The 144,179-nt window shown below is 43.3% G+C and overlaps 3 protein-coding genes across 4 annotated transcripts; 2 read left to right on the top strand and 1 right to left on the bottom strand.

The window, feature by feature from the left end:
- Window positions 1-21,902: 21,902 nt before the first annotated feature.
- On the top strand, window positions 21,903-25,190 carry fzd10 (frizzled class receptor 10). Its single transcript, XM_029637676.2, has 2 exons — window positions 21,903-22,522; window positions 22,788-25,190. The coding sequence occupies exons 1-2, from the start codon at window positions 22,511-22,513 to the stop codon at window positions 24,540-24,542; spliced, it is 1,767 nt and encodes a 588-aa protein (XP_029493536.1). The 5' UTR covers window positions 21,903-22,510; the 3' UTR covers window positions 24,543-25,190.
- Window positions 25,191-55,483: 30,293 nt separating this feature from the next.
- On the top strand, window positions 55,484-70,401 carry piwil1 (piwi-like RNA-mediated gene silencing 1). 2 transcript variants are annotated; one of them, XM_029637674.2, is made up of 21 exons: window positions 55,484-55,588; window positions 56,263-56,347; window positions 56,525-56,624; window positions 56,779-56,907; window positions 57,077-57,291; window positions 57,715-57,836; window positions 58,006-58,086; window positions 58,197-58,394; window positions 65,398-65,506; window positions 65,594-65,720; window positions 65,837-65,954; window positions 66,030-66,144; window positions 66,311-66,498; window positions 66,631-66,703; window positions 66,818-67,018; window positions 67,130-67,233; window positions 67,377-67,447; window positions 67,651-67,804; window positions 67,909-68,034; window positions 68,124-68,271; window positions 68,445-70,401. In XM_029637674.2, the coding sequence occupies exons 2-21, from the start codon at window positions 56,279-56,281 to the stop codon at window positions 68,559-68,561; spliced, it is 2,565 nt and encodes an 854-aa protein (XP_029493534.1). In that variant the 5' UTR covers window positions 55,484-55,588; window positions 56,263-56,278; the 3' UTR covers window positions 68,562-70,401. The 2 variants fall into 2 exon arrangements, with proteins under 2 accessions (XP_029493534.1, XP_029493535.1); XM_029637675.2 differs by having other exon boundaries at window positions 55,486-55,592.
- Window positions 70,402-70,958: 557 nt separating this feature from the next.
- Window positions 70,959-122,603, bottom strand: LOC115111529 (RIMS-binding protein 2-like). Its single transcript, XM_065011529.1, is given in 26 exon segments — window positions 70,959-73,531; window positions 76,451-76,560; window positions 76,563-76,593; window positions 76,806-76,877; window positions 77,830-77,859; window positions 78,076-78,179; window positions 78,544-78,606; window positions 78,820-78,988; window positions 79,179-79,366; window positions 81,027-81,140; window positions 81,632-81,752; window positions 82,976-83,758; window positions 85,549-85,701; window positions 89,343-89,483; window positions 89,695-90,360; window positions 90,663-90,814; window positions 102,550-103,617; window positions 109,789-109,898; window positions 110,498-110,577; window positions 111,043-111,197; window positions 111,983-112,193; window positions 112,546-112,587; window positions 115,498-115,518; window positions 116,111-116,161; window positions 117,656-117,760; window positions 122,481-122,603. Coding segments are annotated over 25 exon segments (4,932 nt in total). The 5' UTR covers window positions 117,758-117,760; window positions 122,481-122,603; the 3' UTR covers window positions 70,959-73,336.
- Between the last annotated feature and the right edge of the window lie 21,576 nt (window positions 122,604-144,179).

Below are 144,179 nucleotides of genomic sequence, written 5' to 3'. Positions count from 1 at the left end.
TGCATCGTTACCTATCACTCCACAAAATCCACGGCCCTACTTCAAGGTCCCAGAGCGAGTGATGTCACCGATTGAAACAGAATTAGTGCACACTGCTAACTAACTAGTAATTTCACACGGGTTACATCCGCTCACCCCCCTTTTGACCGATACCCGCTAATGATCAAAATTCAGAAAAGAGCCGTTAAGCTGGTCCTGGGGCTCTGTTCACAAACAGACCTCACATAGCCCCAGGACAGCAACACAATTAGACCCAACCAAATCATGAAAAAACAAAAAGATAATTACTTGAGTCATTGGAAAGAATTAACAAAAAAACAGAGCAAACTATAATTCTATTTGGCCCTAAACAGAGAGTACACAGTGGCAGAATACCTGACCACTGTGACTGACCCAAACCCAAAGGAAAAGTTTGACTAGCTACAGAGTGAGCATAGCCTTGCTATTGAGAAAGGCCGCCTTAGGCAGAGCTGGCTCTCAAGAGAAGACAGGCAATGTGCACACTGCCCATAAAAATGAAGTTAAAACCGAGCTGCACTTCTTAACCTCCTGCAAAATGTTTGACCATATTAGAGACACATATTTCCCTCAGATTACACAGACCCACAAAGAATTAGAAAACAAACCACATTTTGATGAACTCCCATATCTATTGGGTTAAATACCACAGTGTGCCATCACCGCAGCAAGATTTGTGATCTGTTGCCACAGAAAAGGGCAACAAGTGAAGAACAAACACCATTGTAAATACAAATCATATTTATGTTAATTTATTTTCCCTTTTGTACTTTAACTATTTGCACATAATATGACATTTGAAATGTCTTTATTCTTTTGGAACCTTTGTGAGTGTAATGTTTAGGCTACACGTTTTAATTGTTTATTTCACTTTTGTTTATCTATTTCACTTGATTATGCAATGTAAAAAATGTTTCCCATGCCAAAAAAGCCCCTTAAATTGAAATTGTGTGAGTGAGAGAGAGAGAGAGAGAGAGAGAGAGAGAGAGAGAGAGAGAAAAGACAGACACGGGGGGAGAGGGGTTGTTTGCCCAGACACAGAGGGTCGTGGTGAAAACATGCCCTGTCCTTTGTAGTGGAGGGTAGAGGACCACGGTGTCACTCGTCAGTTTGGAGGGGAGCCGCCAACAAAGCCGTGTCATCTCACAGAGGAAACAAGGCTAGTGTTGTCGTTCACTCCTCACTTCTGCCAGCCTGCTTGAACTGCAGTGGGCCACCCGTTGTCCCCTTGTTTAGAAGGCTAACAGTCTGCTCAATCCATTCATACCTGGACCATCAACAGCACTTGACACTGTTCAAAGGAGACAACAGAAGTTGTGTTTACTCCTTTTGGTCTTTCTCCATCCCCGGAAATAGAAAACATAGATGTATTCAACATCTGTAGCAGAGATGAAACAGAAAAATAATTGGATGCAATCATGTAAAAGTCTGCAGTCCTTCTTGTGAGGCACATTCACACCTGAATGCACAATTGTAGTTTGCCATAAAAACAAGATAAAGAATAAATAACAGGCCAAATCAAATCAAAAACTGGTCACATACACATAGTTAGCAGATGTTATTGCGGGTGTAGCAAAATGCTTGTGTCTCTAGCTCCAACAGTGCAGTAGTATCTAACAATTCACAACAATACACACACGTCTAAAAGTCAAAGAATGAAATTAAGAAATATATAAATATTAGGACAAGCAATGTCTGAGTGGGATTGACTAAAATACAGTATATACATATGAAATGAGTAAAACAGTATGTAAACATTATTGAAGTGACTAGTGTTCCATTTAAAGTGACCAGTGATTCCATGTCTATGTACATAGAGCAGCAGCCTCTAATGTGCAGCATTGAGAAACCGGGTGGTATCCGGCTAGTGATGGTTATTTAACAGTCTGATGGCCTGGAGATAGAAGCTGTTTTTCAGTCTCTCGGTCCCAGCTTTGATGCACCTGTACTGACCTCGCCTTCTGGATGATAGCGGGGTGAACAGGCAGTGGCTCGGGTGGTTGTTGTCCTTGATGATCTTTTTGACCTTCCTGTGACATCGGGTGCTGTAGGAGTCCTGGAGGGCAGGCAGTGTGCCCCCGGTAACATGTTGGGCAGACCGCACCACCCTCTGGAGAGCCCTGAGGTTGTGGGTGGTGCAGTTGCCGTACCAGGCGGTGATACAGCCCGACAGGATGCTCTCAATTTTATTGATTTTTATTGAACCTTTATTTAACCAGGAAGGGCTCATTGAGATTTAAAATATATTTTTCAAGAGCGTCCTGGCCAAGATAGGCAGCACCAAGCCATTACAAAAATTACAGACAAACAACATGAAAAATGACAAGAAATGTAGTAAAAACCATAGAATTCACAAGAGTATAACAAAAATCAAAAACAGCCAATTAAAAACAAGATCATTCATCAGTAATTTAAAAATACCAATCAGGACAAGTTCTTCCAGTTTAAAAGTATTTTGTAAGGCGTTCCAAAACGATGGCGCAGAATACATAAAAGCCATTTTACGAAATTCAGTTAGCAGGATAAAGTCCAGCGAACGAAGAGAGTACCCACCACATTTCTGAACAATAAAAATTCCCAAATAAAAAGGTAGTAAACCCAAAATGGCTTTGTAAACCAGTGCCTGAGCCTACGAGTGACTAGAGAAGGCCAGTCAACCCTGGTATACAAAGTGCAGTGGTGCGTAAGGGTTTTGCAGTTTAAAATATATCTCAAAGTGCCATGGTAAAGGGTGTCAATTGATCTCAAACACTGAGCGGATGTAAAGATCGTCTGTGGTGGAAGAAGGTGAGGACCAAAGCGCAGCGTGGTAAGTGTTCATGCTTTTAATAAAATAACTGAACACTGAACAAAACAACAAACGACAAATGAACAGTCCCGTAAGATGAATGAAAAAACACTAAACAGGAAATAAACACCCACAACTCAGAAGTGAAACCAGGCTACCTAAGTATGATTTTCAATCAAGGACAACGATTGACAGCTGCCTCTGATTGAGAACCATACCAGGCCGAACACCAAAAATCCCAAATTATAGAAAAAAGAACATAGACAACCCACCCCACTCACGCCCTGACCATACCAAAACAAAGACATAATAAAAGAACTAAGGTCAGAACGTGACAGCGGAAGCATTCATATATCAAATATCCCCATAGTCTAGTAAAGGCCTAAATGTAGCTGACACTAGCTTCCTTTTGGCTTTAAAAGAAAAACAGGCCTTATTCCTAAAATAAAATCCCAATTTCAGCTTCCAATTTTTTTGTAAGTTGTTGAATTTAAAAGATAGGCCGTCAGCAATTAAAATTCCAAGATATTTATATGAGGTTACAACCTCAATCTCCTTGCCCTGACAGGCAGTAATAGGTGAAAGGTTCAGAGGTCTATTTCTTGCTTTAGAAAACACCATTAGTTTAGTTTTGTCAGTATTGAGGATAAGCTTCAATTGACACAATGTATGTTGAACACTATAAAAAGCAGTTTGTAAGTTCTGGAAAGCTTTTGTAAGAGACGAGGCACAACAGTAAATAACAGTATCATCAGCATAAAAATGAAGTTGCGCATTTTGGACATTTTTGTCTAAATCATTTATATAAATAGTGAATAAGAGAGGACCAAGTACAGAGCCTTGGGGCACAGCATTAAAGACAGACAATTTAACAGACATAAGCCCATCAAATTGAGTGTGCTAAGTTCTATCAGACAAATAGTTAGCAAACCATGCAACTGCATGCTCTGAAAGACCTACACTCGACAATCTCTGCCTCAGTATAACATGATCAACTGTATCAAAAGCCTTAGAGAGATCAATAAAAAGTGAGACACAGTGCTGTTTTTTTTGTCAAGGGCTTCAGTGATATCATTAAAAACCTTCATGGCTGCTGTAATTGTGCTATGCTTCTTCCTGAAGCCCGATTGGTACATTGATAAAATAGAGTTAGTAAATAAAAACTCTTTTAGCTGTTCACTCACAAGGATTTCAAGTATTTTCACCAGGGGTGACAGATTTGAGATTGGCCTATAATTATTTAAAATAGTTGATCTCCCCCTTTTAAAAGTGGTAGGACAAATGCTGATTTCCAGATTTTCTGAATTTCATTACATTCCAGGGTTAGGTTGAACAGATATGTAAAGTGGTTCAGCTATGAAATCAGCTGCCAGATTTAAAAAGCAGGGATCCAAATGATCAGGACATGCAGGCTTTCTCTGATCTAAGGATTTCAGGGCTTTATGTACCACCTGCACTGAGAATGGAAAAAATCTAAAAGTTTGACCAGCTCTCACTGGTTCATCCACACAGGGTTGTACAGAGACAGCGGACACTGAATCAAACAGCCTATCAGATGATACAAAGTGCTCATTGAAAAAATTCAGCATTTCAGTTTTGTCATATACAACAACAGAGTCCTTCAAAACACATGACAGTCATTCATTAACATTAATGTTACCAGACATAGACTTAATAGCCTTACAAAACTTTCTAGGGTCATTCAGGTTATCAGTGGTAACAGACATAAAATATTCATTTATGTGGAACATTTGTCAAGAGGGGGGTCTAACAGCCAATCACAGTTATAAAGAGACCCTTTGAAAGCAAGAAATTCCAACTGTTTACAAATAGTTTCAGACTTTGCCACACTTACAGGGAATTTAGTTTTTACATTTGTTCCTCAATTGTACATCAATTGTACATCTATAAAAGTTTGTGAGGGTCTCAGGGGCCAAGTCAAATTTATTCAGCCTTCTGAGGTTGAAGAAGCGCTGTGGTTTAAGATTGATGTGTAGACCAAGGAACTTGAAGTTGTCCACCTTCTCCACTGCAGTCCCGTCGATGTGAATAGGGGCGTGCTCTCTCTGTTGTCTCCTGAAGTCCACGATCAGCTTCTTCGTTTTGTTGATTTTGAGGGAGAGGTTATTTTCCTGGCACCATTCCGCCAGGGCCCTCACCTCCTCCCTGTAGGCTGTCTCATCATTGTTGGTAATCAGGCCTTCTACTGTTGTGTCGTCTGCAAAGTTGATGATTGAGTTGGAGGCGTGCGTGGTCACGCAGTCATGGGTGAACAGGGAGTACAGGGGGGCTGAGCACTCACCTTTGTGGGTCCTTGTGTTGAGGATCAGCGTAGTGGAGGTGTTGTTTCCTACCTTCACCACCTGGGGGGTGGCCCGTCAGGAAGTCCCGGACCCAGTTGCACAGGGCAGGGTTCAGACCCAGGTCCACGAGCTTAATGATGAGTTTGGAGGGTAGTAAGGCTGAGCTGTAGTCAATAAACAGCGTTCTTACATAGGTATTCCTCTTGTCCAGATGGGATAGGGCAGTGTGCAGTGCAATGGCGATTGCATCGTCTGTGGATCTATTGGGGCGGTAAGCAAATTAAAGTGGGTCTAGGGTGTCAGGTAAGGTGGAGGTGATGATCTTTAACTAGACTCTCAAAGTACTTCTTCATGACAGAAGGGAGTGCTATGGGGCGATAGTCATTTAGTTCAGTTACTTTTGCTTTCTTGGGTACAGGAACAATGGTGGACATCTTCAAGCAAGTGGGGACAGCAGACTGGGGTAGGGAGTGATTGAATATGTCCGTAAACACTCCAGCCAGCTGGTCTGCGCATGCTCTGAAGACGTGGCTAGGGATAATGTCTGGGCCGGCAGCCTTGCAAGGATTAACACTCTTAAATGTCTTACTCACGTCAGCCATGGAGAATGAGAGCCCACAGTCCTCGGGAGCGGGCCGTGTTGGTGGCACTGTGTTGTCCTCAAAGAGGGCGAAGAAGGTTTTTCGTTTGTCCGGGAGCAGGACGTTGGTGTCCACGACGTGGCTGGTTTTCCCTTTGTAATCCGTGATTGTCTGTAGACCCTGCCACATACGTCTCGTGTCTGAACCATTCAATTGCAGCTCCACTTTGTCTCTGTACTGGCGTAATGCCTGTTTGATTGCCTTACGAAGGGAAAAAAGACATATTCCCAGTCACCTTGCCATGGTTAAATGCGGTGGTTCGCACTTTCAGTTTTGCGCGAATGCTGCCATCTATCCACTGTTTTTGGTTCAGCTAACCGAACTGAAGCATGCTGAAGCTTTTAGTGGCTTCGAGGGCACATCTCACATTTATCAATATCCACTGTCTAAATATATATATATTTGCTAATAAATAATTAATATTTTCTGATGGAATAAGGTCTCAAGATATTGTACAATGCCCATAATCAGCTAAGATCACTTTATTTCTTTATCATAAACTGTATCTCACATTTACTATGAGCTAGTAGCTCACAGGTAAGTTAGGTTATGTGAGAAACTTAAGATACATTTTCAAAGCTCAGACTTGCCATTAGATTTAACACACAGACATACAGTACCAGTCCAAAGTTTGGACCCACCTACTCATTCAAGGGTTTTTCTTGTTTTTTAAAACTATTTTCTACATTGTAGAATGATAGTGAACACATCTAAACTATGAAATAACATACATGGACTCATGTAGTAACCCAAAAAGTGTTAACCAAATGAAAATATATTTGAGATTCTTCAAAGTAGCCATCAAGTGGCCTTGATGACAGCTTTGCACACTCTTCACATTCTCTCAACCAGCTTCACCAGTCTTGAAGGAGTTCCGACATGGGCTGAGAACCTGTTGGCAGCTTTTCCTTCACTCTGCGGTCCAACACATCCAAAACCATCTCAATTGGGTTGAGGTCAGGTGATTGTGGAGGCCAGATCATCTGATGCAGCACTTCATCACTCTCCTTCTTGGTCAAATAGCCCTTACACAGCCTGGAGGTGTGTTGGGTCATTGTCCTGTTGAAAAACAAATGATAGTCCCACTAAGAGCTAACCAGATCGGATGGCGTATCGCTGCAGAATGCTGTGGTAGCCATGCTTGTTAAGTGTGCCCTGATTTCTAAATAAGTCCCCAACAGTGCCACCAACAAAGCACCACCACACCATCACACCACCTCCTCCATGCTTCACAGTGGGAACCACACATCCAGAGATTATCTGTTCACTGCACTTGAAGAAACTTTCAAAGTTCTTGAAATGTTCCGCATTGACTGACCTTCATGTCTTAAAGTAATGATTGACTGTCGTTTCTCTTTGCTTATTTGAGCTGTTCTTGACATAATATGGACTTGGTCTTTTGTCAAATAGAGCTATCTTCTGTATACCACCCCTACTTTGTCACAACATAACTGATTGGCTCAAATGCATTAAGAATGAAAGAAATTCCACAAATGAACTTTTAACAAGGTACACCTGATAATTGAAATACATTTCACGTGAATACCTCATGAAGCTGGTTGAGAGAATGCCAAGAATGTGCAAAGCTGTCATCAAGGCAAAGGCTGGATACTTTGAGGAATCTCATGTATAAGATATATTTCGGTTTGTGTAACACTTTTTTGGTAACTACATAATTCCATGTGTGTTAGTTCATAGTTGTGATGTCTTCACTATTATTCTACAACGTAGAAAATAGTAAAAATAAAGAAAACCCATGGAATAGGTAGGTGTTTCCAAACTTTTGACTGGTACTGTACACACAGACATAGACAGTAAGACACAGACACAGAGTTCCACACACATGATATTTAGGTATTCAATGCACCCATTTTATTTTCTTTGCCTCAGTCAGTGACCTAATACGAGATCTACCACCCTTAAAATTGCTTTCATATCCCTCAACAAATAGATGTGTGTGTATATAGTGTGTGTGCACTATATCAACATCCTCTAACTTGTGAGAAGAGGCAGCAATAATCATGTCTGCAGCAAACATAAAGGAAGGAGGTGAAATGAAAGAGCAGGAACAGAAAGAGGAGTGCATATCGTTTCCTATGCTGTCTAATCAGAGGGGGGAAAACAGCCATTCCCCAAAGATGCCCTTACTTCAGGGATAAAAATATGCATATGAAACAGGATGTATGAAAGATATGTTTCAAACCGCTTTCAATAGGACTGTTTTCAATACCATGTCAAATGTCTCGTCTTTTCCTCTGCCCTGGTTAAAGAAACGGAACAACAAATTCAACATATACAATCATCGACTATTTTGACCTAAGACCTCTTGTAGCATATTATCAGAACGGGGGGAGGGGGAAGTCATAAAAGCACTCATTTGACTGTGTACTGAAGTGAAGCCCAAGGGAACATTCCACTACTGGATAGCCAATAGCTGTCACATTGTTAAAGGGAAAAAAATGTGGAGACCAGGCATTTCTGTTAAATTATTTTTTTATAACTTATATCTAACTTGTTTCTTCAAGTATATTATTAGCACTTTTGTTTTGTTTCAAATATTTACATTTCACAGACACTCTTATCCAGAGCATATATTTTAATACTGGTCCCCCAAGGGAATCAAACCCACAACTTTGGCGTAGCAAGCACCATGCTCTACCAACTGAGCTTCTCGGGACCAATATGACACTTCAGAACAATGACAGTTCATAGTTTTCAGGTTGTAGCACAGCTCCGCTTTCAGAAAGCGTTTAAATGCCTTTGTGTCTTGAGGTAGTATTGTTGCAGGGAGGGTATTTTCTCCCCTCAATAATGGACCACAAGCTCCATCACGCACTAAGTATGTTCTGGGAAGGAGAGCAACAGGTTAGTTATTTAACTCTGTTTTGATATTTGAGCTTGAGGAAATCCTAAAAGATACAGTAATCCTTCTGTGTAAGGAGGAAGCTTCATAGACGAGGTAAGACTGCTCACAGCTATGAAACAATAAGTGAAACAAATTGAAAGGAATTTTCCTCTGCTTGATTCTCACTGGGCAATTCAATGTCTATTCCAAGTTGGTTCAATGTTATTTCACTGAAATGCCTTGGAAACAACGTTGATTCAACCAGTGTGTGCCCAGTGGTTTTATACTCCTTTCAGCTTTCCCAGGTGCAATATCTTAAATGAGAAAGGGTGAGAGGGCAGGGGAGGGTGTGTGTGTGTGTGTGTGTGTGTGTGTGTGTGTGTGTGTGTGTGTGTGTGTGTGTGTGTATTGTTGTGTATTCCTTCACACCGTGCTTGCTGGATTTGCTACAGGCTATGGTAAGCCTGCTGTTAATATGCTTCCCACATTTCCACCAATAAGAACGGTCCTTTCAGCTCAGTAAAGTTTTTTTTTTAAACTTTTCAAACATCAAGACATCCAATCAGTGTCTGTGGAAGGGCACAGCTTGAGGAAGGAGGATTCTGACAGAAACAGAGAGTTTGAGATGTTCTATGCTGATGATGATTAGAGTCCAGAAGCTGATTATTCTGGCTTGTATTCATACCTTCACTGGAAGGCTTGTCAACCCCCCTAGACTTGACTTCAAACAAAGCCCAGATTAGTTCACCTGCGCCACCACTCATCCCTTCCTCTAAACCTCGTCGACAAACTGCAGTGCGAAGCAACGCACAAAATTACCCAGAATTACAGAGTCGATCCTCACACATAACAAGGTGTTTTTGCTTGGTGTTGTGTTATTATTGGATCATCAAGTTCAAGTTCATTTCAACTTCATTTTATTGAATTAAAAAGAGATATCTGCTACAGCACACCATTGGGAGGGTTTCATTCAAGCTGGGGTTTTTGTACCAAGGCTCAGTTTAAGCAAATAACTACTGCCAAGTAAAATGTCTGGGAAAAGTGCACTTCAATGTCCTCATAAATCTAAACAAACTTCAGAAAGAGAGGCTCTACATGTGCTTCCTTAAAATAGAGCGCCATGCCTTGGGTGGAAAGAAAACATGAGAAAACAACTTTGTTCCCTTATTTCTTTACTTAACAAAGTCACAAATAATAACAGCAAAAAACAACATTATCCCAATGCTTTTTCTTGCCAGCTCATGTAGTGCCTTCAGAAAGTATTCATACCCCTTGACTTATTCCACATTTTGTTGTATTACAGCCTGAATTCAAAATTGATTAAATATAAAATAAATATCAGCAAACAATACCCCATAATGACAAAGTGAAAACATGTTTTTAGAAAATGTATTGAAAATGAAGAAATATCTCATTTGCATAAGTAGTCACACCCCTTAGTCAATACTTTGTAGAAGCACCTGCAGCTTTGGCAGCGATTACAGCCGTAAGTCTTTCTGGGTAAGTCTCTAAAAGCTTTCCACACCTGGATTGTGCAACATTTGCCCATTATTCTTTCAAAAGTCTTCAATATTATTTCTAGACAACCATTTTCAGGTCTTGAAAATAGATTTTCAAGTAGATTTAAGTCAAAACTGTAACTCGGCTACTCAGGATCATTCACTGTTTTCTTGGTAAACAGTGTAGATTTGGCTTTGTGTTTTGGGTTACTGTCCTGCTTAAACGTGAATTCATCTCTCAGTGTCTGGTGGAAAACAGACTGTACCAGGTTTTCCTCTGTGCTTAGCTCCATTCCGTTTATTTGTTATCCTGACAAACTCTCCAGTCCTTAAGGATTACAAGCATACCCATAAAATGTTGCAGCCACCACTATGCAAGAAAATATGAAGAGTGGTACTCAGTAATGTGTTGGATTGGATTGGCCCTAAACATAACACTTTGTATTCAGGACAAAAACGTTTTTTTGCAGTATTACTTTAGTGCCTTTTTGCAAACAGGATGCATGTTTTGGAATATGTTTATTCTGTACAGGCTTCCTTCTTTTCACTCTGTCAGTTAGTATTATGGAGTAAAGGCAATGTTGATCCATCCTCAGTTATCTCCTATCATAGCCATTAAACTCTGTAACTGTTTAAATGTCAAAATTGGCCTCATGGTGAAGTTTCCTTCCTCTCAGGCAACTGATTAAGTGACTGGATGTATTGATACACCATCCAAAGTGGAATTACCATGCTCAAAGGGTATTCAATGTCTGCTTTGAGTTTTTACCCATCTACCAGTAGGTGCCCTTCTTTGCGACACATTGGAAAACCTCCTTGGTATTTGTGATTGAATCTGTGTTTGAAATTCACTGCTTGAATGAGGGATTGTATGTGTGGGCTATAGAGATGAGGTAGTCATTCAAAAATCATGTTAAACACTATTATTGCACACAATAGTGAGTCCATGTAATGTATTATTATGTGACTTGTTAAGCACATTTTACTCCGTAACAAAGGAATTGAATACTGACTCAAGACATTTACATTTACATTTAAGTCATTTAGCAGACGCTCTTATCCAGAGCGACTTACAAATTGGTGCTTTCACCTTATGACATCCAGTGGAACAGCCACTTTACATTTCATCTTTTGATTTTTCATTCATTTGTAATGTCAAAAAACATAATTCCACTTTGACATTATGGGGTATTGTGTCTAGGCCAGTACTCAAAAATCTCAATATGATCCGTTTTAAATTCAGGCTGCAAGAACACAACAACATTTGGAAAAGTTCAACGGGTGTGAATACTTTCTGAAGACACTGTATAAACAGTTTACTTAAGTTATTCAAATCTCAACAGAAAACAATGAATCATCAACACGAAATATACAGTGAATCAGCAAACATGCACTGTCAACTGTGGGACCTTATATAGACAGGTGTGTGCCTTTCCAAATCATGTCCAATTGAATTTACCACAGGTCTACTCCAATCAATCATGTTGTAGAACATGTCAAGGAATCAATAGAAGCAGGATGCACCTGAGCTCAATTTAAGGTCTTATAGAAAAGGGTCTGAATGAATATTTCTGTTTTTTTTTAATACATTTGCAAACATTTCTAAAAAACTGTTTTTTTCGTTGACATTATGGGTTATTGTGTGTAGATTAATGAGGATTTAAAAAAAATCTATTTTAGACAAAGCTGTAACGTAACAAAATGTGGAAAAGGCAAAGGGGTCTGAATACTTTCTGAATGCACTGTACTGTATGTCCCTATGGTCAGTGATACCGCTGTGCCAAAGATCCAGGTTTCATTGATGTCAAAATGTTTTTTCTTCTTCACTGCAGCTAAATGTAATCATATTAAGTAAGAAGCAGTATTCTGAAAATGGCAATGTACAGTACATTTGATGTATGGTGTCAGAGCAAAAATCAAGCCATGATGTTGAAGGAATTGTTCAAAGAGCTCAAAGACAGGATTGTGTCGAGGTACAGATCTGGGGAAGGGTACCAAACATTTCTGCAGCATTGAAGGTCCCCAAGAACACAGTGGCCTCCATTATTCTAAGAACTGTCCGCCCGGCCAAACTGAGCGATTGGGGGAGAAGGGCCTTGGTCAGGGAGGTGAACCCGATGGTCAGCCTGACAGAGCTCTAGAATTCCTCTGTGGAGATGGGAGAAACCCTCCAGAAGGACAACCATCTTTGCAGCACTCCACTAATCAGGCCTTTATGATAAGATTCTCTGTTCTGAGAAAACAAGATTGAACTGTATGGCCTGAATGCCAAACGTCACATATGGAGGAAACCGGACACTATCCCTACAGTGAAGCATGGTGGTGACAGCATCATGTCTTTCAGCGACAGGGACTGGGAGACTAGTCAGGATCGAGGGAAAGATGAACAGAGCAAAGTACAGAGAGATCCTTGACGAAAACCTGCTCCAGAGCCCTCAGGATCTCAGACTGGGGCAAAGGTTCACCTTCCAACAGGACAACAACCCTAAGCACACAGCCAAGACAACGCATGTGTGGCTTCGGGACAAGTTTCTGAATGTCCTTCAGTGGCCTAGCCAGAGCCCAGACTTGAGCCCAATCAAACATCTTTGGAGAGACCTGAAAATAGCTGTGCAGCGATGCTCTGCATCCAACCTGACAGAGCTTGAGAGGTTCTGCAGAGAAGAATGGGAGAAACTCCCCAAATACAGGTCTGCCAAGCTGGTAACGTCATATCCAAGAAGACTCGAGGCTGTAATCGCTGCCAAAGGTGCTTCAACAAAGTACTTTGTTGAGTATTCAGACCCTTTACGAAGTACTCAGTAAAGGGTCTGAATACTTATGTAAATTTGATATTTCATTTTTGAATTTTTAACACATTTGTATAAATTCAAAAAAACTGTTTTTGCTTTGTCATTATGGGGTATTGTGTGTAGATTGATGAGGGCAAAAAGCGATTTAATCCATTTTAGAATAAGGCACAGGTATCTCTATCACTCTGAGCATGATATATCTAGTCCTCATCATTATGGCTCTTTGTCTTTATCAATACTCATTTCCTCTCTCTCTGCACCAGGCAGCACAGGAGCCTCCTAGCCCTGCACACAGCCAGCCCAGTCCGAGGAAGTCCAGGCAAAGGAGGAAATCAGTAGCGAACATATTGCTACAGTCTCACACATTTTTATCTGTTTTGAATGAGTCAGCTTTAATTTAGCTTTGCTCTCCATTTGCTGCTTTTAGGATGGCTGCACACTGTACTGGGAGGAAGCCTTCATGAGGCTTTTCCTATAAAATCATCTCTAAAACCCAAAAGTATATGTGACTTGTGCGAGTGTCCCAAACTGATGAACTAGAAAACAAACACATCACAGGCCCGGGGTTTATAAGCATTTCAGTGCACCTTTGATAATATCTGCAAATTTGTGTACACTACCAATAAACTTGGATTTAATTTAATTATAGAGATCCAGCAATCACAAACAGCCCAGTTAACCGCAGATGATCTATTGTGGGCAGATTTGAAAGAATGAGCTGAAGTCTATTCATGGAAGGATTTAATGTAAGACAATGTGAGTACAGGGCTGGTATAAAGAGATCCTCAATGTTGCTGAAAGAAGGGGGCTTCCTGCTCCTGTGAGGTAACAGGAAGAGGAAGCTGGCCTTCTGTTCTGCTCTGCCAACCAGGCCTCCACCACACTCCCACATGCACATCACTAGAGCAGTGGAATGATTGGGGAGTGATTTTATGAAATCACGAAAGGTCGGTTAAAGATGGCTGCCCTTCGTTCACCCATTTCTACACTAGTTTTTTGAGAATTTGTTTCTCTTTTTTGGAGCAGAGACAAAAAGGTCTAGGCAGAGAAAAGACAAATGCCTTGATAGGGAGAAAGGGAAGGGTCTAATCTAATTTGGTTAGAGCAGGATGGATGTGTGTGTGTGTGTGTGTGTGTGTGTGTGTGTGTGTGTGTGTGTGTGTGTGTGTGTGTGTGTGTGTGTGTGTGTGTGTGTGTGTGTGTGTGTGTGTGTGTGTGTGTGTGTGTGTGTGTGTGTGTGTGTGTGTGTGTGTGTGTGTGTGTGTGTGTGCTCGGCTGTGTTGCACAGTGTGAGGGGACTGTGGGAATGGTGCAGGAGGACTGTGGCTCTGAATGGAACCTCCAGAGCTAGAAGCAGTGGGGAGTCTCCCCAGGCGCACTGATTCCAGGATGGCCACTCAAAGAAGGATTAGAAAAGAGAAGGCCTTCCTCATTAGCAATTCACACTCAAGTGCCCCCACGAAGACTCTGACTAATATTTCCATCATTTCTCCTCTCCAATGAGAACCTTTAGTTGTTTACACTTTTTTTTTTATCCTCCTCGTTCGTTGCTCCTTCTAAACTGGAATGTTCGTTAAACCCTCTGTGTTCAGAGAAACTTCGTTAAACAGCAAACCAAGTCTTGCACCACAGATTCCCATCGCATCTAAAATTACTTTCCCAGCAAAAATGTGTTTTGCAAGCAGTTAACTGTAACTGTTTTGGTTCAGTGCTCAGTCTGGAGCTGGTGAGCAGACTCAGAGGGGACGCCTTCTTCTCCTCCTCTTAGGGCTGTTAAACGACGACCACTTGAAAGGAGGATGAAGTAAGAACAAACTACTAAACTAATATTGCCCTTTTCAAAGGAGCCTCAGACATTATTGGATCTGATGCATAACAAAAATAATGAATTACAACACTGTGTTTATTGCAGGACTGTCACCGTGCGGGTGAGAGTTTCCCCGGTTGTATGGATGCATTCGTCATCATCATCTCCCTACTACTCCACACTATAAACACTAGCAGCCTTTAATCCAGTGGTGTAAAGTACTTCAATCAAAATACTTTAAAGTACCACTTAAGTCATTTTTTAGGGTATATGTACTTTACTTTGCTAATTGTAGTTTTGACAACTTTACCTTTTACTTCACTACATTCCTAAAGAGAATAATGTACTTTTTACTCCATACATTTTAAAAGTACTTTTACACCCAAAAGTACTTTTACATTTTAATGCTTATAGCAGGACGGGAAATTGTAAAATGCACACACTTATCAAGAGAACATCCCTGGTCATCACTACCTCCTCTGATCTGGTGGACTCACTGAACACAAATGCTTCGTTTGGAAATTATGTCTGAGTTTTGTTGTGTGGCCCTGGCTATCTGTACATTTAAAAAACAAGAAAATTGTGCCGTCTTGTTTGCTTAATGTAAGGAATTTGAAATGATTTATACTTTTACTTGTGATACTTAAGTATATTTAAAACCAAATACTTTTAGACTTTTACTCAAGAGTATTTTACTGGGTCACTTTCACTTTTACTTGAGTCATTTTCTATTAAGGTATCTTTACTTTTACTTAAGTATGACAATTGAGTACTTTTTCCACCACCTCTTTAATCATCCACCAACACAGTGGATACATACCACCATTAGGTTGGTTTTCCACTATGGGCTGTTCGACTTGCTGCATCCACGACACCACTGCACCAGTAGACTATATTATATAAGGATGGCTGCTTGTGACTGAGATAAAGCAGCCTTTCATGGAGCTGAGTGAAGAGGAAGAGTGGAAAAATTTGCCCTCATTAATAAGTAATTTTTATTGAACCATTAAAACCATATGTGCAAAGAATCCTGGGGGCTTTGATGTTTTGCAGGGCTTTTAAATAATTAATTGCCGGATTCATATGCATTTCCTCAAAACGTCTGACCCTTTACTAAAACTGATGCTCTTATTAAAGTGCTTGCACTTCAAATGGGAAAGAAAAAGGTAAATTCTTGCAGACATTTATGGAATATTCTTAGTAAACTGGGCTACGGTTTCTCACGTATTGTTCTACCATCTAAAGTATATTCCTCTACATTTTCTGTTGTCATTCACACACTCTGGGTTGGACAGAAGCAATATTTGACCACCTTTCCGGAATAAAGTTTTTTTAAATAAGTGAATTATTACTTATGACTGACACGAAGTAATAACGGCCATTTACATTACAAACACCTGAGCTTTATTTGTAAAATATCCCCTGTACTATCAAACAACATACAGTGGGGTCTGAAATGATTGACACTGTTGATAAAGATGAGAAACAGTTACTGTATAAAATACATCATTCAAATACCGAGCTTTATTGTATGCTAAAAGAAATTGGGAAATTATATTATTTTATACTAATACAATTGTTCAGAGAGATTTTTTTAAATAGTAAAAATAATTCTCAAAAAGGTATGAATCAAAATTATTGACACCCCTGTTTTCAATACTTTTCAATACCTCACTATGTGAGGATAACGGCATTGAGCCTTTTTCTAAAATGTTTTATTAGTTGGAGAACACATTGGGAGGGATCTTAGACCATTCCTCCATACAGAATCCTGACAGATTCTTGATATCCTTCGTCTGTGCTCATGGACGGCAGTTTTCAATTCAAACCATAGGTTTTCAATGGGTTTCAAGTCTGGAGACTGAGATGGCCATTGTAAAATGTTGATTTTGTGGCCAATAAACCATTTCTTTGTGGATTTTGATGTGTGCTTGTGGTTGTTGTCTTCTTGAAAGATCCACTTGTGGCTATGTTTCAGGCTCCTGGCAACCAGGTTTTTGGCTAAAATATCCTAGTACTGGGTAAAGTTCATTATGCCGTTGACCTTAACAACGACTCCAGGGCAAGTAGAAGCAAAATAGCGCCATAACATCAAAGATCCACCACCCTATTTTACAGTAGGTACAGTATGGGGTGATTTTCTGCTACTCAAGTCTCATTTTGAACCCAAACCCTGGTGTGCATGGCCAATGAGCTCTATTTTCATTTCATCCAACAAATGTAAACGCCTGGAGGGTGCTAAACAGCATTGATACTTGGATTGGAAACAGAGCTTTGGCCATGCACATCAGTGGTGGGTTTGGCGTCGAAATGAGAATGCATGAGCAGAAAAGAACCCCAAACCTACTGTAAAATATGGTGGTGAATCTTTGATGAACCTGGTTACCTCTGCCAGGAGGGTGAAAATTGGCCGCAAGTGGATCTTCAAGCAAGACTACAACCCCAAGCACACATTAAATATCCCCTAATAAATGGTTTATTGGCCACAAAATACACATTTTGCAATGACCATCTCAGTCTCAACACTTGAAACGGATTGAAAGCCTGTGGTTTGAATTGAAGAGGGCAGTCCATAAGTACAGACAAAGGATATCAATGATCTGGAAGGATTCTGTATGGAGGAACGGTCTCAGATCCCTCACAATGTGTCCTCCAACTCATAAAGCATTTTATAAAAATGACGTTATCCTCGCCATGGTAGGTATTGAAAGGTATTAAAAACAGGGGTGTCAATCATTCTGACCCCTAACTTTTTGAGAAAAATAAATATGACTTATTAAACAAAATCTCTTTATCTGAGCAATTGTTTTAGTATATATAATACAATTTCCCCCCAAAATGTGCATACAATATAGCTCAGTATTTTTTTTATTTTTTTTATACAGAAATCTTGGCTCATTTATCAGGGTGTCAATAATACCCCACTGTATATAATTGGAGCAGAATGAACTAAAATCGAATGGTAAATAGATACATGTGATTGTGATGGAGAACAGGAGCCCTGAACAATGCGCAGGGAATCTGGATAAATAGTGTCACCTCCAACAGAGAGGTTTGTTTCTTCTTATTGTGGGCCATGAATAAGGAGAAGAGGACCTTGGTTAAGAAGATTATACCCCGACCCCACCCGTACGTTTAATCAACATGCCCTTTCAGCTCTGCCAACAATACAAAACATGTCTAAAACGTCCCCCTCTCGCTCCCATGGCATACCTCTCTTATGTTGTAACAGACTGGGCTACAACTTAACCACAAGTAATTAAGGCAGATATTTTGCTTTGTATGGTTTGGTTGGATTTGTGCCGTCGTACCAGACAGTTGTATGGAATTGAATATCAGAAGAATGTTGATGTCCAATTCAAAAGTATCACTATCATTCTGCCATACTCTATGCTCATCTTCCTATTTGAGACTTCATTAACAAAAAGCATTAACTTAAATCATTTTATAAAATAGCTAATACGTTTTCCATTCATTTAAACTTATCAATATTCCCACAAGGACCCAAGGAGCTTTCTTTTTTCACCCTGTGCTTCTTTCATCCACAGTTAAATATGTAAATAAAATGTCTAAAGTCATTCTTCAAAAGGGAACAAAAGGAAAAAGGGAGCTGAGGGAAAAGACAGCCAGAAAATTCCTCCAATTCTCCATAACATTAGCCAGAGGGGGGCCAGCTTCTAGCCAGAGCCTAGCAGCAGGGGAGCCAGCTCCATAGAATCACACATCTTAAATCCCACACACAAAAAAATAAAATATCTTTTCAGCTCCAGCCATCAAAGGGCCCCTTTCACTTTATTAGTTACAGAATTATCTCACAGTTGCTGATTTCTCAGAGATGGAACCGCAATGCACTGCTTGCTTTATAGAGTTGTTGTGGTTGGAAAGATTGAGATAAAGTTGATTGTGTGTGCATGTGTGCGCGCGTGCGTGCATACTGGGGTGGGGGTGAATCTATGAAAAGGAGAAGGGGGAGGTAGACAGAAAAAAATACAGAAATCACACAGTAGTAGCTAGATAAAGATGATATAGATTGAACACTGATTCCTCCCCTTTGCTTCACATTTTCAAAGACATATCATCATGACCAGCAAAATAATCATGAGAAGAAAGAAGAGAGCAAGAACAAATATGCCTGAATTACAATAAACCAGTAGACTGTGTATTCTTATTAGGCAAGGTGACAATGTTATCTTGTATGTTTCATTAAACAAGCCCAGATGGATAATAAGAGTGGATGTCTGCTTTAAAAATATGTCCTAAACCCAGATGTTCAGTAAATGGAGATCACAATTGCTTTGGCCCTGTGAATGCAATGCAATGCTATCTCTCCACATTAAAGTTGTCATCTTTTTAGACTATTAAGTATAAGTATAAGTCCTTCTGAATGGGAGCAACTGATCAGGCATGTCGGCTGTTGTCCTTGAAGGAGTTATTGTGACTGAGGAGGTATGAAATAAAAAGTATTATAGATTCACATGTGTTAAGAAAAGGAGGACGTGTCCAGATCTGAGACACAGGCAAATGTAGTAACCGTAGTTAGACAAGTAGAAACAGCTAACCTGCAGGTGACACATAAGAAAGAGGGTATTATGTGTCCATAATGAAATGTATTCATAACCTGTATTTATGTTCCTGCTCCGTCCAGACATTGCGCACCAACAGCTGAAATGCCACCAGTGAGATATGCAGTGCTAAACCATTTAGGCACGCTGGTGCCATGTTTCTCATCTTGCCCGAACACATTTTTTTAAAGCACTATTTACTTGTGATCTGGATTTCACCCTAGGTGGAAACCATGGGCAGACGAGGGTATAAATCTCCCAACTAAAGACTTTCACAAGGTAATGTGAGTTGAGCTATGAGGGATCTGGTGTCACAGACACTCTGGAGGGGCCCTCCATATCCTTCTCTCTCTGTCATGCCAGCCTGCTACAGAGGCCCTCGCCTCAACCATGGATCCATGCTGCTAGACTACATGTGGTTCACTTTGAGGTCCATATCACCGCAGTAGTAACCACTCTCCCAAACTAGCAGTACTGTCATAGTAGAATAGTCATAATCAGCGAGAGAGACTAAGGAAATCTAAAATGTCTTCAAGGGCATATCCAACAGACATGGTTTCTCTATCATGTACAGTTACATGCCATAGGGGATTGCATGTAGTGATTGTAGTGGGTGTGAGAACAGGTGCTGAGATAATGCTAAGCTAATACTGTTCCATCCAGGCTCATAATAGCCCCCCCCCCTTTATTACCACAGACAGAGATCAGTAGCCTACATTGACTTCATAATCAGTTAATTAAAAAAAGAGACATCGAAACTGAACTGAACCCAACGAAATCTCTTCGGATATAAGTTTAACGGGAGACATCATTAAAGCCTCACCAGACAGACTCTTCCCATCACTGCCTGTCTGAAACTAAAACAGACAAAGAGACAAATAACAGCCACCCTTATGCTATCATTGGCACTATGACACTACTAGAAGATGACTGCTGGGGTTAGGCCTGAACTGTGGTATGCACTGACAGCACCTAGTGGTAACCCAGGCCTATCCTCAGTGACAAGATCAGATGCAGATCAAATCAAATGTATTTATAAAGCCCTTCGTACATCAGCTGATATCTCAAAGTGCTGTACAGAAACCCAGCCTAAAACCCCAAACAGCAAGCAATGCAGGTGTTGAAGCACCTTGATGATGAATCAACTCCAACAAGACTGAAATGGCTTTGTATCAGTGTTTCTCCTTCAGGCGCTTTCCTTTCGTCAAAATCCACCCATTTACAATTGAGAACTAAGATGTTCTCACAGGTCATTATAGAATGGTTATAACCGATTTTCAGACATCCTCTTTTATTGAAATAATAAACAGTATCATTTTGTGAAATAAATGTGCAAACAATCAGTTTTGTTATGATAGGATTTTCTAACGGAAAGAAGACTGATTTAAAATCAATCATGATGTAAAAGCTCTAGGCCTATATATGGGGCAGCAGGTAGCCTAGTGGTTAGAGAGTTGGACTGGTAAACAAATGGTTGCAAGATTGAATCCATGAGCTGGTAAAAATCTGCCGTGCTGCCCCTGAACAAGGCAGTTAACCCACTGTTCCTAGGCTGTCATTGAAAATAAGAATGTGTTCTTAACTGACTTCCCTAGTTAAATAAAGGTAGGAAAATGATGTTGATTAGAAACACGGGAGAAAAGCTTGAAACATGCTAGCATTTGTGTAAAGAAAAATAACTACAGGTCCAACTGTGTGATAATGGGTTTGAAAGTATCTTATAAAATGTTTTATGGTGGATTGTGAAAAGTGTCTGGTAAAATGTATAAGAGCTGGAAATGAAGTGTTGTAAATGACTGAATAGTAAATTGTGAAAAGGTTCCTACTTGGTTAGGAGGGAACAGGTGTGTTCTATGGAAGGTTGTAAGCAGCTTTTTGACTAGATTGGTCAGGTGGAAATATTAGTGCACTTTGTGTGTCTGTCTCTTTTAAATGGACATACATGTGAAGACATTAAAGGCAGCAAAGATCCCTGAGGACTAATGTGAATATTTACATGTATGCCTGAAGGTGGCTACATGGAGAAATTATAAATAGATGTCTGAGTCACTAAAAGCCTACTTAATGCTAAACATGGAGTTCATTCTAAGTACCTCCTGAGCATAAGTCCCTTGTATACTGAATATGGATTTTACTGTAGTTCAAATTCCACACAAAACAATGTAACCTCCTGAAACAATTATGAATGGGCTATTCGGTGATGAAATGGGGATCTCCATAGCCTACATCAGGTCACAGCCTATAATTATGTTGGAAATAGAAGGAAAACATTATTCACATTGTATAGGCTAGTGGTTGCTTTAGTGGTTTTTAACTTGTTGCTTTTTGTCAACACGTTAACGCACTATCCGACTCACAAAAGAGTTAAGGGGAATTGAGAGAGAAAAACTCTTCTCAGCCTCATTCTATTTTCCCACAATGCACGGACCGTGAAAATTGTCATTTGTGGCAAAGAAAAGAACACATCTATCTCGAGTGGAAAGATACAGAAAGCCAGTTGGTTTGTCTTTGGGTATGTTTTGTGTCTGCATATACCTGCGCTGGAACGTGTTAAATTCTGACACTTTTCTATCTAAAATTTTAGTCGGAAATGGGGCAAATGGCCAATGAGTAGTTTGCTGCGAACAAGCTCTAAAATGCTGTGATGGTTGGTCTACTCTACAGGCTGTTCCGCACCATTTGAAAAAAATCACCGTGTCAGTTTCATCTTTCTTATGCAAAGTAGCTGTCTTTGAAGGCGGATCTTTTGGCAGGTTAGCCCAGGACAGTTGCAACGACAAGCTCAAACGAGAAATGCCACCAACCAGCCCAAACTGAATAGGTCTGTCTCTGGAGTGGTTAGTTAGGAATAGACCTCAACTCTGTTTTAGTTAATTAGGTTACTACACCGTTTGCGTGGATTTATCGTACGCACTTAGGCTACTCAAACGCGGTGCAAGAGGAAGAGCAATTTAGTTGAGTTGGTAAATTACAGACTGGTTCCATTCGCGCTGCAGGACCTCATTTTAATGTCTATGTGCAGGACAGAGACAGGAGGATTCCGACCTGACGTTGTTGAAACCGATGAGTACTGTCCCTTAACGCACTTTTAGAAGCTCTGGAACGTTTGTTTGGATCGGAACACTTTTATCCAATTAGAAAAAGAACCAAGGCAGACAAAAAAAATTGTGCAACGGACTAGGCACAACTACAGTAAATGCATTTAATCTCTTAACATGTTGGATTTTTCTGGAACAAATTGATACACTTCAAAGCATGGACATTATGGTAAGCGACCATTATTTTAAAAGAAAACGATGTACACTTTTTTGTAATTGTCTTTGGAGTTAAATTGTAATCAAAGGAATTAGACGTACACGTAAAAAGGGGAAACAATGGTCTTTTCATAGACAATTGTGAGTTTTCATCCACAGTTTGGCACATTCATAAAAAAATAAGCTACACAAAGCTTTTTAGTAGGCCTTTCCTGTATAGACGCAACTTCTGATTTATCGTAAGTGACATTTTATCTTACATTTTTTGCCACTAAAAGGTTCAAAGAGGAGAGACTATGCATTCCACTGCTAAACTGAGCCTTATCAATGTGCTACTGGTCTGTCTGAGTGGTGGCTGCTCAGCCATTAGCTCCATAGACCCAGACCGGCCGGGTGAAGGGAGATGTCAACAGATTGTCATCCCCCTATGTAAGGACATTGGCTACAACATGACAAGGATGCCCAATCTGATGGGCCACGAGGACCAGAATGAGGCAGCTATCAAGCTACATGAGTTTGCCCCTCTCATAGGGTTTGGATGCCACACTCACCTCAAGTTTTTTCTCTGTTCGCTGTATGCACCTATGTGCACGGAGCAGGTATCCACCCCAATCCCTGCCTGCAGAGTGATGTGTGAGCAGGCCAGGCAAAAGTGCTCCCCTATCATGGAGCAGTTCAACTTCCGCTGGCCTGACTCCCTGGACTGCTCCAGACTACCTACTAAAAATGACCCCAACAACCTCTGCATGGAGGCCCCCAACAACGGCTCAGACGAGCCCCCCAAAGGCTCCCACACCCAGCGTCCTGACTTCAGGCTTCAGCGGCCCATGAAGGAGACGGAGAGCAAGGAGACCTGCACGAACCCAGGCAAGTTCCACTATGTGCAGAAGAGTGAGTCCTGCGCCCCCAAGTGCTACCCCAAAGTGGATGTGTACTGGAGTCAGGGAGATAAGCAGTTCTCTCTGGTGTGGATGGCTATCTGGTCCATCCTCTGCTTCATCTCCAGCTCATTCACTGTCCTCACCTTCCTCATCGACCCCCAGCGATTTAAATACCCCGAGAGGCCTATCATCTTCCTCTCCATGTCCTACTGTGTCTACTCTGTGGGCTACCTGGTCCGTCTGTTTGTGGGAGCAGACAGTATCGCCTGTGACCGGGACAGTGGGGTCCAGTACATCATCCAGGAGGGACTGGAAAGCACGGGCTGCACCATCGTCTTCCTCATCCTCTACTACTTCGGCATGGCCAGCTCCCTCTGGTGGGTCATCCTCACACTCACCTGGTTCCTGGCTGCAGGGAAGAAGTGGGGCCACGAGGCCATCGAGGCCAACAGCAGCTATTTCCACCTGGCGGCCTGGGCCATCCCAGCCATCAAGACCATCATGATCCTGGTGATGAGGAAGGTTGCCGGGGACGAGCTGACGGGAGTGTGCTACGTGGGCAGCATGGACGTGAAAGCTCTCACAGGCTTCGTGCTCATCCCACTCTCCTGCTACCTCATCATCGGCACCTCGTTCCTGCTGTCGGGCTTCGTGGCCCTGTTCCACATCCGCAAGATCATGAAGACGGAGGGGGAGAACACGGATAAACTGGAGAAGCTGATGGTACGGATCGGAGTGTTCTCCGTCCTCTACACTGTGCCTGCAACCTGCGTTATCGCCTGCTACTTCTACGAGAGGCTCAACATGGACTACTGGAGGAGCCTGGCCGTGGAGCAGAGGTGTGTTGACAGCAGCAGGAACAATGCAGAGTCTGAAGAGTGTGGTATGAAGAGCTCCATCCCGGCCGTGGAGATCTTCATGGTTAAGATCTTCATGCTGTTAGTGGTGGGCATCACGAGTGGCATGTGGATCTGGACCTCAAAAACACTGCAGTCATGGCAGAATGTGTTTAGCAGGAAGCTGAAGAAGAGGACTAGGAGGAAGGCTGCCAGTGTATTTACAAGCAGTGGGCCTTACATCAAGCCTCACCCAGCACTGAAAGCGCACAACACAAAGTATGAGCCTACCAGGCCCCCTCCTACATGCGTATGAGCTGGCGCTCTCACAGACAGTCTGCGAAACCAAAATCCTTCTAAAGCCCTTACCTAAAACAGACTTTTTTTGTTCATATTTATTTTAAGTATTTTTTTGTTATCTTGATCCATCTCAAGCTACAAGGACAGCCTTTGTTTCAAATATCTGCTACTCCTGGAACCACTTATCCATTTAAGAACATGATAGAGGAAAAAAAACTTTTTGTTTCCAAGACAAAGAAATTGGAATAAACCATTTGGATGTGCAATAGATGTTTTCCTTAGTGGCAAAAAAAAGACAGTACTGTAGAAACAGATGAAAGACAATGAAAAGACTCTGACAAAAGGGAGTGAATGGTCTGGGAGATGGAGACCCTTTAGTGTTGCGTTGTGTGGCTTTTTAATGGAAATCAAGGCAGTGTCACATGTTTGGACTGAAGTGAGAAAGCAGCTGTTGAAAGGGGCTCAGGATTGCATGGACTGCCTAATGTGACGCAAAATCACGCCACAAATAAATCAACAAGCGCTGGACATCGCAAAAGACAGACAGTTTTCCTGTTGTTGAATCTTTGCTGTTTTCTAGCACAAGGGAGCATTTGTATATATTTCTTGAAGTTCATATTTTATTAAAAAAATAAAACATTCCAGTTTTAAATGTCCAAAACTGGAACTGTATATTATAACTGTGTGGGTTTTATATGTCATGTGAATGAGTTCACAATGGGTTTTTACAAAAAGCACATTTCTCAATGACATTATTACATTGGACATTTGAAGATAGTCATTACATTTACATTTAAGTCATTTAGCAGACGCTCTTATCCAGAGCGACTTACAAGTCATCACTAACCATTGATGTGAAAGTATGGAATATTTCAATCATCCACTGTTGTGTGTGTGTGAGAGAGAGCGCGTGTAGCAGTGCACACACTTGACTTACGGTATCTCTCTTTTGAGAGGCTTATGCTTTTAATTACATAGACAAATTGGTGTTTGATGTTAGCCTTGTGAATACTCTGACTTCTGTTAATACCTGATAGAATGGAGTGCGCTCTCAATGAAGTACATACAGGATGAAGAAACAATGGCATCTGTACACGTCTGTTTTAATTGTTGAAAAGGAAAGCATCATGGGTAATCCAGAGCCCGCTCCCTCCATAGCGCATTTATTAGAGAGGACTAACAGAAAAAAGTTTGATGACATCAAAGAGATTATGAACAAAGCACTCTTATATTATTGTAGAGTCAACCATTTTTAAAGCAAGGCTTTCATATTCCATTCCTATTCAAATGTTCCTGTTCACGCCCATGTTTCATACATAAGCTATAAGGAAACAAAGGCTTTTAAGTTTGTTTTGTTTTTGGTTCACAGTTTTTCAGTTTGTTTGTAACATGTGAAATCAGACAATATTTATCTAGAGCCTTCGATTTAGACTAGATTTAAAAAAGTGCCTGATTTCATGTTAGAAATAAATGGAAAAACTGTGAACCAAAAACAAAACAAACTTAATATGCAAATAAGGGTCTGGTATGATCATCTCACAAATAACCTCTCACTCAAAGAACTCACTCAAGTCAGGCTTTGATTATGTTTCTGAGATAATCCGTCCACTGCTTTTAATGTTTTTTCCCAAATTACAGTTCTGCTCTGACTTCTTTAGGCCTATAGATGAACGTCTATGCAGTTAAGTTCAGATAACACAGATAATGATTTTGTTTTTGTGCTTTTTTGTCAGGTCACTGATTCAGTCACGTGTGTTTTAGGGATGGGGATTATGCAATAATCCTACAGTCATTCAGGACAGGATTAGGCAGTTTGAAGGGTCTGGCTTTGAGAAGAGGATAACTGCAAACAGTATCTGTCATCTACCCTCCTCTTATCACCCAGGCATAGTGATATTTCTAAAGACACATCTACCCTCCTCTTATCACCCAGGCATAGTGATATTTCTAAAGACACATCTACCCTCCTCTTATCACCCAGGCATAGTGATATTTCTAAAGACACATCTACCCTCCTCTTATCACCCAGGCATAGTGATATTTCTAAAGACACATCTGGCCTGGATTTCAGGCTATCGTTTTGACTGAGACTAGTTTTCAATAGCATGGTAGGCTATTGACAAACTAATATATCTGTTAGCGTACTAATTTGGGTGGGGGTTAAATGCTCTCACACTGTGATCAATTATGTAAACAGGCTGTCATTGTAAATAGGAGTTTGTTCTTAAATGACTTGCCTGGTTAAATAAAGGTTAAGTAAAATTCAGGCCACATGCCCTTCAAACTACAAGTCCATTTTGGAGCGGAAACCACACTAATATGAGCTCAGCTACCCTCTGGGTTTTGTCTTTAGGATTTAGAGAGGTTACAGCACAAGACCAAGTGTGTAAAATGTCATTCTAATGTGAGGGTACTTTTTAGCCTATTAGACTTGAATACTCAACTACCAGCACTGAATTGCCCATTTTCATTAGGTCATACCATAAGAGACCATTTCAGAAAACACCAAAAAACAAGGATCATTCTGCGCCTTCATTTTAACTTTAAGGTTTTGTGGCTTTTAATATGCATGAGAAGATCTCCCAGACCCAGGTATAATAATGTTGCAGGTTGAGTGTAAATATGTGCTCTCCCCTGAGGGCATTCAAGTTCCAGCATCAGCCCAACCCGTTTTAACAGTGAAAAGCACATGACTCATTGGCTGAATCAAATTCAAGCAGTTGATACTCCGTGTTGTGAAAAAGGTGAGTGTTTTCGAGGGCTTCAACAGAGGCCACCTGGATAACAGCCCCCAAGGTGTCTGGGAAAGCTGTAAATATGACAGTTACCAACCTCTTCCTCTGGAGCGTATGCTTCTAAGTTACTTCAGTGTTTCCCTTTGAAAAGAAAATAGTATGTGAGCAAGGGCACAGTAGTGTCAGCCCAAAATGTTTTGGAATAAACTACACATGCTTCTGAATTTCTCTCCGGTAGAGTTCTTGTTTTCATGACACTGTATCACAGATGATTAGACCTGTTATTCCTCATTGCTGGCATTGTTTTCCCCAGTGCAAAGGCTTTATAGGTCTGGAGCTATGATTGAATCAACCAAGTGGCTCATTAGATAGTGTGTGTGTCACATGGCCTCTCTCATAGCCCAGTTGTTGTCCCTAGTGATGGTGTGGTAGACAACATGTTTTGTTTGTCCCAGTGGGGAATCTGGCAGCCGGCATGTAACTGGGGATAAGGGTCTTCAGATCACCATATCTCAAAGAATGACCATGGCCCCAATCTGAAAGGCCTCACTCATCCCCCATAGCCCCTATCACACTCACTCTCTCATTCCCTCCCCCTTCGCTTCCTCGCAACTTTTCCTCTCAACAACTCTCCTGTTAATATGACACTCACATACTGTAGTTCTCTACAGCAGCAGTCTGTTGGGGGAAGTGTACAGTGTTTGACATAAGAGACCAGAGCTTCTGCTTGTGATCAGCTTACCCACTGGGCACAAACTGTCTGAATCAACTTTGTTTCAACGTCATTTGTAAATGAATTGTGACTTTAAACCTGCGTGGAAAATACATTTGATTTGAAAAAGTAATCAATGTTGTTTTGAGGTTGAATTTTAAACCACAGGATTATGTCATCATGGTAACCAAATTTCAACATAGACAAACCTTGTATAAAATATGTTGAATTTGTACCTTTAAAACAACATCAAATCTTCAACATTATTACGTTTACATGTACATTATAGTCCTTTAGCGACTTACAATGAGTACATTCATCTTAAGAGACAACACATCACAATCACATCAAGTATGTTATGATCCAAAATGCAACATCATATGATCCAAAATGCAACATCATATGATCCAAAATGCAACATCATATGATCCAAAATGCATCATACTGGCTGTATTTCTGTATTTGAAAGTCATATGTCTGGAAAAGTTGATTGCTGATATTCAAAACATTTTGGGACTATGTCAACAATGGACTAATGAAACAAATACCAAAAGACTGCTTTTGGGTAGTTTTCCTTTAAAAATACTCTTCAAAGAGCACCTCTGGAAAATTGCTTTATCTACCCTTTGGTCTCCCATCCAGGGTTTTAATCAAGCCAAGCACTGCATAGCTATGATATTTGTCACTGACTATTAACAATGTGCTATCATGAGAATGATTGTTGAGAGATCGCCACTTACAGTTGAAGTCGGAAGTTTACATACACCATAGCCAAATACAAATCCTAGTAACAATTCCCCATCTTAGGTTCGTTAGGATCACCACTTTATTTTAAGAATGTGAAATGTCAGAATAATAGTAGAGAGAATGATTTATTTCAGCTTTTATTTCTTTCATCACATTCCCAGTGGGTCAGAAGTTTACATACACTCAATTAGTATTTGGTAGCGGTGCCTTTAAATGGTTTAACTTGGGTCAAACGTTTCGGGTAGCCTTCCACAAGCTTCCCACAATAAGTTGGGTGAATTTTGGCCCATTCCTCCTGACAGAGCTGGGGTAACTGAGTCAGGTTCGTAGGCCTCCTTGCTTGCACACATTTTTTCAGTTCTGCCCATAAATTTTCTATAGGATTGAGTTCAGGGCTTTGTGATGGCCACTCAAATACCTTGACTTTGTTGCCCTTAAGCCATTTTGCCACAACTTTGGAAGTATGCTTGAGGTCATTGTTCATTTGGAAGACCCATTTACGACCAAGCTTTAATTTCCCGACTGATGTCTTGAGATGTTGCGTCAATATATCCACGTAATTTTCTCTTCATGATGCAATCTATTTTGTGAAGTACACCAGTCCCTCCTGCAGCAAAGCACCCCCACAACATGATGCTGCCACCCCCGTGCTTCACAGTTGGGATGGTGTTCTTCGGCTTGCAAGCCTCCCCTTTTTCCTCCAAACATAACAATGGTCATTATGGCCAAACAGTTCTATTTTTGTTTCATCAGACCAGAGAACATTTCTCCAAAAAGTTTGTCCCCATGTGCAGTTGCAAACCGTAGTCAGACTTTTTTATGGAGGTTTTGGAGCAGTGGCTTCTTCCTTGCTGAGCGGCTTTTCAGGTTATGTCGATATAAGACTTGTTTTACTGTGGATATAGATACTTTTGTACATGCTTCCTCCAGCATCTTCACAAGGTTCTTTGCTGTTGTTCTGGATTTGATTTGCACTTTCACACCAACGTACGTTCAACTCTGGGAGAGTCTTTTCTGAGGTCTTGGCTGATTTCTTTTGATTTTCCCGTGATGTCAAGTGAAGAGGCACTGAGTTTGAAGGTAGGCCTTGAAATTCATCCACAGGTACACCTCCAAATGACTCAAATGATGCCAATTAGCCTATCAGAATCTTCTAAAGCCATGACATCATTTTCTGGAATTTTCCAAGCTGTTTAAAGGCACAGTCAACTTAGTGTATGTAAACTTCTGACCCACTGGAATTGTAATACAGTGAATTATAAGTGAAATAATCTGTCTGTAAACAATTATTGGAAAAATTACTTGTGTCATGCACAAAGTAGATGTCCTAACTGACTTGCCAAAACTATAGTTTGTCAACAAGAAACTCGTGGAGTGGTTGAAAAACAAGTTTATATGACTCCAACTTCCGACTTCAACTGTAACTAAATACTGTTGCTATTGCAGTCATTCCAAAGGGTAGGTTTAACAGAGCAAATAAAATATGATCATACTTTAGTCAGTCATCAACAGCTATAGTTTCAATTCAACAAAAATAAACAATAAAATAGGCCTAGGGTTTGTTTTCAAATGTAATGATATTTAGATATATTGAATTGTGTTTGATTTCCATTGCAAGCAAATATCAACATTTGAAGAACATCTTCTGCTTGGATAGTTCCATCTGTGCCACTGACTTAGTCTAGCTTTATTTCCAATGTATTTACAAATTAATAATGTATATGTTTGATTCATGTCTCCATCTCCACAAAGATCAAAGTTAAAGAATATGACTAAATCAAATCAAATCCATGTAAAGTTTGATTTGATTTAGTCCTGTTCTTTAACTTAGATTTTTAGTTGAGATGGAGATGTGAATTCGACATATCAATAATACATTTGTTGACAAAATGGAGTTAAAGCCAGACTAAGTCAGTGGCACAGATGGAACTATATAAACTGAGGTAAATCTCCTTCGAATGTTGATTTTTGGTTGAGTTGAAAACCAAACACAATTCAATATCACTTTTAAATAACTTGTCCGCAAATTAATAGGCTAACAAATGATGTTGGATTCAAGTATTCAACTCAGCCAAAAATAAAAGTTAAAGAATGGGATTAAACCAGTGGCTCAGATGGAACTATCCTAGCAGTAGATCCAGATCCTATATTTGTTTATATTTGGTTGGTTGTCAACAAACTAATGCAACATTCAACCTTTAAGTGAGTAACAAATCCATGGCCACATTCTGAGGTTACAGTAACTATAAATGTATTCTTATGTAATCATAAAGCATGCATGTTCAAGATAGCGTGCATAGGTCGTCGCAGGTATGTGGAGATCTTCACAATTGCTGTTATAATCCCAAATTTACATTTATTGTCATGAGTCGTGTTCTGGAGGCAGACCTGAGCATATTCCATTTAGATAGGTTAGCTGCAAAGTCATAATTGACTCTATATATAAAAATGAATGAAAACAGCATTTTTCATTTAAGGTTGGGATTAGGCATTAGGGTTAGCCGTGTGGTTAAGGGTAGGGTTAGGTTAGGTTTAAAAACATATTTTATGATTTTGTGGCTGTGTCAGCTATTGACCACAGCTGCCTATAGAACAAGAATCATGACGAAAAACGCTAACCTGCGTTATAATTTGCGCAGAATCTTGAGCGGCATTGATCACTTGCATAATGTACATTTAATTTACATTTCGCTGCAATCTGGGTCATTTGCTTCTGCTATTGGATGAAGTACAGTGATACATTGTTTTTCCATTTGAACTTTCCTGTTTGTTGTAAAAGGTTGAAAGCACAGCAATAGACATTTGGGTGACAACTAAAACAAAATGAAGACATTGTTTTTTCATTGTAATTTGGTTTTGCTTTTAGATGGTTGAAAGCATAGTGATAACACATTGGAAATTCAACAAACTTTTGGTTTTCTTTTTGAGTGGGTGAAAATACTGTAGGTTGTAATCTCATTGATCAACATCTCAACCAAATATTACTCAACTATTCACATTGAAATGATGTGGTGTGCCCAGTGGGTAGTTGAAAGTATCACATCTTTGATACTAACTTGATTTAATTGAAACTGACTGGTTTTCCACAAGTTGGGATGGCAGATGGTAGTATTTTCACACTGTGTAATTGAGATGATGTTAAGCCTATTTGTGTGGCTGGGTGCTGTAAACATAAAGTTAATGTGACAGAACAGGCCTTCTGGAAGCAAGTCTCTGACAGTCTCTGACTCAAATTCAGGGATGGGAAAACAAGCAGGGTAACGTCATCACTTCAGTTGATCCCTTAATCTTCGGGATCGGTGTCCCGTCCACGGTACAGTTGAGCTAACGTAGGCTAATGTGATTAGCATGAGGTTGTAAGTAACAAAAACAAATCCAAGGACATAGGCATATCTGATATTGACAGAAAGCTTAAATTCTTGTTAATCTAACTGCACTGTCCAATTTATAGTAGCTATTACAGTGAAATAATGCCATGCTATTGTTTGAGAAGAGCGCACAGTTTTGAAAATGGAAAGTTATTAATGAACAAATTAGGCACATTTGTGCAGTCTTGATACAACATTTTGAACAGAAATGCAATGGTTCATTAGCTCAGTCTAAAACGTTGCACATACAAACTCTAAATTGCAGCTGGGCTGGAATTATACATTACGGCCTTTCTCTGGCATTTCAAAGATGATGGTACAAAAAAATACAAAAGCAAAGTTGTTTTTGATTTGTATTATCTTTTACCAGATCTATTGTGTTATATTCTCTTTCCTTCCTTTCACATTTCCACAAACGTCAAAGTGTTTCCTTTCAAGGGCCTGAGCTACAGGCAGTTAGATTTGGGTATGTCATTTTAGGCGAAAATTGAAAAAAACTCATACACCTATAAAAACGATTACCAAATTCCTATTCCCTTGCCCCAACGCTTATTGTGTAGCTTTCCTCCCATTATATATGAAGGTGTGGTGGAACCAGAATTCTGCCTCTCTACCTGTGCATTGGCTGCTGCTGCTAGCAGTCATAAAGTGCTCTGGCATGGTGACATAAATCAGGCTGTATGGTTGACTGGTTGACTGGCGGCCGAGACAGCTTTTATCAGGCTTTCTGAGGACGCCCCATGTCCTCATCCTCAGTTGCCCAAGCAGCACCTGTTTACCAGTCCAGGCCTGTCTGTTGGAAGTGCAGTACTCGGCTCTTCTCTCTTTCTCTGTCTTAGACAGAGCTACTATAAATTGGACAGTACACACACACACAAAGGAATGTATCTCTAGCTAGGGGGGAGCTCTCCCAGCATGAACTCTCCCAACATGTAAGCTCCAGATGCACTAAAACAAATGTAAAGATGTGTTTTATCTTTGAGGAGTGAACCCTGGCACTTCTTCCACTTACTTAACAACGTCAACAAATATACATAATTTGACACTTGTAGAGCTGACCTTCCATTGGCTTTGGAGGGAAAGAAAAGGAACAGTGTACAGAATAAAAGTGATCTTGTAAAATAAATAAAGGTCCAGACATGGCTAGAAGTAGGATAAGGATATTTTTGCACAATGTCCTATTATCATTTTTCACATCCATAGGAAACACTCACACACATACCTCTGTCTGCCTCTCCTACAGCCCAAATGCAATGTTCCCATGACTATTGAAGGTGAGGGTAATTACATAAGAATATGTCAATAATGTGAGCCTTCCCTGTAAGCTGGGTGAAGTCACCTTTTTAAAATGCATAATGATGTGCCATTCAAGCCCTCTCCTGATCAAACAAGTGTTTGATGGTAGCTTTGTTTAGAAAGCGGTCTGAATATGTTTATTTGCATGTTTAGGAGTGAATGAGGTAGAGATCAGGTAGACACCATTATCCCAGAAACCCTAGACCCACTCCAATTTGCATACCGCCCAAACAGATCCACAGATGATGCCATTTCTATTGCACTCCATACTGCTCTTTCCCACCTGGACAAAAGGAACACCTACCTGAGAATGCTGTTCATTGACTACAGCTCAGCGTTCAACACCATAGTACCCTCAAAGCTCATCACTAAGCTAAGGATCCTGGGACTAAACACCTCTCTCTGCAACTGGATCCTGGACTTCCTGACGGGGCGCCACCAGGTGGTGAGGGTAGATAGCAACACATCTGCCACGTTGATCCTCAACACTGGAGCCCCTCAGGGGTGCGTGCTCAGTCCCCTCCTGTACTCCCTGTTCACCCACGACTGCGTGGCCAGGCACAACTCCAACACCATCATTAAGTTTGCAGACAACACAACAGTGGTAGGCCTGATCACCGACATTGACGAGACAGCCTATAGGGAGGAGGTCAGAGACCTGGCCGGGTGATGCCAGAATAACAACCTATCCCTCATCGTAACCAAGATTAAGGAGATGATTGTGGACTACAGGAAAAGGAGGACCAAGCACGCTCCCATTCTCATCGACGGGGCTGTAGTGGAGCAGGTTGAGAGCTTCAAGTTCATTGGTCTCCACATTACCAACCAACTAGAATGGTCCAAGCACACCAAGACAGTCGCGAAGAGGGCACGACAAAGCCTATTCCCCCTCAGGAAGCTGAAAAGATTTGGCATGGGTCATCAGATCCTCAAAAGGTTCTATAGCTGCAACATCGAGAGCATCCAGACTGGTTGCCTCACTGCCTGGTATGGAAACTGCTAGGCCTCCGACAGCAAGGCATTACAGTGGGTAGTGCTTACGGCCCAGTACATCACCGGGGCTAAGCTGCCTGCCATCCAGGACCTCTACACCAGGCGGTGTCAGAGGAAGGCCCTAAAAATTGTCAAAGACCCCAGCCACCCCAGTCATATACTGTCCTCTGCATGGCAAGCGGTACCGGAGTGCCAAGTCTAGGACAAAAAGGCTTCTCAACAGTTTTTACCCCCAAGCCATAAGACTCCTGAACAGGTAATCAAATGGCTACCCGGACTATTTGCATTGTGGCCTACGCCTGTTGTATTCGGAGCACGTGACAAATAAACTTTGATTTGATTTGATTAGTGTTACCTGAGATGGACCTCTGTTGACAGCCTAGTCCCATAGACTAGACGTAACATAGTAAATGTAAATATGGAACACTCCAATTAAGGGAAAGTGAAAGGGGATACAAATGAGTATAATATGTTATGTTTGGTATGGTTCCATAAGACAGATGGATACTTAACCCTAACCATTTAACCTTACTCCTAAACTTAACCCCAACCTTAACCCCTAAACCTAGCCTAGCTAAATTCATAACATATTGTAAGTTTTGCAAATTCATAACATATAATACGGATTGTAATTCGTAACATATTATACGAAATGGGTACTGAAGATCCACAAAAGAATACGTAATATATCATACTAAATGGAGCATCTCGGATTTACGTACAGAATAATATGACATTTTTTGAGGCCAGGCTGCTGTTGAAAGCAGCCCCTGCAAAGTGCAAACAGACAGTCCTTCAGGGGTTTATTAGCAGTAACCTTCAACAAGGGATGAAAATAACATCATTCGGGGAAAGAGAACCCTTGTTACAAATTGATTTGTTTTCAGGTTTTTTTGTTTGGTTTGTTATTAACAGAAGGGGCATGGACCTGAGCAAGAGCAAACAACAGCAGAAAAAGTGACATCACATTTGTGAACAAGTACAACAGAAAATGATCACTCTACTCTAACACACAGTGACCTTTTTCATGCCTTCATATATTTTCCCTCTTGTTTTCATAGCGTTATTCTGCAACCTCTGCATCATTTTCAAATTCCATCATATTTGGATTCCTGTCATAACAGACATCAGAACAGGGACTTAACTGTCATATACTGTAATACACAGTGACCGAAGCATATCAACATCCACCAGCCTGAACGGGAAGATCAATCCACATTATTGGGCTAACAGGCCTTGGCATGGCCTCAGCATGGCACCACACATGTTTTATATGATGACAAAGGCACAGGGATATTAAACATTAAACTGAAATGTAGCGTCAAAAAATAAGGGAGAAGTATAACTAATACTTGTGGCACCCATAAGCTGAAACGGAGCTGAATCTACAAAGGCGGGTGAGTGGAGATTGTGCATGGGGGAAGGGGAGGAGGGGTGAATAGTCTGGTGTCAGCTGGAAGCAGCGTTTTCGCCATGGTGATTTAGCAGCGCCAGATTGTGACACTCTAATCTGCCACCTTCCTAATCTTCACAGCAAAGTGCTCAGATAATAAAACCCAGCAGAATTCCAGCACCCAGAACCCCATTGTTGCCCGGTGAAGGGGATGGGTTCCCTTTCTCTGAACGCATTCCCTCTCACACACACATACAGTTGAAGTCAAAAGTTTACACACACTTAGATTGGAGTCATTTAAATTAGTTTTTCAACCACTCCACAAATTTCTTGTTAACAAACTATAGTTTTGGCAAGTCGGTTAGGACATCTACTTTGGCAATGACACAAGTAATCTTTACAACAATTGTTTATAGACAGATTATTTCACTTATAATTCCCTGTATCACAATTCCAGCGGGTCAGAAGTTTACATACACTAACTTGACCAGAAAATTATGTCATGGCTTTAGAAGACTCTGATAGGCTAATTGATATAATTTGAGTCATTTGGAGGTGTACCTGTGGATGTATTTCAAGGCCTACCTTTAAACTCAGTGCCTCTTTCCTTGACATCATGGGAAAATCAAAAGAAATCAGCCAAGACCTCAGAAAAGGCTCTCCCAGAGTTGAACGTACTTTGCAAATCAAATCCAGAACAACAGCAAGCACCTTGTGAAGACGCTGGAGGAAGCAGGTACAAAAGTATCTATATCCACAGTAAAAGTCCTATATCGACATAACCTGAAAAGCCGCTCAGCAAGGAAGAAGCCACTGCTCCAAAACCTCCATAAAAAAGTCTGACTACGGTTTGCAACTGAACATGGAGATAAACTGCACATGGGGACTAAGTCAGTGCCTCTTTGCTTGACATCATGGGAAAATCCAAATAAACCAGCCAAGACCTCAGTAAAAAAAATTGTAGACCTCCACAAGTCTGGTTCATCCTTGGGAGCAATTTCCAAATGCCTGAAGGTACCACGTTCATCTGTACACACAATAGTATGCAGTAGTACATTTGTACTTCCGGCGCCGACAGAGATGGCCGCCTCGCTTCGCATTCCTAGGAAACTATGCAGTATTTTGTTTTTTTACGTGTTATTTCTTACATTGTTACCCCAGGTAATCTTAGGTTTTATTACATACAGTCTGGAGAAACTATTGGATATAAGTGCAACGTCAACTCACCAACATTATGACCAGGAATACGACTTTCCCGAAGCTGATCCCCTGTCTGGACTACCACCCAGGACAATGGATCGGATCCCAGCCGCCGACCCAAAACAACGGCGCCATAGAAGGGGCAGACGGAGCGGTCTTCTGGTCAGGCTCCGTAGACGGGCACATCGCGCACCGCTCCCGAGCATACTACTCGCCAATGTCCAGTCTCTTGACAACAAGGTAGACGGAATCCGAGCAAGGGCAGCATTCCAGAGAGACATTCGAGACTGTAATGTTCTTTGTTTCATGGAAACATGGCTCACTCGAGACACGCTATCTGAGTCGGTACAGCCACCTGGTTTCTTCACGCATCGAGCCGACAGAAACAAGCATCTCTCTGGTAAGAAGAAGGGCGGGTGTGTATGTCTTATGATTAACGAGACGTGGTGTGATCATAACAACATACAGGAACTCAAGTCCTTTTGTTCACCTGACTTAGAATTCCTCACAATCAAATGCCGACCGCATTATCTACCAAGAGAATTATCTTCGATCATAATCACAGTCGTGTATATTCCCAAGCAGGCGCATCGACGGCCCTGAAAGAACTTCATTGGACTCTATGTAAATTGGAAACCACATATCCTAAGGCTGCATTTATTGTAGCCGGGGATATTAACAAGGCTAATCTGAAAACAAGACTCCCCAAATTCTATCAGCATATCGATTGTGCTACCAGGGCTGGCAAAACCCTAGACCACTGTTATTCTAACTTCCGTGACGCATGTAAGGCCCTCCCCCACCCTCCCTTCGGAAAAGCTGACCCTGACTCCATTTTGTTGCTCCTTGCCTATAGACAGAAACTAAAACAGGAAGAACCCGCGCTCAGGTCTGTTCAATGCTGGTCCGACCAATCGAATTCCACGCTTCAAGATTGCTTCGATCACGTGGACTGGGATATGTTCCGCATTGCGGTGAACAACAACATTGACGAATACACTGATTCAGTGTGCGAGTTTATTAACAAGTGCATCAATGATGTTGTACCCACAGCGTCTATTAAAACATTCCCCAACCAGAAACCGTGGATTGATGACAGCATTCGCGCAAAACTGAACGGCGAACCACTGCTTTTAATCAGAGCAAGGTGACCGAAAACATGACCGAATACAAACAGTGTAGCTATTCCCTCCACAAGGCAATCAAACAAGCTAAGCGTTAGTACAGAGACAAAGTAGAGTTGCAATTCAACAGCTCAGACACGAGAGGTATGTGGCAGGGTCTACAGTCAATCACGGACTACAAAAGAAAAACCAGCCCCGTCGCGGATCACGATGCCTTGCTCCCAGACAGACAAAACAACTTTTTTTGCTCGCTTTGAGGACAATACAGTGCCACTGACACGGCCCGCTACCAAAACCTGCGGACTCTCCTTCACTGTAGCAAACGTGAGTAAAACATTTAAACGTGTCAACCCTCGCAAGGCTGCAGGCCCAGACGGCATCCCCAGCCGCGTCCTCAGAGCATGCGCAGATCAGCTGGCTGGTGTGTTTACAGACATATTCCATCAATCCTTATCCCAGTCTGCTGTCCCCACATGCTTCAAGAGGGCCACCATTGTTCCTGTTCCCAAGAAAGCTAAGGTAACTGAGCTAAATGACTACTGCCCTGTAGCACTCACTTCCGTCATCATGGTGCTTTGGGAGACTAGTCAAGGACCATATCAACTCCACCCTACCTGACACCCTAGACCCACTCCAATTTCCTTATGGCCCCAATAGGTCCACAGATGACACAATTGCCATCACACTGCACACTGCATTAACCCATCTGGACAAGAGGAATACCTATGTAAGAATGCTGTTCATCGATTACAGCTCAGCATTTAACACCATAGTACCCTCCAAACTCGTCACTAAGCTCGAGACCCTGGGTCTCGACCCCACCCTATGCAACTGAGTCCTGGACTTCCTGACAGGCCGCCCCCAGGTGGTGAGGGTAGGTAACAACATCTCCACCCCGCTGATCCTCAACACTGGGTCCCCACAAGGGTGCGTTCTCAGCCCTCTCCTGTACTCCCTGTTCACCCACGACTGCGTGGCCATGCACGTCTCCAACTCAATCATCAAGTTTGTAGACGACACTACAGTGGTAGGCTTGATTACCAACAACGACGAGACGGCCTACAGGGAGGAGGTGAGGGCCCTCGGAGTTTGGTGTCAGGAAAATAACCTCACACTCAATGTCAACAAAACAAAGGAGATGATCGTGTACTTCAGGAAACAGCAGAGGGAGTAGCCTCCTATCTACATTGACAGGACAGTAGTGGAGAGGGTGGAGAGTTTTAAGTTCCTTGGCGTACACATCATGGACAAACTGAAATGGTCCACCCACACAGACAGTGTGGTGAAGAAGGCGCAGCAGCAACCTCAGGAGGCTGAAGAAATTCGGCTTGTCACCAAAAACACTCAAACTTTTACGGATGCACAATCGAGAGCATCCTGTCTGCTAACCATGTGTATGTGACAAATAAATATGATTTGATTTGAAGTATAAACACCATAGGACCTCGTAGCCGCCTTACCGCTCAGGAAAGGGACGCGTTCTGTCTCCTAGAGATGAACGTACTTTGGTGCGAAAAGTGAAAATCAATTCCAGAACAACTGCAAAGGACCTTGTGAAGATGCTGGAGGAAACAGGTACAAAAGTATCTATATCCACAGTAAAACGAGTCCTATATCGACATATCGCCATAAAAATACCCAGACTACGGTTTGCAACTGCACATGGGAACAAAGATCGTACTTTTTGGAGAAATGTCCTCTGGTCTGATGAAACAAAAATACAACTGTTTGGCCATAATGCCCATCGTTATGTTTGGAGGAAAAAGAGGGAGGCTTGGAAGCCGAAGAACACCATCCCAACCGTGAAGCACGGGGGTGGCAGCATCATGTAGTGGGGTGCTTTGCTGCGGGAGGGACTGGAGCACATTACAAGGTAGATGGCATCATGAGGCAGGAAAATTATGTGGATATATTGAAGCAAGACATCAGTCAGGAAGTTAAAGCTTGGTCGTAAATGGGTCTTCCAAATGGACAATGACCTCAAGCATACTTCCAAAGTTGTGGCAAAATGGCTTAAGGGCAACAAAGTCAAGGTATTTAAGTGGCCATCACAAAGCCCTGAACTCAATCCTATAGAAAATGTATGGGCAGAACTGAAAAAATGTGTGCAAGCAAGGAGGCCTACAAACCTGACTCAGTTACTCCAGCTCTGTCAGGAGGAATGGGCCAAAATTCACCCAACTTATTGTGGGAAGCTTGTGGAAGGCTACCCGAAACGTTTGACCCAAGTTCAACAATGTAAAGGCAATGCTACCAAATACTAATTGAGTGTATGTAAACTTCTGACCCACTGGGAATGTGATGAAATAAATTAAAGCTGAAAGAAATGATTCTCTCTTCTATTATTCTGCCATTTCACATTCTTAAAATAAAGTGGTGATCCTAACTGACCTACGACAGGGAATTTTTACAAGGATTAAATGTCAGAAATGGTGAAATACTGAGTTTAAATGTGTTTGGCTAAGGTGTATGTAAACTTCCGACTTCAACTGTACACAAATACACACAAATGCACATAGACACATACAGTCATATTGAATGTAATGGGGGTGCTATCTTAAATCTGCATTTTGTCTTTAGTGCATTGGTGCATTGGAATGTCGTCACTGTATGATGCAAACAATCAAGGAATGTGTGTGTGTGCGTGTGTGTGTGTGTGTGTGTGTGTGTGTGTGTGTGTGTGTGTGTGTGTGTGTGTGTGTGTGTGTGCGTGCGTGCGTGCGTGCGTGCGTGCGCACGTGTGTGCTTGCGTACGTGTGTGTGTGATGTTGGCAAGGCAGTGAGAGGATTGATGGCAAAAGATGCAGAGGTGGAGAGAGCAAGCACACCAGGAGTCTGTCACTATGTTTGTGTTTGTTTTTGTGTGTACATTTGGGAGTGTTTGTGTGTGTGTGTGTGTGTACATTTGGGAGTGTTTGTGTGTGAGAAAGATATAGGGAGAGAATAGAGCGAGAGGGATGATGGTGGAACTGGCAGGGCTCAGGAACACCGCTGAGAGAGAATGCCTGTGGTTCAAAGACACTCTCAACAAACTTAACAAAGAAAGATGCTCAGAGGGGGAGCATATGAAAGGAAACGACACAATCAACTGTCACATAAACTTGGGGAAAACATCTCGGCCTCACTACCAGAACATATCCAGACATTCTACAACATTTTGCAAACTAGATTCTGTACCAGTTCCAAAACAACATTATGTACAGCATATTACACATATAGGAATAAACGTGTTCTTGTCATTGTATATAACCATAAGTGTGTCAAATCCTGTTTACCGCCATATGAAGGATCTATATTTGTACTCCATGACAACAAATGTATAGTCTACTGTAATTGGTCTCTTCTCATTTTCACCTTCCAGGTCTGGTACATGCAACATATGTGTTTCTGTCCACAGGGATTGTATTAAGTGGTGCAATCAGAACCTGCCTGTATCCCTGGGGTGTTCATTTTTTTCCGGGGAAAGTAGTTCATTCAAACTGGCATGTACAACACATAACATGTGTTTCCCCTCAGAGGTTCTGTAGTTTCATCTAGGCAGTGACAGGACTGGAAGAAATTTAGGCCAAACAGAACAACGACCAAGGGGTTGACAAATGACTTTCTTGTTTTGTTTCTTACTGTATCTGATACCAGATACATGTGTTCCTTTGAATAATCAAGCTAAAGCCTGGGAAGGGGATCTCAGTTTCCCAAACACTGAGGTTGGCCCAGATTGCATGGTCACGATAGTGGTAATGAGAGTGATGACAAGTGGGTAATCTGCAGAGAGAGGAGGTCAGGACCCACTTATCTGCCCAGAGTGGAAAATCCAGGCCCACTTAAAGTCTGTCTGGACGACAGCTGTCATAAGTGAGAGAGGCCCACAGGCGTACCCACTGCATTCTAGAACCCCCTCCATGAAAGCATGCAGAACACTCAACTTTAATCTCAATGTACACTTGTTTACAGTATATACTATTTGCATATTAGTGTTTGTGGGTTGGCAAATACAAGCGACAATGGCCACCATTGAAGTGATGCACTGAACATAGCTCTCAGCATTTGATCGCTATATCAGGGTATGGGCAACATTTTCAAACAAGGCTAGACACAAAACAACATGACAAACAGCCTCTGATTTAGTTCTTCAAAGGATAGAATAGTGTGCAGAGAAACTAAATCAAACTCTCAATTGTTCTTCTGAAGGTGGCGATTGAAATGATGGAAGCAGAGATAGATGAGCTCTCATTAACTGTTGTTTTACTTAAGAATATAGGCCTTGGAGCTGAGTTAACTAAGTGGCTGGAGCAGGTCAGCAAAGGTCAGGGAGGACAGGGAAGGGCTCCCGTGAGAGCCGGACACTTTTGAGGACTTCTACAAGGGGCACTGAATCAGTTCATTGATATTCAAGGATTTGACCCGGTGACAACAGGGATGTCACTAAGGTTAAGACAGCCTTGCCTCTCCTTATTGTGCCTCTACCAAAAGCAGGGGGGTCTCCAAGCAGAGGGGTCTCCCCCCTTACCCTCCACAAGGTTGCCATGGTGAGCAAAGCAAGCCTGCAGCACTTTGTCACAGTCATGTGGGCACATTCTGCCTTTCTTCCTCTTTTTCTTCCTTCTCCCGCTGTCATTCTTTCCCCCTGCCTCCCCAAGGAGGTTTCTGTCCTCTGACAAATCTTACTGAGTCACAGACATCCATGTATGTACACAGACACACAGGCTGTAGAGTTCCTAGATTACCCTCTCTACCAAAAGAACCAAGTAACACAAAACCATTTCTCTGAAACACCAACTAACACATCATATATATTTCAGGAGAGAGGGACAGGATGTGTGTGGGTGAGATATCTAGGTGGTAGTCTCCAACAACAGCGGTTGCATGAGAAGACAAGTGATAGGGTGTCATGAAGTGCAGACATATAGTATACCAGCCAATCAAATTCCTCATATTAATTGAGGGGATATTATATCTGTGCTGATTATGTCCTGTGCCAAACAGACCTCGAGCAAATGTCAGGGAGATTAGGCTGAGGGGAAAATTGCAGCAGTGCTATTTAAGCTGAGGAGGAGCAGGTGGGAGCAGCTCCTCTCTCTCAGGTTATGGGACATGTCTGTGCCTCAACCTGGCTGAATCTGTAGCTGTACCTGACTGCTGCGGCTGCTGCCCTGTAATTAAAGGATCAGAGAGGGAGCTAGGCATCGTGGCCCAGGGGGCCCAGAAGGCCACCACTGACAGGAGTCAGTCACCATCAGAGAAAGAGACATGGTGCCCTCCTGCACTCACACCAAGCCAGCACTCTCTTCACTTCACAATCTCCCCTGACCATGGGAGCCGTACAGGTGCCTGGCCCGCACCGGTCCAACAAGTTCAGCTCTCTCTCTCACAGCCAGTGCATACCACATGTGCATCCTGCACTCCAACATTCTGAACACTTTAAAGGAGTTATAGCGCCAGCCAACAGGAAACAATGGTGGAAATTGCTGATGTGAACCAACACCATTCTTCTCTGTTGGCTCACGGCCCTATGGAGGAAAAGCTCTAAAACACTTGGTATGGCCAACCTGACAGGAGAACCCATCAAATAGAATATAGAGGGGAGCAGCCCCAGCCAAGGACAAATTGGGGGTAAAACACTATATACACTATACACATTATTCACTATAATCACACACACTATAGACACTATACACATTAGACAGGATTCACACTATACAATATACACACTATACTATATAAACACTATACACTACACACACTATACAATATACACTATACACAATACACACTCTACATGCTGTACATGCTATATACACTGTACACTATACACACTATATACACTGTACACTATATACACTGTACACTATACACACTAAATGTCCTATGTGGCTCAGTTGATAGAGCATGGTGCTTGCAATGCCAAAGTTGCAGGATCGATTCCCATGGGGCACCAGTATGAAAATGTATGTATGCATTCACTACTGTAAGTCGTTCTGGTATTAGTGTCTGCTAAATTATGTGAAATATACACACTATACTCTTGGAAGATTAGTCCAAATGAGAACTAAAAGACATCCTAGTTAAATCAAACTATACACACTATATCTGGTCCTGTATGGCTCAGTTGGTAGAGCAAGGCACTTGCAACACAAGGGTGGTGGGTTTGATTCCCAAGGGGGACAAGAATGAAGAATGTATGCACTAAGTTGCTCTGGATAAGAATGTTTACTAAAATGTAGAATATACTACACAGTATGCATGCTATACACACAAACTACACGGGGGCAGAGTTTTTCTTTATTCCTTGGGCTAATGCGTAAAAATGGAGCAAACAGAGGGAAGCTAATGACAGTTCAAACAGGACATATGGAATGAATGTAGCTGCGATAGTAGTTTCCATTTAAATGTCCTATTAAGACTGAAATAAAGTGTCAGTGCTCTCAAGGTCAACATCCCTCACTGTAAAGATGTGTGTGTGTGACTAAGAAGACAATCAGCTCTTACGGTTGCATTTTGTCCGATTTCAAATGAGAACTACATAGGCTCCACTGAGCCATAAAATCATTGCAGAAGCTGCAAAGGAGCTTTTAACAGGTTCCAAGGACCATGGCTGACTTTTTTAATAAAACATAAACAAGAGAAAATATCAAACCCATTAATCTTTCATTAAGCTAGCCAGATAAAAAAGAATCGCTTAAAGTATCACTGGTTACCATCACTGCGAGTGCAAAAGCCCCCCCGCTAACATCAAAGGCTTCTCAAAGAAACAGAGAGGGAGAGAGCAAGTCAGTAAACTGAATTTGGCTGAGAACCAGATCGGGGTTCAATTTTAATTTTGTCTGACTTATACTGGCATCAAAGAGGAAATGGGGGCTATGCTGTTTTTTAGGAGTGGCATCAAGGCAGCAGGCCTTTCCAAACAAACACAGACATAAGAAATTCACTGCTGCTCTGATGGTTAAGTGGTTATAGACTGGGAGTACTGACCAGGGATGAGTTCTAATACAGTAAGCCATCATTTTCAGCAAGCTTATAGGATCCCTGTGGCCAGAGACAGGCTGAACTGCCCTCTTCTGTCCTCCCTGGCCCTACACACACACAGGCATTCCTCACATGAAAGGGGAGGAGGGGTCGTGATGTTTGGGAGGGGTATGTAACAGGACATTGTAGGAACAGATGGATTTTGCCCTATATGGGTTGTGATGGAGATATTTCAGTTTTGTGGTATAGCACTATGTTTCAACCACCGTGTGCTACTGGTTAGTTTATCAGAAAAAGAAAATACAGTACCAGTCAAAAGTTTGGACACACCTACTCGTTCAGGGGTTTTTCTTTATTTTTACTATTTTCTACATTGTAGAATAAAAGTGAAGACATCAACGCTATGAAATAACACATATGGAATCGTGGTAACCAAAAAAAAACAAATCAAAATATATTTTATACTTGAAATTCTTCAAAGTAGCCTCCCTTTGCCTTGATGACATCTTTGCACACTATTGGCATTCTCTCAATCAGCTTCATGAGGTAGTCACCTGGAATGCATTTCAATTAACAGGTGTGCCTTGTTAAAAGTTCATTTGTGGAATTTCTTTCATTCTTAATGCATTTGAGCCAATCAGTTGTGTTGTGACAAGCACTATGATGAAACTGGCTCTCATGAGGACCGCCACAAGAAGGGAAGACACAGAGTTACCTCTGCTGCAGAGGATAAGTTCATTAGAGTTACCAGCCTAAATAAAGGCTTCACAGAGTTCAAGTAACAGACACATTTCAACATCAGAGGAGACTGCGTGAATCAGGCCTTCATGCGCAAATTGCTGCAAGGAAACCACTATGAAAGGACACCATTAAGAAGAAGAGACTTGCATGGGCCAAGGAAAAGCAGCCAACAAGTGGTCAGCATATGTGGGAACTCCTTCAAGACTGTTGGAAAAACATTCCAGGTGAAGCTGGTTGAGAGAATGCCAAGAGTATGCAAAACTGTCATCAAGGCAAAGGGTGGCTTCTTTGAAGAATCTCAAATAAAAAAATATATTTTGATTTGTTAAACACTTTTTTGGTTACTACATGATTCCATATGTTGTCTTTCATAGCTTTGATGTCTTCACTATTATTCTACAATGTGGAAAATAGTTCAAATAAAGAAAAGTCCTTGAATGAGTAGGTGTGTTCAAACTTTTGACTTGTACTGTAAGTCTAATTGGCAGAAGATAACAGCTTTAAGTGATACTGTAGGTTAAGAATGGTGAGGACCTCATCTCATCACACCTGAGTAGGGCAGATATGAAACTCTGCAAGTGTTCTTTTTGTTGCTGTGACATTAAGGTGTGCAGATGTAGGTAAATGCAGGCAGGTGGGCAGGCAGGCAAGCAGCATAGCGTCTGTGAAACTGTGGTAGTGCCATGATTCTGTCTGTAGTTTTCTTCTGAAGCTTGCTTTGACCTGGATCTATGTAGAGAAGCAACCACAGTGATGTCTTTTGGCTTAATCTCCTCCTTTTCTTGTCTTTTGAAAGAATTAAAACAGCTTGGCAGTGGTGTCAAGTAGGTTAATAACATGCAGTGGATTAAGGTTTCAGTATGGCTCTTCACACTGCTCAATTGGAGTGGAACTGATTTGCTAAGGGGTAAAATAACAACTAAAACCTATCCCAACACACATACCTCTCATATGGTGACCTGCATCTCAACAGTGGGATACCGAAGTCAGGAAAGTGGCTTCTAATATACTTCACAGGTCCAGTGTGCTACATGGGTTAGTCATGCCTCTGACTGAATTGAACATGGCAAGATTAGTTTCTTTTTTTATCTGCAGCCAAGTACTAAATCGAATCGTCTATATCTTCTCAGATGGTATAAAATAAGATCATTTTAACCTACTCTAACATACTCTCTGATGAAAAATCTTGTGGAGTTTTGTGGAGTGAAAATATTTACATGCAACAGAAATGCTTATGAAGGCGACTGAGAGCGCCAGAACTGTGCTCCCTACGTTTTCCCATCAAAATCAACACTATATCACAACGTGATATTATACAGCCCAAACTCTCAGAACAGGGATGATGGGTATTGAAGTAAGACCATTTGTTTGAAATAAGGTTGGTCTAACAGGAATTGCTTGATCATTTGTTTCTTTGTTCACAACAGGAGTGGGAAGGAGCAGCTACTAGTTCTGATATTGATGATACTTTAATTGACTTAGAGATGTTACAACCAATAATGTGTTTTGGTAGTTTGTATTGTACAACTCCCCTTTGTCAATGTGGAGTAGATGTGATGTTTTGGGACAAACAGGGATGAAAGCCCAGGGTCCTGTGGCTAATGAGATACTGAGGCAGTAAGAATTATGCTTTTAATTACTACCCAGGCATTGTCTAAAGGGGGGATTGCTGAAGAGCATGCTGTGTGTCTTAGGTTGGGAGTTCAGACCCATGCCAGTCATGCTGTGGCTTCCCCCCTTTGATGCTCACTTCCCTGGGATTTTCTTCCCCCCTCCTGCTTATTAGCTTCTTGCAGCACGATGCTTCAGTGCACCTTTGTTCAAGCCCATGCTTTGGACAAAGACAGGCATAACGACTGAAATCTCAACTTCAAACCCCCAGACAGTTTCAGCAGTGCAGATAGCAACTTAATCTTTTGTGGAAATGAAATCAGTGGCTCTCCCATTGTGTGACGGCTCTTGGCCGACTCCCGAGGAGGGGAGATGAGATAAATTGTGTGTGTTTGGGTATAGGAGGAAATTCTCAAATCACTAGTGCTGGGTATTTGAAATGACAAAAAGATGATTGCTTCCTAGTAATGTCAGCATGTAACATGCAATTAACAAAAAACAATATCACTAAAAATAACCCCAAAATCCAACTGGTAGTAAGAACCTAGTGATAAGGTCCTTTATGAACAAAGAACCTAGTGAGAATCGACACCCCTGTTGAGACACCCCTGTAAGAGAGGAATATACTGTACATGCAAATGCAGGCAGGCAGGCAGGCAGGCAGGCAGGCAGGCCATGTGAATCCACCAACCCTCTCCTCTTCCAGAGCCCAGCAGGAGGGTGTTGCTAAGCGTCTGCTCTCTGTTCCCCTGAAGCCCAGCTGTGGCCCAGCACTTTGTTGACTTTTGAAAGATCACATGTCTCTGAGGCTCGCTCCAAGGGGCTCCAAGGGGCACAACCTCTGTAGGACACTGCTCTGGTCAGCATGGGCTGGTCAGCATGTGCCTCCTCCTCCTACTGCCAAGCTGGCTAAAGTTTACACATGTGGAGTTAAGCCAAAAACACAAGGTTCACTACAGCATATAGCTCCTGTTACTATCTGTTGTTTGGTATCTATGAAATGAGTCAGATACTTCCTTGTCTTTGGTGTCTGACTAGTAGCATGACTGGTGGAACAAACTCAATTACAGAAGTGTGTGATGTTTACATTTCACATCTTCGCAGACAGATGTCAATTATCTAATGATACAAATGTATTTCCATTCACTGAACTGAGGATCGCACTCTTTCTCCATCAACATACAACCTTCAAAACATGTTGTTCAACCCTGAAAAGAGTCAAGCCTCTAGGCTGAATGAGATCTTCGTTATCAAACCCAGAGGAAACAACATTTGCCAAATAAGAAGGAATTTGAAGGGGAGAGTTTCCTCGGTACTAATCTGGGTTAGGGGAAGTATGGGTAAGGGACATTATTTCAACAAACAGAAGAGAAGGAATTATCAAGGCCATGGCGGGGGTTTTGTTAAGTGTCTTGCCATATATAATGTAAACACCCAATTTCAGTACTATACTTTCCTACAAATGTCTGTAGACAGTATAAAATGCTGCCCTTCCCATTTGAAGAATTACACCTATACCCCGTTTATGAATTACTTGTCCAGGTTAGCCCATTTCCAAGACCAATATGTCTCCAATAGTTGTAATCCCTATAATTTGTGCAATTCAAGTGTTTAACCTACATGCTTAACACACAATGATGTTCAGGAAGGGGAATATCCATTGAAGTCAAGTAGCAGACTCCTTCTCTCTGACCTGGCTCTCACACCAAGCTAGTGCACACATCTTAAAGGGTGGAGCTATAGTGTGTGTGCTTGCTGCAACCGGTTAACAACAAAAGACAGAGACACACAATTTCCCAGCCAATTAAACAGTCACGGTCCATTTTCTTCTATTTCCTCATTCCTGAATCATTTCGAAGTTAGAGATAATATGAGGATGCATGTGAGCTCCAACCAACCTTTCTACTCAGTGCATAGCCAATCAGCATGTCACCCTGAGTGTGTGCTGAAAGCTGAATTCTGTCATGACAGTTGAGTGTCACCTTAGCCTTCCAACTTGCATGGTAAACACTGGACTCAATATCAACCCCTCATAAACTGCCCTGTTATTAGACATGAGTCTTGCCCTTGTGGCTCTTATGCCATGTTAAGTATGATTAACAGCAGCACCATGTCAAAACAGAAGAAATTGCCCCTATTTCCACATTCATTCAATCACTTCAAAGCCCCTCTTCATCTAGAAAAAAGTTAATAGAATTTGACTCTTTGTAAGTGTGTCATACTGTATTTAATGATTAAATATAACTCTGGGCATTTCCATGGCCCTCAGTCATAATGATCGCATGCGTCAGAAATTGTATTAGAATTCATCTGTGATCCCTTTGAGTATATATATTGGTGAGAACAACTCAGAGATGTTTATCATCACAAGATGATGGATATGATAAGATTACAGCAAGTAGTAATAGTGGTGCTGCTTTTACTAATCTCTGACTGCTAGGGAAAAGACAGTCTGTTCCTTCCCATTTCTCTTTGACGCCCTCATGCTTGTTCTCTTTGTTTTACAGTTGATATATTTGCCTTTGATATTTTGATTTACTGTTCCATCGGTTGCGATGTGTGGCACGGTTTCTGAATGGGACAACTTCAAACTAAATCTGTTGAGGGGGAAATGTGGAAAGAATGTCCATCACAGTCATCATCCTCTAGGGGATCTCTATCTTACTCTCCATTTGTTTCCACTTACTGGAGTTCAAAGAATGTTCCTACTTTTTGGTCAAGGCTGCATTTAATGGAGATAATGGTATAGTTTAGTAAAATTAAAGATTAAAGGCAGAAACATTTCAATCTATCAGAGAGCAAGAACCCTTTCCATGGATTTAACTCTTTTGGGGGAAGAAACCATCTTTCAGCAGTCTTCTACATGATGACTCAGCTTGACTGTGGCTTTGTAGAAGAACAGACATAAGGAAGGATGGAGGATTCAAGACATATGTAAAGCCTTATATTGAGCTGGTTATAGTACCTTTTGTGGTGCGGTATACATACTATATGGTGCTATTTGATTAATCCATTTGTTTAGAGGACATGGGTGTGTGGGTAAGGGAAGTGAGGTCAAGTCAGGTAAACAATGTGTGTGTGTGTGTGTGTGTGTGTGTGTGTGTGTGTGTGTGTGTGTGTGTGTGTGTGTGTGTGTGTGTGTGTGTGTGTGTGTGTGTGTGTGTGTGTGTGTGTGTGTGTGTGTGTGTGTGTGTGTGTGCGTGCATGCGTATGTGAGTGCGTACCATTTTACCGAGGGATCGCATTGATGCTGAGCAGATTAAGTTCCACAGCAGGCAATAGAGTAATCTAATTTCCTAGCCCGCTTACTGATATCATGCCACTGTATCCTTATTATTCAGAATCCCCTCTTGTTCTACATTTCCAATCAAGTGTAGGAGCTCAATAGGTCCACTGCTATTGTGACCCTGCTTTGTTAGCATATTTTTGTCCAAATGGGGACAGTAAGTCAGGGAGAAATAGTGCTAGCCATGATGTTTGTCCAATTTGTAAGTCGCTCTGGATAAGAGCGTCTGCTAAATGACTTAAATGTAAATGTAAATGTTTGGACAGACACACAGCTATTGCATGTTTTGAGTCAGAAACACCCAAAATAACTATCACAATGATGATAATGATCACTATGATCATTCATTTTCAAACAACAAAACCAATTTGGTATGCAGTCCTAATGTACTGTACATTCCGTGCTTCTCTTGGAGGAAGGCGCCTACTCATTTGCGTTGGTCCTGGATAGTCTCTCAGTGGTTGATTAGTGTAAGTGTGGGATCCACACTGCTGGACCAGTTTGAAGCCTGAAGCGCATTTATCATCGTCCCTGGCAGGGTGTACCTTTCTCTGCCTCGCACTGCTCATCTTGCAGCTTGCTCTCTGCCTCGCACTGCTCATCTTGCAGCTCGCTCTCTGCCTCGCACTGCTCATCTTGCAGCTCGCTCTCTGCCTCGCACTGCTCATCTTGCAGCTCGCTGTCAGCCAGGCACTGCTCATCTTGCAGCTCGCTCTCGGCCTCGCACTGCTCATCTTGCAGCTCGCTCTCTGCCTCGCACTGCTCATCTTGCAGCTCTCTCTCAGCCAGGCACTGCTCATCTTGTTGCTCTCTCTCAGCCAGGCACTGCTCATCTTGCAGCTCACTCTCAGCCAGGCACTGCTCATCTTGTTGCTCTCTCTCAGCCAGGCACTGCTCATCTTGCAGCTCACTCTCAGCCAGGCACTGCTCATCTTGCAGCTCACTCTCAGCCAGGCACTGCTCATCTTGCAGCTCACTCTCAGCCAGGCACTGCTCATCTTGCAGCTCGCTCTCAGCCAGGCACTGCTCATCTTGCAGCTCACTCTCAGCCAGGCACTGCTCATCTTGCAGCTCGCTCTCTGCCTCACACTGCTCATCTTGCAGCTCACTCTCAGCCAGGCACAGCTCATCTTGCAGCTCGCTCTCAGCCAGGCACTGCTCATCTTGCAGCTCTCTCTCAGCCAGGCACTGCTCATCTTGCAGCTCGCTCTCTGCCTCACACTGCTCATCTTGCAGCTCGCTCTCAGCCAGGCACTGCTCATCTTGCAGCTCGCTCTCAGCCTCGCACTGCTCATCTTGCAGCTCGCTCTCAGCCTCGCACTGCTCATCTTGCAGCTCGCTCTCTGCCTCGCACTGCTCATCTTGCAGCTCGCTCTCTGCCTCGCACTGCTCATCTTGCAGCTCGCTCTCTGCCTCGCACTGCTCATCTTGCAGCTCGCTCTCTGCCTCGCACTGCCCATCTTGCAGCTCGCTCTTTGCCTCGCACTGCTCATCTTGTAGCTCGCTCTCTGCCTCGCACTGCTCATCTTGCAGCTCACTCTCAGCCAGGCACTGCTCATCTTGCAGCTCGCTCTCAGCCAGGCACTGCTCATCTTGCAGCTCACTCTCAGCCAGGCACTGCTCATCTTGCAGCTCACTCTCTGCCTCGCACTGCTCATCTTGCAGCTCGCTCTCAGCCAAACACTGCTCATCTTGCAGCTCGCTCTCTGCCTCGCACTGCTCATCTTGCAGCTCGCTCTCTGCCTCGCACTGCTCATCTTGCAGCTCGCTCTCTGCCTCGCACTGCTCATCTTGCAGCTCGCTCTCTGCCTCGCACTGCCCATCTTGCAGCTCGCTCTTTGCCTCGCACTGCTCATCTTGTAGCTCGCTCTCTGCCTCGCACTGCTCATCTTGCAGCTCGCTCTCAGCCAGGCACTGCTCATCTTGCAGCTCGCTCTCAGCCAGGCACTGCTCATCTTGCAGCTCACTCTCAGCCAGGCACTGCTCATCTTGCAGCTCACTCTCTGCCTCGCACTGCTCATCTTGCAGCTCACTCTCAGCCAAACACTGCTCATCTTGCAGCTCGCTCTCAGCCAGGCACTGCTCATCTTGCAGCTCGCTCTCAGCCAGGCACTGCTCATCTTGCAGCTCGCTCTCATCCTTGCTTTTCATTATTTACCTTTAATTTTCGTTTCCTTTTTGGCTTTGGCCTTTGTTGTTGTTGTTGTTGTTTAAGGGAAGGGGTGGTGTTTGAAGGAAACGTTTTCTTCCCAAAGAAGCCCTTAAAAGTATGTGTCTGATGTCTTATCATTGGAGTGAAAGGTGATATGATAGATACAAATATTTTCAGAAGCCACACCACTGTTTATCATTTGGAGCTACTGTTAAAATACATTCCAGTTTCAATTTGAAGTAGTTTTTTAGTTTTTTTTAGTTTTGTCTCATGGCCAATCTAGCTACCCCAAATACCAAATAGAATTTGAGGGAAATGTGTATTTGCTTGTATAGCCTAATGCTCATTGAGAAGAAGGGCATTACTCCCTTCAGATGTAAGATGGGTGTGATTATGATCTTGTAATAATTTACTTTGTTACTCCAAGTGAAGAAGTTCTAAAGACAAAAAAACTGCCGAACTGTCCTATAAAAGAAAAGGGTCTTGTTGCTCAAAGGAGAAGGGAGTTTTATGACACCTTCCCAGAGGGGCCCGCTTTACGTTTCCAGATGTTCAATTAGCACTTTATATGGAGCATTTACCTCTCATTTGCATTTAACTGGCCCATCATCAACATTTTACACATTGTCTTTTAAAAGACAAACACTATACAGAGTTATGTTTGTGTGTTGTTTTTCCCTTGTTTGTTGTCCATTAAGTGGTCCAGTGGCTTTTTTATTTATTTATAATAAGGGATTGATGAAAATAAGTTATGATACTTACGTAGGATAAAGCACTAAATTAATGTTGATGACACTGACACCCCCTCTCCCTCTTCTGTCTATCCTCTCTCTCCTTTCTCTCTCATTAGTGCTAGAGGCATCACAACAGACCCTGGTTCTATCCAGGGCTGTATCACAACCGGCCGTGATCGGGAGTTCCATAGGGCGGCGCACAATTGGCCTAGTGTCGTCTAAGTTAGGGGAGGGTTTGGCCGGGGTAGGCCGTCATTGTAAATACGAATGAGATTTTAACTGACTTGCCTAGTTAAATAAAGGTTAATTAAAACAAATAAAATCATCTCTCTCCCTTTTGTCAGGCAGGTAAACAGTGACTGGAGCGATTCCTCTCAGACTGGTCCCTCAGGTCTGAATCAGTAATCACTCTTAGATCTCAGACATGAAAGACTTGCGTACATCTTCCTCAAAATGGCAACTTATATTCTAATGGATAAAGGGTGAGACGGGAAAGGGGAGGAAGGGTGGGGGAAGAAATGTTGACATTTATTTTAGCCCCCTTGAAAGAACGTGAAAGAGAAATAAAAGTGACTGTCACAGAATCATTAACATATTTTTTATCAATGTCACGTGGCGCTCTGAAAGAAGAAAAGGAATGGTCCATCCCAGTCTTTAGGACAGTTCTGGCCTCCAGAAACTATGGGTGAGTACTTAGTACATGATGGTCTGTTTGCCCACTAGTGTATGTAAAAACCAATGTAAGAAGGAAGTCATTAAACAAATTATGCACAGTAATGTTTGATAGAAGCAAGAGAGATTGTTCCTATGAAAAGAACAATGGGCATACAGAATTAGGAGGGATGACAGTGGCAAAGTTGAGGTATCACAGCTAGATGATTGGAGGCTGGGCTGCAAGGAAAAAAACTTCAGGCTCTGTTAAAAGTTTCACTATCCATGCTTCCTCATTATTCTTTGCTTACGAAAACAGCTCATCAAAAACTGAGATGATGCAAGCACAACACTAACATCAGCAGCAATTTATCGGGAAAATCGCACAACCCCTAGATCACTTTTCCTTTGAACATCCAGAGGAAATTAGATACATGTCCATCCAGAATCCATGTTGAGCAATGTGCTCCCCCCGAAACAGACATTTCCCATTGATCTAGTCAACATCAAAACAAATCATGGTGATGAAACAGACCAAAGTGGCACAGTAGGGGGACTTCTACCAAGTATAATCTCTGACAGTATCAAAACACATCTCTGAGTTTAAGGCTAGATTCGGATAAATAAATGAGGGATTAGCTATGGAATCAATTATAATTCCAGATTATTGGAGTATGTTGGATACTTAATTTTGAATAGCACAACACATCCAAACACAAGACAATTCTTATGTTATTAATTATAGGGCATGAGTAGTGAGTAGGCCTGATATAATTTAAGATGATATGTGTTCCTTGTGTTTTTGAATGACACCATCATGTGTATTATGATGACAAAAATGTGTTTTATGATGTCAACAAGATAAGATTTTCTAGAAATTATAAAATTATGTCTAGATTATAATCAGGTAGTCTACTAGGCCGATGTATAGACATGGGTTTATGTCGGTTTGTGTAGTTGCCAGGCCTGTACTTTATCTCCATCTGGTGGATATTTGTAAGATTGCAGCTGGCAGGTGCGAGAGGTATACTGAAAACGTTCAAGGTCATGAAGATCACTCCGCTTATTATCTTTCTATTCCAAAAATAGATATCTTTCTCTCCTCCGTTTTGAACATATGTATAGTTAGAATTTTTGGATCCATTTTTTTCTTAAAAACAAACACATTTCATCCAATTAGTAAAATATGTATTAAAATAAGATGTTTCGCGTTGAACTGTTGTTCATTTCATTCGCAAATTTGACGAGCGTAGTAATACTTTGAAGTGAGAAGACGTAGTAGGTCTACATACTGCGTTCAAGCAAGACAAAAGTTTAATCGCAGCTGCTGATTCGTTCTTTGACTAGGTTGAGTTTGTAAGTAGGTAGAAATATTGATATCGTATTTACATAAATCACAAAATATTCTGATAGACATTAAGTGTATACATTAACTTCATGTGAAGAATGGAATCTGTTAATTTACACGAATTGAATGTTGTACGTTAAATGCTGTCAACTAATGTTACTGCGCTAACGTTAGTTAGCTAGAAAATGTTGGCTGGCTAGCTAAACAACATTCTTGCTGGGCTTTTTTTAGACATCACGAAAACTTATCGTGTTAGCTTGTTGAAAATAAGTTGTAATGGAACGTGTTTCTTTTCCGTCAAGTTAATGTGCAAAGATAGTTAGCTGTCACTCCAATGCTAAGCTAGCTTTAAGGGGCCATGTGCCTGCCATGCATTTTTTTACTTCATTGTGGAAGTAGCTAGCCAGCCACTTCCCAGCGCGTGCTTTTAACTTTGTCAACCAATTTCTCTTTTCACTATTTGTGGTTGAAATAATTCTAAAAGTTGGCTACAGGTCCTGTTTTTGTTGGCCTAGCGAGGCTTTGGCAAGTAAAAGTACTTGTGTTGCAAGTGACTTTAATGTATGTGCTTAAACTTGGTTGACACTATTAGCGACCTAAACCAGCTATCTTACAAGCAACATAGTTAACAAAATATTTTAGTAAATGGGTAAATTCTTTGCAATAACACTGTCTTCTCCAGGTTTTAGAAACTGAAAATGACTGGCCGTGCACGAGCACGATCAAGGGGCCGAGCGCGCGGTCAAGAGACCGCGGCACCTGGCGTGGTTAGTCTGCATGAGCAACTAGTTAATATGCTATCTGTTAACTAGGGCCCGGAGTAGTCCATTTTAACACTTTCGTTTTGACGAAATAATTAAAGTACTTGAATCTTAAGGTGTTTGTTAATCTAATGTAAGAAATTACAGTTGTCTTATCTGATATGAGTCTGATCTTACCTGCAGACACCCTTTCAGGAGACAGCACGAGAAGCTCCCCCCTCTGAGGGTGAGCTTGTGGGTCGAGGAAGACAGAGAACTGCCCCAGGGGCTGTGTCCTCTGAAGGTGCAGTGCGCTTTCCCTCTGGATCATCTAATATGACATTAACTCCCAAAACAATTGACTATGGATAGTTGAATTTAATGAAAATGGAAAAAAAATGCTGTGCATACATTTGCAATGAACGCTGACTTAAATCATTTGTGGGGGTTTTTCACAGCCGTTATTCAGATATCTGCAGGGTTTCAGCAGGTGAAGATCGGCGAGAGAGGTGGACGGCGTCGTGACTTTCATGATGCAGGAATCAACACCAGGCAGGCCATGGAGCATGTGAGAGAGTCCAAGTCTGGTGTGTAAATGGCTTATGACTACATGGTTTGACAGGATTTGCCATGATACATCTTTATTTATTTTTTTTAAACAAAGTGTTACTGAGCTAAATCATTTAGTAAAGATTTCAAAATTCAAATTGCCCTGGCTGCAGTCAGGTTTAACGGTAACCTTTGATATTTCCTCAGGTTTATCTGGCTCTCCCATTGAGCTGAAAGCCAACTTCTTCAAGATCCTGTCCCGCCCTCAGTGGGTGCTGTACCAGTACCATGTGGACTTCAAGCCCGTCATGGAGTCACGGCGCCTACGTTCTGCCCTCATGTATCAGCATGAGGAAACACTAGGCAAAGCTCGCACTTTTGATGGAGCCCTCCTCTTCCTGCCTCACAAACTGCACAACACGGTACAGTACACTGGAGGGCACTATTCCTCTGGTGGCTTTATATAGTTATGTAATTTAGTACTAACTTCTTATGTAACATGGGATTTACAGTTAAAGGTGCAATATGCAGAAATCGCTCTGCCATTTCCTGATTGCTAAAATTCTAATAGTTTTCTTAATTTCAGTTTGACAAAACAATAATCATTGTATCATCTAAACCACTGAAATATTTTAAAATACCAAAATATTATATTGTACAAAACCGAAACTAAGACTCAAACTTTCTATGTGAATTTGGTTGGGGGTGCCCAAAAAGTTGCATATTGCAGCTTTAAGTTTCTGTTAAAAAACAAAGGCTGTTTGGCACCTAGGTGCTTTTTAGACTTAAATTAGTACATGATTCTAAATCTTCTGGGTCTTTAGATACACATTTTTTGTTTATAGGAGACTGTGCTGTACAGTGAGACCAGAATGGGTGAGAAAGTCCAGATCACTGTCACTCTGACCAATGAGCTGCCCCCCACTTCTCCAGTGTGCCTGCAGTTCTACAACATCATCTTCAGAAGGTCAGAACACCCACTGAAGGGTCATTGTCGTGTTCACAGCTTTGAGTTTCAAAACTCTGAAAATAATATTCCATGTCTATAAAATAGGGGACAGTGACATGTTAACATGAAAACTCTAGCCGTGGCTCTACTCCATCATTGCCTAACAGTTGTCTGTTCTTGTTTTCAGAGTACTGAGGATGCTGAACATGCAGCAGATTGGACGCCATTACTACAACCCAACAGACCCACTCAATATCCCACAGCACAGGTCTGTATTTCACTAGCCTCAACAGTGGAATCTATGGAGACTAGAGAACCAGAATTAAGCAATATGATGTCTTTTGTTGTTTTTCACTGTGTGCTGTGCGTGTTCTTCAGGCTGACCATCTGGCCCGGCTTTACTTCCACCATCCTCCAGTACGAGTCCAGCATCATGCTGTGCACGGACGTGAGCCACAAGGTACTGCGCAGTGAGACGGTGCTCAGCTTCATGATGGGCCTCAGGCAGCAGAGTGGAGATCAGCGCTTCCCAGAGGCCTGCACCAAGGAGCTGGTAGGACTCATCGTCCTCACCAAGTAAGACCCATTACTATAGTGCCTTCAATACTTAACTACAGGAGTCTAATTGTATGAAATCCTAAATCTGTGAATCTTGGCATAGGGAACAACTGCTTGAAAAGTGTTATCCCTTTACACTTCTGGGAATTGGCCTATATGGATAGGGCTAAATTGAAAATTTTCTTACAGAATAAATATGGATAACATGTGCATAGCCATGGTAGCAATTGAAAGGGAACAGTTTATAGATAATGGGAAAATTATTAGACCGAAGGTGAGTACACAACAGTTCAACTGGCACAAGACTAAATCCAAACATTACACTGTTGATTTGACCATTTCTGTACTTATCACATTTGTTGATAACAATCTGAAAATACTCTGGATACATTCAGTAACATAAGACTTCCTGGAAAATGTGGAGTAGGTGCGACATATGACCAACAAATTACAAGGGTTTGAGTGAGAGGACTAACTGGTGTCTCCAAGTAGCCACACACCTTTCCAAAGTGTGTACAGTTTATAAGCAGTTTCAATGCACTTTTAGGACTTAAAAGTCATGGGAGTACAGGAGGGTGCTGAGCATGTACCCTTGTGGGACCTTTGTGTTAAAGAGCAGGGTAGTGGAGATGTTGCCTACATTCAACAATAATGTACATTTTTGAACTCTCATAACTGTGCCGTTGACGAACTGGAGCATTCACATTTGTAGTTTACTTTGGAACACAACTCTGCATCCCCACCATCACACAGTTACTGTTTACGCAATCCAAAAACAGTGCATTATAAATTGCAATCTAGGTCAGGTGGGAATGATTTGAAAGCTTGTTCTATTGACATTACTAGCAAAGTTATAAAATAGGATCTTAGTGTTACGCTTTCGCAAGGCAATTCAAAAATAAAATATTTTTAAATATAAAAGGAAAACATTTTTTTTTTTTTTTGTGCGCAAATGTATTAAGATTTTTTTTAACTCACATTTATATAAGTGTTCAGACCCTTTACTCAGTACTTTGTTGAAGCACCTTTGGCAGCGATTACAGCCTTGAGTCTTCTTGAGTAGGACGCTACAAGCTCGGCACACCTGTATTTGGGGAGTTTGTTCCATTCTTCTCTGCAGATCCTCTCACACGCTGTCAGGTTGAATGGGGAGCGTCACTCACTGCACAGCTATTTTCAGGTCTCTCCAGAGATGTTAGATCAGGTTCAAGTCCGGCCTCTAGCTTGGCCACTCAATGACATTCAGAGACTTATTCCGAAGCCACTCCTGCATTGTCTTGGCTATGTGCTTAGTGTCGTTGTCCTGTTGGAAGGTAAACCTTCGCCCCAGTCTGAGGTCCTGAATGCCCTGGAACAGGTTTTCATCAAGGGTTTCTCTGTACTTTTCTCTGTTCATCTTTCCCTCGATCTTGATTAGTCTCCTGGTCCCTGCTGCTGGAAAAACATCCCCACAGCATGATGCTGTCACCACCATGCTTCACCGTAGGGATGGTATTGGCTAGGTGATGAGCGGTGGCTGGTTTCTTCCAGACGTGACGCCAAAGAGTTCAATCTTGGTTTCATCAGACCAGAAAATTGTGTTTCTCATGGTCTGAATCCCGTTTAGGTGCCTTTTGGCAAACTCCAAATGGGCTGTCATGTGCCTTTTACTGAGGTGTGGATTCCGTCTGGCCACACTACCATAAATGCCTGATTGGTGGAGTGCAGCCAGCTCTAGGAATAGTCTTGGTGGTTCCAAACTTATTCCATTTAAGCATTTTTTTATTTTATTTATTTAACCTTTATTTAACTAGGCAAGTCAGTTAAGAACATATTTGTATTTACAATGACAACCTAGGAACAGTGGGTTAACTGCCTTGTTCAGGGGCAGAATGACAGATTTTTACCTTGTCAGCTCGAGGATATGATCTCACAACATTTAGGTTAATGGTGCAACGCTCTAACCACTAGGCTACCCGCCACCCCTGAATGATGGAGGCCCTTGTGTTCTTGGGGACCTTCAATGTTGCTGTTTTTTGTACCCTTCCTCAGATCTGTCACTCGACACAATCCTGTCTCAGAGCTCTATGGACAATTCCTTAGACCTCATTAATTCGTTTTTACTCTGACATGCACGGTCAACTGTGGGACCTTCTATAGACAAGTGTGTGCCTTTCCAAATCATGTCCAATCAATTTAATATACCACAAAGACTAAAATTAAGTTGGAGAAACATATCAATGATGATCAATGGAAACACGATGCACCCGAGCTCAGTTGAGTCTCATAGCAAAGGGTCTAAATACTTATGTACAGTTGAAGTCGGAAGTTTACATATACCTTAGCCAAATACATTTAAACTCAGTTTTTCACAATTCCTGACATTTAATCCTAGTAAATATTCCCTGTTTTAGGTCAGTTAGGATCACCATTTTATTTTAAGAATGTGAAATGTCAGAATAATAGTTGAGTGAGTGATTTATTTCAGCTTTTATTTATTTCATCACATTCCCAGTGGGTCAGAAGTTTACATACACTCAATTAGTATTTGGTTGTATTGCTTTTAAATTGTTTAACTTGGGTCAAGGTTTTCTGGTAGCCTTCCACTAGCTTCCCACAATAAGTTGGGTGAATTTTGGCCCATTCCTCCTGACAGAGCTGGTGTAACTGAGTCAGGTTTGTAGGCCTCCTTGCTCGCACAAGCTTTTTCTGTTCTGCCCACAAATTTTCTATGGGATTGAGTTCAGGGCTTTGTGAGGGCCACTCCAATATCTTGACTTTGTTGTCCTTAAGGCATTTTGCACAACTTTGGAAGTATGCTTGGGGTCATTGTCCATTTGGAAGACCCATTTGTGACCAAGCTTTAACTTCTTGATGCACCCATCCCTTTAGCGGGATAATTTTCATCAACACCCGCTGAATTGCAGCACTTCAAATTAAATTACTAAAAATATTTAATTTTCATGAAATCACAAGTGCAATATAGCAAAACACAGCTTAGCTTGTTAATCCACCTGGCATGTCAGATTTCAATACAGCTTTTCGGCGAAAGCACAACTAGCGTTTATGTAAGAACATCTCTCTCCGTAGACAAAATATTACAAACACTAGCCGCCAAGTAGATTGGCCACGAAAGTCAGAAAATCAATAGATTAAATCGCTTACCTTAGATGATCTTCGGATGTTTGCACTCACGAAACTCCCAGTTACACAATAAATGTTCCTTTTGTTCCATAAAGATTATTTTAATATCCAAAATACCTCCATTTGTTTGGCGCGTTATGTTCAGAAATCCACAGGCTCGAGCGGTCACGACATCGCAGACGAAAATTCCAAATAGTATCCGTAATGTCCACAGAAACATGTCAAACATTTTTTATAATCAATCCTCAGGTTGTTTTTAAAATATATAATCGATAATATACCAACTGGGACTGTCGCTTTTTCAATAGAAGAGGGAGAGACGATGGCTGCCCCACTCTGTTGCGCAAGCAAAACTCTGCGAACACCCAGCTATCCACTCATGCGATGTTATCTTTCTCGCTCATTTTTCAAAATAAAAGCCTGAAACTATGTCTAAAGACTGTTGACACCTTGAGGAAGCCATAGGAAAATGATTTTTTTTTTTTCTATTTTGACAGTTTTGGAAACTTTAGAGTGTTTTCTATCCTAATCTGACTATTATATGCATATTCTAGTTTCTGGGCCTGAGAAATAGGCAGTTTCAAATGGGTACGTTTTTTGTTGTTGTTGCCAAAAACGAAAATCCTGCCCCCTACACTCAAGAAGTTAACCTCCTGACTGATGTCTTGAGATGTTGCTTCAATATATCCACTTAATTTTCCTACCTCATGGTGCCATCTATTTTGTGACGTGCACCAGTCCCTTCTGCAGCAAAGCACCCCCACAACATGATTCTGCCACCCCTGTGTTTCACGGTTGGGATGGTGTTCTTTGGCTTGCAAGCCTCCCCTTTTTTCCTCCAAACATAACGATGGTCATTATGGTCAAACCGTTCTATTTTTGTTTCATCAGACCAGAGGACATTTCTCCAAAAAGTACGATCTTTGTCCCCATTTGCAGTTGCAAACCGTAGTCTGGCTTTTTAATGGAGAACGCCTCTCCTTCCTGAGCGGTATGATGGCTGCGTGGTCCCATGGTGTTTATACTTGCGTACTATTGTTTGTACAGATAAACGTGGTACCTTCAGGCGTTTGGAAATTGCTCCCAAGGATGAACCAGACTTGTGGAGGTCTACAATTTTTTTTTCTGAGGTCTTGGCTGATTTCTTTAGATTTTCCCATGATGTCAAGCAAAGAGGCACTGAGTTTGAAGGTAGGCTTTGAAATGCATCCACAGGTACACCTCCAATTGACTCAAATGATGTCAATTAGCCTATCAGAATCTTCTAAAGCCATGACATCATTTTCTGGAATTTTCCAAGCTGTTTAAAGGCACAGCCAACTTTGTATGTAAACTGTTGACCCACTGGAATTGTGATGCAGTGAATAAGTGAAATAAACTGTCTGTAAACAATTGTTGGAAAACATTACTTGTGTTATTTATGCACAAAGTAGATGTCCTAACTGACTTGCCAAAACTATAGTTTGTTAACAAAAAATTTGTGGAGTGGTTGAAAAACGAGTTAATGTAAACTTCTGTTTTCGCTTTGTCTTTATGGGGTATTGCATGTAGATTGAGAGAACAATTATTTTATACATTTTAGAATAAGGCTGTAACATAACAAAATGTACTTAAATGGGTGCTGTAGATGTCCTGGAGGGCGGGCAGTGTGCCCCCGGTGATGTTGATTTTTGTCCATCCACACTAGATACGATCAGGACACGCAGGTTGAAATATCTAAACTAACTGAACCATATTAATTTGGGGACAGGTCGAAAAGCATTAAACAATCAAGGCACTTTAGTTCGCTAGCTTGCTGTTGCTAGCTGGGTTGTTATTTTACCTGAAATGCACAAGGTCCTCTACTCTGACAATTAATCCACAGATAAAAGGGTAAAGCGAGTTAGTTTCTCGTAATCTCTCCTCCGCTCTTTGAACTTTATGATAGTTGGCTTTAAGGTGTTGGCTTTAAGGTGTTATGATAGTTGGCTTTAAACTTTAAGGTGCATTACCACCACCATCTGGACTGGAGTGTGGACCTCAGTTAATCGTTCAATCATCCACGTGGGTATATGCTCCTAAAAACTAATGGAGGAGATGGGAGAGCCGGGACTTCCTGAGCGTTAAAAGCTTCACAAATAGAACCAAGTTCTATTTTAACGCCTGGCTACGCAGATGTTCGTTGACGGTGCAATGATTGAATAACATGTATGTGTACATTTATTTTGCAACGCGCACTTAACCCGAGTGGTGTTTGTATGCTAAGAGCGAAGCCGAATTCTTCAGATTGTCAGTGATGTGTACGCAGAAGAATGGACGGGGGTCAGGACGTGCTCCCATCCACAATCAGCTCCTTTGTTTTGTTGAGGGAGAGGTTATTTTCCTGGCACCACTCCGCCAGGGCCTTCACCTCCCTGTAGCCTTTCTCGTCGTTGTTGGTAGTCAGGCCTACCTACCACTGTTGTCGTCTGCAAACTCCATGATTGAGTTGGAGGCTTGCGTGGCCACGCAGTCATGGGTGAACAGGGAGTACAGGGCTGAGCATGTACCCTTGTGGGGCCTTTGTGTTAAAGAGTAGTGGAGATGTTGTTGCCTACCTTCACCACCTGGCGGCTGCCCGTCATGAAGTCCAGGACCCAGTTGCACAGGGCCCTGAATTTCTAAGCGTTCCTTTATATATTATTTTCACCGTTGAATTGTTTTTTACATTTACAGTTCCTTAAATTACTTCAATCCGTACAGATGAAGAATGCAAGCTAGCTGTTTACATGTGTGATGAACAGACAAGTGTAGCCTGGTGCAAGATGCCAAATTTTGCGGGTAGGTAGAGAGCGGGTTGAGGAGGACGCTTGACTCGCTAGGCATCTTATGACATGATATTAGGTCCACAGAATTATACCTGTGAGTGGCTTCTATGGAGGAACTTTGAGCGTCCTTCGAGCTAGTGCGCTAACACGCTTGACCTTGCTAGCTAACAAGCTTGTGTGTGTACTGAGTGACACCAGAATTAAAAACACGTCTTTGTAAATCCCGTGTGAAACGTCATAACTAGGCCTATAGTATCCTGAACTAGCATTGGAAAGTAATCCATTCTTCTCTAGCTAATTAAAAATCTATCTCCCTATCTTCTGAATCAAGCTTGTTACCTCAATACAGTAGTCTATGCTTTGGAGGTGGGAGGGGCAGGTAGGCTAAACACACACAGGCAAAGATTTTCAGCTTGAAGGCAGACACTGGAATCAGTTTCTAAGGGACAGCATGAGGGCTTTGAATAGGCATTTTGTTGTGGGACTAGAAAAAAGTCTGGAACATAAAAGAAAGTTAACTGCTTCCCATGCTTTTAAAATAACGGCTCTGTTCCGGAACAGTATGGTTACAGGTTCTATTTCTGTTATTAATTGAAAATGTATTTATTTGACAGTTTTCTGGTCAGTTCCCTGTGTGCATTCAGGTGCGTGTGCTTCGGGGAGTTTTCTTCACAATTAACAAACCAGCACATTCTGTTCAAAACAACCCAGTGTATGAAGCCATGTCATCTTGTAACTTACATCAAACACAGTGATGTTAAACATTAACACTATATGCACATTTGGACTCAGTTGTTTGGCTGTCTTGTATGACATCAAAGCTGTGTTCATTATAATCCTCAACGTCTCATCTTTCAAAATACGTAGTCATCAATTTACAGCATTTCCCTCACTCAAACAACAAAAACATGTTGGTCTGACGTCATGTATAGCATGTTAGTGGCCAACTCTGCCATTTTTCAACCACGAGTATGAGTGTAAAGGGCTATGGTCTTTGCTTCCATGTATTTCACTTTTGATAACATGTTAAGATTCTGCCATGGGTAACAATGACATGAATTAACAATGGAAAATTAGGCTTCATCCTAATGTAAATGCATAATTTCCCTTAGGTACAACAACAAAACCTACAGGATCGATGACATTGCGTGGGACCATACTCCCAACAACACATTCAAGAGGGGAGACTCTGAGATTTCTTTCAAAGACTACTACAAGGCAGTAGGTTTTGTCCCACACACACGCGTATGAGCTGTTGTCACTTAATGGAACCTTGACTGAACTAATGGTGGTTTAATGTCTCTTCAGCAATATGGTCTGGACATCACTGACGGCAACCAGGTGCTTCTGATCAGCCATATGAAGAAGGTTGGTCCTTCTGGAGGACCGCCCCAAGGGCCAGCCATGCTTGTCCCAGAGTTCTGCTACCTCACAGGTACCACTGACTTTAACAAAACACTGCAAATGTTTTTTAAGTGTTAAATGTACTGTCGTGCCAGGTATTACGTGATCAAACCACAACTTTTGGCTTTTGTGTGTCTTATTTAAAAGGCCTGACTGACAAGATGCGTGCTGACTTCAACATCATGAAGGACCTGTCCACCCACACCAGACTGACCCCAGAGCAGAGGGAGGGGCGGCTCAACCGCTTCGTTGGGAACATCCACCAGTAAGTTTAATGTCTGTGGTTTCTATTCCCCAGTTTTGATTGATTTACAATACTGATCATCTCTTTATTTTGCAGGAACACGGAGGCCCAGACAGAGCTGAATACCTGGGGACTCAACTTTGACAACAAACTCCTAAGCCTCACAGGCAGGGTCCTCCCTGCGGAAAGGATTGTGCAGGGATCCAGAACGGTATATAATCCAACACAAAATCAAAGTTTTAGTGTTGTTTATATTAGAATATGGGGGTGGGGTGTCTTCCTGCACTTTCCTGATTTAACAGGTTAACATTCAATGTTTGAAGTATGGTATTTTCAGCAGATGTAATGTAACTGCTATTTCTTGTATTTTCTCCTAGTATGAGTACAACCCCTGGCAAGCAGACTGGTCCAAGGAAATGAGAGGCATCCCACTGATCAGTTGCCGACCACTGGAGAACTGGTTAATGTTCTTCACCCGCAGGAACAATGATGTGGCCCAGGCCCTCCTGCAGACCCTCAACAAAGTCTCCACACCCCTGGGCATCCGCATGCAGAGGGCCATCATGTGAGTACACACACACAGAGAGTAAGATACAGAGAACTGCACTACCCAGTTGTATGGAATACCAAGTGAAGCCTTTCTCACCGGAGAAATGACTTGATGTCCCAGAGTTGACATAACATTGCATTCTTCCAGGGTGGAGTACGAGGACCGTCAGGAGTCTCTGCTCAGGGCCCTGCAGCAGAATGTTAAGAAGGAAACCCAGATGGTCAGTAGTCACTCAGCTAAAGTCTGGCTAAACATGACTGTCATGGTGTTATGACAAACATTTTGCAGCTATATGTCAGGAATCTATGTCAGTTGTGTTGGGTTCCTTCCTAAGGTGGTGGTGGTCCTGCCCAGCAACAGAAAGGACAAGTATGACAGTGTGAAGAAGTATCTGTGTGTGGACTGCCCCACACCCAGCCAGTGTGTGGTGGCCCGCACCCTCGCCAAACAACAGGCCCTCATGACCGTGGCCACCAAGATCGCCCTGCAGATTAACTGCAAGATGGGAGGAGAGCTGTGGAGCGTGGAGATCCCAGTAAGACACACGCACAAATCAAATGCATCCCATGTATTTCAATGGAAGAATGTGCCTATGCTAAGGCATTACACTTGAAAGACATAACCACCTTACCTCCCTGTTTTACAGCTGAAGCAGCTGATGATTGTGGGCATTGACTGCTACCATGACACGGCTGCTGGCAAGAGATCAATTGGAGCTCTGGTGGCCAGTCTTAACCAGGGCATGTCCAGGTATGTGTCCTTATGGCCAGGAGGCATGCATGGACACTTTCCCATCAGTTTTTTTGGCCAAGCTAAGAGTGTGATGGCAGAAGCTGATTTTATGATGAATGAGTTAACAATTAAACTAACGGGACATACCTCTGATTTCTCAGGTGGTTCTCAAAGTGTGTGCTGCAGAACCGTGGACAGGAGATCATGGACGGACTCAAGGTGGCGCTGCAAGGCATGTTCAGTCAAATCAAACACTTGTTACATAAAAGGAACTATTAAAAGCTCACTTCCAAGTGTTTTTCTATGATTCATTTGAGCCAATTTAGTGTGTCACATTTGTGACAGCTTTTTCAAAGTCTAGGGCTGAAAGGGTTTTATCCCTATTGAAGTTTGTGACCATGATCCCCAGTATCCTGACAGCAGGCTCTTTTCCAGGTGCCCTGAAGGCGTGGCTGAAGCACAACAACTGCCTGCCGTCACGTATCATTGTGTACAGAGACGGAGTGGGAGACGGGATGCTGCAGAGTGTGGTCAACTACGAGGTGCCACAGATCATGGAGTCCATCAAGACCATGGGACACGACTATGCGTAAGAGACAATCTATTCTAGAAACTCGCCACTGTATTGACTCCATTTCAATCACCAGTCATTCTATTGCTGATGTTGTTCTTTCCTGTGTTACCCCCTCCTAGACCCAAACTAACCTTGGTGGTTGTGAAGAAGCGCATCAGTTCCAGGTTCTTTGCCCGCATCGATGGCAAGCTGACCAACCCTCCCCCTGGAACATGCATCGATACTGAGGTCACCCGCCCAGAATGGTACGATCACTGACGATGACTGATTTTTCAATCATGGAAATGTAATCATGTGTGACTACGTATCCTTATTGTCTGTCTTTCCTTTTCAGGTACGACTTCTTCATTGTCAGCCAGGCCGTCCGCATGGGCAGTGTCTCCCCAACCCACTACAATGTGGTGTACGACAGTAGTGGACTGAAGCCTGACCACATGCAGCGACTGACCTACAAACTCTGCCACATGTACTACAACTGGCAGGTAGGCTGGATTCTCGTAGCTAGTTGTATTGCAAACATTCCTAGCTGAAGACTACTGCTTTATCATATTGGTTATTGATTGCTATATTGTTGAGTATTGTTTATTTCGGACACGATAGTAAGTAGTATGTTGTGGGTATGCATGTCATTGGTTTTCTGTGTGCTTATCTCCAGGGAATCATCCGAGTGCCTGCACCCTGTCAATACGCCCACAAATTGGCCTTCCTGGTGGGCCAGAGCATCCACAGAGAGCCCAACATGAACCTGGATGACTTCCTTTACTACCTGTAAGAGAGCACAAGCTAACTAAAGAGCACATTGGAAAACTTGGTTTCCTTGAAACTGTTTAATTTTTGTTCAGGAAATTGACTGAATTTACTTAGGGGGTAAAGTGGTTAGGATATTCCCCAATTTACAGGAGTGAAACCATTTTTATTTTTTTATACTTCAGCAATTTGATTATCTTCTGTTTTATGCTGTTTTATTTGAAAAATATTTGTAGATGGTCATTGCAAAGTGTTTTATTTGTGTGACATGGTATGAGACTGTTTTGAGAAGTTTGCTACCTCAGCTTTTATTTTGGCTGTACAGTGCATTTGGAAAGCATTCAGACCCCTTGACTTTCTCCACATTGTTACGTTACAGCCATATTCTAAAAATTGATTAAATTGCAGTTTTTCTCAACAATTTACACGCAATACCTAATAATGACCATGCAAAAATATTCAGAAAAGTATTCAGACTCTTTACGCAGTACTTTGTGGAAGCACCTTTGGCAGCGAGTACAACCTCAAGACTTCTTGGGTATGACGTTACAAGCTTGGCACACCTGTATTTGGGGAGTTTCTCCCAATTTCTGCAGATCCTCTCAAGCTCTGTCAGGTTGGATGGGGAGCGTTACTGCATAGCTATTTTCAGGTCTCCAGAGATGTTCAACCAGGTTCAAGTCTGGGCTCTGGCTGGGCCACTCAAAGACAGAGGTTCTTGTCCCGAAGCCACACCTGCATTGTCTTGGCTGTGTGCTTAGGGCTGTTGTCCATTTGGAAGATGAACCTTCGCCCTAGTCTGAGGTCCTGAGCACTCTGGAGCAAGTTTTTGTTGAGGATCTCTGTTCATCTTTGCCTCGATCCTGACTAGTCTCCCAGGCCCTCACATCCCCACAGCATGATGCTGCCACCACCACCATGCTTCACCGTAGGGATGGTGCCAGGTTTCCTCCAGACGTGAAGCTTGGCATTCAGGCCAAATAGTTCTATCTTGGTATCATCAGACCCGAGAATGTTATTTCTCATGGTCCCAGAGTCCTTTAGGTGTCTTTTGGCAAATTCCAAGCGGCTGCTGCCTTTTACTGAGGAGTGGCTTCCATCTGGCATAAAGACCTAATTGGTGGAGTGCTGCAAAGAGGGTTGTCCTTCTGGAAGGTTCTCCCATCTCCACAGGGGAACTCTGGTCACTCTGACAGAGCTCCATCGGGTTCTTGGTCACCTCCGTGACCAAGGCCCTTCTCCCCTTATTGCTCAGTTTGGCCGGCCAGCTCTAGGAAGTGTCTTGGTGGTTCCAAACTATAAGGTCCCACACTGTCAACTGTGGGACTTTTTATAGAGACCGGTGTGTGCCTTTCCGAATCATGTCCAATCAATTGAATATACTACAGGTGGACTCCAATCAAGTTGTAGAAACATCTGAAGAATGATCAATGGAAACAATGCACCTGAGCTCAATTTCGAGTTTCATAGCAAAGGGTCTGAAAACGTATGTAAAGAAGGTATTTCTGTTTTTTATTTTTAATACATTTGCAAAAATTTCTAAACCTGTTTTACTTTTGTCATCATGGGGTATTTTGTGTAGATTGAGGAAAATTATTTAATCCATTTTAGAATAAGGCTGTAACATAACACAAAATGTGGAAAAACATTTACTTTCTGAACGCACCGTACCTCTTTGTTCAATATCACAGTGAACATTAAGGTTATTGCCTGGGTTGAAAAATTATTGTTTCAACTTTGGCACAAAGTTGCACTTATGACATGTTGTTAAAAAAAAAAATGCAGTTAAATCAATTGATTAAAATAATTGTGGATCAAGATTTGTGTAATTTGATTACCCTTCAGTAAAAGTTAACTTTGTAGTACTGTTATTGCGTTACTGTCTAGCATGCTCAAACTCAACTCTGGACCTCAAAGCCAGTTTCACTGTGTTCTTTTCATTGTTCCTCTTTAATCAGGGACTGATTTAGACCTGTTACACCAGGTGGGTGCAATTAATTATCAGGTATAACAGAAAACCAGCAGGCTCTGCAACTCGTAGGGCAAGAGTTGAATACCCCTGGTCTAGCAATTAGTATTTGAACGTGTGATAATTACACTTCCCGTTCCTTTTTCAAGCCTATGCCCTTTTGGAGAAATGCGATTCTGTCAATACTCAGGACTTGATATTAACGTTTTTGGCTTGATTTAATCTGTAGTGCTGTAGACCTCCACTACATACAGCTCAATAGAAATTAAGGCAATGTTCGCTGAGACCTCATTCACAGTAAAAGACTCTGTCTGCTCAATCAGAAATTACCTTTACATTTCAAATTGTGGTACAGCGCTGAACTATTTGGATTGAATCGAGTCCTTAATCCTTTGACTTTGCTGTTGCACCATGGCATTTGGTGAATAAAACACAGCGCAAACAGCATTACAAAATATGAAATTTATTTGATAAAATTTTTGCACATGCACATCCACACAATATTTTGTAACCACCAATATAGGCTGATATTTTTTGTCATAAAGCTAGCACACAATTGCAGACTTTTAAAACATTATGGTTTTGAAGACACCATGGGGAAAGCTTTACACTGTTTGATTATAAATTTTAATGTACAAAAAAGGCAGTCTGAAAATCAAGTATAAACATTTAAAAACAATTTACAAATGGACAAAGTACAAAAAGAGCAACAGTCAAAACAATATATATATAGAAGCAATGACCGACAATTGTACAGAAAGTTGTACAGAATGCTTTTCGTACATTCTTTTTTGGCAGTCTCAGTTCAAATCTCATGAAGTAGTAGTCCAAAAGTAGTGTAGTCCAGAAAAAGCTGTGATATAAAGTGAATGGAAGGATGAAATGATTAACAAAATAGTGTAAGGAGTTAACAGATGGAAGGTTTCATTTCACATACAAACTGGACCAGAGAACGCTGGACATCTGCATACTCCTCCTAATGGATAGTTTTGATAAATAAAATACATTGGCTTTCAATTAATCATACATTCACTACTCTGTGCTAGTTGGGTGCTGACACAAATACAGTACTTCTACCCTTTGCAAATATATGAAATGGAGAGTTGACTTCTGTGAACCTGTAGTCAAATTAGTTGAACTTATGGGGGTCATTATGGAGGTAGACTTGTCTTGTTTAAATCACAATTTCTATGTAACAACAACTTGATATATAGGACTTTTATCTGATGGTTATTCAATCAAACCTAGTCTCTGTCATAAGTCAAACATTTTCCTGCTTCCAAGAATTGCAAGTTTGGAGTGTACTCTACAAAACTTAGTTTGAAACAAAAATAATACCAACTGCTGATTGCAACTTATCTTGGAAACAGTTAATTAAACTGGGCTTCAATTGCATTTCTTTCACATCCATTGTCTTGTACACAAACGTGTCAAAATGGGATTGTGAATGCAGTAAATACATTGCATGTATAACATGAAGAACAAAATAAAGTGCCTTATTTTTTTCATTACTCTTTTTGTGCAAAAATAGTGTGAAACATTCAAACGTAAATACACATTTACATTTCCCCCTTTTTTGTATTGAATTTCGTTTGAATGTCATTTTAATGCGCAGGTCCTCCAAAAAACATTCCTACAAGTAATAAACTGCACATCACTAGTCTTGATCAACATAATTTACAAATACATTTCAAAAGTAATGCAATGACTTGAATGCATACAGGACATAACATTCCACTCACTGGACAAGATACAAACCATTGTGCATTTTATAAGGCAAATACATGGGAGGTTGGTTTCAACTAGGCATTTCATGACAATTCAACAACAAAAATATACTGAATCTTGAAACCCTGTCCTATCTAATGTCCTTGTCCAGAGTTATTTCAGTGTGCCTGAAGAACTGACACTTGCTGTTAAGAATTGATACTTGCTTATCAAATTCTCTCCAGACCAATCTGACAAGTCTTTCTGGAGATTTTTCATATTTTACCACTGCACATATCATGACTTCAGGTGCTAAGGTGGTGACTAGTCAAATGTGTACCTGGGCTTGAATTGAACTGAATACGAATGTGACAATTAGGTTTGTATTGAATATTCTGTTTTAAGTTAATATTTGTTTTTACTATTCATTTAGCAAATATTGCTCATACACAATATCATAAAAATGCACTGACAAAGCATGCAAATTGAGCCTTGTTCTGATAGAAAAGGCCATTAGTTAGCATGTGCTTTCAAAGGTTGGATGGGAATTATTATTCTGGATGTGGTTTAGGTAAAACATGCAAACCTATACAGTTCAAATGACCTCAGCTGCCTGATCCTAAAACGGCTCTTTTCCTTGCATCAATATGGGTACTACAATGTGAAGGTTTGGTTAAGGTGAGCCACCAGCAGTATTATCAAGTATGATGTTGACTGGCCATTCTGAGCCCGATCCTTTGATCTCAGCCCTAAAGAGACTCTGGTATAAACCCTTCTTACTCTGAGGAACATTGTGGTCTACAGCGTCATCAAACACACCTACGTACCTATTGGCCTTCAAAATTGAGAATATTTCAAATCATCCATCGTGTTGCAGTCTTCTGCTTCAGATAGCAAAACATAAATGACCAGAGGTTGGCTTATGACACTAAATGTCAAACTATGAGGTCCCTGAACCATATTCAAAATACATACTGCAATTTAAATAAGAAAATATGGTTTCTAGAATACAACATTTGTACATTTTGACCACTTTTTTTCTTCTCACAGGACTGAATTTACAGTAATGGAAGTGTTGGAGATGAATTATGTGGTTGATAATATACTTCAAGTATTTGAAGGGGTTATTTTACAGCGCCAAGTCTTTTCAATAGTTTCTTCCCTTTGGAGAGCAGTCCCTTTTTCTTTTTGGAGGACAAGTCGTAGGGGCCCCTGATGGGACTGCCAGGCCCCACTGTAGCAGGGCCAGAGCCAGGGATGTGTTGGCGCACTGTGGGGGAGGCGCCTCTTCTGGGCGGACCCGATTTTTCCAATGGAACCTAATGGGAGACCCGTAAGGGACAGTTCAGCGGGGTTAAAAAGCCAACCCTCTTGCACCCCAGTCACTACTCCCTTCCACTTAGTCCTTTCTGTCTCAGCAGGGCCACCATACTTTTGGCTTCATCAGTCTATCTCCCTCATAGCGTAGCCCAGTTCAACTTGTAAATGTTAGGATATTGTATCTTGAGTGTACTGAGGTGCTGTATACCCCCCTCCCCCACTGCCATTTAGGTAGTCTTTCATCAAGCTGGTTTAAATTATAAGACTTCAATGTCAAAGAATGTCCACATACTCTTTACCAATCACACATTTCTATGCTGAGATTCTCCAGCTATCAATGGCATAAGCCATGTCTTTCACACACACAAAACAAGAGATACAATATTGTATTAACATTATGGGACAACATATGACAGCAGATTTTCTTTTTAAATATAAAGGGCATTCATATACAACTGGGTTACAGTAAACATCTAATATCTAAATATTCCTTCATTGTAATCATGAGCTAAAAGGCTTCTTTTCAATTGCACTTAGGAAAGATGTATCCTTAAGATCCTATTAACATGAGACTAGTCTCTAGCAATAGTCTCTACTGTAGATATTGTATAGTCTCTGGCACTAGTCTCTACAGTAGATTTAGTATAGTCTCTGGCACTAGTCTCTACAGTAGATTTAGTATAGTCTCTGGCACTAGTCTCTACAGTAGATATAGTATAGTCTCTAGCACTAGTCTACAGTAGATATAGTATAGTCTCTGGCACTAGTCTCTACGGTAGATATAGTATAGTCTCTGGCACTAGTCTCTACGGTAGATATAGTATAGTCTCTAGCACTAGTCTCTACAGTAGATATACTATAGTCTCTACAGTAGATGTAGATATAGTATAGTCTAGCACTAGTCTCTACAGTAGATATAGTATAGTCTCTAGCACTAGTCTCTACAGTAGATATAGTATATAGCTACATATAGACACATCCAGATCAATAAGAGGGTCATATTATTCTGCACATTGAATGTTCATAATTTATCATACGTCGAGAGGGGATAAGCGTTTCAATTTACCAGTTTTTGAAGCAATTAATCACTTTTCATCAAGGTAACTTCATCAAGGTTGTTGGAACCAATTTAACCTGCTTTAAAAAAAGTTGTATTTACAAATCTGATCACAAGCAACTTAAATATTTATACAAACTAAATAAAAAAGTGATTTTCCATTTCTCATGTTAATTCAAATAACTTTTTGAAATCGAATTGATGACACTTTCTATGAGGAAAAAATGTTAGTAGCTATTTTTGCCATTTTGCATCATTCCTTATGTGAGAGAAAAAGTGCACCCCACTAACAACTTAAAGGCATGTGGAGCAGACCACTATCTTGGGTATCTATGGGTAAAGTAATGCCAATGAAATGTTTATCTGATTGATTGGAAACCTCAACAAGAGGGAGTTGCCTGTCTGGCAGACAGTTCATTGTTTCTAGCGGAGTTTGATTCGATTAAGCGTGGCAGGGTGCACTACTTCAAAGAGAGGGGAGGTTCTATCAGAATATTAGCTATAGAGTCTGAATGTTACCACTAGTACTACGGGGAGGCAACCTAGGCGTGCAACAATGGCCTTTTAGCTTACCATGAGTTACAGCAGGAGACTTATCTTGAGAGAAGGACATTGGAATGTACAACACCCAGAGAAACAACTGAAGATACCATGCTTCTTGTCTAATGCATTGGCTAGAGTGGTCGTCCTTAAGTTAACACAACCTGAATGCTTTTACAATAAACTCACGTCAAATAAAAGCATGTACACTGGGATCATCCTGGTGTGTACCACAGTATTCTATAAATATTTACATCCACTGAAAAGGGAATTAACTGAAATTTAAACAGGCGAAATAATGGTCATATAAACGGAGTGTGTGTTGCATACCGGAAACTAAGGGGAACCCATGTCATCTGCATTAGACGAGGGCTGCGTTACCTTGGTATCCTCAGTTGCTCACTTACGTGATGGAAACAGCCTTTAAGGTGTGAAATGAACACTCTTCTTCTGTTTGCCAAGCGGGTGAGGAAAATAAATCAAATAAAAAATGCAGTGATGGCGTTTCAATAGTCTGCACTATGAGAATGACAAATTATAAAACCAACCAAGAAACTTGAGATGAAATCTGCTCATATTAAAACATTAACTTGCAATTATTTGTTAAATACAGAATTATTGTAACATTATTTTACAACTAGTTATAATTATAATGACATTTGAAATTATACTCTCAACGAGCAAAATAAGCTTCTTGGTGCTATTATACAAGTAAGCAATATACAAAAACGTTTTCAGGAGCAAATACAAAAGTTCTACTGTACTAGACTTATTGTTCACTATAAAAAGGTTCAAAGGGAAATCATGCATCTTAAAGAGAGAACATGCAGTGCTACAGTCTAGATATTTCATCCTCCAGTACATAAACTATTTCCTCTATTAGAAACACAGGTAATATTCATAAAGCATTTATTACAATGCTAAATATGCATGTGCAAAAAAAACATTGCATGTTGTTGACTGCTATTTTTCAAGACATTACATGACAATTCTGCTTTTCTTTTATTATTTCAGTCTATTCTCTTTGAGAACGCTTTATGAATATGTCCACATATTTTACAATGCATGTCCCCCCCCCCCCACCCCCACGGCAGTCAATATTGAAAATAAAAGTTCCTATGTCAAGTATTAATAGTTTTCTTTATATTTCTGAGTCATCAACAACGTTTACAGCATAATGCTCCAAAGTCTGAATTCCCATCATATGTTCAGGAATGAAACACTCACAAGCACAGACGGGAAACTAAAGGAGTAAGGAGGTAAAGGGAACGGAAAGGAGCGAATGGATGACACAGGGCTAGTACTGCGAGAGAGCATGTACCCTTTTGGTCTTTATCCGCGATGCAGCGTCCTGCGGGTATCGAGAATCTCCAGACTGAGTGTCAGTGAGAAAAACCTCAACATCATCAGGCACTTCTTCTAGAAAGTTGAGGGAACAAGACCTTTGTGTCCATTGAGCTCGCCCTGAGGGATCACAAACACACAGGGTGACTGGCATAGAATGTACATTGGACTCCGCAATATAGGAAACTAGACGAAAGGGATATAAATTATCATTTTAAATTGTTTATCTTACGGCTACTATTACTATCACTGTCATTTCCACTGTGTTTATTTGCACTAAGCTGGTTGAAGAAATATTTATATCAAGTGTAAGTCACATCTCACATACTTACATAATGAAACCCATCTTCATCAATTTCACCAAATACTGTTATGACGTCACCAGCACAGAATGTCAGTTCAGCCTGTCAAAACAGGTTTGAGTTCAGTTTGACCTGCTTTCTCTACATCAAAGCAGCTTGCATCTGTTGAAGATTCTCTATAACCCAACCACGTGGGATACTGTTCGGGTTTAATTTGTGTGAAATGCTGTACTTCCTATTCCAATCACTGTGATGCATTGTGAATCTAGAAGTGTCGGTACAATCTTGGCAGACTGCTGCAGCTATCAAATGCATCAAGTGTTGGATATTTGAAGACAGGATTGCAACCAGTGATGTATATAAACCCTGGATGACTGACAGGGGGCGCTGTAATGAAGCCACCGTCCAGCCATCTTGGTACTCATCCTCCAATGTAAAAAAGATTTTGGAGGCAATAGAAATGCATTTATTGACACGTTTATTATATGACAGACACCTTAATACATACTTTAAAATTATATTATGTGAACTAAACATACATATAAAACATGAAAAAATATATAAACATTTTCCTTTTTTTGTACTAATGTTATTGTCCCTACTACAACAAAGAAATACTTAAATACATGTCATTTTGTCCTTGAAACATTTCATTGAGATACTGTAGAATTCCATTAATTCCTATGGAGGACTTCTCCTTCTGGGTAGTGCCAATATGGCTGACCGGTGGCTTCAAAGCCTCTCAATGGCCAACACATAGCATCAGCAATCCAGGGTTTGTATACATCATTGATTGCAGCACAGACAATAGGCATACCACACTACTATCTACTATCCACTTTTCCAGGCCTCTCCAAAACACACAAACCAAACGTAGGAGATGGCTCAACACATAGACCAAACTGAGGAAGGATGCCAGTGCAGGCAATGGGTGAGGGGCTGTGTTCATGAGAGGGGTAATACTCTAGCCCCCTCTACCATGTGTCCACCTCTGAACACTCCAACAACAGTCAGGGAGAAAAACACACAGAGAGCGGACGCTCCTCTCACTCACCTCATTCAGCCTGTCTCTCCCATACTGTGTCTGGGGCCGTGCCAATAGAAAGGTGAGAGTGAGTGAAACCAGGGGGGAAGGGCCATAAGAACAACAGGAAAAGGTTAAGCTACTAATGGGGACCAGGTAATGGTAAAGATGGGGAGTAAGACTGGCTGGTGTATTGCTGCAATGTTGGCAAGGCAATCAGGTACATCGTTAGTAGTAACAGGGTAGAACTACCTCTACACCTGACTCTAGCAGTACCTCCACATCCACGTTGGGGGAGCTCTCCCTGGGGTCGTAGTCATACAGTGCCACCATTCTACGTGTGGACGAGGGGTGCTGACGCCCACTCCGCCTGTTCCTCTCTGGACAGAGACACACAGACAGTCATCAATCAATAAGAATGACAAGTAACACACTAAACGAGATAATCACCGTACTAATCTCAGTTGTAAAATCACACACTAAAATGACAGTATGCAATGCCTTATGATCTCTCATGAATGACCGTCTATACCAGGCAAAGGCTGAATGAACATGGTACATGAAGGTGAAAGCCATAATGAACACCCCCATGGATTTACTGAAGATGAGCATGTTAGTGACAATTCTGACAGAAAAAAAAAATCCCAACTAAACGCATAAGAAAAGTAAAGAAATGGTGGAAGAAGCAAAGCGTGAAGATGAAAAAAATAGTGCAGAAAGAGTGCATCTAAAGAGAACACAGACCTCGCTTGGATTTTCGGGACCTGCGGTTTATTGAGCGACCATCTTTGAAGCGGTTGCAGATCACTTCACGGGAAAGTAGAGAGAAAAGAAAAAGAATGAGGGAAACGATTGTAGAGACAGAGAAATGAGAGTATCATCAGCATTAGACATCAGTGTGTATTGAAAGCAAGCGAGACAGGAAAAGAGGAAGGGAAGAGAAAATCAGGCCCGAATTAGAGTAAGAAAGAGTAGTGGAGAAAAGACAGAGATCAAGTGGGAGTCCAGGTGCCGCCCTACCTAATTTCTCTACAGGAGTGTTGAGTGGGAGGAAGCCCTGTTTGAGTAGCTGGTCCATCATCCCATCATCCTCAGTCTGGATCTCTGACACCATGTTACAGGGGATCAGACCCGGGCGGTCACGGATCTCTGCCCTGTAGAACCCATCCGTGTCCTTATCTCCAAACACCTGACCAGCACAGAGAACAATGTTAGCAGGAGGGAGAAAGAGAGACAGCCACCACCACTACAGTTGTTTAATAGCAGCTTCACATACACAACTACATCTAACCCACGAATGTAAGTCAACACGAGGCCCTTTTGTTGTTAGGATGAGGAAAGCAGATTGGACTACAGCACTGTGTGGATCAGGCTCCCACCTTGATGATCTGGCCCTCTTTGAAGGGCAGCTCCTCGTCAGCAGCATCAGGGTTGGGGGACATGGACAGGGGGTCGTAGTCAAACAGGGCCACAAATATACGCGCCAGGTCCTCTGGCTCCGACTCCTCGTAGTACACTGGCGACCGCCGCCCTCGGCCATGTCCGCGGCCTTGCCCACCGTACTCATCTGAAACACAGAAGGCACTGCTGCAACTGCCAGCCTTGCTACTGCCAGCCTTGCTACTGCCAGCCCCCAGCACAGGATAGGCTGGGGTGCAGAGTGGAGTAGAGGGCAGCGGAACGAGAAGATGTCACTTTGTCAGAGCTGACAGACAGGGGAGAGGGCCATGAAACACGTGTGTGAAAAAGAGCCCAAGATTTCAAGGGGGATTTAAAGAGGTTTTTAAGATAGAATGGTCAGTCTGTACTATTGTGTCCATCATCCTAGCCACCGTGCTTCTACACCTGCATTGCTTGGGGATTTAGTCTGGGTTTCTGTACAGCACTTTGATACATCAGCTGATGTAAGAAGGGCTATATAAATACATTTGATTTGATCCTCTCAAAGGGGCACGCCTGTCGATAAGACCCTACTGTAATTACATACTGTAGCAACATTTATGATTCCCAATTTATTAGAACATGTAAGCAGGACACTGTTTTTAGAGTTTTAAAAAAAAGTCTAAGCTATCTATAATTGACAGATAGGACAGATTGGATGTTTTTTCACACATCTCTGAATGCTGGTAGGACAGACACCAAAAGGACAAACAGAGTACCTTTATAACACTCATAGATACAGTTAGACAGAGGTCAAGTAGGACAGACAGCAGCACATGTCAAGCCAGACGATGGGATGCAGGTGGAACTACACGACCATGCACATAACAAAGAATGAATGGAAACAGACTCAGACTGTTCATTGCTGTTTTACTTCACTGTCTCACGGAGCGTAAACAGGCATTCATGCGTTCCACTCTTCAAAATGAGGAAGTATGCTTCAATATCAATACAAGAGGGGTAAAACCATGCTCACATTAGAAATACAGCATTAAGCTAAAAGGGCAAATGAATATTCCTGCAAGAAATTAGAACATCAAATGCCGTAGCAGAAACCGGACTCATCGGGGGCATCAGGGACAGTGAGGGAAAAGGAAAGGAATCCACCTTATATTCATTCACTAGTCGATTTCCTGGAACTCCATGTCCAAACAAACCACGTTTCAATATCACAATTCAGGGAAAATGTCTGTTCAATTATGTTTTAATGAGACAATACTAATGTTCGGTTTAGATGACAGCAGTTTCATCAAGGTGCAATGGAGTGATACCAACAAGACTTGAGTGCACTTACTCATCCAATGGTTTTCCTTGTCACTGGACTGTAAACAATCAGTCATGCAAAATCAACAGTCAACAGGGGGACTATATGCCCTGGGAGGAGAAGAGGAAGGGTGAAAAGAAGGGATGGGTGAGAGGGAAGGAAGGAAGGAAGGAAGGAAGGAAGGAAGGAAAGAAGGAAGGAAGGAAGGAAGGAAGGAAGGAAGGAAGGAAGGAAGGAAGGAAGGAAGGAAGGAAGGAAGGAAGGAAGGAAGGAAGGAAGAGGGGTCTCCAAGGGAGGCCTGGGATTAAGGCTGCAGAGAGCTATACAGGGAGGGGAGGGGACACTCATTCTTCAGCTACAGAAAAAGTGGCCATCTTGTCTTTCCCGGCAGCCGAGTGTATAATTCACACTTAAGCTTGAGACTACTATTCCTTTCTAATATCAAGTAAGATTCTTAACACGGTCTTCTATGTACTTTTCATGGTTTATTCATGTTGTTCTAGAGAGAAGCTGGGCCACATACCATCGTCATGCCATATCCTCCGCCGAGCTACACTGCCATGATAGTAAACATCCTCCTTGCCAGGTGAGAGGTTTCCCTCACTTCCCTCACTGTTACTCTCCATCATGGTGATCTCTACAGAAGACACCAATCAGATCACAGCGTTACTGTCAGGGACCCCCCCCCCACACTGCTCTACTTCACAGACCGGCCAATGCCTGGCTGGACATGCTGCTGGAGGGGAAGGGGCTGGGGGGATCAGGGGTCATGGGGAACAGGGGGTGGGATAAGGCAACAGGTTGTAATCTGGAGTTCTTCAATGTAAAACAGCAATGCTTTGCACTGTGTGAGACAGAGGGAAGGGTAAGAGCAGGTGAGCCCTTTATGCACACAGTATATAAAGTCGATAGTAAACAGTAGCAGCCCCTCCCCCTTAACTGCTTTGGCACATTTAAAAAGCCAAGTTAGAGACACCGTAAAGAGGTATGAGGTTGGTCAGAACTACAGGTGTAGGAGCACACCACAACTACAGAGAACTACATGGTTGTTTAAGGTCATGTGTCTATGGGAGAGATGTTCAGCTCAGGGGAGGACGGGGCATCCCATCATGTATTGACCACACTAACCAATGGAAGGAACCATCATGGGTCGTCTCTGTGGGGGGTTGCCGCCATGGACAGGCCTCCTCCCTGAATGGTCCAGCCGGTCGCCATGGGAGCATCCATGGGAAGGGGAGTTCCCTATAATCTTTAGAGGGCGAGAAAAACACAGCGTAAGTTAAAACAAGCTGCCTTTTACACTGCCTCTCTCACATAACAAACCAGCCATTCAAAAGGATCACAAAACCATAAGAGCAAATTATATCACTTCCATTTGTCCGTAAGGAGGCAAAATAAGGGTAATAAATAAACACATAAAATAAAGAGACCAAACAAACCAAAAAAACCATCAACAGAACCAAAGTAAATCAACTCCAGACACCACAACAGGATCAGATGTTTAGCTAAAGACCATTTGTTTTTTGTTCTGCTCATGTCAGCTCCTTGATGAGAAGAGTGAGTGAGCGAGTAGAGGAAAGAGAATAGAATGGAGAAAGGCATAGTTAGCTGAGCACAACCATGATGGCTTCAGCCTGGGGCCCAAACCAGAGAGAGAGAAACTGAGGCCCAAAGGCTTCTCATCCGGTTAGTCATACAGGATATATGGGACAGAGATGGGGGGAGGGGGATCGAGCAATAAGATGACCACTGCTGTGTGTAGTATAGGAGGAGGAGAGGAGATTCTGTTGAAAAGATTATGGAAGAGCATGAAGAGGGGAGAGCATATTGTCTGCAGAACACTAACATAATGCAGATGGACTGAAGGCTAAATCAGCTATAAGACTATGAGAGACTATCCTCCATGTGGTCCTACTAGAAAAGGCTTTATCTGTCAAGGACTACAGCCTTTACGCGCAATGAGAAGCAGGACATGCTGGAATAGAGGTCCCCCTGTGGAAGGCAGTGCAATCAGGGTAAAGTCAGAGGTGGGATAGGATGGGCAAGACGTCTGTCATAGCTGCATTTCAAACCCATTGGCTGGTAGAGAGAGGGGGAAGGCGGAGCAGAATAGGGATAGCGCATCCCCATGCAAACTATAATGGTTGAGCTGCCATTTTGTTTAAAAAAGGAATCTTTCTCCTCAGACACATCAGAAACAAAAACTTTCTGAAATGGCCTTTAGATAATCAAAAAAGCTTCACTTAAAAACTCACTGGACGTTCTAAGAACGAGCAAACTACACACATGAAAAACTACAAATAAGAATCACCATGAACATGTACTAATAACTTGCCAGAATATTGGACAAAACAAAAATAAATCAATGTAAAGGTGGGAGACCCATAGAGAGAAAAAACACCAAGAAAAAAGGTATGGTTTTACTGCTTGCTGATGGAATGTACAGCAGGTAAGAGTCTGAGTCACACACACCGGCGGCTGGTCCGAGACCCTGTTGAGCCTGTTCACATAGCTGGCCCTAAGGTCCCTTTGATAAGGCCTGTCCAGCTGGTGGAGCCTGCCCTCGCTCAGGGCTCCGTCCCTGGGGTAGCGTCTGGGGCTGTGCCCTGGTTCCCTCTCCCACTCCCGGCCTGGCCCGTAGTGCACCTCCCTGTACCTCAGGTCAGACATGTGGCCCGTCTTAGGGCTGTCACAGTGGTCCTCATCCATGCTGCACTGCCGTGTCAGCTGCCTCTTCCTGCCTGCAGCCAGGGCCCGTCGCTCTACCGGCCCCTCACAGTGGATGTAGTGGACAGGACCCCGCATGGGGCTGCCGTGGGAGTAACCCCGGTACCCCAAAGAACCCTCCTCCTCACTGCCACAGTCCAGGCCGCTGTCAGGGCTCTTGGTGGTCTGGCGGCTGGGCCGGTTCAGGCTGCGCTCCTCGAAATTACAGCCATAGCGGGGAGAGGAATGCTGGCGCTGCAGCAGGCGATGGTGGTTCTTGCTGGGGGAGAGGTGGTTGTGCTGGTGGGGGTCCTGCTGGTAGATACGGGGGCTCCTGCGGTGCATGCAGGGTGTACCAGCCCTGCCTTCGTCGTCAAAGCGCAGGCGCTGATGATGATGACCCATCCCATCCACTCCGTCCGACTCGTCCTCGGCAACCTCAGGGATGCTGTGGAGGCGTTTACTACGCAGGGACTTCTGTCTCACCACCTCCCTCTGTAGGTCCCAGCAGTCCCTCTCCTCCCCTAGGTCCTGACGCCTGTAATACGCCTGGAAGACCAGGATGGGACAGCCACGGTGCAGAGAGCAGGGTGGATTGGTTTGGCATTTCAATTAAGAGTTTTGTTTACAATTTAGTTTTTGAAGGTGTTAGAACAGGCAGGAAACAACACAGTGTGTGAATAAAAAAATAAATGGGAAAAAAGACAAAATAAGAACAGAATTAGTTATTTGTGGCAGAATGGCCAGATGTAAGGCATGCAGTGTCATTCCGTGAGCTGGGGGAAATAGCATGCTCTGAACGGGAATACGTGGGACGAAAGCCAAGGGAGTAATAGACAGTAACACTGAGGATGGGTCTGGGACAGATTAGAAAAGGGTGCAACAAATCTGCCAAGGGAGAAAAACTCACAGATAAATGACACAGGTGACAAACTCACCAAACATATGAGTGAATTAACTATGCCAAGAAAAGACTTCAAACACATTGCACCAAGCACAGCCTGGGCAAGTGAATGAGACCTACAGTATACACATTAACCAAGAGGAATGTGGCAGCAAACTAAGCAAAGCACTTGCATAAGCAAAATAAGACATTTAAAAAGTGTCTCAGTCTGTTCTAACATTTTCAGACATGACCCGAGGGCTGTTCTTATGACAGATTTAGAGTTTCCATCAATAATTACTATAGACTGAATCTCAGCTGTGTTGCTTCTGGTATTTGACCCTGATTGCACTACTGCATAGGACACTCCCTTTCCAGAGCATAGTAAAAATACACAAATACATACAGAACATGAATGAGACATACTGATTGGTGACATGATGAGGTACTATGGAAAACATAGGCAAATGCAGCAGATCAATACACCTAAAAAGACAGTTCTGTTGAGTACCGCACAGTGTGAGGGATCACATCTTGCTTTACTCTTATCACCTTGATAAGTTCAACGTTTCACACGTCTTCCCACAGCATTGCATGACTGTAAACATGTTTCTTTGGAAATGACCTGGGGACCTTTCATATCAACACTCCCAGTGATTACAGAAGACAATTTAACTTGTTGTTTATCATCAACACAGTAAATATAACCTATGTTTCACTGCTAATAATAATGTCACTCAGGAGAACTTGTTACATAATGATTATTGACCACACATCCACATACTCAATGGAGACATCCTCAAAGGTAACCATCATCAACGTCCAGAAAAGAACTCAAACACAAAAAGGTACAGCATGAGACGGACACAACCCAAAGTGAATTATTCCATTTAAGTAGTAAACTCACTTAAATGAGATTCCCATATGCATTCGATATGCCATGACCCTTCTAGATGATGATACAGTACATTTTAAAATATCAATGTTTGGTCATTGACATATTCCTTTACAACACATTTTTAACAGATTATTCATGAACAGTAAGTCTACTAATTATCCAATTTTTACAAAATATGGACAGTCTTAATTAAACTGTATATTAAAATGCATATTGAGACAAAACAACATTCCATGTGTCTATCGATACCAAGCTCATTTTAAACATAATTGTTCACCTCTCCTTTTACAGTCCATGCTGGGTGTGTATAGTACAGCCATTCAGATGGGTTAGTTAAGACTTGGATGATGAAGCTGATATGCAGTGTGTTGTTCAGCTCAGAACAGGATGGAGCGCTCAACAGGCAAAGCCACAGTGGGCCTGCATGTAGAGCCAGACAGTGAGAGAAGGCAGCCGGGGCCACAGTAGATAGGAGGGCCCTCCCTCCCCAACCCCCCTACCCGCCTCCCAACCCGCCTCCCCTGGACCCCCACTAGATGAGGTATATGTGTGCTGTACCTTGAGAGTGTTGTGAGAGTTGATGCTGCGCCGACGGCCCTCCTCCAGCTGCATCTCAGAGTACAGGTCATCCTCGTCCTCCTCCATGATATCAGACAGGTCGGAGCCGCGGCTGCTCTCTGTCTGGTACTCCTCACTGTGGCTGTAGTGGTGCTGGGAGACAGGGGAGAGGACCGGCTTTAACATGGAACCACAGGAACAATAAGCCTGTGTCTGACTGGCTGAACTAGGAGACGGGAGAGGACCGGCTTTAACATGGAACCACAGGAACAACAAGCCTGTGTCTGACTGGCTGAACTAGGAGACAGGGGAGAGGACCGGCTTTAACATGGAACCACAGGAACAACAAGCCTGTGTCTGACTGGCTGAACTAGGAGACGGGAGAGGACCGGCTTTAACATGGAACCACAGGAACAACAAGCCTGTGTCTGACTGGCTGAACTAGGAGACAGGGGAGAGGACCGGCTTTAACATGGAACCACAGGAACAACAAGCCTGTGTCTGACTGGCTGAACTAGGAGACAGGGGAGAGGACCGGCTTTAACATGGAACCACAGGAACAACAAGCCTGTGTCTGACTGGCTGAACTAGGAGACAGGGGAGAGGACCGGCTTTAACATGGAACCACAGGAACAACAAGCCTGTGTCTGACTGGCTGAACTAGGAGACAGGGAGAGGACCGGCTTTAACATGGAACCACAGGAACAACAAGCCTGTGTCTGACTGGCTGAACTAGGAGACAGGGGAGAGGACCGGCTTTAACATGGAACCACAGGAACAACAAGCCTGTGTCTGACTGGCTGAACTAGGAGACAGGGGAGAGGACCGGCTTTAACATGGAACCACAGGAACAACAAGCCTGTGTCTGACTGGCTGAACTAGGAGACAGGGGAGAGGACCGGCTTTAACATGGAACCACAGGAACAACAAGCCTGTGTCTGACTGGCTGAACTAGGAGACAGGGAGAGGACCGGCTTTAACATGGAACCACAGGAACAACAAGCCTGTGTCTGACTGGCTGAACTAGGAGACAGGGGAGAGGACCGGCTTTAACATGGAACCACAGGAACAACAAGCCTGTGTCTGACTGGCTGAACTAGGAGACAGGGGAGAGGACCGGCTTTAACATGGAACCACAGGAACAACAAGCCTGTGTCTGACTGGCTGAACTAGGAGACAGGGGAGAGGACCGGCTTTAACATGGAACCACAGGAACAACAAGCCTGTGTCTGACTGGCTGAACTAGGAGACGGGGGAGAGGACCGGCTTTAACATGGAACCACAGGAACAACAAGCATGTGTCTGACTGGCTGAACTAGGAGACGGGGGAGAGGACCGGCTTTAACATGGAACCACAGGAACAACAAGCATGTGTCTGACTGGCTGAACTAGGAGACGGGGGAGAGGACCGGCTTTAACATGGAACCACAGGAACAACAAGGTCGGAGCCGCGGCTGCTCTCTGTCTGGTACTCCTCACTGTGGCTGTAGTGGTGCTGGGAGACAGGGGAGAGGACCGGCTTTAACATGGAACCACAGGAACAACAAGCCTGTGTCTGACTGGCTGAACTAGGAGACGGGGGAGAGGACCGGCTTTAACATGGAACCACAGGAACAACAAGCCTGTGTCTGACTGGCTGTACTAGGAGACGGGGGAGAGGACCGGCTTTAACATGGAACCACAGGAACAACAAGCCTGTGTCTGACTGGCTGAACTAGGAGACGGGGAGAGGACCGGCTTTAACATGGAACCACAGGAACAACAAGCCTGTGTCTGACTGGCTGAACTAGGAGACGGGGGAGAGGACCGGCTTTAACATGGAACCACAGGAACAACAAGCCTGTGTCTGACTGGCTGAACTAGGAGACGGGGGAGAGGACCGGCTTTAACATGGAACCACAGGAACAACAAGCCTGTGTCTTACTGGCTGAACTAGGAGACGGGGGAGAGGACCGGCTTTAACATGGAACCACAGGAACAACAAGCCTGTGTCTGACTGGCTGAACTAGGAGACGGGGGGGAAGTTTCAAACAGGTCAACATTCACAAGGACGCAGGGCCAGATGTATTACCAGGACGTGTACTCAGAGCATGCACTGACCAACTGACCAAGTCTCTTCACTGACATTTTCAACCTGTCCCTGGCCGAGTCTGTAAAACCAACATGTTTCAAGCAGACCATCATAGTCCCTGTCCTCAAGAACACCAAGGTGACCTGCCTAAATGACACCGAACCGTAGCACTCACGTCTGTAGCCATGATGTGCTTTGAAAGACTTGTCATGGTTCACATCAACACCATCATCCCAGAAACCCTAGACCCACTCCAATTCGCACCACCCCAACAGATCCACAGATGATGCCATCTCTATTGCACTCCACACTGCCCTTTCCCACCTGGACAAAAGGAACACCTATGCAAGAATGCTGTTCATTGACCACAGCTTAGCGTTCAACATAATTCCCTCAAAGCTGATCCCCCCCCCCCTTTCTGCAACTGGATCCTGTACTTCCTGACAGGCCGCCCCCAGGTGGTAAGAGTAGGCAACAACACATCTGCCACGCTGATCCTCAACACAGGGGCCCCTCAGGGGTGTGTACTTAGTCCCCTGCTGTAGTCCCTGTCCACCCACAACTGCGTGGCCATGCACGATTCCAACCCCATCATTAAGTTTGCCGACGACACAATGGTGGTAGGCCTGATCAGCGACAACAATGAGACAGTCTATAGGGAGGAGGTCAGAGACCTGGCACTGTGGTGCCAGGACAACAACCTCTCCCTCAACGTGATCAAGACAAAGGAAATGATTGTAGACTTCAGGAAAAGAAGGGCCGAGCACACCCCCATTCTCATCTACGTGGCTGTAGTGGAACAGGTTGAGAGCTTAAAGTTCCTTGGTGTCCACACACCAACAAACTATCATGGTCCAAACACACCAAGACAGTCGTGAAGAGGATATGACAACACCTATTACCCCTCAGGAGACTGAAAAGATTTGGCATGGGTCTTCAGATACTCCAAAGGTTCTACAGCTGCACCATTGAGAGCATTGTGATGCATCACTGTCTGGGCAACTGCTCGGCCTCTGACCGCAATGTGCTACAGAGGGTTGTGCGTACGGCCCAGTACATCACTGTGGCCAACCTTCCTGCCATCCACAACACCTATACCAGTTGGTGTCAGAGAAAGGCATTTCATATTGCCAAAGACTCCAACCACCCTAGTCATAGATTGTTCTCTCTGCTACCACATGGCAAGTGGTACCGGAGCACCAAGTCTAGGTCCAAAAGGCTTCTTATCAGCTTCTACCTCCAAGCCATAAGACTGCTGAAAAGCTAAGCAAATTGCTACCCGGACAATTTGCATTGACCCCCCCCTTTTTTTACACTGCTGTTACTCGCTGTTTACTATCTATGCATAGTCACTTTACAACTACCTACATGCACATATTACCTCAATTACCTCGACTAACCTGTTACCCTGCACATTCACTCGGTACCGGTACCCCCTGTATATTGCCTCGTTATTGTAATTTTTAAATGTTTTACTTTAGTTTATTTAGTAAATATTTTCTTAAAACTGCATTGTTGGTTAAGGGCTTGTAAGTAAGCATTTCACGGTAAGGTCTACACCTGTTGTATTCGGCACATGTGACAAATAAAATGTGATTTGATTCGATTTAACATGGAGTTACAGGTTACAATCATATCTTTTTCTTCATTTTCCCAGAGCGATGATTGGAACAGAAACAAACTGTATTATTCTGTATTTAAGCTGACAGAGTTGTTGTTTTACCCGTACATGTCTCCCCAGTTCAGAGCCTCTGAGGAATTCGTCCACAGAAGCCCCTCTCCTCCTGGTGTGGGGAGAGACATAACCATCCTCCTCCTCATCAGAGTTCACGCTCCGCTCACTGAAGATGTTCCTCTTCTCCATCTGACACAGGAAAACACAGACAAGCAAACCTTATACATGTATATAGCTGCAGATGCATCACACTATCACAATGATACATGATATTAGTTCTCTATAGTATTGACTCAATAGTACCCTGAGAGTCTATGAGGCACTTGGTACACAAACCAAACTCTGTTTGTGCTGTACTGTGTGTTGTCATGTCATAGGCAAATCTGAAGTGGCTGCTTACCCGGTTGTTCTCAGCGAACACTCTCTGTGCAGCTTCCCTGGCCATGGCCTTGGCGATGGTGTTGGGGATGGGGGCTCCCTGAGGCTGGGGCAGGATCCTCTGAGGAGAGGGTGAACGACGCCCCTGGAAGTGGGGCGGCTCCAAAGTGTGTCCACGCATGGTAGGAGGGAGGGGCGAAGGGGAGCGCTCCCAGGGCGGACCAGGCCGCAGGCCCGCCTCATACTCTTTGGTTTCTGACTCTCTGGCACTTACTAAATTGGGCTTAGACATGGGGTAGGGCTGGTGTTGGGGCTGGGGATGGGGGTGAGGGGGTGGGTGGCGCAGAGGCTGACCATGAGGCAGGGTGTGGGGCTGGGATCGAGGCAAAGGGTGGACCTGAGGTTGGGGGTGGGATGGGGGGTAGGTCTGGGGGTATGGCGGGTGTGTTTGTGTGTGTGGCTGATGGTGCTGGGGTTGAGGCATAGGATGGGGGTGTGCAGGGGAGCGGTGGTGGGGTGAGTGATGGGGAGGCCTCAGGATATTGTGCGGTATGGTGGCCACGGGGGAGTCCTGAGACTCTCCTTGTGCTGATAACGTCCTGACAATGACCTCCCTGGCCTCCAGACACTGGATCCTATTCAGCTCCACTGTCACATAGTCAGCTGTTGGGTACATCACCTCCGCTATCTGGACACACACAGGGACAGGGACAAGACACTTCAATTCACATGTCTTAAGTAACAAACCCAATATATTATTTCTGAATTTCACGCAAAATGGGGCCTGGTAAACCTGTGTTTTCAAACCACTGCATTACATAAGGCCTACAGAAACCATGGACTGAACGTCACCGTTACATCACCACTCTCCAGCAGACGGCGGTAGAGTGTTACACACAAATCACAGCATTGAGGGTTAGCTGTTACACCACACACTCACTTTCACAGCATTAAACATCAGGTTCTGCATAATACATCATTCTAATGCACCTTTTGTCCCTTTGTGCACACGGCATAGCCAATCACGTTGGCTCCGTTGGAGGTTCCAGTGGGGGTGAGGATGGGGGGTTTCCATCGCACCTGCAGAACCCCGGGGTTCTGGCCCAACTGGACCTGCACCTCCTGGGGAGGAAAGGGAGGACCTACGGAGGACAGCAGACACAAAGGAGTGTAAGGATATCAACACAATACACTACAACATTTAGAAAACAATACACTATCAGCTGAACAGTTTGTATGTTCCTTCAAAGGAAAATAATGTCTTGACCTGATTCCATACAATACCAGAGAGGCACTCAGATAGTTCATGTTGCATTAGATGTTTTTATGCAATCAAAAATGTGTGTAATGAGGTAATAAGAAAACAGTATGATTTGTACTGTATGTATGTCAGTGGAGGCTCCTCAGAGGAGGAAGGGGGGGACCATCCTCCTCAGTGAATTTCATCAAAATAAAAATAGTGAAACATTCAAAAGTTACCCTTTTTAGATAAAACTATACTAAATACAGAGCATTCGGAAAGTATTCAGACCCCTTGACTTTTTCCACATTTTGTTACGTTACAGCCTTATTCTAAAATGTATTACATTATTTTTCCCCCTCACCAATCAACACACAAAACCCCATAATGACAAAGAGAAAACAGGTTTGCAAAAACCTCAGACCCTTTGCTATGAGACTCAAAATTGAGCTCAGGTGCATCCTATTTCCATTGATCATCCTTGAGATGTTTCTACAACTTGATTTAAGTCCACCTGTGGTAAATTCAATTGATTGGACATGATTTGGAAAGGCACACACCTGTCTATATAATGGTCCCACAGTGCATGTCAGAGCAAAAACCAAGCCATGAGGTCGAAAGAACTGTCCGTAGAGCTCCGAAACAGGATTGTGTCGAGGCACAGATCTGGTGAAGGGTATCAAAAAATATCTGCAGCATTGAAGGTCCCCAAGAACACAGTGGGCTCCATCATCACTTGGAGTTTGACAAAAGGCACCTAAAGGACTCTCAGACTTCTGGTCTGATTAAACCAAGATTGAACTCTTTGGCCTGAATGCCAAGTATGGAGGAAACCAGGCACCATCCCTACAGTGAAGCATGGTGGTGGCAGCATCATGCTGTGGGGATGTTTTTCAGCAGCAGGGACTGGGAGACTAGTCAGGATCGAGGGAAAGATTAACGGAGGAAAGTACATAGAGATCCTTGATGAAAACCTGCTCCAGAGCGCTCAGGAACGCTCCCCATGGTATAGCCGGAGGACAGCTAGTTTCCGTCCTCCTCTGGGTACATTGACTTCAATACAAAACCTACGAGGCTTGTGGTACCCTTCTATAGACTTACACAGTAATTATGACCACATTCGGAGGACGTCCTCCAACCTATCAAAGCTCTTGTAGCATGAACTGACATGTTGTCCACTCAAAGGATCAGATAATTAATCTAGTACTGAAAGCATAACCTAGCACCGCAGAGCATAAAATGTGGTGAGTAGCTGACTGAGAGAGAAAGACCATAGTTGAATAGTTTTGAACAAATTCATTTCTTCAAAAATGAAGGAGAAGCAAGAGAGAGAAGGAGAGAGACAGCTATATTTTGTTGTATTTTCTTTTCACTTACTTAGCGAGCGAATGCAGCTAGCTAGTTTAGCCTAGTCAAACACCTGGCTCAAACAGAGAGGGATGCTGTGTTAGTTAGCTGACTATCCAACACAAACCCTTCTAAGTCGAGGTACGCTTTTAGTTTAATTGATTTTTTGCCACCGGGGCCCGCCGGTGTAACTGCTAAACTGCTTGCTAACTGTACCCTGTACAACATGATTGTAGCGGGTTTACTAATATGTCAGTTCTAGTAGCTATGTTGACTATGACTTTAGCTAATATGGTGACAACAATGTAGGCTGTGTATAGCAGTTAGCAGGTATGATATGAAGGTTTTTGCTTGGAAAGGTGTTTTCTCCAGGCCACAGACAGCTGATGTGTTGTACACTGAAGTCCACAAGTGAAGGAAAAAGGTGAGAGGAGGAGAGTACGTAGATGCAAGGAATTATACAACGATCAAAGGGATCATGCTGTTTGTATGTGGATGCAATGAAAGTTAACCGTGTTTGTGTGGGATCAGGTGTGTATACATTCTGACGATTCTGTTGAAAAATGTTTCTTTAATGGAAGTAAACGGAACGAAACGGGGATAAACATACCTGAATTTGTCCAATAGAAAATCTAATTTGCAACTGTTGGACTAACGATTACACTCTTGATCAGCTAGATGCAGGCAAGCGTGTGCAAGGCGGTATTCAATGTGTCAATGTCTGTTACCTTGATTACTCAAATTTCTCTCGACCTGTGCAACTACGCTGTAAACTTTAATTCATAGGCTAGGTTGTAGCAACCTCATGATGGACAAGTACTACACATAATCGAGGGATGTGTGTGTGTGTGTCACAGGAGGTTGGTGGCACCTTAATTGGGGAGGATGGGCTTGTACAGTATGTATGTATGTATGCATGTATGTATGTACATGGTTTCTCCCTTGTTCGATTGGGTTCTCCCTAAAACACTTCTGCGAGCAGGCCTTTCTAATCGACCTGGCCAGAGTATCCTGGAAGGATATTAACCTCATCCCGTCAGTAGAGGATGCCTGGTCGTTCTTTAAAAGTAATTTCCTCACCATCTTAAATAAGCATGACCATTTCAAAAAATGTAGAACTAAGAACAGATATAGCCCTTGGTTCACTCCAGACCTGACTGGCCTTGACCAGTGTAACCGATGTGAAATGGCTAGCTAGTTAGCGGGGTGCGCGCTAATAGCGTTTCAATTGGTGATGTCACTCGCTCTGAGACCTTGAAGTAGTTGTTCGCTCCGGGACCTTGAAGTAGGCTTTTGTGGCGTGATGGGTAACGATGCTTCGCGGGTGTCAGTTGTTGATGTGTGCAGAGGGTCCCTGGTTCGAGCCCCAGCAGGGGCGAGGAGAGGGACGGAAGCTATGCTGTTACATTGATGCTGTTGACCCAGATCACTGGTTGCTGCGGAAAAGGAGGTGGTCAAAAGGGGGTGAGTGTAACGGATGTGAAATGGCTAGCTAGTTAGCAGGGTTCGCGTTAATAGCGTTTCGATTGGTGCTGTCACTCACTCTGAGACCTTGAAGTAGTTGTTCCCCTTGCTCTGCAAGGGCCATGGCTTTTGTGGTGAAATGGGTAATGATGCTTTGAGGGTGACTGTTGTCTGTGTGCAGAGGGTCCCTGGTTCGAGGAGAAAAACATCCTGTGGCGGACTGCACTAGCATCAAATAGTCCCCACGATATGCAACTTTTTAGGGAAGTCAGGAACCAATACACGCAGTCAGTTAGGAAAGCAAAGGCTAGCTTTTTCAAACAGAAATTTGCATCCTGTAACTCCAAAAGGTTTTGGGACATAGTAAAGTCCATGGAGAATAAGAGCACCTCCTCCCAGCTGCCCACTGCACTGAGGTGGGGAAACACTGTCACCACCGATAAATCCACGAAAATCGGGAATTTAAATAAGCATTTCTCTATGGCTGGCCTTGCTTTCCTCCTGACTACCCCAACCCCAGCCAACTGCTCTGCATCCCCTGCAGCTACTTGCCCTGCAGCTACTTGCCCAAGCCTCCCCAGCTTCTCCTTCTCCCAAAGCCAGATAGAAGATGTTCTGAAAGAGCTGCAAAACCTGGACCCGTACAAATCAGCTGGGCTAGACAATCTGGACCCTCTCTTTCTAAAATGATCTGCCGCCATTGTTGCAACCCCTATTACCAGTCTGTTCAACCTCTCTTTCGTTTCGTCTGAGATTATTAAAGATTGGAAAGCTGCCACGGTCATCCCCCTCTTCACAGGGGGTGACACTCTAGACCCAAACTGTTATAGACCTATATCCATCCTGCCCTGCCTTTCTAAATTCTTCGAAAGCCAAGTTAACAAATAGATCACTGACCATTTCGAATCCCACCGTACCTTCTCAAATCAAATCAAATCAAATCAAATTTTATTTGTCACATACACATGGTTAGCAGATGTTAATGCGAGTGTAGCGAAATGCTTGTGCTTCTAGTTCCGACAATGCAGTAATAACCAACAAGTAATCTAACTAACAATTCCTAAACTACTGTCTTATACACAGTGTAAGGGGATAAAGAATATGTACATAAGGATATATGAATGAGTGATGGTACAGGGCAGCATAGGCAAGATACAGTAGATGGTATCGAGTACAGTATATACATATGAGATGAGTATGTAAACAAAGTGGCATAGTTAAAGTGGCTAGTGATACATGTATTACATAAGGATGCAGTCGATGATATAGAGTACAGTATATACGTATGCATATGAGATGAATAATGTAGGGTAAGTAACATTATATAAGGTAGCATTGTTTAAAGTGGCTAGTGATATATTTACATCATTTCCCATCAATTCCCATTATTAAAGTGGCTGGAGATGAGTCAGTGTCAGTGTGTTGGCAGCAGCCACTCAATGTTAGTGGTGGCTGTTTAACAGTCTGATGGCCTTGAGATAGAAGCTGTTTTTCAGTCTCTCGGTCCCAGCTTTGATGCACCTGTACTGACCTCGCCTTCTGGATGATAGCGGGGTGAACAGGCAGTGGCTCGGGTGGTTGATGTCCTTGATGATCTTTATGGCCTTCCTGTAACATCGGGTGGTGTAGGTGTCCTGGAGGGCAGGTAGTTTGCCCCCGGTGATGCATTGTGTAGACCTCACTACCCTCTGGAGAGCCTTACGGTTGAGGGCGGAGCAGTTGCCGTACCAGGCGGTGATACAGCCCGCCAGGATGCTCTCGATTGTGCATCTGTAGAAGTTTGTGAGTGCTTTTGGTGACAAGCCAAATTTCTTCAGCCTCCTGAGGTTGAAGAGGTGCTACTGCGCCTTCTTCACGATGCTGTCTGTGTGAGTGGACCAATTCAGTTTGTCTGTGAGGTGTATGCCGAGGAACTTAAAACTTGCTACCCTCTCCACTACTGTTCCATCGATGTGGATAGGGGGGTGTTCCCTCTGCTGTTTCCTGACGTCCACAATCATCTCCTTAGTTTTGTTGACGTTGAGTGTGAGGTTATTTTCCTGACACCACACTCCGAGGGCCCTCACCTCCCCCTTAGGCCATCTCGTCGTTGTTGGTAATCAAGCCTACCACTGTTGTGTCGTCCTCAAACTTGATGATTGAGTTGGAGGCGTGCGTGGCCACGCAGTCGTGGGTGAACGGGGAGTACAGGAGAGAGCTCAGAACGCACCCTTGTGGGGCCCCAGTGTTGAGGATAAGCGGGGAGGAGATGTTGTTGCCTACCCTCACCACCTGGGGTCCAGTACCCAGTTGCACAGGGCGGGGTCGAGACCCAGGGTCTCGAGCTTGATGACGAGCTTGGAGGGTACTACGGTGTTGAATGTCGAGCTGTAGTCGATGAACAGCATTCTCACATAGGTATTCCTCTTGTCCAGATGGGTTAGGGCAGTGTGCAGTGTGGTTGAGATTGCATCGTCTGTGGACCTATTTGGGCGGTAAGCAAATTGGAGTGGGTCTAGGGTGTCAGGTAGGGTGGAGGTGATATGGTCCTTGACTAGTCTCTCAAAGCACTTCATGATGACGGAAGTGAGTGCTACGGGGCGGTAGTCGTTTAGCTCAGTTACCTTAGCTTTCTTGGGAACAGGAACAATGGTGGCCCTCTTGAAGCATGTGGGAACAGCAGACTGGTATAGGGATTGATTGAATATGTCCGTAAACACACCGGCCAGCTGGTCTGCGCATGCTCTGAGGGCGCGGCTGGGGATGCCGTCTGGGCCTGCAGCCTTGCGAGGGTTAACACGTTTAAATGTCTTACTCACCTCGGCTGCAGTGAAGGAGAGACCGCATGTTTTCGTTGCAGGCCGTGTCAGTAGCACTGTATTGTCCTCAAAGTGGGCAAAAAAGTTATTTAGTCTGCCTGGGAGCAAGACATCCTGGTCCGTGACTGGGCTGGATTTCTTCTTGTAGTCCGTGATTGACTGTGGACCCTGCCACATGCCTCTTGTGTCTGAGCCGTTGAATTGAGATTCTACTTTGTCTCTGTACTGACGCTTAGCTTGTTTGATAGCCTTGCGGAGGGAATAGCTGCACTGTTTGTATTCGGTCATGTTACCAGACACCTTGCCCTGATTAAAAGCAGTGGTTCGCGCTTTCAGTTTCACGCGAATGCTGCCATCAATCCACGGTTTCTGGTTAGGGAATGTTTTAATCGTTGCTATGGGAACAACATCTTCAACGCACGTTCTAATGAACTCGCACACCGAATCAGCGTATTCGTCAATATTGTTATCTGACGCAATACGAAACATATCCCAGTCCACGTGATGGAAGCAGTCTTGGAGTGTGGAGTCAGCTTGGTCGGACCAGCGTTGGACAGACCTCAGCGTGGGAGCCTCTTGTTTTAGTTTCTGTCTGTAGGCAGGGATCAACAAAATGGAGTCGTGGTCAGCTTTTCCGAAAGGGGGGCGGGGCAGGGCCTTATATGCGTCGCGGAAGTTAGAGTAACAATGATCCAAGGTTTCTCCACCCCTGCTTGCGCAATCGATATGCTGATAAAATTTAGGGAGTCTTGTTTTCAGATTAGCCTTGTTAAAATCCCCAGCTACAATGAATGCAGCCTCCGGATAAATGGTTTCCAGTTTGCAAAGAGTTAAATAAAGTTCGTTCAGAGCCATCGATGTGTCTGCTTGGGGGGATATATACGGCTGTGATTATAATCGAAGAGAATTCTCTTGGTAGATAATGCGGTCTACATTTGATTGTGAGGAATTCTAAATCAGGTGAACAGAAGGATTTGAGTTCCTGTATGTTTCTTTCATCACACCATGTCTCGTTAGTCATGAGGCATACGCCCCCGCCCCTCTTCTTACCAGAAAGATGTTTATTTCTGTCGGCGCGATGCGTGGAGAAACCCGTTGGCTGCACCGCCTCGGATAGCGTCTCTCCAGTGAGCCATGTTTCCGTGAAGCAAAGAACGTTACAGTCTCTGATGTCCCTCTGGAATGCTACCCTTGCTCGGATTTCATCAACCTTGTTGTCAAGAGACTGGACATTGGCAAGAAGAATGCTAGGGAGTGGTGCACGGTGTGCCCGTCTCCAGAGTCTGACCAGACGACCGCCTCGTTTCCCTCTTTTTCGGAGTCGTTTTTTTGGGTCGCTGCATGGAATCCATTCCGTTGTCCTGTTTGTAAGGCAGAACACAGGATCCGCATCGCGAAAAACATATTCTTGGTCGTACTGATGGTGAGTTGACGCTGATCTTATATTCAGTAGTTCTTCTCGACTGTATGTAATGAAACCTAAGATGACCTGGGGTACTAATGTAAGAAATAACACGTAAAAAAAACTAAAAACTGCATAGTTTCCTAGGAACGCGAAGCGAGGCGGCCATCTCTGTCGGCGCCCTCCGCTGTGCAATCCGGTTTCCGAGCTGGTCACGGGTGCACCTCAGCCACGCTCAAGGTACTAAACGATATCATAACCGCCGTCGATAAAAGGCTTTCGACTCTGTCAATCACCACATTCTTATCGGCAGACTGAACAGCCTTGGTTTCTCAAATGACTGCCTCGTCTGGTTCACCAACTACCTCTCAGACATAGTTCAGTCTGTCAAATCAGACGGCCTGTTGTCCAGACCTCTGTCAGTCTCTATGGTGATACCACAGGGTTAAATTCTCGGCCCGACTCTTTTTTCTGTATATATCAACGATGTCGCTCTTGCTACAGGTGATTCCTTGATCCACCTCTACACAGACAACACCATTCTGTATACGTCTGACCCTTCACGGTGTTAACAAACCTCCAAACGAGTTCAATACCATACAACACCACAAACTAAATGCATGCTCTTCAACCGATCGCTGGCCACACCCGCCCGCCCGACTAGCATCACTACTCTGGACGGTTCTGACTTAGAATATGTGGACAACTACACATACCTAGGTGTCTGGCTAGACTGGAAACTCTCCTTCCAGACTCACATTAAACATCTCCGATCCAAAATGAAATCTAGAATTGGCTTCCTATTTCGCAACAAAGCCTCCTTCACTCACGCTGCCAAACATACCCTCGTAAAACTGACTATCCTACCAATCCTCAACTTTGGCGGTGTAATTTACAAAATAGCCTCCAAAGCCCCATATACCACCCACCACTGCGACCTGTATTTTCTCGTCGGCTGGCCCTCGCTACATATTCGCAGCCAGACCCACTGGCTCCATGTCATCTATAAGTCTCTGCTAGGTAAAGCTCCGCCTTATCTCAGCTCACTGGTCACCATAACAACACCCACGCGTAGCAGGCGCTCCAGCAGGTATATCTCACTGGTCATCCTCAAAGCCAACACCTCCTTTGGCTGCCTTTCCTTCCAGCTCTCTACTGCCAATGACTGGAAAGAATTGCAAAAATCACTGACGTTGGAGACTTATATCTCCCTCACTAACTTTAAGCGTCAGCAATCTGTGCAGCTTACCGATCGCTGCAGCTGTACACAGCCCATCTGTAATTAGCCCATCCAACTACCTACCTCATCCCCATATTGTTTTATTTACTTTTTTGCACACCAGTATTTCCAGTATTTCTACTTGCACATCATCATCTGCTCATCTATCACTCCAGTGTTAACTTGCTAAATTGTAATTACTTCTCTACTCTGGCTTATTTATTGCCTTACCTCCTTACGCCATTTGCACACACTGTATATAGAATTTTCTATTGTGTTATTGACTGTACATTTGTTTATGTGTTGTTGTATTGTGTCACACTGCTTTGCTTTATCTTGGCCAGGTCGCAGTTGTAAATGAGAACTGGCCTACCTGGTTAAATAAAGGTGAAATATATATATATATATATATATTTTAAATGCATGTATGTATGTATGTAAGTAATGCTTCAGGTGTGGGTACCGTATGTACCATAGCCCGTGGTGTGTATGTTTGTGTCCACTACAGCATGTCTACATATGTATGTCTATGGGTGTAACATTATCATGCTGTCAGGATTTCTGTCCAAATATTCCTCAGAACAGCCAGAGACAGTCAGGTTGGTTTTCACAGTCCCTCTACCTCTGCTCTGCTGCATGCTAAATCAACAGGGCCCATCTGTGCTGAGCTGCCAGTGCCCCGCAGAGAGACACACACACACACACACACACACACACACACACACCACACACACACACAGAAAAAAACACGCACACATACACACACCCATTCAGCATTATCTCTGAGCAGAGCAGTAAAGAGCAGAGCAGTAAAGAGTGGAGTAGAGAACAGAGCAGAGTTGAGCAGAGTAGAGGGCACAGTAGAGTAGAGCGGAGCAGAGCAGTGAAGAGCAGTGAAAATCAGAGCAGAGCAGTGAAGAGCAGAGCAGAGAAGAGAAGATCAGAGTAAAGCAGTGAAAGTCAGAGCAGAGCAGTGAAGAGCAGAGCAGAGAAGGTCATAGCAGAGCAGTGAAGAGCAGAGCAGAGAAGACCAGAGCAGAGAAGAGCAGTGAAGTACAGAGCAGTGACGATCAGAGCAGAGAAGATTAGAGCAGAGCAGTGAAGATCAGAGCAGAGCAGTGAAAATCAGAGAAGATCAGAGCAGTGAAAATCAGAGAAGATCAGAGTAAAGCAGTGAAGGTCAGAGCAGAGCAGTGAAGAGCAGAACAGAGCAGTGAAGAGCAGAACAGAGCAGTGAAGGTCAGAACAAAGCAGTGAAAAATAGAGCAGAGCAGTGAAATTCAAAGCAGAGCAGTGGAGATCAGAGCAGATCAGTGGAGATCACAGCAGAGCAGTGGAGATCAGAGCAGAGCAGTGAAAGTCAGAGCAGAGCGGTGAAGATCAGAGCAGAGCAGTGAAAATCAGAGCAGAGCAGTGAAATTCAAAGCAGAACAGTGGAGATCAGAGCAGAGCAGTGGAGATCAGAGCAGTGAAATTCAAAGCAGAGCAGTGAAGTTCAGAGTAGAAGGCACCCAGAGCAGAGCAGTCTGAGAATGTGCATCAATACATCTTAAATCACATTTCACCACTAGATGAGTGTCAGCAGAGATATAGCTACTCCTTTCTGAAGAGGAGGATTCAGCAGTAGACATTCTGAGTATTCTGAGCACTCAGCTGTTTTAGTAATTCAACTATGAATATTATAAAGCATGAGTGTCAGTGAGGGCTCAAATGTGCATTTAAATCATCTCAGTGAAACCCTTCCATCTATTAAAATTCATGCAGATAAAAACCAGTAGGAGTAACCCTTGTACAAACCCTTGTATGAACCCTTGTATGAACCCTTGTATGATGTTTTGGTTGCATGATACATCCAGTTATTTCTAACCATCTTTGTTCTCAACATGAGCAACATATTCCAGTCAACTGGACTGGCTAGGCGGAGGGCACGAAGTGGGTCATGTAATTGGTGACTTCATCCACAGGAACAAGGTCAATTTCCAATAATTGAAAGCATCTCCAATGCTGTCTTAACCTCACAATGTGATGGTGGAGCTTGATAAGATAAATGCCCAGTGTGTTCCCAGTAATAAGTCCCCTCCCTGTTGCTGCTGCCTAAACACATAAAGCTCCCAGTACAGCTGTCCTTCCTGTCCTGTTCTGTCCTGTCTCCCCCCTCTCACCTCTTCCTGACCTCTGCCCTTCCATTAGACTCAAGCAGTCACTCACACACAGCAGGGCTAGTCAGTACATTCAGGTCAGCTCAATTCATTTCAAGGTTGAGTAAATGTACAGTTGGGAGTTCGCAAGCTTGTTCTTAAGTCATTATTTTAAACACAAATTGATTTTCTTTTTTTGATTAACACTTATTACTAATGTCCAGACAACAGAGGGAAATCATTGGTAGTGTTCTTTATAAGTGGTTGAAAAGTTAAACCTAGCAGCCAGTGGGTTTAAGGGCGCTGGCAGACTGTATGTATAGTAAAGACTGTGCGTTCTCTTTCTCTCTCTTCACTCCCTTCTCTCTCTCTCTCTCTCTCTCTCTCTCTCTCTCTCTCTCTCTCATGGTGTGTAGAGCTGTATGGGGTCTCAGGGGAGACCAGTCACACAGAGCTACAGAACATACACTATTTACACACATTAGGCATCTAGAGTTTCTCTCTTTCTCCCCTACCGACTCGGTTTTACTCTCATCCTCTGACTCGGTTTTCACTCTCGTCCTCTGATAATATGCAGCCTTCTGCAGCAAACGCTCCCTGGATGTCTATTCATCACACTTCTTTTCCCCCTCCATCTTTAGCGTGCGCCTCTCTTATCAAAGCCAGCACACACAAATCCTTGAAGGCAATCAAAAAAAGTGACTGAGAAATATAAAAACGAGCCTTTAGATGTCTGTCAGGTACAAGGTTGTAAATATAATAGGCTCAAAGCTTGTCAGAGCTAAAGTAAATAGATTGCTGTGTTTACGCCAAATTGCCAAAGGCTTTTTAGCCAGAAATGGTTTTGAAAGCAGGAGAACACAGTGAAAGTATACGACTGTGCAGGCTGCATATACAAGAGGCAGCAGAAGCAGCAGGAACTAACTACAATTGCACTGCATGCTCAATGCACCCTGAAGAGACAAACAACCAGGCCAGTTATGCTGAGTACACCTCTTTGGGAGACCGGAAAGCATTTACAATTATGCAAAATGCCACCTGATGACTAAGTGTGTGTTTTAACCAGTGGAGGCTGCTGAGAGGAGGACGGCTCATAGTAATGGCTGGAACGGCATAAATGGAATGATATCAAACACATCGAACACGTGGTTTACATTGGTTTTGATAACCATTCACTGCATTCCAGCCATTATTATGAGCCGTCCTCCCCTCAGCAGCCTCCACTGGTTTTAATGATGGGAGAAAGGGAGAGATAGTAGGTGGGCTGACCTGCAGGCTGGGTGCAGAACTCCACAGAGATCTCCCTCTTGTCCCTGTGCTCCAGGGGCATCTGCCAAGGTATCTGGTGTGTCCGCGCCACGGCCTTCACCTTGTAAACGGTCATGGGCTTCAGTTGGAAGAACTGGTACTTGTAGGCCCCTGCCTTCACCATGTCATACTCAGCCTCGTTCAGGAAGATGGTGTGGCTGTAGTTGCTGTTGCTAGGCTGCCAGGAGAGCTCAGCAGAGACCTGTGTGATGTTGTCTACCCTCAGATAGTAAGGAGCCACCACCACATCCTTCCCCACTAGTAGAGTGCAGCGCAGCTCGTCAGACGGGCCCCGCTCTGTGATGCTCTGTACCGAGATGCGGTAGGTATTGGTGGCCAGGTTAAGTTTCTCGATAAGCGACTTTGTCTTGCCCCCAAAGGGCACGCTCATCCTCACCTCCTTGTCCACCAGGACGTTGTAGCCACTGATGGAGCCCCAGCCGGGCGGCACCACCGGAGGGTCCCAGCACACGATCACACTCTTGGCCAGCTGTTTGATCAGATTGATACGGCGAGGGTAAGGCACAATATTTTCACCAATCTCGTCAATGCTGACATCCAGGGTCCCTGTCCCATTGCTGCAGGAACCCATGGAGCCCAGGAAGTCCATGCCCAGACTACTGCTGCCCAGGCTGGTCAGAGTGCTGCTCAGACTGGAACCCAGTCCAGTGGAACCGTGACTGGAACCGTGAGTGGAACCCAGAGTGGAACCCATGTGGCTGCCCAGAGTGGAACCGTGAGTGGAACCCAGAGTGGAACTGAGGTTGCTCCCCAGGTTTCTCTCAAGATTTCTCTCCAGGTTTCTATCAAGGCTAGGGCCCAGGTCCAGTTTACTGTCAGACAGCAGGCTGCTGATGCTGCTCAGGCCCATGCTGCCCAGCCCTGTGGAGCCCAGGCTGCTGTGGTTACTACTGAGGTAGCCTGACTCTTTGGCCCCGTCCCTGTGCTGAGCAGAGGGCATCTTCTCATCCTTAACAAAGTCCACAAAGTTGGAAGGGACAAGTCCCTGCTGTCCATCCAGCAGCTCTCCTGAGGAACAGAGAGAAAGCAGTAAGTATTACTATTAACAACAACACTCACAGTGAAAAGCAGCAAGTAGTATTAACAACTCTCACAGTGACGAGCAGTAAGTAGTATAAACAACTCTCACAGTGAAGAGCAGTAAGTAGTATTAACTACAACTCTCACAGTGACAACCATTAAGTAGTATTAACAACTCTCACAGTGACGAGCAGTAAGTAGTATTAACAACTCTCACAGTGACGACCATTAAGTAGTATTAACAACTCTCACAGTGACGAGCAGTAAGTAGTATTAACAACTCTCACAGTGACGAGTGTCACGAATGTTACCGAAGGTGGCTCCCCTTCATGTTCGGATGGCGCTCGGCGGTCGTCGTCGCCGGTCTACTAGCTGCCATCGATCCTTTGTTCCGTGTTCGTTTGGTTTTGTCTAATTGTTTTCACCTGTTCATTGTTTGGTTGTTAGGGTGGTGTTATTTAAGTTTGTGCAGGCTTGTTCTTCTGTATTTGTGAGAGGTGTTAGTGTTTTGTTGGGTTTTCTCGCTGTCATGGTATTTTTTACCTAAGGGTACTTATTGTAGTAATAGTTACGCCTGTGTTGGGTATAACTATTTTGTTCTTTTTGATTTTGGACATTAAAGCGTGTTTTTTCCCGCATCCTTTGCTCTCTGCGCCTGACTCCACACCCATTCACTCATTGAGCGTTACAACGAGCAGTAAGTAGTATAAACAACTCTCACAGTGAAGAGCAGTAAGTAGTATTAACAACTCTCACAGTGACGAGCAGTAAGTAGTATTAACAACTCTCACAGTGACGAGCAGTAAGTAGTATTAACAACTCTCACAGTGAAGAGCAGTAAGTAGTATTAACAACTCTCACAGTGAAGAGCAGTAAGTAGTATTAACAACTCTCACAGTGAAGAGCAGGAAGTAGTATTAACAACTCTCACAGTGACGAGCAGTAAGTAGTATTAACAACTCTCACAGTGACGAGCAGTAAGTGGTATTAACAACTCTCACAGTGACGAGCAGTAAGTAGTATTAACAACTCTCACAGTGAAGAGCAGTAAGTAGTATTAACAACTCTCACAGTGACGAGCAGTAAGTGGTATTAACAACTCACAGTGACGAGCAGTAAGTAGTATTAACAACTCTCACAGTGAAGAGCAGTAAGTAGTATTAACAACAACTCTCACAGTGACGAGCAGTAAGTAGTATTAACAACTCTCACAGTGACGAGCAGTAAGTAGTATTAACAACTCTCACAGTGAAGAGCAGTAAGTAGTATTAACAACTCTCACAGTGACGAGCAGTAAGTGGTATTAACAACTCACAGTGACTAGCAGTAAGTAGTATTAACAACTCTCACAGTGAAGAGCAGTAAGTAGTATTAACAACAACTCTCACAGTGACGAGCAGTAAGTATTATTAACAACTCTCACAGTGACGAGCAGTAAGTAGTATTAACAACTCTCACAGTGAAGAGTAGTAAGTAGTATTAACAACTCTCACAGTGACGAGCAGTAAGTGGTATTAACAACTCACAGTGACGAGCAGTAAGTAGTATTAACAACAACTCTCACAGTGACGAGCAGTAAGTAGTATTAACAACTCTTACAGTGACGAGCAGTGAGTAGTATAAACAACTCTCACAGTGAAGAGCAGTAAGTAGTATAAACAACAACTCTCACAGTGACGAGCAGTAAGTAGTATTAACAACAACTCTCACAGTGACGAGCAGTAAGTAGTATTAACAACAACTCTCACAGTGACGAGCAGTAAGTAGTATTAACAACAACTCTCACAGTGAAGAGCAGTAAGTAGTGTAAACAACTGTCAAAGTGAAGAGCAGTAAGTAGTATTAACTACAACTCTCACAGTGAAGAGCAGTAAGTGGTATTAACAACTCTCACAGTGAAGAGCAGTAAGTGGTATTAACAACTCTCACAGTGAAGAGCAGTAAGTGGTATTAACAACTCTCACAGTGACGAGCAGTAAGTAGTATAAACAACTCTCACAGTGAAGAGTAGTAAGTAGTATAAACAACAACTCTCACAGTGACGAGTAGTAAGTAGTATTAACAACAACTCTCACAGTGACGAGTAGTAAGTAGTATAAACAACAACTCTCACAGTGACGAGTAGTAAGTAGTATAAACAACAACTCTCACAGTGACGAGCTGTAAGTAGTATAACAACAACTCTCAGTGACGAGTAGTAAGTAGTATAAACAACAACTCACAGTGACGAGTAGTAAGTAGTATTAACAACAACTCTCACAGTGACGAGTAGTAAGTAGTATAAACAACAACTCTCACAGTGACGAGCTGTAAGTAGTATTAACAACAACTCTCACAGTGACGAGTAGTAAGTAGTATAAACAACAACTCACAGTGACGAGTAGTAAGTAGTATAAACAACAACTCTCACAGTGACGAGCAGTAAGTAGTATAAACAACAACTCTCACAGTGAAGAGTAGTAAGTAGTATAAACAACAACTCTCACAGTGACGAGTAGTAAGTAGTATAAACAACAACTCTCACAGTGACGAGTAGTAAGTAGTATAAACAACAACTCTCACAGTGACGAGTAGTAAGTAGTATAAACAACAACTCTCACAGTGAAGAGTAGTAAGTAGTATAAACAACAACTCTCACAGTGAAGAGTAGTAGGTAGTATAAACAACAACTCTCACAGTGAAGAGTAGTAAGTAGTATAAACAACAACTCACAGTGACGAGTAGTAAGTAGTATAAACAACAACTCACAGTGACGAGTAGTAAGTAGTATTAACAACAACTCTCACAGTGACGAGTAGTAAGTAGTATAAACAACAACTCTCACAGTGACGAGCTGTAAGTAGTATTAACAACAACTCTCACAGTGACGAGCAGTAAGTAGTATAAACAACAACTCTCACAGTGAAGAGTAGTAAGTAGTATAAACAACAACTCTCACAGTGACGAGTAGTAAGTAGTATAAACAACAACTCTCTCAGTGAAGAGCAGTAAGTAGTATAAACAACAACTCTCACAGTGAGGAGTAGTAAGTAGTATAAACAACAACTCTCTCAGTGACGAGCAGTAAGTAGTATAAACAACAACTCTCACAGTGAATAGTAGTAAGTAGTATAAACAACAACTCTCACAGTGACGAGTAGTAAGTAGTATAAACAACAACTCTCTCAGTGACGAGCAGTAAGTAGTATAAACAACAACTCTCACAGTGAAGAGTAGTAAGTAGTATAAACAACAACTCTCACAGTGACGAGTAGTAAGTAGTATTAACAACAACTCTCACAGTGAAGAGTAGTAAGTAGTATAAACAACAACTCTCACAGTGAAGAGTAGTAAGTAGTATAAACAACAACTCTCACAGTGAAGAGTAGTAAGTAGTATTAACAACAACTCTCACAGTGACGAGTAGTAAGTAGTATAAACAACAACTCTCACAGTGAAGAGTAGTAAGTAGTATAAACAACAACTCTCACAGTGACGAGCAGTAAGTAGTATTAACAACAACTCTCACAGTGAAGAGTAGTAAGTAGTATAAACAACAACTCTCACAGTGAAGAGTAGTAAGTAGTATAAACAACAACTCTCACAGTGAAGAGTAGTAAGTAGTATAAACAACAACTCTCACAGTGAAGAGTAGTAAGTAGTATAAACAACAACTCTCACAGTGACGAGCAGTAAGTAGTATTAACAACAACTCTCACAGTGACGAGTAGTAAGTAGTATAAACAACAACTCTCACAGTGAAGAGCAGTAAGTAGTATAAACAACAACTCTCACAGTGAAGAGCAGTAAGTAGTATAAACAACAACTCTCACAGTGACGAGCTGTAAGTAGTATAAACAACAACTCTCACAGTGACGAGTAGTAAGTAGTATAAACAACAACTCTCACAGTGACGAGTAGTAAGTAGTATAAACAACAACTCTCTCAGTGACGAGCAGTAAGTAGTATAAACAACAACTCTCACAGTGAAGAGTAGTAAGTAGTATAAACAACAACTCTCACAGTGACGAGTAGTAAGTAGTATAAACAACAACTCTCTCAGTGACGAGCAGTAAGTAGTATAAACAACAACTCTCACAGTGAAGAGTAGTAAGTAGTATAAACAACAACTCTCACAGTGACGAGCTGTAAGTAGTATTAACAACAACTCTCACAGTGACGAGTAGTAAGTAGTATAAACAACAACTCTCACAGTGAAGAGCAGTAAGTAGTATTAACAACAACTCTCACAGTGAAGAGTAGTAAGTAGTATAAACAACAACTCTCACAGTGAAGAGCAGTAAGTAGTATAAACAACAACTCTCACAGTGACGAGCTGTAAGTAGTATTAACAACAACTCTCACAGTGAAGAGTAGTAAGTAGTATAAACAACAACTCTCACAGTGACGAGCAGTAAGTAGTATTAACAACAACTCTCACAGTGACGAGTAGTAAGTAGTATAAACAACAACTCTCACAGTGACGAGCTGTAAGTAGTATTAACAACAACTCACAGTGAAGAGTAGTAAGTAGTATAAACAACAACTCTCACAGTGACGAGCAGTAAGTAGTATTAACAACAACTCTCACAGTGAAGAGTAGTAAGTAGTATAAACAACAACTCTCACAGTGAAGAGTAGTAAGTAGTATAAACAACAACTCTCACAGTGAAGAGCAGTAAGTAGTATAAACAACAACTTTCTCAGTGAAGAGCAGTAAGTAGTATAAACAACAACTCTCACAGTGACGAGTAGTAAGTAGTATAAACAACAACTCTCACAGTGAAGAGCAGTAAGTAGTATAAACAACAACTCTGATAAGAGCGTCTGCTAAATGACTTAAATGTAAATGTTAAATGTTAGTGAAGAGCAGTAAGTAGTATAAACAACAACTCTCACAGTGACGAGTAGTAAGTAGTATAAACAACAACTCTCACAGTGAAGAGCAGTAAGTAGTATAAACAACAACTCACAGTGAAGAGCAGTAAGTAGTATAAACAACAACTCTCACAGTGACGAGTAGTAAGTAGTATAAACAACAACTCTCACAGTGACGAGCTGTAAGTAGTATAAACAACAACTCTCACAGTGAAGAGTAGTAAGTAGTATAAACAACAACTCTCTCAGTGAAGAGCAGTAAGTAGTATAAACAACAACTCTCACAGTGACGAGTAGTAAGTAGTATAAACAACAACTCTCTCAGTGACGAGCAGTAAGTAGTATAAACAACAACTCTCACAGTGAAGAGTAGTAAGTAGTATAAACAACAACTCTCACAGTGACGAGTAGTAAGTAGTATAAACAACAACTCTCTCAGTGACGAGCAGTAAGTAGTATAAACAACAACTCTCACAGTGAAGAGTAGTAAGTAGTATTAACAACAACTCACAGTGGTGAGTAGTAAGTAGTATAAACAACAACTCTCACAGTGACGAGCTGTAAGTAGTATAAACAACAACTCTCACAGTGAAGAGTAGTAAGTAGTATAAACAACAACTCTCTCAGTGAAGAGCAGTAAGTAGTATAAACAACAACTCTCACAGTGACGAGTAGTAAGTAGTATAAACAACAACTCTCTCAGTGACGAGCAGTAAGTAGTATAAACAACAACTCTCACAGTGAAGAGTAGTAAGTAGTATAAACAACAACTCTCACAGTGACGAGTAGTAAGTAGTATAAACAACAACTCTCTCAGTGACGAGCAGTAAGTAGTATAAACAACAACTCTCACAGTGAAGAGTAGTAAGTAGTATTAACAACAACTCACAGTGATGAGTAGTAAGTAGTATAAACAACAACTCTCTCAGTGACGAGCAGTAAGTAGTATAAACAACAACTCTCACAGTGAAGAGTAGTAAGTAGTATTAACAACAACTCACAGTGACGAGTAGTAAGTAGTATAAACAACAACTCTCACAGTGACGAATAGTAAGTAGTATAAACAACAACTCTCCAAGTACAGTGAAGACTAGAGAGGACAATCGTAAAAGCCACATTAGCACTGATTGATCCACAACTGCCTAATCCTCGTCTCATCGAATGCCCATACAGTAAATACATCCCATAATCCATGCTGTCTCTTAGCAGCAACAATCATTCTGCTCTGAAATAATAATTATTTTTAAATCATGTGAATTGGTTTTTAAGAGAGAGAGGGTAAAACACAGTGAGATATCAGACCTTCATAGAAGCCGTCATCATCCATGGTCCCATACACGTAAAGGTACTTCCCTGCCACCAGGGGGAGCTCTGCCTCAGGATGCTCATTGGGCCCATTACAGGGGTTATAACTGGGGGAAAGAAAGAGTAGAGTACAATAGCATCAAGCTGATGAACTTGCTGCGTTGGTCCTCTGAACCAAACACAAGTGGATATGTGTCCAAATATCTCAGGCTAGATGATGAATTCAGGTTAAAAAAGGTTCAAAACCTAGGATCATAATGAGACAATTATTAAACACTAGCTAAATAGTATCCGAGCAATTCCAAACAAATCCAAGCACAGTTACATTTTTGCCACAAACACTGCAGTAGCAGTACCCTTGTGTAACTCTGTGATAGGGGAATTGCTGAGTGCTGCAATAAAAAACTCATATAAAATATAACATTTTCCAACAGACTAAATTTTCCAACAGGCTAAATGAGACAGTGGGGGTGGACAGCACTGGGTTCTATTCATGTATTTGCCTTTGTTCTAGGGGATTCCAATGATTTCAGCTGACAGTTCATTTTATTTGGTGAGAGCATAGCACTGCATCATTATTAAGAGGTGAGTTCCAACCTCAGTGGGACAATGTGGGTGGAAAACACTGTGCTGTGCAGGGATGCATTTTTAATTTTTAATATAACACTGTAGTGTAAGGCATCTCAAAGCTGCTCACTCCTCTCACCTGTACCGGGCGATGCACAGACGGACCTTGCCTGTGAACCTCTTCTTGGTCCTAGTCGTTGAGCTTAGTTCTTTGTCCATCTGATAAGAGAGAACCAACCTTGAGAGATGCAACAACCAAATTACATTTATTTTTGTTTTCATGGTGGACATTTCTATGGTGGAAATCAGTGGGATGATAGCAGAGCCTATAAACATATCCTATACACACTTGGTAAACCTGCCAAACCTCCCAGCAGAGGAGAGTAAAAGGAAACAGATAGGATGGGGTGTGAAAAGGCCTTTCTGCATCACTGTGTTTCCTCAGTCCTACATCTCCACCTCAGTGGGACTTCAGCTTAGACTTTCAAAACAGGAAGCAATTTTGCAATCATGTAATAAATGCTGTAATTATGTAACAGTGTAATTAATGCTTTACCATCTTCTTAGGAGTTTTTTGAAAGGGCAATCAAGCTATTTAGGTCCATCTTCATTAGGCTTATATAATCAGGGCTAGAGGGGAGGGAGGAAGGAAGGGAGGGAGGGAGGGAGGGAGGGAGGACTCACCTCAGTGAGGAGGGCCCGTTGAGAGCTGCCAGTCCGGCTGCTGCTGCGGGTGAGGAATGTTGGCTTTACAGACACGAGCTCCGGCTTGTCCCCACAGATCTGGAGCGGTCGGATGAACTCAGAGATCACAGATCTGCTCAGCGGACTCTCATTGCCTGCGGGCAAAACAAAGGAAGAGCTAAGATCTGAAATATGACTGCACCTGCTGAAATCATATTTACATCTGTGCGTAGCACTAATGTCCAAAATGGAGTGCAATACATCACATTCAATTATTTATCCATTTCATCATGTGATCGTCATTCATCGTTATTATCACCATTCATCATCATCATCTTCATCATCCTCCATACCTCATTTGATTAGATACCATTAAAAGTAATAGATAACATTGTAAGAACCAACAGCACAAACAACAGATGGATACAACCCATTAACAATTAGGAAAATAATAATCCTAATTGCATTAGTGTTAAAAAACATACAGATCCTTATGTAATCAGAGGGAGAGTTAGATTCCAGGCACAGGCCCAATGTAAACGTCAGTATTATTATTTAAGTCAACAACAAGAATGTGCCAAGCAGTGGTAAAGGCTATGTCATCCAGTACCCTGATTGATTATTCCATTAGGCTACTTGCTCTATGTTGAGCCACGTACGTCACAAGCACTGCCTCCCAGACCTCCAATTTCAGGAGCAGCTGCACGTTTGTCTTTCCATCCTCATAATACTGAATTGTTTATTTAAAATGTATTTTGACGTCATTTCGCGAGACTAAAGCTTTCCACCGCTTCCACTGTCTAACAGTTCAAACGTCCACATACAGCTCACAGATGACTGAAATCACTTTATTATGAATATTCTTGTCTGAGCTGTGGTCTATGGCGTACATAATGTACACAGACAAGCTAAAACAAAGCTCTCCTGCGATTCCTCTAACCTTTCCCTGTGGGGGCGGCCAGCCCGTTGAAGAGCTGGGAGAGGGATTTGTTTGGCGATCCAGGGGATTCACACACAGTTAAGGGATCGGTTCCACTGCCAAGGGTATCAAACTTTCCAGTCTGTAGCCGGAACTTCTCCAGCTCTTTGGACAGGAGGTTGAACTGCTCACTTTGTGTCCGACATTTCTCCTCCAGCTCTCGGACTTTGGCCTGGCGACAGATAGCGAGTGAGAGAGAAAGACAGAGAGGGGGAGAAAAGAGAGGGGAGAAGTAGAGAGACAAAAGAGAAGAAAGTAACAGAAGGAAATAAAGTGAAAGAAAGAGAAAATCTGAAACCCAAAACTGTATATTTGTATAAATACACACACAGAATTAGGTAGGATGAGATATTGGACTTTAAATTACAGAGAAAAGGGAGTTGACACCTTAAATTTCCTATCAGGTAAAATACAGTCCAGTCATAAACACCTAAACTAGTCACAGTACGCAGATCACATGCAGGACTACAGTTAATGCACATTATTCTATAGAGCAGCCTCTTGTCAAGAGGAAGTATGCATACCAAAAACTGCACTGTGTTCAAAGCGCGGGGAATGCTCCTCAACTTCATTGCACAGAGATAGTAAAATAAAGGCAAGAGTCATCATCATGAGTTACGAAGCCGACAAAAGAGGGGCAACAGCAATTAAAACATCATAGAACCATGCAATCAAATCCTTGGCTTTCTACAGTGAAATACTGTCTGTTCTCCACACTGGCCCGGAGACTACGGTACAGTGGGAGAATAGGCAGGCCTAGCAGAAACCCCAGGGGTATCCAGCTCAAGATCTTCCCTTGGGCAGGAGTAAGTGTTGAGTGGTAAGCATCAAATGGAGACAGACAACCCCTCTTCACATAAACCCAAATCAGCCCCTTCATCAGACCACCCTGAGAGCATTGCTGAAGCTACCATGTCATTTGCTGCACACTTTCCCCAAAGCAGTGATGCCTAATGTCTGTGGCGTTTTATTCAGCTGAATGACGTTCATGCAGACAAGTTATTGTTTGTCAGCACGTGAACATGCTGTTAGAGGAGGATTAGCATTCGCAATCACTGCGTATGATTCAATGGGTTGATGCATTAACACAGAGGGTGGTTAGCCTTTCACCATCTTAAAGCCCTCCCCTGGGTGTATGACCAGTCCTGTAGTAGCCTTGTGAAACATGCTGACCTGCATGCAACTCCAACCAGAATGAACGGTTACAATGTCCTCATAACATCAATTGTTTCCATTATGCCAGCATCTAAACACAATTCCTCAGACATTAGAAGGATGCCATAACTAAAATGGAGGCATAACTCAAATTAGTGATGATGAGAGCAATTGTCTGATGGCCTCTCCTATGTCCCAGTCAGGCCTTCTGTCTTGTTGTGTCCTGTGACAACCCCTTCCCCAGTGACTGTCCGGTAAGCAGGGCAGGCTCTGAGCCTAGTGGAGTGTGGATGCCTACACATGCATTGATGACAAGCTGAATGGAGGATGCGAGTGTGAACCATCATTGTGTGGATAGGACAGCCTTGCTTTTGGAAAGCAAACATTCAACAACTGAAACATGTTTCTGTCTGCAACAATACAACTATGCATCTTTTTGTAAATAATAATTTGTTCTTAATTGACTTGACGGGTTAAATAAACGTAAAATAAAAATAAAATCATGAACAGCAGCTAGATACAACAACAAAACCTTAGCAATGAATTAATGAGTAGCCATTGTTTCACCTCAGTATATGACATTGTTCAGCTCTTGAATCTTGTTTAAAAATTAAAATACAGGGCATTTGAAAAGTAATCAGACCAGTTCACAATTTCCAAATGTTGTGACATCACAACCTTATTCTAAAATGGATTAAATAGTTTTTCCCCCTCATCAATCTACACACAATACCCCACAACGACGAAGCAAAAACAGGCTTTTAGAAATGTTTGCAAGTTTATAAAAAAAAATATTACATTTACATAAGTATTCACACCTCTTCTTGGGTATGACGCTACAAGCTTGGCACACATGTATTTGGGGAGTTTCTCCCATTCTTCTCTGCAGATCCTCTCAAGCTCTGTCAGGTTGGATGGGGAGCATTACTGCACAGCTATTTTCAGGTCTCTTCAGGGATGTTCGGGCCACTCAAGGACATTCAGAGACTTGTCCCGAAGCCACTTCTGGGTTGTCTTGGCTGTGTGCTTTGGGTCGTTGTCCTGTTGGAAGGTGAACCTTCGCCCCAGTCTGAGGTCCTGAACGCTCTGGAGCAGGTTTTCATCAATGATCTCTCTGTACTTTGCTCCGTTCATCTGTCCCTCGATCCTGACTAGTATCCCAGTCCCTGCCGCTGAACAACATCCCCACAGCATGATTCTGCCACCACCATGCTTCACCGTAGGGATGGTGCCAGGTTTCCTCCAGATGTGACGCTTGGCATTCAGGCCAAAGAGTTCAATCTGGGTTTCATCAGACCAGAGAATCTTTTTCTCATGGTCTGAGAGTCCTTTAGGTGCCTTTTGGCAAAATCCAAGTGGGCTGTCATGTGCCTTTTACTGAGGAGTGGCTAGCATCTGGCCACTCTACCATAAAGGCCTGATTGGTGGAGTGCTGCAGAGATGGTTGTCCTACTGGAAGGTTCTCCCATCTCCACATTGGAACTCTGGAGCTCTGTCAGACTGACCATCGGGTTCTTGGTTACCTCCCTGACCAAGGTTCTTCTCCCCCGATTGCTCAGTCTGGAACCACCAAGAGTCTTGGTGGTTCCAAACTTCTTCCATTTAATAATGATGGAGTGTGTGTTCTTGGGGACCTTCAATGCTGCTGACATTTTTACGTACCCTTCCCCAGATCTGTGCCTCGACACAATCCTGCTTCTGAGCTCTACGGACAATTCCTTCAACCTCATAGCTTGGTCAACTGTAGGACCTTATACAGACAGGTGTGTGCCTTTCAAATCAAGTCCAATCAATTGAATTTACCACAGGTGGACTCCAATCAAGTTGAAGAAACATCTCAAGGATGATCAATGGAAACAGACGTACCTGAGCTCAATTTCGAGTCTCATAGCAAAGGGACTGAATACTTGTAAATAAGCTCTTTATGTATTTTATTTTTTACAAATTTGCTAAAATTGTGTAGATTCATGAGGAGGTTTTTAATTTAATCCATTTCAGAATAAGGCTGCAATCTAACAAAATGTGGAAAAAGTCAAGGGGTCTGAATACTTTCCGAATGCACCGTAAATCTAACGCAATATCTCCCGCCAAAATCTGATTATGAAAATGACCTCTTGATGGACTGCCACTTTGGTGTGGTGTATGTTTAAAATGTGACTATCAATTGAATCACCAAAACATTGCCCTTCCAATTCTGAAATGTCATTCCATCATGATTTACTTCGAAAGAGCCAAAAACTAGGAGGATATATGCCTGATGTATATTGTATTGTACAGGCAGAGATGGAAATATCAAGTAAACAAAAACAATTCTGAAATACCTGCATGCTGTCCAAGTGGTTCTGTATATGCATAAAACACACACCAATAACACAGTGAAAAAAAGACATAGGAAAGAAATTAAGCACAATTACACACCTTCAAATCAAAACAGAAGATTTTCTGTGGCACTCATGCAGAATTATTTGTTAATAATAATAATAATAATAAACAACCACACATTTTAAATAATATAATGATCAATAACGATGTATGTCGATATAATACTGTTTGTATATACTGAATACACATTTACAAAAACACAATAGCTAATGTGTCATATCAAAAGCACTCTTCCATTCTTATTTCTGCACTGCTAGTTACAATTTAGACTTTAAAATCATCAAAATTAAGTCGTCATGCGCAAGAATCTATTATTCCATTTGGCCTTAGTCTTTATGCATGCCACATTCACAACCTTCAACAGAGTGTACAGGGTCTCACAGACAGATCCAGTAGAAAATGACCCTGGGCTCACACATGTCCGACTGGCAGGCTGAGCCGTACACAAACACACACTCTAAAAGCAGACACACACGCAGACACACACAAGCACACGCACACACAACATGGCAGGCCAACCTCCTGTCACCCCCCGAGTGCCCAGACACTCACCTCTAACAGATGGACAGCTCCCTCATGCTCCTTCTTAGCCTCAACCTGAGCCTGTAAAACATAACATCTGTGTTACATTCAAAACACATACAACCCATTAACTCAACAACTGGATCATTGGGAACTGGCTGGACAGCATGCAAAAAAACACTCAACAAAATGCTGTTTGAGCTGTTATGAAGGCCATCTATGAAAACAATGGTGTGTAAACATTAAAACAATTATAACAAACAATTAATAATGTATCTTCATATACTTCTGTAGTGCTCTCTTGAAACTAGATTGAGGGGCTCTTCTAGAAGATTCATCTTTGTTTGATATAAACCCACTGTAGTGTTTAATAAACATAAAATAATGCATGCTAGTTTACTTCATGTGACTGGGAACATCTGTTGAGAAAACTAACGTTCCACATGAATAGGAAAACATCTGCAGACTTTCCAATTTCATGAATCCACTTCGGAGGCAATTAATTGTAGAGAACGCAGAAAGCAGCCAGGGTCTCTATAGAACGATAACGCTGTAATGAGCTCCTTTTGCTAATGAGAGAAAACAGAGCGTATTTATGGCCAACTCTAAAAGAAGTAGCACAGGCAGTGAGAGAGAGAGAGAGTTAAACAGAGAGAGACAGAGAGAAATGGAGAGAGTGTGAGAGAGAGAGAGCGAGAGAGAGTGTGAGAGAGAGAGAGTGTGAGAGAGCGAGAGAGAGTGTGAGAGAGAGAGTGTGAGAGAGAGAGTGTGAGAGAGAGAGAGAGCAAGAGAGAGAGAGAGCGAGAGTGTGAGAGAGAGAGAGAGAGAGTGTGTGAGAGAGAGTATGAGAGAGAGAGTGTGAGAGAGAGCAAGAGAGCACGAGAGAGAGAGCGAGAGAGCGCGAGAGAGAGAGCGAGAGAGAGAGCGCGAGAGAGAGAGCGAGACAGCGCGAGAGAGAGAGAGAGAGAAAGAGAGAGAGAGAGAGAGAGATACAGAGAGAGAGCGAGAGAGAGAGAGACAGAGAGAGAGAGAGACAAAGAGCGAGAGAGAGAGAGAGAGAGAGAGAGAGAGAGAGAGAGAGAGACAGAGACAGAGCGCGAGAGCGAGAGCGAGAGAGACAGAGAGAGAGAGAGAGAGAGAGAGAGAGAGAGAGAGAGAGAGAGAGAGAGAGAGAGAGAGGCTGATGATTCCAGATGAGGTGTTGCTTGACATCAGCTCCTTTCCTCAGAGGCGGCAGGGACTATGTCAAATCATCCGGACCAGCCTTTTAGCAAGCCAACAAAAACATGATCCAACTTTAAAGTTTTTTTGTGCTCAACTGCTCCCTGTAGCAGGGTAAGAGCTTGTTACTGAGTTACTGAGTTACTTGGTTCCAGCACTCTCTCTCTCTCTCGCCCCACAGCCTGGGGGGCTGGCAGACAGACAGACAGACAGACAGCTGAAGGATTTAAGAGGATACAGAGAAGCTGTAGCAGTGCTCAACACAAAGCTCTTTGACCTCTGACCCAGCACTGGTCTGGGCTAACAAGAGTGGCAGCCCTCCCTGTGCAGCTAGCGCTGACATGGTGACCTTACCTGCTGCAGAAGGTCAATCTCCTGCTGCTTTGCATTGAGTACAGCCAAGGCTTGTTCATGCTCCAACTCTAGCTGCTGCCTCCGCTCTGCAGCCTCACGCATATGCTGTCCTCAGAGGGCGGGGGAGGTGGGAGACAGAAGGAGGGTGGTTTGGGGCATAGAGAGGGCTGCTGTTAGTAGAAGTAAAAACTCATGACATCAGGCTACCACAAGTCTCCAGTCATCTGTCCTCAATAAACTCCTGGCTTATATGTTACAAATACTGAGCTTGATGACAGTTATTGGACCTCCAAGTCTTCCAAACTTTAGGCAGAGGTTATGTCAAAACACCCATGTGACCAATGTCAATGACCAATGTCAATTTACAGTTTGTATCAAATTATCTAAATGAGAGAGATCCCCCCCCAAAGCCTGGATCTTAACGTCAGAATCCATACTAGAAGGAATGTTTGAACATGTTTGGATGAGAACTGGAGAAGCTTTGCTGTGCATAATCAACCAATCATCAATCAACTGTTCTCAGTTTGCTGCACCCTTTGGGAAACAATACCTGTGCCTGATGTCACTACAGAAGAGCTGTCCTAAGCAATGATGTATTTGCATGATCAATACAGGGTTTTAAGTTACATGAAAAGGGTGCGCAAACTCCAAGGCGTGCTCACTTGTCCGTGGTCATCATTAACAAAAGAAGCCATACAAAACAAAGGCTAAATGCACGGCCTTCCTCAACCATTATGTCAAAGTGCCATCTAGTCATCTTATTGCTTTCGTTTAAATGGTAAGAATCAGAAAACATATTCATTACATTTTCATGCCGTCCAATACACATCTATCCCCTGGGTTATTTCATGTCATCAAGCCTGTGTGTGATATTGTCATCATGAACAGTGATACCCAACCCCAGCTCTCCCCTCTCCCACCCCTTCCACATATTCACTGAACTCATAGACGCGCCTCATCATGCACAATCACATTCCACAGCGTGCTGGATTGGTCCAAGCCAGGTGCCCATTCGTACAGGATGGTCCAAGCCAGGTGCCCATTCCTCCTGGACTGGTCTTAGCCAGGTGCCCATTCGTACAGGATGGTCCTAGCCAGGTGCCCATTTGTACAGGATGGTCCTAGCCAGGTGCCCATTCGTACTGGACTGGTCCTAGCCAGGTGCCCACTCCTCCTGGACTGGTCCTAGCCAGGTGCCCATTCGTACTGGACTGGTCTTAGCCAGGTGCCCATTCGTACTGGACTAGTCTTGCCAGGTGCCCATTCGTACAGGATGGTCCTAGCCAGGTGTCCATTCGTACTGGACTGGTCCTAGCCAGGTGTCCATTCGTACTGGACTGGTCCTAGCCAGGTGTCCATTGGTACAGGATGGTCCAAGCCAGGTGTCCATTCGTACAGGATGGTCCTAGCCAGGTGCCCATTCGTACTGGACTGGTCCTAGCCAGGTGCCCACTCCTCCTGGACTGGTCCTAGCCAGGTGCCCATTCGTACTGGACTGGTCTTAGCCAGGTGCCCATTCGTACTGGACTAGTCTTGCCAGGTGCCCATTCGTACAGGATGGTCCTAGCCAGGTGTCCATTCGTACTGGACTGGTCCTAGCCAGGTGTCCATTCGTACTGGACTGGTCCTAGCCAGGTGTCCATTGGTACAGGATGGTCCAAGCCAGGTGTCCATTCGTACAGGATGGTCCTAGCCAGGTGTCCATTCGTACTGGACTGGTCCTAGCCAGGTGCCCATTCGTATTGGACTGGTCTTAGCCAGGTGTCCATTCGTACAGGATGGTCCAAGCCAGGTGCCCATTCGTACTGGACTGGTCCTAGCCAGGTGCCCACTCCTCCTGGACTGGTCCTAGCCAGGTGCCCATTCGTACTGGACTGGTCTTAGCCAGGTGCCCATTCGTACAGGATGGTCCTAGCCAGGTGTCCATTCGTACAGGATGGTCCTAGCCAGGTGTCCATTCGTACAGGATGGTCCAAGCCAGGTGCCCATTCGTACTGGACTGGTCCTAGCCAGGTGCCCACTCCTCCTGGACTGGTCCTAGCCAGGTGCCCATTCGTACAGGATGGTCCTAGCCAGGTGTCCATTCGTACAGGATGGTCCAAGCCAGGTGTCCATTCGTACAGGATGGTCCTAGCCAGGTGTCCATTAGTACAGGATGGTCCTAGCCAGGTGTCCATTCGTACAGGATGGTCCAAGCCAGGTGCCCATTCGTACTGGACTGGTCTTAGCCAGGTGTCCATTCGTACAGGATGGTCCAAGCCAGGTGTCCATTCGTACAGGATGGTCCTAGCCAGGTGTCCATTCGTACAGGATGGTCCAAGCCAGGTGTCCATTCGTACTGGACTGGTCTTAGCCAGGTGCCCATTCGTACAGGACTGGTCTTAGCCAGGTGCCCATTCGTACTGGACTGGTCTTAGCCAGGTGCCCATTCGTACAGGGCTGGTCTTAGCCATGTGCCCATTCGTACTGGGCTGGTTCGAGCCAGGTGCTCATTCATACTGGGCTGGTCCGAGCCAGGTGCCCATTCATACTGGACTGGTCTTAGCCAGGTGCCCATTCACACTGGACTGGTCTTAGCCAGGTGCCCATTCGTACAGGGCTGGTCTTAGCCAGGTGGCCATTCATACTGGACTGGTTCGAGCCAGGTGCCCATTCGTACAGGACTGGTCTTAGCCAGGTGCCCATTCGTACTGGACGGGTCCTAGCCAGGTGCCCATTCATACTGGACTGGTTCGAGCCAGGTGCCCATTCATACTGGACTGGTTCGAGCCAGGTGCCCATTCATACTGGACTGGTCCTAGCCAGGTGGCCTTTCGTGTCATAGGAAAGCAGACCAGACAAATAGGGAGAGCTAGCATGGCCAGTGGGGTGAAGAAAAGCATTCAAAATGGGGCTAGAGTGGTCTGCTCCCCATACAAATGGACATAGCAGTGATACCTATCAATCTAGCGGGAGAGAGGGGGGGTGGAGGGGAAGGAGATGGAGTGGTAGGGTTTAGGGGTGAGGGGTAGGGGATGGAGGGGTAGGGAATGGACGGGTAGGTGGTAGGGGTGAGGGTAGGGGTGAGGGGATGGAGGGGTAGGGGATGGAGGGGTAGGTGGTAGGATGGGGAAGGGGAAGGGGATGGAGGGGTAGGAGATGGAGGGGTAGGGGTAGGATGGGGAAGGGATGGAGGGGTAGGGGAAAGAGGGGTAGGGGATGGAGGGTTAGGTGGTAGGGGTGAGGGGTAGGGGATGGAGGGGTAGGTGGTGGGGGTGAGGGGTAGGGGATGGAGGGGTAGGTGGTAGGGGTGAGGGGTAGGGGATGGAGGGGTAGGTGGTAGGGGATGGAGGGATAGGTGGCAGGGGTAGGTGGTAGGGGTGAGGGGTAGGGGATGGTGGGGTAGGTGGTAGGGGATGGAGGGATAGGTGGTAGGGGTAGGTGGTAGTGGTGAGGGGTAGGTGGTAGGGCTGAGGGGTAGGGGATGGAGGGATAGGTGGTAGGGGTGAGTGGTAGGTGTTAGGGGTGAGGGGTAGGTGGTAGGGGTGAGGGGTAGGTGATAGGGCTGAGGGGTAGGGGATGGAGGGGTAGGTGGTAGTGGTGAGGGGTAGGTGGTAGGGCTGAGGGGTAGGGGATGGAGGGATAGGTGGTAGGGGTGAGTGGTAGGTGGTAGGGGTGAGGGGTAGGTGGTAGGGGTGAGGGGTAGGTGGTAGGGCTGAGGGGTAGGGGATGGAGGGGTGAGTGGTAGGTGTTAGGGGTGAGGGGTAGGTGGTAGGGGTAGGTGGTAGGGGTGAGGGGTAGGTGGTAGGGGTGAGGGGTAGGTGGTAGGGGATGGAGGGATAGGTGGTAGGGGATGGAGGGGTAGGTGGTAGGGGATGGAGGGGTAGGTGGTAGGGGATGGAGGGGTAGGGGATGGAGGGATAGGTGGTAGGGGTGAGTGGTAGGTGGTAGGGGTGAGGGGTAGGTGGTAGGGGTAGGTGGTAGGGGTGAGGGGTAGGTGGTAGGGGATGGAGGGATAGGTGGTAGGGGATGGAGGGGTAGGTGGTAGGGGATGGAGGGGTAGGGGATGGAGGGATAGGTGGTAGGGGTGAGTGGTAGGTATTAGGGGTGAGGGGTAGGTGGTAGGGGTGAGGGGTAGGTGGTAGGGGTTGGATGGGTAGGTGGTAGGGGATGGATGGGTAGGTGGTAGGGGATGGAGGGGTAGGGGATGGAGGGGTAGGTGGTAGGGGATGGATGGGTAGGTGGTAGGGGATGGATGGGTAGGTGGTAGGGGATGGAGGGGTAGGGGATGGAGGGGTAGGTGGTAGGGGATGGAGGGGTAGGTGGTAGGGGATGGATGGGTAGGTGGTAGGGGATGGATGGGTAGGTGGTAGGGGATGGAGTGGTAGGGGATGGAGGGGTAAGCGTGGGGAGGACAGACTGCTCCAAGCTTCCTAGTCTTTCACAGCTTCTGGTCAAGCTTCCCCCCACATCGGCACTGGAAGGCAACAGACAGGTCAGGGATATTATATATGAGAGAGAGAGGGAGAGAGAGAAAGATAGAGAGGGGGTGAGGGAAGGGTAGAGGCTGGCATAGGGTCAGGCTGTGTTAAACAACCTGAGCTAGGGCTATGATTCTTATTAATCACAGACATACAGTAGAGATACAGTAGAGATGCAGTAGAGATGCAGTAGAGATACAGTAGAGATACAGTAGAGATGCAGTAGAGATGCAGTAGAGATACAGTAGAGATACAGTAGAGATGCAGTAGAGATACAGTAGAGATGCAGTAGAGATGCAGTAGATGCAGTAGACATACAGTAGAGATAAAATAAGGTTATCTACAGTGTGTCTCCAGACTCTCACCTTTAGCACCTGCTCTAGGTTCTCCAGTTTGCCTTGGAGCTGGGTGTTCTCCCACAGGGCTGAATCTCTCTCCTGAGTCACAGCACCGAGGGTCTCTTTGAGCTGCTCATACTCTGACTTCACCTGCACACACAGAGCACAACACAACACAGGTGTTTAACAAAAACGACTGATTTCAGCACTCAAAGAATAGCCCGCAATTACACAGAACATTTTTCTGAATGGCTGACTGGCTGGCTGACTGGCTGGCTGGCTGGCTGGCTGACTGACTGGCTGACTGGCTGACTGACTGGATAATGACAGCTACAGTATAATAATGGTGGAGTAATGAAACTGGGTCTGGGATCAACTACTGTATACATTTGTAATTTTTCGTTCTTATTCAAAAAGGAAACCTGAACAGAGTTAAGTGAATAAAGTTGTATTTTGTAATGCACTACTATAGCTACTGCTACTGTAAAATACAATTAGAAATAGGATGGCTGCCATGTAATCACATCATTTATACTATGACTCACACACAGAGGAAGGAGGCTGTAACACCAACAACAACACATAGAACTACTTCAGAGTCATTGGTCCATCTCCACACAGTGGTGGGGGGTGGGGGGTATGTCTGTAGAAGGATGAAAGGCATTGTTGTGTCTCAGCTAAGTTGGCCAGATAGGACTGAACAGTATGGTGGGAGTGCAGATCGGAGGTGCCATTATATTACCATGCTCCGCCCCTTCTCAGTAGTCTTCTTGTCACTCTAAGAGATGATGATGATAAGGAACACAAAGGTGCAGGCGAGGCGATGGAAGGTCTAATATCCGCCCATGCACCCTGCAGAGTGCTCCCCTCATATCCGCCTCAGTGATAACTCTGACGGATGGCTGTCTTGTCAGGACAGCCTAGTGTCCTGATAAGACATTAATAACCAGCATCTCCCTCCACAACTCCCTCCGCACCCAACAGCTACCTGACAATCAACTCCTCCAGGAAATTGCCTTAGTGTCGATACAGAGGACTTACGATGATTGATACAGAGGACCCCTGTCTTGGTGTTATCAGCTGGGCAGGAAGGAAGGTCTGAGGTGTGAGGAGCTCACAGGAAGTGCTCTAATACTATCCGAGGCTCAGGGTTCTAGCCATGTTACAGATGAGACTGGAGACACTAGCAGCTTCAACATCAGCACTACGCTTATGGAAAATAAACACATTCATTTATAAACAGGAGAGAGAGAGAGGCCAGGGCAGCTCTGGCAGCATGCCACTGTGATGCAAACAGCCCTCTGATAAGACAGGAAGTGTAAAGACAGAGCCCAAGCCCACCGCCTTTTATTATGAAAACCCCTGATCATTTAGTCCAGGGATCATCAACTTTGTCTAGAGCGGATGGTCATTGGACCGGAACATACAGTGGGGAGAACAAGTATTTGATAACCTGAAAAATCGGCAGTGTTTCCTACTTACAAAGCATGTAGAGGTCTGTCATTTTTATCATAGGTACACTTCAACTGTGAGAGACGGAATCTAAAACAAAAATCCAAAAAATCACATTGTATGATTTTTAAGTAATTCATTTGCATTTCATTGCATGACATAAGTATTTGATACATCAGAAAAGCAGAACTTTATATTTGGTACAGAAACCTTTGTTTGCAATTACAGAGATCATATGTTTCCTGCAGCTCTTGACCAGGTTTGCACACACTGCAGCAGGGATTTTGGCCCACTCCTCCATACAGACCTTCTCCAGATCCTTCAGGTTTCGGGGCTGTCGCTGGGCAATACGGACATTCAGCTACCTCCAAAGATGTTCTATTGGGTTCAAGTCTGGAGACTGGCTAGGCCACTCCAGGACCTTGAGATGCTTCTTACGGAGCCACTCCTTAGTTGCCCTGGCTGTGTGTTTCGGGTCGTTGTCATGCTGGAAGACCCAGCCACGACCCATCTTCAATGCTCTTACTGAGGGAAGGAGGTTGTTGGCCAAGATCTCGCGATACATGGCCCTATCCATCCTCCCCTCAATACGGTGCAGTCGTCCTGTCCCCTTTGCAGAAAAGCCTTCCCAAAGAATGATGTTTCCACCTCCATGCTTCACGGTTGGATTGGTGTTCTTGGGGTTGTACTTATCCTTCTTCTTCCTCCAAACACGGCAAGTGGAGTTTAGACCAAAAAGCTCTATTTTTGTCTCATCAGACCACATGACCTTCTCCCATTCCTCCTCTGGATCATTCAGATGGTTATTGGCAAAAATACATTTAAACTCAGGTTTTCACAATTCCTGACATTTAATCCCAGTAAAAATTCCCTGTTTTAGGTCAGTTAGTATCACCACTTCATTTTAAGAATGTGAAATGTCAGAATAATCGTAGAGAGAATGATTTTTTTCAGTTTTATTTCTTTCATCACATTCCCAGTGGGTCAGAAGTTTACATACACTCAATTAGTACTTGGTAGCATTGCCTTTAAATTGTTTAACTTGGGTCAAATGTTTCGGGTAGCCTTCCACAAGCTTCCCATAATAGGTTGGGTGGATTTCGGCCCATTGGTTGGGTGGATTTCGGCCCATTACTCCTTAAAGAGCTGGTGTAACTGAGTCAGGTTTGTAAGCCTCCTTGCTCGCACACGCTTTTTCAGTTCTACCCACACATTTTCTATAGGATTGAGGTCAGGGCTTTGTGATGGCCACCCCAAAACCTTGACTTTGTTGTCATTAAGCTATTTTGCCACAACTTTGGAAGTATGCTTGGGGTCATTGCCCATTTGGAAGACCCATTTGCGACCAAGCTTTAACTTCCTGACTGATGTCTTGAGATGTTGCTTCAATATATTCACATAATTTTCCTCCCTCAAGAAACCATCTATTTTGTGAAGTGCACCAGTGCCTCCTGCAGCAAAGCACCCCCACAACATGATGCTGCCACCCCCGTGCTTCACGGTTGGGATGGTGTTCTTTGGCTTGCAAGCCGCCCTCTTTTTCCTCCAAACATAACGATGGTCATTATGGCCAAACAGTTCTATTTTTGTTTCATCAGACCAGAGGACATTTCTTCAAAAAGTATGATCTTTGTCCCCATGTTTAGTTTTAAACCGTAGCAGTGGCTTCTTCCTTGCTGAGCGGCCTTTCAGGTTATGTCGATATAGGACTCGTTTTACTGATGATATAGATACTTTTGTACCTGTTTCCTCCAGCATCTTCACAAGGTCATTTGGTATTGTTCTGGGATTGAGTTGCACTTTTCGCAGTACATTCATCTATAGGAGACAGAAAGAGTCTCCTTCCTGAGTGGTATGATGGCTGCGTGGTCCCATGGTGTTTATACTTGTGTACTATTGTTTGTACAGATGAACGTGGTACCTTCAGGCGTTTGGAAATTGCTCCCAAGGATGAACCAGACTTGTGGTTGTCTACAATTTTTTTTCTGATGTCATGGCTGATTTCTTTTGATTTTCCTATGATGTCAAGCAGAGGCACTGACTTTGAAGGTAGGCCATGAAATACATACACAGGTACACCTCCAATTGACTCAAATGATGTCAATTAGCCTATCAGAAGCTTCTAAAGCCATGACATAATTTTCTGTAATTTTCCAATCTGTTTAAAGGCTCAGTCAACTTAGTGTATGTAAACTTCTCACCCACTATAATTGTGATACAGTGAACTATAAGTTAAATAATCTGTCTGTAAACAATTGTTGGAAAAATTACTTGTGTCATGCACCAAGTAAATGTACTAACCGACCTGCCAAAACTATAGTTTGTTAACAAGCAATTTGTGGAGTGGTTGAAAAACAAGTTTTAATGACTCCAACCTAAGTGTATGTAAACTTCCGACTTCAACTGTATATATGATCACGTCATGTCTCTCTACTTGTGAATAGATTTCTTAAATTAAAAGGACTTGGATTTCCTGGTCTTTCCATTAATGAAAGAAAAGAACAGACAAATAAATAAATGGGGGGGCTACAGAAAACTTGGGGGCCAAATAAAACCACCCGCGGGGGTCGCCAGCTGGGGAACCCTGATTTAGTCCCAGTCCCAGAGAGTGGAATGGAGTGAACCCCTGAGACGATGTGTGCGGAGGTTTCATTGTGTATCATAAATCATAGCAGCACATTGTAGCCACAGATACAACAAAGAGCCAGATATTTCACTGAATGTGTAAATCTAAAGCATCCGGTTGGCATTTCCCCAAATATGGTGATGAGAGGAAGACGAGTAGCCGGCAGTGAAAGAAGATTAAACATTTGACCTCAATATAGTTTTCTGTTCCCAAAACTAGAATGTTAAGAACAGAGTGGACTAAGTTTTGTAGACTTTACCCTTCGCCAAAGTAAAAAAATGGTGTTGTTTGGAAGGAGTGCATGGGCGGATTGAGTTATTGCACATGCGCAAATCACAGAGTAAGTGTTCCCTAATGGAAATATGCAGAACACAGTAAATATGATCTCACTAGCTCATGCTGTGCTCTGCCCAAATCCTTCCTTGTTCTGCCCGCTATGATTCATTTGCTCCATTGGAAACGACAGGCTGTGGTTTATATTGGGTTAGTTATTGTCTTTTTATTATTAGTTAGACTGTCTTGTACACATTCACAGCTAAAAGCAGAATTGCAGTATACAGACAAAAAGAAAAAAGGTGAAAAAAGTGTAGATTGAAGTCTAGTCTTGACAGGTTCAGATGGTGCCTGCTCTTGGTGATGTCTCTACTCTTGACAGGTTCAGGTGATGCCTGCTCTTGGTGATGTCTCTACTCTTGACAGGTTCAGATGGTGCCTGCTCTTGGTGATGTCTCTACTCTTGACAGGTTCAGATGGTGCCTGCTCTTGGTGATGTCTCTACTCTTGACAGGTTCAGATGGTGCCTGCTCTTGGTGATGTCTCTACTCTTGACAGGTTCAGATGGTGCGTGCTATTGGTGATGACAGGTTCAGATGGTGCCTGCTCTTGGTGATGTCTCTACTCTTGACAGGTTCAGATGGTGCCTGCTCTTGGTGATGTCTCTACTCTTGACAGGTTCAGATGGTGCCTGCTCTTGGTGATGTCTCTACTCTTGACAGGTTCAGATGGTGCCTGCTCTTGGTGATGTCTCTACTCTTGACAGGTTCAGATGGTGCCTGCTCTTGGTGATGTCTCTACTCTTGACAGGTTCAGATGGTGCCTGCTATTGGTGATGACAGGTTCAGATGGTGCCTGCTCTTGGTGATGTCTCTACTCTTGACAGGTTCAGATGGTGCCTGCTCTTGGTGATGTCTCTACTCTTGACAGGTTCAGATGGTGCCTGCTCTTGGTGATGTCTCTACTCTTGACAGGTTCAGATGGTGTCTGCTCTTGGTGATGTCTCTACTCTTGACAGGTTCAGATGGTGCCTGCTATTGGTGATGACAGGTTCAGATGGTGCCTGCTCTTGGTGATGTCTCTACTCTTGACAGGTTCAGATGGTGCCTGCTCTTGGTGATGTCTCTACTCTTGACAGGTTCAGATGGTGCCTGCTCTTGGTGATGTCTCTACTCTTGACAGGTTCAGATGGTGCCTGCTCTTGGTGATGTCTCTACTCTTGACAGGTTCAGATGGTGCCTGCTCTTGGTGATGTCTCTACTCTTGACAGGTTCAGGTGATGCCTGCTCTTGGTGATGTCTCTACTCTTGACAGGTTCTGGTGATGCCTGCTCTTGGTGATGTCTCTACTCTTGACAGGTTCAGATGGTGCCTGCTCTTGGTGATGACAGGTTCAGATGGTGCCTGCTCTTGGTGATGTGTCTCCTCTTGACAGGTTCAGATGGTGCCTGCTCTTGGTGATGACAGGTTCAGATGGTGCCTGCTCTTGGTGATATCTCTACTCTTGACAGGTTCAGATGGTGCCTGCTCTTGGTGATGTGTCTCCTCTTGACAGGTTCAGATGGTGCCTGCTCTTGGTGATGACAGGTTCAGGTGATGCCTGCTCTTGGTGATGTCTCTACTCTTGACAGGTTCAGATGGTGCCTGCTCTTGGTGATGACAGGTTCAGATGGTGCCTGCTCTTGGTGATGTGTCTCCTCTTGACAGGTTCAGATGGTGCCTGCTCTTGGTGATGACAGGTTCAGATGGTGCCTGCTCTTGGTGATATCTCTACTCTTGACAGGTTCAGATGGTGCCTGCTCTTGGTGATGTGTCTCCTCTTGACAGGTTCAGATGGTGCCTGCTCTTGGTGATGACAGGTTCAGGTGATGCCTGCTCTTGGTGATGTCTCTACTCTTGACAGATTCAGATGGTGCCTGCTCTTGGTGATGTCTCTACTCTTGACAGGTTCAGGTGATGCCTGCTCTTGGTGATGTCTCTACTCTTGACAGGTTCAAGTGATGCCTGCTCATGGTGATGTCTCTACTCTTGACAGGTTCTGGTGATACCTGCTCTTGGTGATGTCTCTACTCTTGACAGGTTCAGATGGTGCCTGCTCTTGGTGATGACAGGTTCAGATGGTGCCTGCTCTTGGTGATGTGTCTCCTCTTGACAGGTTCAGATGGTGCCTGCTCTTGGTGATGTCTCTCCTCTTGACAGGTTCAGATGGTGCCTGCTATTGGTAATGTCTCTCCTCTTGACAGGTTCAGATGGTGCCTGCTCTTGGTGATGTCTCTAGTCTTGACAGGTTAAGATGGTGCCTGCTATTGGTGATGTCTCTAGTCTTGACAGGTTCAGATGGTGCCTGCTCTTGGTTAAGGTCATTCTGCTGGCAGCCCAGTTGGATGGTACAAAGGAAGGACAGGTTTGATGATGATGGTGGTGCTTGAGTTAAGCTTGCTGGTCCTGATGTTGTTTGCAGTCCTCAGCGCTCTGTAGCAACTGTACGACTCCTCTACTAGCAATGTCTAGCACCAACTTGGGTGATGCTTCTTCTTCTGATGCTGATACAGGCACTAAAAGCTCACCAAACATCAGTCCAGTATATAAATTCACCCTCATACTATGAGGGAGCACTCTTTGCCATCTCCACACTGCAGTTCTCTCACTTTGGTTGAAAATAGAAGCCGGTGCTGTGCATCACTTGAATACAGTGGACAGTTAGCTACAGAGGTAGTTTAGCAAACCAAACAAATCCATCTGCCATAAATTATGCTACTCTGTTGGTCAAGGCAACTAAATATATTAAATCAAAATTCAATGAGTTATCAAACAAATAATTAAATAAATCATTTAAAAACACTTAAATCAGCTAAATATGTACAATGTTTACAGGAGCTCTCAAACTACGCTGCCATTACAGCACCATGGCAACCATCTGTGGTGTGGCTTTCTCTCCTACAGTACCTACCTGCTCATTCTGGACTGCCTTTTTGCTATTGTTGAACAAGTGGTGACTCAAGTGCTTTTTCTCCTTGAGAACATCTTGAAGCTCATGCTCCTGGACAGAGAGGGAAGAGAGAGCAGATAGAGAACAGTGTTTAGACCTCAGAGGAAAGGAGCTCCTGGACAGAGAGGGAAGAGAGAGCAGATAGAGAACAGTGTTTAGACCTCAGAGGAAAGGAGCTCCTGGACAGAGAGGGAAGAGAGAGCAGATAGAGAACAGTGTTTAGACCTCAGAGGAAAGGAGCTCCTGGACAGAGAGGGAAGAGAGAGCAGATAGAGAACAGTGTTTAGACCTCAGAGGAAAGGAGCTCCTGGACAGAGAGGGAAGAGAGAGCAGATAGAGAACAGTGTTTAGACCTCAGAGGAAAGGAGCTCCTGGACAGAGAGGGAAGAGAGAGCAGATAGAGAACCGTGTTTAGACCTCAGAGGAAAGGAGCTCCTGGACAGAGAGGGAAGAGAGAGCAGATAGAGAACAGTGTTTAGACCTCAGAGGAAAGGAGCTCCTGATTATGCCAGTAGAGTAAGCTACTGCTGTACTCAACAGAGCAGACGTGTTTCAGCCATAGGTGCTGCATTATTCATCCACTGGTGGTTTGCTCATCTGTCCTAGGAAGCATCCCACTGGGCACGCACTGGTTGAATCAACGTTGCGTCCACATTATTTCAATGAAATGACGTAGAACCAACGTGGAATAGACATTGATCTGATGATGACTAAAGGAACAACACGCCTTCATGAAAAACAAACATTTTCATGGCAGTTTACATAAAAACACAAATGCCAGATCTTACTGCAATGCGTTAGATGTAGTTGGTGGGAAGAGAAACAGATGGGAAAAAATAGCATATTTAACCAAGTAATGTTTCCACTGACACCGAATGCAAATAAGATTAGCATTTTTATTCCCACTCTAGACACTCATGGCATCCCCCCCACCCTTCTTCCCACTAAGTGTGTCAGGGGGAGATTAAAAACATCCATTCATTGCAGAGGAGGAAAACGTAATTAGATTCAATCAACAGCCATGAGGGTGCCGCAGATGCAATTTGGAGTGTCAACTGAAGAACTTCTCTCTTTTGTGATGTGCAGTTCACTTTAACTACAGCGGCAGGCAAAGCAAAGGCAGTGTTGTTTTGCAAGGATCTAAGAATCCTTCGCCGCTCATGCACGATAGATGAACTTTAAGTACAGTGTGTCTTTAAATGGCTATTGACAGTGCACGGTGTTGTCCTGGAATCTTCTGGTGTTTTACTTATGAAGGTCAGACATGTTCGTATAGAGGACACATGTGAACTGTAAAGACACTCACATACCAGCACAGAGGCACAAACGCGTACACACACACACACACACACACAAACAGAGAGATATCACACCCTAGAGCTCTCAAACTCAACTCTGGACCTCGAAGCCAGTTCCGCAATGTTTTTTAATTCTACCACTCTAACCAGGGACTGATTTAGACCTGGGACACCAGGTGGGTGCAATTCATTATCAAGTAGAACAGAAAACCAGCAGGCTTCGGACCTCGTAAGGTAAGAGTTGAATAACCCTGCCCTAGATCTTAACACATAAGACAGGAGAAATGGCCATCTGAGTGCAGAGGGGGCACACTTTAAAGAGACGTGACACCACTGTGTTCTGCAGAAGTCCGGTTGTACTTCCATTCATTTCAATTCTCTCTCATCAAAAAACATTGGTGTTTCAAACTGCACCAATTCATTCAAGTCAATTCCAATCTTTCCTGTATAATAAGCACGTTTGCATTGGTATTTCAATACACGTATATCGATCCCTTCAACTCATAGCTGGTGTAGGTTGGCTTTCTGAAGGACACAGGTCCAAGTGTACATGTATATGAAGTGAGACCAGCTGAAAACAAAACAGAGGTGCTGCTGCATCGTTAATGCTGAGTGAGGAGTCATCGTAACAATAAGAGACACTGTATGCTCTGAATGCACAACATCCACTAGCTCCATCTCTGCCAAGCTGAGGCTAGCAACACCAGAGAGATTGGCAGAGTGAGATGTTCTAGCTACACCCAATACTCGGATTATTCATTTCACTGAATGATTTGTAATGCTTGTAGATTGTCTGAAAAATACCGTAGTGAACAGGCAAACCAGACAATAGCTGGAATTCCCAGTCTTCTCACAATGTTTGGATGTAATTTGCAATGGGCAGGCCGACTAGTTATCAGTCTTCCATAAACTTTGGCTTGACTACATTTTACATTTAAGTCATTTAGCAGACGCTCTTATCCAGAGCGACTTACAAATTGGTGCGTTCACCTTAAGACATCCAGTGGAACAGCCACTTTACAATAGTGCATCTAAATCTTTTAAGGGGGGGGGGGGGGGTGAGAAGGATTACTTTATCCTATCCTAGGTATTCCTGAAAGAGGTGGGGTTTCAGGTGTCTCCGGAAGGTGGTGATTGACTCCGCTGTCCTGGCGTCGTGAGGGAGTTTGTTCCACCATTGGGGGGCCAGAGCAGCGAACAGTTTTGACTGGGCTGCGCGGGAACTAATAACTATATAAAATGACAAAGAGCAAATGAAGACAATGACGCCGGGTATATCTGTGCCACAAAATAAATTGTGTATTTGAAGCTTTGCAAATGGGGAGGTCATAAAAATGTATTATATTAATTCTTCAGGGTGGATTCAAGGAAGCCTTGTGAATAATGTATTTAGACTAAGGCTCAGAGGGTAATTAGGCACATGTGCGGAATAACTGAATCTGCCCTACTGTTAAAAGACTATCAGAGAGGAGCCAGCCATCCATGTGTGTAACCAGACAAAGACAGTGGCTGGATCTGGGCTGAGGCTGGATCGAGGCTGGGTGGACACTGTTCTGGGTGGCTAATTAGACCAGGGCTGAGGAATGGATTCTCTTTCTCTGTCTCTCCACCAAGCAGCCAACACTGACCTTTCTAAGAGGGGCACTGTCCTTCTCCTGTGTTCTTAGTCAGATGACTGTTCATGGGCAATTCAATGGTAACGGAATTAGCTGCGACCAACTTTCCCTCTAAACTGCAGGCGGAGGCGCAGATTACCGCGCAGCTCCCCAAACAGCCGCACAGAAGACATAACAGCCCACATAAATAAGCACAAGTTTGAACATCACTCAACTTTCTAGAGCTGTGGTCACCAACCAGTCAATCGCGATCAACTGGTCGATATCCAAGGCATTCCTCGTCGATCGACAAACATTTCAGTAAAAAAAAACATCAATAAATCCTTAGGTGCACCCGATTAAGCTGCCCTGCCCACTAGGGCAGGCAAACCTTTGCCATTTCTAACTATTTCATGTGTCTGAAGGTAAACTCTACCTTCCCGACAGGCCCAGAGAGCATATCAAGTGCACTTTAGGCCTACCGCTGGCCAATCGGATGGCTCAGATTACCGTGTCGGCAGTAATGTATCAGGCATAAAAGAAAGCGAAGAGCTGCTCTTTTTATGAGTAAGCTCATGTTTAAATTCTGACTCAGCACTGTCAACACTTTGTATTCAACACTTTTATAAGCCATAAAATTCCTGTTCTTCCTATTTTCCGTCAGCACTGCAGCAGTGAAAGGCGCTGCTTGGTCACTCTGACGTCTGCCTTTATCCGTGCAGCATATATGATGATACTGCCTCTGTAGACGTCAGGGCATTCCTACTTCTAGCGCTTCACCGAGCAGCGCAGAGCTGTTGTGAAGTAAGTTGTCAAGGAAGTGAGTTTATACAGGACTTCCCGCCCTCACCTACCGTCAACCAATCATGACAACGAGGAGCTACAGTGGGAAGAAAACATATGTGAGCCCCTTCAAATTACCTGAATTTCTGCATAAATTGGTCATAAAACTTCATCTGATCTTCATCTAAGTGACAACAATAGAAAAACAGTCTGCTTAAACTAATAACACACAAACAATTATAAAGGTTATTGTCTTTAATGAACACACTGTGTAAACAGTGCAGGATGGGAAAAGTATTTAATAACAGGTTGACTCTCCTTTGGCAGCAATAACCTCAACCAAACGTTTTCTGTAGTTGCGGATCAGACCCGCACAACGGTCAGGAGGAATTTTGGACCATTCCTCTTTATAAAACCGTTTCAGTTACACAATATTCTTGGGATGTCTGGTGTGAACCACTCTCTTGAGGTCATGCCACAGCATCTCAATCGGGGTTGAGGTCAGGACAGACTGGGCCACTCCAGAAGGCGTATTTTCTTCTCTTCAAGCCATTCTGATGATTTACTTCTGTCATTTGGGTTGTTGTCCTGTTGTATCACCTAACTTCTGTTGAGCTTCAATTGGCTAACAGATAGCCTTACATTCTTCTGCAAAATGTCTTGATAATCTTGGGAATTAATTTTCCCACCGATGATAGCAAGCTGTCCAGGCCCCGAGGCAGCAAAGCAGCACCAAACCATGACGCTCCCTCCACCATACTTTACAGTTGGGATGAGGTTTTGATGTTGGTGTGCTGTGCCTTTTTTTCTCCACACATAGTGTTGTGTGTTCCTTCCAAACAACACAACTTTAGTTTAATCTGTCCACGGAATATTTTTGCCAGTAGCACTGTGGAACATCCAGGTGCTATTTTGCAAACTTCAGATGTGCAGCAATGTTTTTTTGGACAGCAGTGGCTTCTTCCGTGTTGTCCTCCCATGAACACCATTCTTGTTTAGTGTTTTACGTATCGTAGACTCGTCAGCAGAGATATTAGCATCTTCCAGAGATTTCTGTAAGTCTTTAGCTGACACTCTAGGATTCATCTTAAACTCATTGAGCATTCTGCACTGTGCTCTTGCAGTCATCTTTGCAGGACGGACACTCCTAGGGAGAGTAGCAACAGTGCTGAAATTTTACAATTTATAGACAATTTGTCTTACCGTGGACTGACTTTAAGAGATATTTTTGTAACCCTTTCTAGCTTTATGCAAGGCAACAATTAATCTTGTGTCTTCTGAGATGTATTTTGTTTGAGGCATGGTTCAGATCAGACAATGCTTCTTGTGAATAGCAAACTCAAATTTTGTGAGTGTTTTTTTATGGGGCAGGGCAGCTCTAACCAAAAACTCCAATCTCGTCTCATTGATTCGACTCCAGGTTAGTTGACTGCTGACTTCAATTAGCTTTTGAAGAAGTCATTAGCCTAGGGGTTCACATACCTTTTCCAACCTACACAGTGAATGTTTAAATGATGTATTCAATATAGACAAGAAAAATACAATTATTTGTGTAATTAGTTTAAGCACACTTTGTTTGTCTATTGTTGTGACTTAGATAAAGATCAGATCAAATTCTATGTCACATTTATGCAGAAATCCAGGTAATTCCAAAGGGTTCACATACTTTTTCTTGCCCCTGTATATGGAGCACTCTGCATTGTTACAACATCTGAGAGCCGCACAGCGACGCGGTACAGAGCTCAAATTGTTCTCTGCGTGCCTCCGGAGGCTATTGCGTCACACCATCCATACGGCGCCTCCGAACACAGTCGGATCAAGCATACAGGTAATTGGCTGTTATGAATGAACAGGAAAGTGTATCTATTGGCTTGCGTTGTTGTTATTATTAGTGGCTTGGGTCTTTTTAACATCGAGGAATATTTCACTTTCTCTGTTCATAGGAGTAACAAAATGAATGTGTTTATGAGACAGAAATAATGCAGTGCGACGTGAGTTTTGCCATCAGGTGGAAGACCGTGTCCCTTTTTGGTCAGTGTCAGTGGAGGAAAGGGAGAACGGAGGGATGTTGAGAGGCGGACCCTCAGTCTGCTGCTCTCTCCCTCCGCTGAGACTGACCATCAGATGCAGGCTCCATCAGCCCAGTAAAATACAAATCAAAAGCACATGATTTAAATGTATGCTCACTCAGCTGTGCCTCACAAGTAAAACAACAATGGATGTATTACCAGTGTGATCATATAGCCTACCTCAAATTGTGAAATAGATTTTTTTTTTAATGGCCCAAACAGCAATGCATTGACAGGGCAATTCAAGCAAAGCCAATATGCGGTGATAATGTATTGGGCTTATAGCTTACTGCACAAAGATTGTTCTTTGTGTTTGTAAACAATTCCTGAATAGTGGAGTGTTCAGATGTAAAATAGCCTTCATGACCACAGAAACATGCTGCATTTCACATGTCAAAATATCAGTTCATCTGTGAGAGAGAAATACACACATCAACATATCAGCTTATCTGTGAAAGACAAATACACACACCAACATATCAGTTTATCTGTGAGAGAAATAAACACACACCCGTGGGAGAAACCATATCAACAACCATGCTGCTAACAAATTCCTCTGTTTCCCATCTGTATGCTGTATGCCAAACCATGGTGACATTACAAACCCTTACCAAGAAGATTACTATGAGGCCAATAGCTGGATTAAGTCAAATGATCAACTTGTATTAGTCACATACACATGGTTAGCAGATGTTATTGCGAGTGTAGCGAAATGCTTGTGCTTCTAGTTCTGATAGTGCAGCAATATCTAACAAGTACTCCACAATATCTAACAAGTAATTCCACAACAAATACATAATACAAACACATCTAAGTAAAGGAATGGAATAAGAATATATACATATAAATATATTGATGAGCAATGACTGTGAGACAGACAAGATGGAATAGATGGTATAAAATACAGTATATACATAAGAGATGAGTAATGCAAGATATGTAAACATTAAAGTGATATTATTCAAGTGGTATTATTAAATCAAATCAAATTGTATGGGTCACATACACGTGTTTAGTAGATGTTATTGCGGGTGTAGCGTAATGCTTGTGCTTCTAGCGCCAACAGTGCAGTAATATCGAAGTAATATCCAACAGTTTCACAACATATACCCCAAATACATGTAAATCTAAGTAAGGAATGGATTAAGAATATACATACAGTGGGGCAAAAAATTATTTAGTCAGCCACCAATTGTGCAAGTTCTCCCACTTAAAAAGATGAGAGAGGCCTGTACTTTTCATCATAGGTACACTTCAACTATGACAGACAAAATGAGAAGAAAAAAAATCCAGAAAATCACATTGTAGGATTTTTATGAATTTATTTGCAAATTATGGTGGAAAATAAGTAAGTAGACATCTAGCGGGCCGCGGCTAGAAAATGGGCCTTCAGGGGACGTCGCGACGGAGGAGCCTGTTGAAACCCCCTCGGGCGGATTACGTCAGTAGACCAGTCGTGATAGATCGGTGGGGCTCCGAGTCGGCAGTAAAAGGGGTCCAGGTCAATTGGCAAAATAGGTATTGTAGCCGAAGGAGTGGCTGTTAGACTTCTTCAGCTAGCCGGGAGATGGGCCTAGCACTAGGCTAGTTCCAGGCTAACTGGTGCTTGCTTCGGGACAGAGACGTTGTATAGAATACAATACAGTATATACTGTACATATGAAATGGGTGATGCAATATGTAAACACAATTTAAAAGTGACTAAGATACCGTAGAATAGTGTAGAGTGCAGTTTATACATATGAGATGAGTAATGCCAGATACGGAAACATTATTAAAGTGGCTAACGATCCATTTCTAAAAGTGGCCAGTGATTCCTAATCTATGTCTATAGGCAGCAGCCTCTGATGTGCTAGTGATGGCTGTTTAGCAGTCTGATGGCCTTGAGATCGAAGCTGTTTTTCATTCTCTCGGTCCCAGCTTTGATGCACCTGTACTGACCTCGCCTTCTGGATGATAGCAGGGTGAACAGGCCGTGGTTTAGGGTGGTTGATGTCCTTGATGATCTTTTTGGCCTTCCTATAGCATCGGATGATGTAGGTGTCCAGGAAGGCGGGAAGTTTGCCCCTGGTAATGCGTTGGGCAGACCGCACCACCCTCTGGAGAGCTTTGCGGCTGTGGGTGGTGCAGTTGCCGTACCAGGCGGTGATACAGCCTGACAGGATGCTCTCAATTGTGCATCTGTAAAAGTTTGTGAGGGTTTTAGGTGTTAAGCCAAATTTCTTTAGCCTCCTGAGGTTGAAGAGGCGCTGTTGCGCCTTCTTCACCACACTGTCAGCCTGATACCTCACACATTCCCTTAGTTTACTGAGCAAATGGCTATATTATTGTTTATTTCAGTTGAACTAAATTAAGTCTAGTGTTTTGACTTCTTGGTTATCCAGTAGTTGATAAGACAAGCTGCCTCATAGATCATGTTGTTTTAACAGCCTTCTGTACTGTGTATGCAGAGATTAATATTGGGGTGGTGTTAGTATGGCTAATGACCATTACCAAGGTGACTGTCCTTATTGGCTGTGACATGCTTTATTCCACATCAGTGAACAGGGCAGCAGTAAAATACTCTGTCCCTGGGTACTACTGGGTAGGATGAGGTGCCAGATGGCCCTGCCACTAAACACTGTTACTCACAATACTACACATTCTAATACACACTCCAACATCGAGTGTTTAATTTTTACTCAAATGTGTGTTATGTTAATAGCAAAATATAGTTTAGGCAGTCTTTAATTTCATACTGGGATATGCTACCATCCCAGTAAAAAACCACCAGAGAGATACAGTATCTTATCAAACTGATACTCAGCAATACAAAAACCATTTCTCAGATCCCAGATAAAGCGAAGCGAGGCTGGCATGGTCTGATGAGTGCACTGAAGAACACAGAGAGGTTGGCCAGCATAGACCAAACAGACTGACATTCATGCCTTCTCCTCCATCTCCTCTACTCTCACATGGACTGCTTGCCTCTGGTCGTGTCTCTGTGTCTGCCCAGCTGCCTGGCTGTGTTTCTGTTACTCTGTAAACTTAGTCTATGAGGAGATAAGAGCAGCTCTGAAGTCTCTGCAAAGGCTAGCCTGCCTTCCATTTATGTACGTCATTTGGGGACAGTTTCTCCTCTGGGTAATTCCCGGGGACTGAGGAGGTTGACATTGGGGGCAGACAGGACAGGAAAGGGGAGCAGTGTGGTGGAGTGGAGTGCTGCTGTGCTGTGGGGATGGAACATACTGTAAGTAGGAGCACGCAGAGCACACAGCCTTAATGGAGTGTTTATTTGGGGCAGAGCACCACACACAAAGTCAGGCCCACTAAAGAGGAGGGCCTTGGGGCAGCGAGCAGTGAATTCTAATGGTCCAGCTGCAAACAGGCAGCACCATTTAGCTTACTGATGGAACTTTACCCTGCAGCACTCTGCAGACCTCCACGGGAAAATAATGCACACAAAGTGTTGCTTAAATCAGTCCATCTACATTATTCTGGGCTTACTTTCTAAACAGGTTGGCATGAATAATACATCCGGCAATGACAAAAACTATAGAATAATATGAATAACAAACACAACGACAGTACAAATGTCATGCTTAAACTAGTCTCCTGTGACAGACTTAACAGAAACGTAAACAAATGTCATCAAATGGAGTAGCTAGCTAGCGCACACAACAGTTGGTTCTGGGTTAAGAAATGATGCTTAAACCGATATGATGAGACATGAGCTGTAGTCAGACATGCACCCAGTTGCACCTGACAACAGCTGAAATAAGTATTTCTATATACAGTATGTTCTCTATTGAAAGAGAATATTCAACACTCAAGCTTCCCTCCTCGTAACAGGCCCTTTAAAACTGGCAGATTGCTAATTTCAATTCCACTATGTTGGATATTGGGGCTGAAAGGGGACTCGGCTCAGTTGGAGTGGTTACCTACTGTGGATCCATCTAGGCTCCCCTGTAGTTCTGATGGGGAAACCCCACCACCACACACATACCAATAGCTGTGCTGTGACGCACTGTTCTCCTGCAGTGAAGGGCAGAATAGGTCGGGGACATACTGACTGCTCCTCATGGCTTCCTTCATATCTGAGATATGTGTTAGACTCAAGCAATTTCAAACAATACAACAAAGACACATAGATACATCTCTAGAAAATGTTAATGCGCTATATCTAGATTTCACAGCTTATTCTAAAGCACAAAAACCTACTATGTTATTACGTGTGAAATATGCAGAAGGAACTGTTCCATGAATTATATGAGAGAGCGAGAGAAAGAAAAGAGAGAAAGAGAAATAAAGAGAGAGAGAGAGCGAAAGAGAGAAAGAAAGAAAAAGAGAGAAAGAGAAATAAAGAGAGAGAGAGAGCGAAAGAGAGAGAAAGAAAGAAAGAAAGAAAGAAAGAAAGAAAGAGAGAGAAACCGTTTTAAATAGCCCCAGCAAAAGACCCCACTATCCATCCTGATGAAATACTGTACATGTTTTAAAATGTCAAGGGTAGGGAGAAAGGCTCCTCTTTAAATGCCTTCCAGAGTAGTCAGAGTGGATTACTCTCTCAGCACTGGCTGCTTTCTGCCTTGTCCTTTCTTCCCTCCCTGACCCTTTGTATAGAGTCAAGGCCAGCCCAGAAGGCACACTGACATTTCTGCTACTTTCTGAGAAACGTTCCTGGGGGTGCAGAGGCAGCAGAGAGGCAGCAGAGGAGAAAGGCAGAGAGGCAGCAGAGGAGAAAGGCAGAGAGCAGCACATAGGAGCAGAGGGCTTGTGTAACACACCACTGACCTCCTCCTGTGAACAACCATGACATCTACACAGCATGAACTATACTGTATACATCAGTGCCAACATTTCCAGGGCCCATCTTACTAGCTAAGTGTACAGTATATCTCTATAATGTATTATAGCTAGTACAATATATAAACAGTGTGGAAATTGTCATCTGTGCAAAGAGCAGAATAAACACGAATGCATAGCGTACATCCTCGCATAGTCAGAATGCAGCACAGTGGTCATTTTTTTATGCTACACATGCAAATCCCATTAATGTGAGCCTATTTTTTCATTTCTATAATCACCGCTAGAATGCCAGCAGTGTGACACACACTACAGTACAGCACAGCTCATCTTCTCTGGGGAGCTCTGTGTGTACGTGATGACATGGGGCAAAGCTGTCTCGCGCTCCCTCTCTCAGGTACAAATCAATTGGACTGAGACTCTTGGCATTTCAGCGAGTGAGAGCCAGAGGTATTTTTAGAGCACTTACAAAAGCCTGACATGTTTGATTCTGTTTCTTCACCCCCTCAGAGCTTCACACTCCTCCCTTTTCCTGCTGATCTCAGTCTCCTGAGAAGAATAAAATACTTGCTGTGTGTGGCTTCTCTGTTTCGTCAGGGACAATGACTTTAATTTAGTCATGCCACGGTATGACAACAGTGTCCTGAGAGAAAACCGACTGACAGTGAGACTAGTCAGTGGAGGACAGAGCCTTTCATTTATTCAGTGCCGTCTCAGACTGTGTGTGTGCATGTGAGAGGGGGGCAAGAGAGATAGAGGGAGGAAGAGTCCATTCAACTCCTTTCTTCTTCATCCACATGCCATCATAAAGGTGTCAACCACCTGCCTCTCAAGTCTGTGAGACTCAACCTTTACACCGAATGTCCAACATAAGCAAGGAAAGACATGAATTAGCTTGGCCCTTCAGAGAGGTCTGGGTTATAATACCATGCTCTCTGCAGAGTCCCTTCATTGAAACACAGTGAGATAGAAGCTCAGACAAAGCCTCCATTTCCAGCAGCCCCACCAGGCCAGGCAGCATCCACCTGATAGCTGCTGATACTCCTTCCCCACATGAGGTGTGTTTCCCAGTCAAGCCCCTGGGGTCTTTCAAAGCTGGTTTTCACACCACCCATATATCGATTAACTGTATAATTGAGTTGTCAATTGAACGACAATACGTAGTTACAGAGAACAACAACACGTAGTTACAGAGAACAACAATACGTAGTTACAGAGAACGACAATACGTAGTTACAGAGAACAACAACACGTAGTTACAGAGAACAACAACACGTAGTTACAGAGAACAACAACACGTAGTTACAGAGAACAACAACACGTAGTTACAGAGAACAACAACACGTAGTTACAGAGAACAACAACACGTAGTTACAGAGAACAACAACACGTAGTTACAGAGAACAACAACACGTAGTTACAGAGAACGACAACACGTAGTTACAGAGAACAACAACACGTAGTTACAGAGAACAACAATACGTAGTTACAGAGAACAACAACACGTAGTTACAGAGAACAACCATACGTAGTTACAGAGAACAACCATACGTAGTTACAGAGAACAACAATACGTAGTTACAGAGAACAACAACACGTAGTTACAGAGAACAACCATACGTAGTTACAGAGAACGACAATACGTAGTTACAGAGAACAACCATACGTAGTTACAGAGAACAACAATACGTAGTTACAGAGAACAACAATACGTAGTTACAGAGAACAACAACACGTAGTTACAGAGAACAACCATACGTAGTTACAGAGAACGACAATACGTAGTTACAGAGAACAACCATACGTAGTTACAGAGAACAACAATACGTAGTTACAGAGAACGACAACACGTAGTTACAGAGAACAACCATACGTAGTTACAGAGAACAACAATACGTAGTTACAGAGAACAACAATACGTAGTTACAGAGAACGACAACACGTAGTTACAGAGAACGACAATACGTAGTTACAGAGAACAACAATAGGTAGTTACAGAGAACAACAATATGTAGTTACAGAAAACAGGTGGCGTGAAATCCAGCCTCCCATAAGTGGTCCCATGATTCACAGTGTGAAAATATGCTGCAATGTTGCATACAATGCATTCTGAAAGTATCCAGACCCATTGACCTTTTCCACATTTTGTTACGTTACAGCGTTATTCTAAAATGGATTTAAAAAATGTTTTTCCCTCATCAATCTACACGCAATACCCCATAATGACAAAGCGAAAATAGTTTTTTTAGAATAAAAAAAATTAAATAATAAAATACCTTATTTACATAAGTATTCAGACCCATTGTTATGAGACTCGAAATTGAGCTCAGGTGCATCCTGTTTTCATTTATCATCCTTGAGATGTTTCTACATCTTGATTGGAATCCACCTGTGGTAAATTCAATTGATTGGAAATTATTTGGAAATGCACACACCTGTCTATATAAGGTCCCACAGTTGACAGTGCATGTCAGAGCAAAAACCATGGAATTGTCCGTAGAGCTCAGAGGCAGGATTGGGTCAAGGCACAGATCTGGGGAAGGGTACCAAAACATTCTCCAGCATTGAAGGTCCCCAAGAACCCAGTGGCCTCCATCATTCTTAAATGGAAGAAGTTTAGAACCACCAAGACTCTTTCTAGAGCTGGCCGGCCAAACTGAGCAATCGGGAGAGAAGGGCCTTGGTCAGGGAGGTGACCAAGAACCTGATGGTCACTCTGACAGAGCTCCAGAGTCCTCTGCGGAGATGGGTGAACCTTCCAGAAGGACAACCATGTCTGCAGCACTCCACCAATCAGGCCTTTATGGTAGAGTGGCCAGACAGAAGCCACTCCTCAGTAAAAGGCAAATGACAGGCCGCTTGGAGTTTGCCAAAAGGCATGTAAAGGACTCTCAGACCATGAGAAACAAGATTCTCTGGTCTGTTGAAACGAAGATTGAACTCTTTGGCCTGAATGCCAAGCGTCACATCTGGAAAAAACCTGGCACCATCTTTACGGCGATGCATGGTGGTGGTGGCATCATACTGGGGGAATGTTTTTCAGCAGCAGGGACTGGGAGACTGGTCAGGATTAAGGGATGAACGGAGCAAAGTACAGAGAGATCCTTGATGAAAACCTCCTTCAGAGCGCTCAAGACCTCAGACTGGGGCGAAGGTTCACCTTCCAACAGGACAATGACACTAAGTACACAGCCAAGACAATGCAGGAGTGGCTTCGGGACAAGTCTCTGAATGTCATTGAGTGGCCAAGCCAGAGGCCGGACATGAACCCAATTGTATATCTCTGGAGAGATGTGAAAATAGCTGTGCAGCGACGCTCCCCATCCAATCTGACAGAACTTGAGAGGATCTGCAGAGAAAAATGGGAGAAACTCCCCAAATACAGGTTGCCAAGCTTGTAGCGTCATACCCACAAGACTCGAGGGTAAAGTACTGAGTAAAGGGTCTAAATACTTATGTAAATGTGATATTTCAGTTATGTATTTTTTTATACATTTGCAAAAATGTATAAAAACCTATTTTTGCTTTGTCATTATGGGGTATTGTGTGTAGATGGATGGGGGGACGATGACATTTTCTTCCATTTTAGAATAAGGCTGTAACGTAACAAAATGTGGTAAAAGTCAAGGGGTCTGAATACTTTCCTAATGCACTGTACATACGTGTGCCATTCAGAAGGTGAATGGGCAAGACAAAATATTGAAGTGAGAATGAATCCAATGCTTCTCCCTGGCACCTTCTAGGGTTTGGTAGTAGGTGCCAGGCAGAAGCAACTGATTCATTCTCAGGTGGACTGCCTGGTACAATATAACATCTTTATATCAGCATTGACCTTTTACTAGGTCCAGGTGTCACCTTAA

The sequence above is a fragment of the Oncorhynchus nerka genome, linkage group LG27 (genome assembly GCF_034236695.1).
Source record: "Oncorhynchus nerka isolate Pitt River linkage group LG27, Oner_Uvic_2.0, whole genome shotgun sequence".
Classification (NCBI taxonomy): Eukaryota; Metazoa; Chordata; class Actinopteri; order Salmoniformes; family Salmonidae; genus Oncorhynchus; species Oncorhynchus nerka.
This window is presented reverse-complemented; position numbering and strand designations above follow the sequence as displayed.

What these genes read in the sequence shown, in the direction of transcription:
- piwil1 (XM_029637674.2), top strand. Translation starts at nt 56,279, where the DNA reads ATGACTGGCCGTGCACGAGCACGATCAAGGGGCCGAGCGCGCGGTCAA. An exon ending in CTCACAAACTGCACAACACG is followed by an intron (nt 57,292 to 57,714) that starts GTACAGTACACT and finishes TTTTGTTTATAG; the next exon opens with GAGACTGTGCTGTACAGTGA. An exon ending in TGTGGAGCGTGGAGATCCCA is followed by an intron (nt 67,019 to 67,129) that starts GTAAGACACACG and finishes CCTGTTTTACAG; the next exon opens with CTGAAGCAGCTGATGATTGT.